This window comes from Falco biarmicus, chromosome 2, assembly GCF_023638135.1.
Source record: "Falco biarmicus isolate bFalBia1 chromosome 2, bFalBia1.pri, whole genome shotgun sequence".
In the NCBI taxonomy this organism is placed as follows: Eukaryota; Metazoa; Chordata; class Aves; order Falconiformes; family Falconidae; genus Falco; species Falco biarmicus.
In genome coordinates this window covers 80,024,555-80,141,372 of record NC_079289.1, presented here as the reverse complement: position 1 = coordinate 80,141,372, position 116,818 = coordinate 80,024,555, and the positions used below count along the sequence as shown (strand labels likewise).

At 41.8% G+C, this 116,818-nt stretch overlaps 3 protein-coding genes across 7 annotated transcripts; 1 reads left to right on the top strand and 2 right to left on the bottom strand.

The window, feature by feature from the left end:
- Positions 1–6,962: 6,962 nt before the first annotated feature.
- On the bottom strand, positions 6,963–57,975 carry PKNOX1 (PBX/knotted 1 homeobox 1). Of its 4 annotated transcripts, XM_056327295.1 has the most exons (13): positions 57,828–57,960; positions 46,938–46,998; positions 46,308–46,390; positions 41,696–41,797; positions 38,915–39,042; positions 37,563–37,734; positions 26,085–26,255; positions 24,902–25,001; positions 23,752–23,849; positions 21,384–21,512; positions 20,296–20,372; positions 18,513–18,685; positions 6,963–17,526 (listed from the first exon to the last, which is right to left on the bottom strand). In XM_056327295.1, the coding sequence occupies exons 4-13, from the start codon at positions 41,744–41,746 to the stop codon at positions 17,315–17,317; spliced, it is 1,311 nt and encodes a 436-aa protein (XP_056183270.1). In that variant the 5' UTR covers positions 41,747–41,797; positions 46,308–46,390; positions 46,938–46,998; positions 57,828–57,960; the 3' UTR covers positions 6,963–17,314. The 4 variants fall into 4 exon arrangements, with proteins under 4 accessions (XP_056183270.1, XP_056183267.1, XP_056183269.1 ...); XM_056327292.1 differs by lacking the exon at positions 46,938–46,998 and having other exon boundaries at positions 57,828–57,975; XM_056327294.1 differs by lacking the exon at positions 57,828–57,960 and having other exon boundaries at positions 46,938–57,369.
- An 18,037-nt stretch (positions 57,976–76,012) lies between these two features.
- NDUFV3 (NADH:ubiquinone oxidoreductase subunit V3) lies at positions 76,013–86,207 on the bottom strand. Of its 2 annotated transcripts, XM_056327316.1 has the most exons (4): positions 85,311–86,207; positions 84,855–84,945; positions 80,506–81,471; positions 76,013–76,282 (listed from the first exon to the last, which is right to left on the bottom strand). In XM_056327316.1, the coding sequence occupies exons 1-4, from the start codon at positions 85,515–85,517 to the stop codon at positions 76,116–76,118; spliced, it is 1,431 nt and encodes a 476-aa protein (XP_056183291.1). In that variant the 5' UTR covers positions 85,518–86,207; the 3' UTR covers positions 76,013–76,115. The 2 variants fall into 2 exon arrangements, with proteins under 2 accessions (XP_056183291.1, XP_056183292.1); XM_056327317.1 differs by lacking the exon at positions 80,506–81,471 and having other exon boundaries at positions 85,311–86,193.
- Positions 86,208–86,309: 102 nt separating this feature from the next.
- Positions 86,310–107,389, top strand: WDR4 (WD repeat domain 4). The gene is made up of 11 exons (XM_056327318.1): positions 86,310–86,481; positions 87,073–87,135; positions 87,868–88,014; positions 90,117–90,273; positions 90,854–90,966; positions 94,112–94,172; positions 95,510–95,608; positions 101,362–101,426; positions 102,964–103,147; positions 104,045–104,114; positions 106,583–107,389. Exons 1-11 carry the CDS (start codon positions 86,354–86,356, stop codon positions 106,759–106,761), a joined length of 1,266 nt encoding a protein of 421 aa, XP_056183293.1. The 5' UTR covers positions 86,310–86,353; the 3' UTR covers positions 106,762–107,389.
- The last annotated feature ends 9,429 nt before the right edge of the window (positions 107,390–116,818 follow it).

The window sequence follows — 116,818 nt, the reverse complement described above, 5'->3', positions numbered from 1 at the left end:
GGACATTTCAGGGTTGCACCACCTGGGCTGGAGCCAGGCTCACCGGGGTGCACTCCCAAGGCCCTCCAGCCCCTGACCCTGGGGGCTGCCTCCAGCAGGCACATCTGATGGTGGTGGCATTGCCCTGGCCAGGGATGTCAGAATGGTATCTGCTGTAGTTTGCCATAAGCTGTGACCCTGAGGATGCAAATGCAGCCTGCAGCGCTCAGCAGGACAGAGCACTGCCCCACTGGCACCCCTGAGTTGGGCATTCGGGGTGGCAGGAGGGACAGCTGGTGCTATCCAGGCTATACCAAGGCCATATCAGTATTTCATGTGTCCAGGGAGAGGCGGCCACCCAACTCAGTGCTCTTGGGCTCTGTGGGGTACGGGGCTCCCACATACCTACTAGAGGAACGGGGATTTTCAGGCTTAAGGAGCTGGGGGGGAGGGGGCGGGGGGGGGTGGTGCCACAGGAGGAGGCCAAGGGCCGGGCAGCAGTGCCCAGCTCTGGTGCAGGAGATGGAGCCCAGTCCTGCAGCATCAACCCACGCTCTTCTCCCAAACACCCCCTGCTCTGAGGGGTACGCGTGTGTGCGCGTGTATATGGGGGAGTGCATGTTTCCAAAACTCTTGCTGCTCCCCACAGTCCCATCTGCTGCAAGATGTCTTTGCTCTTCATCCCATTGCGCTGCAAGACTGAGGGGCACATTTCCAACAAGCTCAATTAGTACTTCAGGCTAAGACATTATCATACCAGGGAGCAAATGGCCCCAGGGGAGCTCGGGCTGCCCACGACAGTCAGGGCACAGGGGTTATGCTCACATTTAGCTCCCCCGCTAAGATACATTGGCCTTGGCTCCCCGCAGCTTAATCCAGAGGAGAACAGCCATGCAGGGCCCGAAGTGCTTCAAACGGTGTGTGTCAAGCGGTGTGTGAGGGCTGCCCTGCCCTGGGAAGCTGCATGGAGATAAGGATAAAATGTGTGCTCTGAGAAGGTCCATGCCAGCCTCTGGATCCTGAGGGGGAGCACTGTGGGGTGCACTACCCCAGAGCTGGCTGTCCTTCCACCTGTGCTACTGTGCTAGAGCTTTTATCTAACTTTGTTTTCCTTCTGGACACTAGCTTCCATGTCCCCCTGAGTCTGCAGAGCTCAGGGAGAACCTGATGCTTCAGAAACCCTGGCTGAAGTCTGCAAAGAAGGGTGTGTGGGGAGATGCCAGACCTGCAGACGGCTGGGAGATGCCGGATTGGTCTGCGGTCAGACAGACCAATGCAACAACCCTAGCAAGATAAGCATCTTGCTGGCCCTGCCCAGCCACCTTTTGTGTTAGGGAGGCTTCCCCGCCTCCACCCCCTCCACCCCCTCCACCCCCTCCACCTCCTACCCCCCCCCTCCGCCCCCCCACCCCCGCCAGTGTTTCATCTGGTGGAGCCGCACCGCACCACCAGCAGTAGATAAATAGAGGGCTCGGGCAGTCTGTAGGGTGAAGACCGAAGACCGGAGTCGCCGCGCCGGGTCCTGCTCCGCACCCCAGCACCCACCCCAGCACCCACCCCAGCTGCCCGGCCACCCTGCAGGTAACCAGCGCTGTGCCGCGCCTCGAGCCGCGGCCACGGCCGGGACCTGGCGTGGGGCAGAAGGGGAGCGCCGTGGCCAGCCTGCAGCCTGGTTCTCCAGAGCTAAGGGCGAGGGTGAACATTTCACTAGGACAAGTGGCCTGGCGCAAGCAGGAGGCTGTTGCCACTGCAGCTGCTAAACATCAAACTCCACGTTGTGGCTTTGCTGGAAATGGGCTCTGCTGAAGAAGCCTGATTTCATTGCTAGGTGGGGGTCAGGGGTTTCGGCGGTGAGTGGGGCCACCAGGGCTGGACAGAGGTTCAGGTGTGCAAAACCTTTGACTTAATGGTGCCTGGCAGTGGTGCCCTGCTCTGTCTGTGTGCGAAGCCCAGAGGGACCCGGCAGCTGAAGCTGGGGCAGCCGGGAGGGAGCTCTCGGGGGGCTGTGGAAGGGGCATCCTCGCACGGCACAGGCTTTCCACCAGGAGCGGGTCTGGGCTCCGTGCTGCTCGGCACAGCGACCAGTCTGCTGGGAACGGTGGTAAAGTAATGGTAGATTAAAATGTGTGAATGAAACAAAGGGGCAGAACAGTAACTTACAACAAGGATGAATCAAGCAGCTACCAGGAACTCTCAACAAACAAAGAGTTTGCTTTAAAAAGAGGAAAGCTTTAAAGTCCATAGTTCTTCAAATTGAAGATGGATGGAGTTCATGCTTTCAAGCTTTTTCTTTATAGTTATGCAATTTGGAAATATTCTTGTTTAAAAGAAGCGTTAAGAAGTAATTGCAAGTAGTTGCATGTCTGCAAGAGTAGGAAATCGGGGTTAACAAATACACCATTTAGGGAAAATGTTGGGTCTTGAAAAGGTGGAAGTCTAAAAAAAGGGTCCTTAGCCATAAAACAAAGAGGGGAGTCAGCGTAGGCTGCCAGGCAGTGCTGTGCCTCCTAGGAGGTGTAAGTGGAGGAGAGAGCAGGCACGGGGAGGGGATTTCATGTCCATGAACAACTCTCCACTTAAAAAAGGGCTGGCCAAAAAAAACTGAAGGAGGCAAAGAGCAGAGTCACACAGGAGTGCCCAACATCAGAAGCATCTTGCTTATGAAGCAAAAGCTTCACAAGCTGAAACAAGCCTGAGGTGACCCGCTTGGCTTCCTGTGAGGGACTGAGGCAGCTGGGAGAGGCAGGACACCCAGACCCAGTCTGTGGAGGAGCAGGGTCCCAACTGCAGTAATAGCCACAGGGTGAGCCACCAAAGCAGACAGTGCTTCTCTGAGCCCTTCATGTGTCTGTGGCCAAATGCCTGCCAGGAGCATTTAGTCACTGAAACGTAAACTTTAGCATCTATATAGGGGTGAACAAGTGCCGTTTGCCAGCCAGGGCAGCTGTGCCAAAGCTCGGTGTGTGCTGCAATGTGGACTTTGCTGACCCAGTGCCCATGTTGCAGCCATCTGAACAGCCGGTGGGTGGAGGACACCTTGGTCAAGCCAGGATGACTGTTCAGGCACAAGATTTTATGTTTTAGAGCAAACCATCCTAGTCCCAGGAATCCGCAGATAACCAAAGCCACAAACTACAAAGCTACAAACCAAAGCATGTCAGGGAGTGGCGGCTGTATCCCCCTCGCTTCAAACCTCAGGTCGGTGCGGGTGGGGGTGGGGTGGGTCCAGACTTTGGGTTTTGGTATGCCTGTGCCAAGTGTGATGCCTGCACCCATCTCCCCCTTTCTCTCCCCAGAATTATGGCTCTTGCTGGTGCTTTTCACCTCTTGCTCGTCTGCCTCCTTCTCTGCGGCGTGGCTCCAAAACCCATGTGCGACCCCAGGACTTGCACGCTGTGCCCTGAGAGGGATGTGGAAGAGCTGGCCACCACCACAGCTGGGGGCTGCTGCCCCCCCTGCCCCCCACCCTGCACGTGCCCCCCCTACCTGGAGAGCGATTGCGAGATGCAAGGCTTTGCCAGTGGCCATGTCCCCGCTGGCCGCTCCTTCTACATCGACTTCGCCCGCAAGCTGTGCACCTGCCACCCCAGCGGGGACATCACCTGCACCCCACTGTGCCCCCGCCTGCCCCCCACCTGCCAGGCTGTGGGCAGCCCTGTGGCCGATGGCTGCCCTCGCTGTGTCTGCTATGATGAGGAGGAGATGGCAGTGCCTGCCGGCACCATCACCACCCGGGGGGGCCAGATTTGCACCTGCCCCACCAAGGGGGGCCAGCTGCAGTGCAGAGACCATGAGAGCAAGGAGTGAACGTCTCCCCTCCGCCAGTCAAAGGCAGAGGACAGGGGAGCCTCTCTGGCAGCAGAAGGCTTTCTGCACCGTGGGGCATTCTCGCTGAAAGCATTAAGCGCTTCAATCTGTCCTAGAGAACTTGGCAATTATTATGGCCGTGCCGCAGAGTGCTAGAGAGATGCTGCATTGTCTGTCATTTATACGCCAGGGCAAAGTGTGTGTCGCGGGTGAGCTTTCTTTGTTGCAAGGTTTGTTCCATGGCAGTGGACTGTGAGAGTTTAGACTGACTGCTGCTAGCATGTAACTGGAACAAATGTAGTTACTTATTTATTTGTAAGATGACTGTGCTTTTGTATGTATTTATGTTTAATAGTCTCTTTATATAAGCTCGCTGGATAAACTTCCTCCCAGGAGCCAGGTTTTTGCTTCCTGTAATGCCATCAAGTTGAAAGCGGCGGGACACAAATGAGAAGATTGGCTGACATCCCCCTCTCCAGGCTTTTCTTACGTGGGAAGAGTAGGTGGGTTAGCACATGGCCGTGTTCTTAGAAGACAAACCCCTCTCGTGCCTCCATCCTCTAAAGCAAAGCTTTGAAGACCCATGTGAGGATGTTGGCAGCCAAGGGTCAGTGCTTCACAGCCACCTGGATGGAGCAGTTGCCCAGGGATGACCCCTGTCAGTGCCAGTTCCGCAGGAATACCCCAAACTGTGTGTCAGTGACTGTCCCCTCACTTGTGCTCTCCTCTTACCACTGCTGGAGACAGACAGAGGATACAGCAGAGCTGTGTCTTCTGAACACTTTGATGTATATAGATATACAGAGACACATATATATATATGCAGGGATACTTTAATAAAAAAACCGAGCTTCATCAGGCTGAGATGCTAACAAGTGTTAGTTGCGTTCTTTCAAGGGGTTGAATAAAATCAATTTTACCAAAAAGCGTTTGAAAACTTTACTGATAAGTATGCATATACTTTCCTCATGTGTTATCCGGTGTTACTTGGGCCAGGGGCCAGACAAGCCTTTCTCCAGCCACCGTGGCCTCAGGTATACCTGGAAACATTAAAAGTGCGCCCCACCGCCCCCCACCCCCCCCCACCCCCGATGTTTTCACATTCCTCTCTACTGCTCTCTCTGATGCTGTTTGACTGCAAAACAACAGTGAGTGGATGAGACTCAGGTGAAGGGTTAGCAAACGCTTGGAGGAAGCAGGTGAATTTGCCTTTCAAGATGAAACAAGGGGCCCTGTCAAATGGGGCTGTCAGAGGCTGACCCTGCCCAGGGCTCTGCTGAGCCTCGGCCAGAGATGTGCGAGCTCAGCACGTCTGAAGAAACACTGCACCTCGCAGCTGGGCCTGGGGCTTAAGGGCATCCGAGTGACTGCACTGTCCCCCTCGGCACGGCCACTCCACCAATGGCCCTTAGCTGGTGCCTGTGGGATGGGACCCCCAACCTGGACTTTTCCCATGGCTGGAGGGCTGTCGGGGATTAACAATGCTGCACTGGTCTGGGGCCTTGCAGCGGGCAGACTGAGAGCACATGAAGGGAGTGTGCTGGGGACACAAGGGGATGTGCTCTGCGTGGAGCCAGGGCAGCCGGGATGCCTTCCTGCTCTGATCCTGCATCAGCTGCTGCAGGGACAGGGAAGCAGGAGAGGAGAAGGGCACCTTCAACAGGGAAAACGTCCCTCCCCAGGCACCCGACCCACACCTGGCAAGCTCCCCTGCGGGGATGGGCCGACCCTTGCGGCCACCGCCACCGGCAGAGCCCAAGCGCTCCGCAGTTTTGCCTCTTGCCTGCACAATGTGCAGAAAACCGCAGCGCAGTGGAGGGCCGGCCCGGGTGAGGTGGAGCACTCGATGCCACCGACATGTGGCATGGCCTGGCATGTGGCACGGCCCCGCAACACTACCGCGCGCTCCCTTCCCACCTGGCATCCAAAGCTGCAGGCGGCACCGCGTCAAGTCACCTGCGGGCCACCAGCAATCTCTGCAGCTCAGGGCTGAGAAATGTCGCTGGGTGACAACTGACAAGGTTAGGGAACGACACCTCTTACTCTCCCCTGGTTTTCTGAGGTAGGTGGTACGAGAGAAGGCAGGCGGTGACTGCGGGTGCAAGCGAACACTGAGCGTGCGACGGTGAACGCACACCTCTGCCGCTGCCGATTCCATAAGGAGGGGGCCAGAAACTGCCCTCCCCAGCCAGCGAGGGTGCCCACGCCTGCCTGTGCTCCGGGTCCAGCCACCAGCGAGGACTCCCCAGCTCCAGCACAAGCGGAGCCACACCAGACCCTGGCCTCACACGCGTCCCTGCTCATTCCCACAGGACATGTTCCTGTCATGGGGAAGGGGGCTTTACCCAGCACCCCTTCCCCCTCTGCTCTTCTCCATTTGGTTGGAAAAACTTAGTTCTTGAAATTGTCACCTTCCAGACCAGTCACCAGACATCCCATGCTGGTGTTGAAGCCAGCAGCGTAACAAATTCTTCCCATTACAGGTTTTTAATTACATGCTGTCCAGGTATTTACAAATAGCTGAATGAATTCACATCCTGTACATGCTTGCAAGGTGTATTTCAGTCCATGGGGTTAGTTCTCTTTTGTGCCTGCCAAGCATTTAAGGAAATCAGAACGGGTTAGCCCGCGTAGTGATGGGTTTTGCAAGCACAACAATTGTTGGGAAGTCACCAGTGATTTGGACAGACTCCTTGCCGCCTGGGGAGGGTGGTGGTCTGCTGGGGTTGTTTATCCTTTGTCACCCATCTTATCTGTCACACTGCTTCCCTGTCTTGTGTGACTGATAACCTTTGAACAGGACAGAACAAGACAGCAATCCCTGAATATTGGTTTTGTGTGAATGCTCTTTATACAGGGCCAGCACAGGAACAACGAGACATTATTCTTCAAATCATCTGTGCAAAGAGTCTGTACCGGTTCCTTTGCAAGCCACCTTCTGGAGGTGGTGAACAGCTTCTTTGCTCTGCCACCATCTCTGATTTGAGGATGGCTTGCATCTCTAGCCTCTCTGCCTGGAAGCCTCACAGGATCTCTGTCTGTATTTCATCACGTTGAAATAAGCTGCTGCATTTTGCTACTTTTTCCATAAACAGCACCAGCACAGGAAGAAAAAAACCCAACCCTGTTCAAAGATGAGGCACCACTCAGTTGTCAGAATTTATTCATTTAACATCTTGGGTTTTAGCATGCTTTATTTGAATGGCTGTTGTTCTGGATTCTCCAATATTAATCACCCATGTGCTTGTCTACATTTTGGACAGAGTATTGCTGGTATTTTTATTTCTGTTTTTCCAGGTCAGATTTTCCTCATGGTCTGTCAGGTGTAGTTTTACAACTACTCATTTGCATGGTCACTGTTACTTCACATCACAGCCAGGAAGGTATTTGCAGGTAAGGAGCCAAATGTGTTTCTTAAGTGCAAAGCAGCACACAAATGCTTGTGCATCCCTAAACCAGCCCTGAAAATTGAGTCAACTGAAATTTGCAACTCCTAAAAAGAACGAATTTTACATATAGCACAATAAAGTTTGGGGGTGGGGGTGTGTGTTCTTCAGTGTCTCATAACTTTGTAAAAGATCATTACTGCTGCTCAGTTATTTGTGGAACCAATAGGGCCTTTCTTCATTTTATTAATGATTAAATCAATGATTTAAAGAGAACCATGTTTTGGGCATCAGTCCTTTTCAACACACCCTCTCAGTTCCTGCCTCATGAGGCTGTAAAATATTATGGTAAAATATTCACAGGTGAAAGCCCATTAGGAGGTGACCTTTCAGCACGACTATACCCAGTACCAAGAAGTCAAAGTGTCTGGCCAAGTCCTTCTGCTTTTCCTGACAACCTGTCAGAAGTGAACTCCTTCTGGGTGGAAGCTGCTGCTCTGCTCCCCCAGCCTGCATCTGCAAAGCCTGGGTGTAGGGGGATGGCTGCCTTTTTGTCTAGGCATTATGCTCTTAAATTATTAGAAATCCTGATGCTGTGGCAGGTTCTGCACTTGTGATTGCTGATCAGGATGACAGCAACATGACAGAGGTTTCCCAGAGGATCCCCTAATTTAACTAAACTGGTTGGTAACGGACTGACTACACCCCTTCAGAAATACTTTTTTTAAAAATCTGAGGGCAGGAAGAGAGGTAACATTTAACACTATTTAACACATTTCAAATGTGTTCCTTAGAAATTTTAAGCCTGTACAGTGGGCCTGACATGCCTGCTGTCGTGCTAATGATGCAACTTACTAACCAGCAAACAGCACGAGGATGAGAACTAAACTCACACACACAAATGTGACTGGGTCAACATAAAAAGAAAAATATTATAAAGTAGAAGCTGACCTACACCAGGACATTGAGCTAAAGCAGATTTCTTAAATCACACTCCTTCCCATATCCCTTTGGTTCAATATCACAGTGAAAAATCCCAGAGGTATTTTAGAAGAAATTGCAAACAATATTGCATGACATTAAAAGTCCCGATTGTTAGATGTTCTCTGTGTTACAAACAGCAGCCTTTCCTTCTTCCCGGGGCGGGGGGGAAGTAGATTTGACATTTAAAACAGATGTCCTCTGGGAAAAGCAGAGAGGCTGACACTTCAGTTCTCTTAGTCAAAACCACAGAACAGCAAGCAAGGGGCTGCATAAGGAGGAGGATTTACTGGTCAGGAGTTTCAGGACAAACTCAATATATGCACAATTGATGCAGTATATATTTTCCTTCTAAAATTTTAAACAGAAATGGATTTTTCTGACCATTTATTAAGTGTAATTTCTTTAAATTAAGGATTTGCATGATTTACTAGGGAGGGGGTTTGCATGTTTCCCAATGTGCATACTTTGTGACACAGAGTATTAAAATATGCATTTCTGTGCCTAAGACCTTTTACTGGAGCAACCACAAACATTATAAAAAAACATGTACGTGACAAAAATGACACACATTCATTCGGGAAAATAATGTACAAATTGTTTTAGGCCTAAAGTGATTTAGCTTTAACATTGTGCATCTACGCTAAGGACAGCTTATTTTTAGTTACCATTCCAATACCGCATTCAGAGCGGGATCCACAACTCTGTTCTGTAAGGTTGTTGGGCTTTTTCCAGCCAAGCTGGATTTGAATCTTGCGAAGGATTTACAGAGTCATTATTCAACACTACTCACAGTTAAAAGTTCAAGAAACACAGAAAAAGTCCAGGGTATGTAATCAAGGATTAACTGTTGTCAGCTTTCAAATAAAGGAAGGAGGACAGAAAGAAAAAAAAAAAAAAAAAAAAAAAAAAGTCAGGAATACTGGAACAGTTGTTTGAAAGCAGAATGGAGCATCTTAGAGGAAAGTTATTATTTCTGTAGCTGCTTAAAGTGTCACTGCATTTACAGGTGAGACAGGGCTGTTGTTTCCCCCACTACCTGACAAGTTGAAAAGGCAGCACAGGTATTATCTAACAACTGCCAACCCCGTTCCTCAGAATCTTGGCAGTTTTGCAATTCTGAGTTTCATTTGATGATGCTTCTTAAAATTTTCAGGGATCTCAATCCAGCTATAGTACTGAGTTAACAAAGTTAATCGGAATCAGCTGCACAAAGCAGTCCTCCTCTGTGTAAAAAACCCCAACCAAATAAAAAAAAAAATCACCTTGTTTCAATATAAAAATACAGTCAGATACCAGCAACAGAAATACTCTTTCTCCTTCCTGGCCTTGACCTGAATCTCACCCATGGAGCCATGCATACTCCCAAGTATCTTAGGAAAAAAAACAATCAGTACCTGTGCAGTAATTATTCTGCTTATGCAATTGCACAGGTAAGTCAGTTCCCTTGTCTTTACTGTGTGCAAGCCTCTGCTGAAAGTGGTCTAAATTCTAAAGACCAAATAAGGTTATAACCTGAGCTCTGCAGAAATCCATAGGAAACATAATGCGATGAACGTTAAGAGACTGAGGAGTCTCTGCAGTTTGTAGCTCATAGTGAAAGGATGCAGGGGGGCAGGGGTACCGCAAAAACAGCATTTAAATCAATCACTGGTTTCTTAAGTACTGCCTATTTTTATGACTGTTAAAAATCTTAGTTTAAAAATGCCTGGTTCTTAACAAAAGGTCTCTAAATTAAATTTTATTATCGAATTCACATTTAGTATATGCATCAGTTTATATTTAGGATTCAGTGATCACCTCAAGAAAAAGCTAGGAACAATTGTCAGGAGCAGGTCCAACGGCCTAATCTTCTGACTTGTGCTAGTAGTGACACAAAAGCCCAAAGACGAGCAGAGAAGATAAATATCCATAGATCTTCCCCTGTTACTTCGCAAGGTCTAGATCACATCTTAGCTGCATCAGGAAGACAAACCAAACCCGACCTACAAAGGTGCCACAGCTTTCAGGTTTTAGTAGGGTATCTAGAGTGTGGTTTGTTGTTTTGTTTTTAAAATACACCACAGGCTTAATCCTGCATACCTTGCAGACTCTAGACTTGCATGAATTTAAACATGGATTTTAAATAAATAATACAGTATGCAGTATGTGTCCCAGCCTTATCTGTTATTTTTTGCAGAATCCTCATTTTACACTGCTTATGGTTTTTCCCCTCATTTTAGCACTGAGGATATTGCTCTCGTTTTCTACAGTGTGGGGTATTTAGAAAAAGCCCTGAACTGCATACTAAATGATTACTGTTTTGTAAACAGGTGCTCCACAAAAGTAAACCATCATTTACTTATGACTGTGCTTCCAATTCCTGTAATGCTTTCCTGAACATGGAATTCATCTTTCAGGGGAATCTGAAACAAACTGACTAGGAATACACTATATTTGACATAATTTAGGTGAAATAATCTGCTTTACAGATTGGTTGGTTCATTTTTTCTTCTCTTCAGATTAAGGAAAAAAAATTGCTTCCTGCCAGCAGTGGAGTTAGTATTTCCAATGATACCACCAGGAGTTACTTGAGCTGCTCTCAGGCGCTCTTCGAAATACTCCTGTGTCTAGAACACAAACTACTCGGCTAAGCACAGATTAACCCTTTAAAACCAATGTACGACCCAAAACTCTTGGGGACAGTTCTGGAGTAAGTAAATAGCTATAAAAAGGTAGTTTTCTGAGAAAATGGTCAATTATGCTTAGAACTGCATGTTCTTCAGGGTAAGCGGAACTCTGTCACACAGTCAGTCTGAAAGCTGACAGAGACCTGGTAACCTGAACAGTTTTGACATAGCCCATGAAATTTAAAGGAAGGTACCGACACCCCACCATGACACCCACCCAGCTGTTACTCAAGGGGACATGTCTGCCAAGCAAGGCAAGGCACCAGGAGGCTGTACCAGCTCTAGCCAGGACAGTCACACACAACCCCTTCAGCCAGGTGTACTGGGCTCTGGGCTGTTTTGTTTGGGAATCACACTTGGATGTCACCATGCCAGATGCTGGGGAAGCAAGAGTAGGAATAAATTACCCTTCAGTGCTAAGCAGAAGTAGCACTTCTCTTCAGAGCCCCCATGACTGTCTACATCTTTGTGAGGAAGACTCACATGCACTGGATGAGTTTGGAGCTTCTTCCTAGAGGAACTGCTATCTTGTAATAAAAAGGCTGTTCATTTCCTGAAGATTTCTGATCTAGGAGAACATGGTAATTTTGGAAATGCATTACAATCTATCTGGCTAAACAAGTTCACACATGGGACTTACACAGAGGAAGTCTTTTCAAGTTAAGTCGCTGCCATATATGCTTGGAACCATTACTGAAAGTTTGATGTCCATATAATTTTAATTAACAATTTTGAAACAACAACAAAAAAAAAACCCAAAAACCCCAAACCAAACCCAAAGTCACACACATTATGGACTATTTATGTGCTAATTCTTTCTTTCATTGAAACTGCTCCTGCGTTACAAAAGAGTAATAAAAATCCCCATACTGGTAAGGACTAGTAAACATTTTTTTTTCATTTGCATAAACAAGGAAACCCAAACAAGTAACATGGCCAAGGATTGTCCTTGGCCAAGAACTGGTTAACTAGTTTGAAACTGTGCTCAAGATTTCTTGAAAACACATTTTTTTGTGTCTTTCAGCCAAACAATACTGCTAAAAAGTAATGCAAATGCTTTGCTTTACAAATGTGCTTTTTCTGTTCATAGGGAACAGTAGTGTAAAAATACATCATCCATGAAGCATATTCTCATTTTTAATGTCTCCTTTGATAGATCAGTTGCTTCAAGATCCCTTAACAACCAAGGAAGAAAAAGTTCTAGGGTTCACATTTTAAAGATTCCCAGTTGTACAGACCGAGTGTTGCTAACCCATGAAAGATTTACGAGCCATTTCTTCCACAACCTGAAAGCACTGGATTCTATTAACATGAAGTAAGTATCTTTATAGTAGCCTGCAAGGTTGGTAAGGCATTTCACTGCTTTCTCGCACCTTGCTTTTCTCTGGCAAAACCAGCTGTGATCACTCAGCAGGTCCTAAAGAACTAAGTCACAGAAAAGGAACAGATTTTATATTTCCAGGTGACAAGAATGAACAAACAACATGATTTGGGCAATCACTTAAAAGCACATTAGTGCCAATTTCATTACACTTTACACTGGATGATGAAGTTAGTTTAGGACTTAAAACCCAAACAACCCAAAACCCATTTGAAGGAGCTTAGCAAGCCAAGGGCTGGGGTGGGAAGGAATCCACACTGAGTTTGAGTTTGGCAAAATGAACCTGCTTTACTCTTCAGCTACGCTGAACAGTAAAGAGCAAAGCGTATCCAGCACAAGGCTGATGATTTGACTGTTCGCACACTACAATTAAACGTGCATTTTCATGGATATGTACTGTTTTTAGGAGGTGGCGAGAGTCTGAATTTATTATTAGGAAACCAAAACATTTCACTTAATTGTTTAACATGCGAGATTTTCATGAGGGAATGAAGGTTAGTTACATTTCCAACAGGATTTCAAAACTACATTTTGCCTCTTCAGCTCTAAAAAGTAAGCTGAATATAAGGCTGAAAGGTTTAAAAGACTAATCAAAGTAACAGAAGTCAGAAAGACAGTAACAACACAGCACCTAAAAATGGGTAATTCACACATTTTTGACAGTTGTGTCTTGCATAGACAAATACTCATTTTTTTTTTCCCAAGACAACTCAACTTCAGAAAAGAAATCTTAAACTGACTTTAATTACAATTGGATGCATGTGTTCCAATTTTTCAAAATACCAGGGTGTTCTGGTTTTTTGTTTAAGTGCTACAAGCCTAACGGTTTTATGAAACTATCATCCTTTGAAAAGGCTTTGCTGCATCCTCTGGGCTGTCAAGTTCATCAAGTCAGGAAGCTGAACTGCCTTCTAATTATTTCAGAAACAAATAAATATATTATTCATGCATTAAGTCTTTGTGGCCACACTCCACTAGAACATCCATATACCTGAAGCTACTTTTAAAACACAGGGACTGGGAACTCTTAATTCCTCAGTGTAGGTCTGCCTCCTGGCTGTATTCTGAACATCAAAACGGTACATGGTGAACACCAGGTCAACATGAATTCCTGCCCTTCTAAACCCTTTGTCCGTACCCTGGTTTCCACTGAAAGAAAACCTAGGTATGCAGGCAAGAGGAAGCTGGAGTGCTCTCTAAGAAGTTCCTAACAGTGATCAGGCACCAGAACAAGGAACCAATTCTCTTACAGGTAAATGCAGCCTGAGGTGCAGCCTTAAGGAGTTTCCCTGAGGTCAGCAGGACTCCACTTTGACCCAACATCCAGATCTAGGAAACCCTCTGCAGAGCCAGAGCCATGCCTGCCAATTCTAAATGTTTTCCAATGTGATCATTTCTTTGGAACAGTCATTTAAAAATATATCCTCATTGACTCAGAACTGTTCTACTAAAATGCAGTGTTTCTAAAGTTAAAGAATAACAGGAACTTCTCTTGCCTGTTACAGAAATCTTGGAAAAAATTGGACTGAGAACCCCATTTTGGGTTAATGAACTTGATTACATGGAAGAAAAATTAAAAGTTTCAATGATCATAACTGCAGAAGAATTACACCGATTTAAAAAACAAATTAATTCTATTGCATATGAATATGACTTTAATTAGGGGTAAGGGAGGAATTATACATGGGTTTAAAGTTAGGTCCCCTACAAAGTCTTTTTAACTAATGTAAACATGTACCTTTCCTGAATAGTGATGCTTTGCTTAAACCAGCAATCTTTCTTAAACCAGCAATCTTTCTTAGACAGCAAAAAATTAAGGATGCTACTTTTTTTTTTTTTTCTTCTTTTTTTAAAAATCGTGGAACAAACAAGCCCGTCTGTGCAGTTCATACTCACTACAGAATTCTCACTGAATTAAAAGACAAGGTTTGAGTTCCATATATTAAACAATACCTTTGTTACACTGGTAAACCCTTTTCAGTTTTAGGAATTTGAATCCCTACCGGTTTATGTTTCTAATCTGACAGTACAACTATTCCATATTCCCCCTTTCACAGTAAATTTGGTCAACTTCACTTGCCAGGTACTAATAAACTTGCTGAAGGCAAAGTCACAAATGATTCAGAAGAATAAAACTGCTGCTGCATGTAAGGTGGGGGAATAAAAAAGCAGCTAACCAGATAAAAGTTTTTTTCTGAAAAATAAACTTTCAGAAGTTGGCAAACCCTGACGCCTGGTTGTTTCCAATTGAGTTCCAAGTGGCACATAAACTACATATTCCTGAACCTTCTTTCCAGCCCAGCTGTATAGATATTATTTTAATACCCTCTCTCTTTTTTAGGATCTCAGTTCTCAGTTTTGAAGTGCGGGCAAGTGTCCATTGCCACATTACCTCCAGACCACCCTTCCCTTCACTGCTGGCCACTTGCTACCCCAACAGCTCTGCTGGCTAAGCTGCTTCCACGACCAGCTCAACGCAGGCTGGGGAAGGCTCTGCTGCCACATCTGAGGCAGCAGCAACTGGTCAAGGGAGGGAAAGGAGATAGTGAGAAATGGCCTGTTCTTCCAGTGTATGTTGATTTTGAAAAGCATACATTTGTTCACAGGCCTGTACACACTGAGAAGCAGACTATTACCTGCCTACATGCTAGAATCACAGAATGGTCGGGGTTGGAAGGTACCTCTGGAGATCATCTAGTCCAACCCCCTGCTAAAGCAGGTTCTCCTAGAGCAGGTTGCACAGAGTCATGTACAAGATTAACGTACTATTAAACACGAACAAGACTAGCTGAATAAATCCCCCAGATCAACCAATATAACCTACTATATAATGGAGGCTGAGGGGGGTGATAAAGCACTTAGGGAGTTAAATCAAAACCAAAACAACTAAGAAGAAAAATACAGAATCTGTCTCTGTTCTAGTCATCTCAGGTATCTTTTATAGGAGACAGTGCGTTGAATGTTTCGAAAGGAGCATCATTTGTACATGACATTTGCCTTTTAAAATATTTTGGGGTCAAAGTGAATTTGACAATAACCTTCGAGATAGTTATGCTATGTCAAAGCCTGCCAAATTCAATCTGTCATTATTGATTTACTATGCTCTTTAACAAACATGGCACATTAGTGGCAAAACAGGTAAGTTAGAAGAAAACAAATTCTTTAGAAATTACCACTCCAGCTGGAGTGGATCATTACAGCATTTGAACTAAGAAGCAGGATCCTCAGCCAGGAATAAGCGAAAGCCATAGCAGAAACACCACTTGTGTTGAGTAAAACCCAATGCCAATTTTTCAGAATACCTACTAGTCGCTGAAAGCTAGTATTATTCTCCATGTATGTATACCAATGCTACTGACATTTATTTCTGAAGTTTTTCTTCATACCAACTTACACTTGCTTTGGAAGACAATCCAACCATTTAAGCATGTCAAAAAGTACATGCATTAATCCTACTGAAATCAACGGGACCTAAGCAGAAATTAAGTATTCAATTAAATATTTGCATCTGTCAAAGGGCTTTCTTCAAATACAACGTCTAAAGATTCTAAAAGCTAACATCTTCTTCCCAGTCACATTAGAAATGCAACTAGATTCAGTCTAAATCAGAAGGAAGTTCTGGCTTTGATCTAGCCCAACATTGTGACAAATGGACAGGGGGAAAAGAGGATGTTGATCATACCACGAAACTCTTGGAGTCTTACTTGTAGTTAATGATGGGAAACAGAAAGTTCCAAAAGTAACTGTTCATAGATAGACAAACACAGATTCCAAACTCTTGGGGTAAAAAAAAAAAACCCAACAAAAAAAAAACCTGTTATCACAAAACAAAACAAAAAAAAAGAAGTGTTTTCATCACTAGCTCCTAGTTTTTAAATGACACACACTGATTTTCTACTCTAATAAAGCCTGCTGTATACTCTGGTAGTGACGTTCAGATTTGAAGAAATTTTATATAAATCCTGAAGTTATATTTCTTTTTGTATTAGGGGAAAGTATTTCAAATGCAATAAAATAGCAAAGTGATAGCAGAATTCATGACTGTATAGTAGGCAACTCTTCATTTTTCAGGTTCAGCTGTACAAACTATAAACTGTTAAATTTCTCTAACAACTGGAAAAGTTGTGGGTATTTGAATTTACTTACCTGAATATTCATTTAGCAAATATCTTCAGATACAAGTCTAGATACAGAGTTAATGTAAATTGAATAGTAGTTTACACATATTATAAATCAATGTTTGACAATATCAAAATCCCATCAAACAGTGGGCCCTTCTTATGCTATTATCAAATATAGTATATCACTGTGGGATAGCTGAGAATCATAGAATGCTAGTGTAGGCTTGTTTATTAAATTTGGTCAGTTTTCAGACCTTCCAAATAGGAATACTAAACATTTATTTTTTTTCCCCTCTGGAAATTCTTTTTTTTTTTTTCCCCCTCCTGCTTAATACAGTCGTCATCCCAATTCCTAGTGAATTTATAAAAATATTTTTTATCCAATAACCCCGGCAAGGTAAAAATAGGAGTTTTTATAGCAAATGATAAACAGGCTCACGGACTATGAGAGAAACTAAACTTATTTAAATTGCCATACATTCGCTACTTAATCACACATTAACATTTTCTTTTTATGTGTGTTGCTGTCCACCTCAGACTAGCAGTTTTTAAGGTGCAGAAGCATCTTTCAAATATATGCATCTAACTTAACGATCAAGTTTCACACACTAGTGTCACATGCTTTAAATTTACATCACCTCCCCATCAAAAGCTGTTAAATAACAGCACTAAATGAAACTGTGTAATTCTTTAGAAATTGCAGCACTTCCAATTCATAGAACAAATGGGTGCCCATGTGGTCTTTTATATTACTAGATATAATTTTCTGAAATAAGGAAAAGAAATTAAAAAACACATTTGAAAGAAGTTGCTGCACCTGCAAAAACACTCTTTAAGCTTACTATGAAATACAAAAAAGTGCACCCTTCTATATCTACATATAAAACATATTAGAAATAAAACTTGTGTAAAATGTTTGCTGTGCAAACTATAAAAAGTCAGTCAGTCAGTCCATTCTTTTTCCTAAACATTGTCACACTCTCTTGCTTCCTACTGCAGAGAATCGCTGTTATCCAAGACCAGCCCACTGATATTCGTTGTTGAGAGATCTCCTCCATCATCTTCACCGCTGTCTACAGACTCATCCTCACTTTGCCCTGCCATCATAACTTGCTGAACAGCCAAAGTAGCACCATCAGATGACAAAGACTGGAGACTGTCTACATTCATGTTGACTGGAGCTGTAATTGTTACAACAGCACCTGGAGAAGCACAATCATAGTATTTTAGCATCTTCCTTGGTTTCTAATTTTAAGTTATACATTTTTATATATAAGAGAATTTACTTCTAATCGACAGGAAGAAAGCTTAGAGAACTAAATTAAAATAAAAGCTATATAGGTTGGCAAACACTTAAATATCAGAAAATGACAAAATTAAGTTGGCCAGGAATCTTAAACTTAGCTGTGTCATGAACACCCATTAGAGCAATTCTCCAATCAAGTCATCACAGGACCGTTTCTGCAAAGTATTTCAGCTTAATCCATTGCAGAAAAAAAAAAAAGGGAGTGTTCACTGAGATTCAAGGTGACTTAAATGGATAAAGCTGTTGTCAAATCCAGTGGAGACTGAGTGACAAGTTCATACAAACTGCAAAGGAATAAAGCAGCAGGCAGCAGGACAGAAAGGATGGTTTTGAGATTAAAGGAATTATTTATCTTTCTTAAATTGAGTCTATTTGTTTGACCTGATGCTAAGGAAGTTGCGCCAAAGTCTTTAGCAGCTCTGTAACATTTCTCTGCTTCTCAATGTTCAAGTTGAAACATGAGGCATACATAGAATTGCAGATGCTCAGTCTCTCTAACAATAGTGAAAGGAATGTGAACAGAATGGGGAGTCAGAAAACTGAAACTTCAGTCCAATATTGCCAATCAAATGGAACGCTACTGACATGCATACACATACTGAGAGAACTTAGTTGTACATCTAACCTTTTCTCTGTGGTTTCCTAACTTTTGAAATAAAACAGTCTCCCAACATAAATTCCAATAAAATACCCCCCCCTACCCCCGCAAACACAGGAAAAAATTAGAGGGAAAAATTGATACATTTCTGTTATATTTTTCCAGATTTAAAATCTATACTGAAATACCAAGAAGTTCTCCTCCCTCCAAAGGCATCAAACCCTTCATTTCCCTGTTGCAGAGGAATTAACTTTTTTATCTGTGGTTTAGTGGGCTCTCCTTACCATCTGACATTGTAAGCTCATTAGATTGCTGCTGAGCAACTCCTGAGGCAATGGAGTCAGGCCAGAACCTCTGAACTGGTCGGTTCTGAGCTGTTTTCTTCTTCGTTTTTGGAGTTTCAGAACAACTGGAATCCAGCATTGGCTGAAGAATTCGCCTTCTAGCATTGATAAACCTGAACACAATCAAAGGCAAGAAATGCTTATGACCAGTTGGCTGTAAATTCTCTCTCAGATTTACAAAGCACGCAGTGGGGAAGAAAAAATTCATAATATAAAATCTTCTCCCTACCAGCTTGGTTTGACACACTTATTAACGTGCAATACCGCTCCTGGAACACTGGCATTCTTTGATTTTGGCAAACTAGCCAAGAAAGTACTTCTATCATTTTGCTGCTAGTAGCACTTTTTCCCCCACCTCAGAAGGAGAAATTCTCCAGACAGTATGACAGATGTACATTTCAAGATCTTATTAAAAACTAAGCACCACATAATTTGCTGACAGCACAGTCCAGAAAGCTGATACTCCCCTCTCAGTAGGGTTCACCTAAAACCTAGCCCCTGCCTAACCTAGTTTGTTTGGTCTAATTTCACTTACTTCCTTAAGCTCCCGTATTACTTATTTTATAGGCTCTCTGGCTTTCCAGCGTCTGGTTCCTGATCCAGGAGACAATAGCAAACACATTTTTCAGCTCTTTCCCAATTCCTTTTGGTTCCTCTATTTTCACTTGTTTACTTTAGCATGCTAATTGTTGCCCTTCCCCTTTCTGCTAGTGAACAAAAAAATACTTAAACTACATCTTAATTAACTGCCACCAGTTAACTGAACGTCAACACAGCTAGCTGTGGCAAGGTGCTGTGATTGAGGTTAGCACCCCTTGCTAAACTGACAAACACATCCAGGACCCATCTCCACCTGCAATGGAAGGAAGCAGGGTGTAGCTGGCAGGTCCACGTGGTGGAATGCAATGCTTTGCAGAGACATTAGTTGGATCCCAGTACCACAGAGCTCTGTTAGTACTGCATCACACAGGCATTGTTATACTGTTCTACTTTTTGGAACCAGTGTACTGCCACTATCTTAAGTATTTCCCCACTGGTCCCCTCTGCAGCTGTGCAGCCAGCATCATCTTTGACATCTGAGGAAGATCCCTGTTGGACTTAGCTGCGATAATTTTAGGAACCGATACCACAAGCAGAACAGGATGCATGTCAGCATCCTCACTCCTCTACTCTCCCGGGGCAGGGGTATTATCTTAAGCCTCTAGTGAAGACAAGACATGCTAAAACATGTTGAACCATGAACTAGAGTAGTTAAGGTACTGACACTCTCCATTTGGACATCACACTCAGAAGACAGCATCCTTTGGTACAAAAGCAGAATAGTATCTGCTGTTGGTAACTTCTTACAACATTTGCAACCATGATTACCAGAGAACACTTTTCAGAGCTTCAGGTCACTAAATGCCTTTAAACTTCAATTTCTTCACTGGCAGAAGAGACACATGAGTACTTCCGTCTCTTTCAGCAATAGAACAGAATGTAATTCCTTAATGCTGCAAAGTTTTCTGGAGCCCTTATATAATCTAAATGGCACAGGTATTATTATACCTTACTATTAGAATAATATGCTTGTGTATCAGTGCATAATTCTTGTGGTTTTATATGTATTTTGTAACATATGCAGACCAGTAAGTTCAACTCCAGATGTCCAAATTATACTCCTAACTATTTCTCTACCTTGTAAGCACATGGAGACAGACATTAAGTAAGTTTTTGCTCTTACCAGTTGTTAACCTGGAGTAGTGTCAGATTTGTTTGTGCTGCAATCTGTTTCTTCTCATCCTCTGTTGGATATGGATGCTAAACAGGACAAAAAAGCAAAAAAAAAAAAGGCATAAACGTTTCAACTCCTCATCAAAAATAAGGATTCCTTTATTACAACTGATTAAAGCTGCTAGATTAAGACCATCTGACTCATTAAAAAATGAACTTTAGAAACCTCACAAACTTTTATAGATAAAAATAATTTAACAAAGAGAGCTTTACTACACAAAATTGTTTTTATCCAGGAAAGTTATACGATATCATTAAACTGCTGATGTGTAATTCAGAAGAAAAAGCCTCTCATGGCTGACAGTCTTTGTTAAACAGCGTGATCCCTGGGCAACACGGCATATGATAAGGTCTGATTAGTTATGTTCTCTGAAGGCAATGTCGTATGAGTACTGACAAGCATTTTCTAGTTAAATAAAGCTACTCTGAACTAAATAGATGAAGAGAGTGTATGCAACATTAGAAGCATACATGCAGTCTCCCTACAACTATTTTACAACAGCCAAATGATGCAAGTGAAAAGTACCAATCAGCTAAACATCGCGATATAACTTGAGACCCATTTATCCTTTCAGGGTAAGTATTTACGCAAAGGAAAGACATTCTACTGAAAGCACAATAAGATAGTATCACACTTGGTACACATTAGAAGGATTGTCAGAAAGAAGATAAAGTCAGAAAATTTGAAATTCTCCTCTACAGAATATCCCACAGAACACAGATAGAAGTATTCTTCCTTGCGCCATGAATGAAGGTATTGAAAGCATTAAGTTCTCAACACAATGAAATGAAGAAAGATCCCTTTGAACAACGTTTACAGAGCTCATGAGGTACAAATGTAACATACTTATTAAAATAATAATAAGATCAACTGACATTAGACTGTGGAACTACTCCAAATTACTTCAGGGAAAACCAAACTGAGATTACACAAATGACAACAGAATAAATTCACCTTCTCCATGAAGCAAAATCATAAGACATCACATAAAAGAGTTACATAAAAACCTGTGACTCCTGATCATGTTCAGTCCTTACCCCTATGTGCTGAAAAAGCCAAGATCTCATCACATTTGTAGCGTGCTTGGGAAGAACTCCTCTTTTATTTTTTGATGAGCCATCATCTTGATGCAAGATGCCTAGATCTTGGTTTAATTGCAACTGAAGCTGCACATATAATTTTAGAAGAAATAAGGCAGTTAACATAGTAATAGCAGTATTCTGTATCAATGTATGAATAAGGAATGAAAAGAAATTAGGCTTGAGGCATGCTGATTAAAAAAAACTACTTTATTTGCTAGGAAAGACAATAGCAGTTCTCCTACAATAGCATTCCAAAATGTCTTTATCCAGGGAAAATGCTGTATCAGACTTCTATAGTTTTCACATTTTATGTAACTTCAGTTTTAAGAATTACAGCTGTTATCAGGCTGTATATGTGATATTGTGACAACAGCCAAATGCTGATTTACTATAATTTAGAATAAAATCCACTTATGTAGTACATGTCAGGTTAATGATCCCCTGTACTCATCTACACTACCCTAGGGATCTGATAGCCTTGCCACCCTATGCAGTCATTTGCACATGTGAAGAGCAATTGAAAAATACAACGCCGAATATACTCACTGTGTGCAAACATAAACAACTATGGAAGCTGCAAACCAGTACTGATTTAAGACTTAAACGAAGGACCAAAAGTAAAATTAATTATTATGCTACAGCTGTAAACAAAGACGCTAAGGATCCTGCTAAATAAATGGATCCAAATTCTCAAAGAGCAAGAAGATACGTATGTTAGAACCATTAATTCATTTCATAACACTCCTACTATTTTCCTAAAGGTTCATATTCCTTTCTCACTTTTGCTTTCTTTTTCACTGCCTGTGGATACATCAAATCATTTGCACATGGGTTATCTGAACATTAGGGGATACATTGTTACATGCTTATGCAGAAATAAGAAGAAACAGCATATAAATTGCATACGAGATTATCAAATTACAACAAATACATATTTGGAGGATACCTTTGTTTTCAAAATAATGTTTTACATTTCAAATCATCTGCTTGTATATGGAGGCTTTATAATGAACTTTCAACAGCTGGCCCCCAGCATTTTTCCCCTACCTCCACAGCATTCCAAAGCACTGGAATAAGAATTCTAAGAAGGATTTCCTATGGGTGACAAGGATACAAATCCAAGCCCATACAGATGTGGGTTTGGAGATTCGTACTAACATGAAGAGTAGCCACAAATACAAATAGAAGGTCCTTTTTTTGTTTATAGACTACAGGTGTTATTTTCCACTCAGTATTTTCTTTTTTTTGGTCAGAATTATAAAACACGTTTTTCTTCAAACCCACTTCAGTCTAGGAGAGTAACATTACACATTTCTTTCTGAAAGGTATCTGAGGACAGAACTGCATGGATTCTAAAGAAGAGTATGGGCAAGTACATATATGCTACAGCAAATAAAAAGAAGGTAAGAATAAGCATATTTTTTCAGTTGGAAGTCAGAAGAAGGGGAAGAAGAGAAGACAGTTAGTCAGTGATTACCAACAGATCTTATACTGTGGAGATGGTAGCTCCTCATTCACATTTTTAATTGACCCCAGATTCCTAAATGATTTGATTTACCACTTGCCAAGGTTTTCCGTAACTGAAGATGGTCTAGTTTTCATGGTTCCTTTTCTTTAGTTGTTTCTTTGAGCTCTCCAAATGCAACTTTTACAAGCCTCCCCCAAAAAGGGTGCTGGCTATTATCTTTGAGGGTATAATGAGCCCAATGTGAGGATCTCCCATAGTCTCAGCTGGGTATTTTGAAGGGTTTGTGGCAAAATGCTTCTCAACATACATAAATTCTGAAATATATACGGTTTCACAGTACTAGTGGTTGCCATCATGATAAAAAGTAAAGTTTCTGACAGCAGCATTGTGGCACCATAATGCAATATCGTAAATCTATCTAGCCATAAATCTAGTTCAACAATTAGGAATGTTTTAATAATTGAAACTGAATTGTATAATTCAGACTTTTTTTGGTTTGGTGGGGGTTTTTTTTGTTTGTTGGGTTTGGGTTTTTTAATTGGTTTCTGTTTGGTTGATTGACTTTTGTTTTTTAAAAATCCCTGTACCTATACTGTTCTGCCACCAGTAAAAAACTGTATTTAAGAAGTAGGGACTATGATAACCTGTTGTGGCATGGAAAAATCTACCTGGGACCTTATGTCACATCATACAACTTGTAACTCCTATAGCAATGCTTCCATTAATTTTACATTAGTTACTATGTGTACGAACACAGAGCTTATACTGACAGTGTGTTAAATTTAAACCAAAACTCTTAAAAAATGATATTTATTTGAACCCAGAATACTATTCTGTGAAGCCCATGAAACAAACCTGAGAGTTCTGGATCCGAATAGTTCCAGGTGACAGTGCTTGTGTCACCACTTGACCTTGTGGCGTGACCACAGTGACTGGCTGATACACTGTCCCCCCTTAAAACAAAACAAAGATCATAGGTAAGTAAAAGCCCTTCACATATTATTCTCTTTAAACACACAAATACATCAGAACTGCAGACAATACAAGAGTTTTGATGATGTATCAACTATTCTTTTTTAGTAAGCATGCAAGATGTGCTCCTTGCTACACTAGAATTTTTTCTGTCCACAAAAATCTGTATGAAATTTTATTATGTTTCCCTGTATTTTAGGCATTTTAAATCTATTTTCAAAAGGAAAATGCTATGACTATCAGGCTATAAAATAACTCATGATTTTGTTTTAACTGAGCTAACTACAGCCAACCAGGCTTGCAACACCAAAACCACACCCATGTGTGTTGAGTGGTTAGGGCAGTCAGCTGAGTGACACCTACATGTTCAGGTCAACTAAGGTGACAATCTCAGTGAATGCACTGGGGATCCTGGGCACCAAAGCCACAAAGCACACGCTGTGTCTCAGGACAGCCTCTCTGCAAGTACATGCCGTAAGAGCAGACTGCATCACTTTGTTGCATCTGTAGTCAAGGTTTTTTTTTCCCCTGTTTGTTTTAAAACCTTGTTTAGAAGATAAAACATTTCACTTCAAATGTCATCTCCCTACAATAGCAGAACAACTTGGACCATCAAGGATTTCACAGACTCTAGTTTCCAAATTCTATAGAGCATGAGACAGCTAATAAGTGCAGTATTGTAAGTAACACATGTCAAACTAGCCTTTTTTTGAAGAAGAAAAAGAAAAAAAAAAGGGGGGGGGGGGAGAGTAAAACACCTCAGTCACTGAAATGTCTTTCAAAAAAAGTAGTGTTGCACAGAAAAATCTCGTAGTATTTTATATATATATATATATGTAACCTCTGCTCACACATGCATACTTGGTACACATATAAATTAAACATTCGGAAACCAATAAGGCACTTTACTGTATTATAACAACTTTGCAGGTATTAGAGTTAAATTTTTAAAGCATTTGTGTATTTTTTGTAACAGCCATAAAAGAAACAGAAATGAAGAGCAAGGTGCCAGTTTTTCTTCACTATGTCATACCTGCTACTGTTGCCATAGTTACATTTCCCTGCTGCAATGCTGATGCTGGCACCATAATCCCTTGGGGACTGAGTGTGCCTGCAATGGCACTTGGAATTTGCTAGAAAAATAAAACAATTAGTTGCTTGCATATTTTTTTTTAAAGGAGATGAAGCATGCTTGTGTAATTTTGGCTCTAAAAATGCATTTGTAATTCAATCACAGGATTAACTTTCAAAGAGAAAGAGACTTCATTAGAGGTTCATCATTACCTACATTAAGTTTCTCATTATCACCAACCATTACACCTTTGAAAACCCTCATGAAAGCAACTGTTAGAAAAGATGTAAAACTACCTTGAGAAATTTTAGAAGAGAAATGATTCTAGGTATATAAAAACTAAGAGAAACAGTTTCCAAAGTCACAAGGCAAAAAGGACAAACTGAATATACCCTTGATGCTCTTATTACAAACTTCAAAGCTTTAGAATTTTAGTTATTACCTTAATTCCTTCAATTTCAAAAAAATTGTATTAAGCATAAGAATTCAAGATGCCCAGAATATTTTAATCTGCTCAGGATAGTTCTTACTCAACCCCTACCATGCAAACTCTTATTAATTTCTTAGTATGTACGAATAATCTCGTTACCAAATGCAAAATTCAGTCCCTCCTGTCTCTACAGAAGACTGTAACAGACATGCAAAAATAATCTTTTAAAAGTTGGTTTTGTCTAATATTAGACTTTCCTTTCCACACTTCCAGATACCAAAACCTCAGTAAGGAGTCCAGACAGTGAAGTTTAAAAGTAATTGAGGCTTTTCAGAATACATACCATCAAACACATTAGTAACGCAGACAAGGGCCACACCCTAAGACTAGGTATCTAGTAGGTACTCGGACAGCAGAAGCATCAACCATAATATACTAACTGTTGTTAATTAACTGTTGTCAATTTACTACAACAAATACAACTGGCTATTGCATTTAGGTGGTGTCAGCGACATATAAACCAAAATGTGTTCTAGCACATTTCAACAAATTTGCCCATCAGGCAGTGGCACACAGGTGTGCACCAAAAATACAGCTCTTTCTACTCTTAACGAGTTTTGAGAAAGTACAAGAAACTGCAGAAACTCTGTTTGCAAACTAATAGAACTGTAGTTATAACTTCCTAAGCAAAACCTAACTGTGTTTGAAACATACCTGAGATTGCACAGGTGAATAAGGACTTCCAGGTTCTCCACTTAATAGAGTTTCACTGTTCATTTTTGTCTTCAGGCAGGCAATGTAACGACTACAGAAATCCTTGCAGAGTTCATTAACCTTTTCTAGCTCAAGCAGATGGATACGTAGAACTTGGATTGCTTTTACCATCTACGGAGAGTTGAGGAAAAAATATTTAGAAACAAAGTAACTTAATTTAAGACTACTTAGTGAGAGATTTAAACAAACACTACTTGCCAGTAACAAAGACCAACTAAAGCAGAGTTACTAAGTGCTGACTGGAGTTTTCTAGCTCTGACCATTATGCTCCCAAAATGTGAAAGGAACATGTTTACATACCAAACCTGTACCCTTCTACTACATAAGTAAACTACCATACAGGTGAAATGAAACACAACAACAATATAATCTTTGTCACATGTGACACACGAGGAAAAAGCGAATAGTTAAGGTGTACATGGAGCACAGGATGAGCCTGTATGTCCATGTGATCTTTATCCCCATCAAGCAAATCTGGGCCATACACCACGCAAGACCAAATGTGAAGGAAAGTAATTCCATCCACACATACTATTTGGAAAGAATGGTTGCAACATGCTTGGTAAGCAATAGTCATCTTGAGCTATGTATCAGAAACATCAGGTTCAGTTCCACATTAACCCTGACCCAAGAAAACCAAAAGTGTACAGGTGAATTAGAGATATATTGAGAAGACCCTTCTATGACTTAGCATAAATTTGTCACACAGATTGCTAGGGAGGCTGAAAGGTACAGGAGGTGGCCTGCCATCTCACCTGTAACAAAAATACAATAGCTTAGAATTAGAGAGGTGCCAAACTTGTCACGCTGTTCAAAAAGCTTAAAAGTAACCAAACACTTCAGCCTGAGAGCTTTGAACTTCCTCTGCAATTTTAAGTCAAAAGATTAAAAACTCTGGGGTAACATCTTGTAAGAACTTTCAGGTGAGGAGACTGTTTCTGAAATATAAACCATTAAATACAGGGCACTAAACCCAGTAACAAATCCATGTTTAAACAAAAATTGAAGTGCAGGAGATATGTATGTCATGAGAATACTTAACATGCTTACTGCAAGGAAAAGACTTGTAAGCTTGGATAGCTAACGGTATTACATACTGCATAAAAATAGCTTAGGTGATTGTAAGGGTCATGGCAGAAGACCAAAAGCTGAAACCAAATTGAGATGGTCTAAATTTTCATCAAGCAGTAGGAATTCCAGGACATTCAAATATATACATAACATATTGGCAAAGTAATTAGTTAACTTACTTTTTATACAGCGCGCCATCCCCATTTACTTGCTATACTAGATCTCCAAGAAAAATATCCTTTTATGAAACTGAATAATTGTAATTTTGAAACATAGTGCAGAGCTTGATTTTAGCATTATTTGGAAAAAATTGTCCTACATGAAGGCTCATTTACCTGGCCAGAGCACTGAATCCAATGACCAGAAATGATAGCTTACTTATATATATATATATATATATATACACTATACAGGATAAGTAATCCACTTATTCTAACTAAAGAAGCCAACCGGGAGCTGAAGTTGTCTTTGTTCAAAGCACCTGAAGGAGATCAACACAGGCAAACTTCTGGGTGTGTGCTCCCTTCTCCACCATCACCACTTTAGGTTTCATTGTGACAGACATTTGCCCTGCTTTTTCAGTAGAAGGTATTGCACACAAATGACACTCACCTAATGCAGGCAATTGTATGTTAAAATAAGTAAGAGGAAAAAAAATGAAGCGGTAAGAAGAAATCTTATCCCTTCTCAGGGCTAAAAAGAAAACCAACCCCAACCTGTATCTTTAAAAGCACAGCTGCAGAAAAATCTGAGCTGTAGACTTGGTATCTGGTAACTCTTTTGACCTTATGACACCAAAAGCCTTTTGAAATAAGTGAAATGGCCCAGCACTGAGGTATATAAAACAGCCCTCAGCAGTGGTTGCTGTTTAAACTATGTTTAAGTACCTTTAAACACAACCAAGTTAAATTATGCAAATTTAACTAGATTTTAAACACAGAACAAACGTCATCTATGTATAAAGATATTCTGTCACTGTTTCAGAGACAAAAAAAAAAGTTTAAGTTACAAAATTCTTCATGTGTGGCAAAGCACCTATGTTGGCGAGTGCCTTAAACACTCAGCCAAAATTGAGGTAACATAACTTTGGGCACATAATATTTGACTGTATTTGTGATTAGTTTTGCTCCGTCAGGAGGGTTTTTTTTTCTTAAACTATTACTCATATTTATATTATTTATTTATTTATCAGCATTTGTTTGGAAGAAAAATTGAAGTCCTTTCTTCAGCTTAGATCTAGTTTCAAACTGATGGTTGATACTTGAAGTGAAGTTGAATTAAAGTAAAAATTAACTATAAACCAAGAATTAGTAACACTGTGCAGGCTTCTGCAGAGCCACACACAGTCACACTACTCTTACAGCAATCTGGGCTACTGTTGTTACGAAGGGAAACAAAACTTTGTAAATACACCACGCCTGTCACCAGGACTTACTCATTTACAACTACACTAATTGTGGCCACATGGCTCCTGCTCTCTTGCAACATGGGTGGACCAAACTTACATTTGTTATCAGAAGTTCAGGTTTCCCTTGAAACTAAATAAAAAAAATATTTTAAAAAAATCAAGAACTCCTGAGAAAAATAAATCACGTTGAACAAAGGTAATACAGAGAAATGTTTTCAGACAGATCACAGCAACAGTAATATTTCATTCCTATGTTCTTAAAAGGCACACCTTAAAAATCTACAACCATGGTTTTGTTCTTTAGAGCTGCTGAGTAGAATATGCCACAGAACAATGAATTTTTATAACCCAATTGATTCAGTCTTTTCAGCTGTAGAAATAAGCCTGGAGCATCACTTCAGAGGTATGTACAAAGATAGGAGTAACCATGAGATATACGTACACTACTGAAACTGTTGTAAATAAAAATAATGGTAAACTATTAAGCAAAGAAAGATTACTGGAAAATTTCCAGTTCTTGCTAAAACTGCTATCCAGAGCTTATTCATATATAACAATATCATATATTAAATTTGGAGACATCTTTAGCCCTAAAAATGCTTTAGATTGTGCCTGCGTCCCATCTTTTCAGTGCCTCAAGCATGTGGTGCAAAGGGCACAGACCACACTATGCACCACCTTAGTCATAATCCCCAGCTCACCTTTGTTCATCTGAAACATATACACACAATTTTTTACAGATTTCAGGGCACATAACATAAGCATATAGCAAATACATATGCGCACAACATACAGGAAAGAATCTTCATATACTGACCAGTAATATTTGCACTCAAATGACTTCTCATTTGCAAGAATAGTTAAAATACATACATTCACAGCTCACCTACCCTACTGAGCAAATCCTTCTGGGGAAATTTAGGTCTCCAGGGAAAGAACACAAACTCTGGGAGAGAGGGTATTTTGCTTTCATTTATTTTGATTTGATAATCTCTCGCCTATTTTGAGTTCCCAGCTAGGAGACACAGCTAGGAAAGGGATGACTAGAGGTTTACAAGACAGTTCTTCATATTACAATAGCAAGAACACTTTTCAGAAACACAAAAGCATGACTTGTCCAGTCAAGAATATTCAAATGAAATCAGCAGGCTTCACCACCACAACCTTTCCTGATACAACTAAAAATTCAATAGGATCATCTTTGAGAAGAGGGTACCGAATCAAAAATCCTTACCCCAAACAAAACAAAAAACTCAGAGGTCTTCAAAAAAGGTAGTGTCCTGTTCAAATACAAAAGTGAGAGTGTATTTAACACTCATTGTTTTGTATTGTTTCTAGACTTGATAAAGCCATAAGTAACCTGCTCTGACTTCACAGCTGACCCTCCTTTGTGCAAGGGATTGGACTACAGACCTCTTGAGCTTGTAATCCAACCTGAATCATCCTAGGGCCCTATGACTGTGGAGAAATTTAAAAAGCCACACCCATATATGGGAAGAGTTTACTTTGAACAGAAGCAATACAAGAGGTAGGAACCATCCTGAAGCAACATGATGTTTCTGCAGTCGTTGGGTTAACAGTAAGCAACACAACTTATGAAGTACTGAATGTGTAAAGATACAATATAATCTGTGAAAACCCTAAAAATTATCTGGAAACACCCATGTTGAAAAACTTCTTAAGACATGTAGGAAAACGTCCATGTTAAGTCCTAAGCACAAAAAGATACTAGTGGAGAACAAGGAGAAGTTGGTTCATTGCTTCATTTCAAGATTTGTTTTATCTGTGAAAATGAGATAGAGATGGCAAAGGGTAAGGAGCTCCAACAGATGATGCTCCATGTTATGTGGATACAGCTGAGCGCACTTCCAGAAAGAAGCATGTGCATTTAAGAACCTACAGCTAGCAATGCAGACCACCAAGATCTGGTTCTTAACAGTGAACACACCTCTTCTGGTAATGATGCTTGACAGAAGGACTAAAGTGGATGACAAGTAACAATAAAAAAAAAAAAGAGAGGAAGTTAAAGCTCTGGGAAAGAAAGCACACTTTCAGTCTAGCAAGTAAAATGTGCACAACCTTCAGCTTCCACTTCCTTCCCGCAAGGATCAGGATTCGAAAAGGGAAGGTCTGCAACACTTATTACAGCTAATCAGCACTTACATCAAGTTCAGAGAAGAACAATGGAAACACAGACAGTGTGAGGGACCAAGAATCAGAACAGACAAAACTGCTGAAGAATAGAATAGACCTGTAGAAGACATTCCAAGACAGAGAATAATTCTGGCTCCAACAATATACTGTGCCATGCATATCTGCGAGAGCTAAATACTGCACAAAATCATAAACCTGTACCTCTCTTTTTTTACCTTCCTGAATAGTCTAACCTATATGGTCAGTCAGTGACACTGGAAGGAAAAAAATTCATAGTTCTGTTTTCAGCCAATAGTTCTTGAAGAGCAAACATTACCTACCACGGAAAAGCTACTTTGTGTTTGTAGGTATTAATTAGGGATAGACTGGAACTCCTGGGAAAATTTCAGTCCCAAGACAGCTACCTCTTCTAACTGGAAGATGATTCTGCATTAAAAGTAAAGACATACCCAGAATGTCAAGACTTCCTACATCTCAGAAGGAGCTGATAAAATCTGCTCAGAAGCTAGCACTGAAGCTTCTCAGTTTTCTTTCAACATATTTCAGAATTGAACTTTGCGTTCTTTTGCAATATGCTCTTCTTGGAAGGAAAAGAGGCACCTTGTACACCTCTTACAGGAAGAGACAACATCATCAGGGAAGCCATAACACAATTTTGTGGGTTTTTTAGTGCTACAGGTTTTGAACACAAACACTTGCTGACTTTGTTATAGGAATGCACATACAAAAAAAGATCAGGAACATAACAATAAATCAAATAAAAAACATGCTTAATTCAGGTCATTTCACAGCGTACCTTAAAAATTACTTTAAGGAAAAAAACCTTCCACAGGGAAGTGCCAGTTTTTCTACCCTGTTTCCAAATTGTTACAATCTCTTTTGAGGAATTCTCACTCTTCTAAATATGCTGAAGCCTAATACCAAAGTTCTCACCCAATCCAGAAACCATCAATATTTACAGAAATGTTCTCATCCATTTCACTGCAAACACCCTGTTTTGACAATGCACCTGACAAAGTCAGACTTGGGAAAGGCAACGCCAAAGCAGAAGGCCTAGTGACACTATTTCTGTGTTGACTACAACCCTCTGCCATGCCACTTCAAAACCACCAACTCGCACTGCTGGAGTAGTTAACTAGAAAGAGTGGAATCCCTCCACCTAGATAATAAAAAAGGACTGAAACTTGGTTTACAGGCCAGCTTAAGATACACATATCCTCAAAAGGTGGATGTTACCTATATTTCCCTGTGCTGAAATCCTTCATACTACTAATGCAGGAAACCGCCAACTAGTTTAGAATGGGAACCACAGTATCAAAGTAACAAGGTAATGTATACTGCAGCTTACTAAGAGCTACTCAAGTTAGTACATTGCTCTTAACGACTTCCTTTCTGGTCAAACCGATCTAATGCCTATGCCACCCAGATTAACATTCCATGGTCCCCTGGATGAAAACCAAACTTTTCCTTTGGAATATTCAAGGCATTTCAAGTGAGTGCAGGATGTGAAACGTTGCCAGGGTTGTTAAGAGGCCCTACAATCAGTATCTTGACAATTTCTGTTATCTAGTTAATTAGCCTATAGGCAGTACAGAGCCTGAAATTATATTCTGCTGTTTTGGAACCATTAGTTCAATCTCCGTCAAATACACTGTGCAGTGTAGTTGAGTTGTACCTGCCCCTTCCAAAAGAAGGAAAAAACCAGAAAAAGCTGAATTAGTGGCCAATTTCCTTACTGTTGGCAGGCCTGCCACTCTTTTCAGATTGGACTTGAAATTAGAACATTATAGAACTATATAGAGCCATTCATCTTAGTTTAGCTCTGGCTTCAAGTTGAATGACTGCTACGGAGCAAGCATTTACACCTTATTTGTTCAACTCTGCTGGGGTCAGATAAAAGCAAGTAGGTGTCCTGCCTACCTACTCCACCCTTCTGGCTCGTTCTAATTAGCAGTCTTCACTAGCTTCTCCTTTCAAGTGAAGGTGGATTTAACTGTGCAGTTAAAAAGGGAGGGACAGCAAGAACAGAAGATATAACAAGGGTGCACAATATTAGAAACCCTCTCTACTAAAAAGAGATTCTAAATATATACATTTTTTTCCAGATTAATGTGACATAAGGCAGAAAAAATGCCCAGCTACAGCCTTGTCTGTGCAAGCACCAATATTTCAAGCTGAAGAAGAGATGAAAACCATAGTAGCTATTTCACAACTTGACAGAAACTCTTCTGCTTATTGCCCCTGACAAAATGAATAGCCTGTCAGAATGTCAGCTGTTCAGAGTCCCCAGCCTTCAGGACAGGCAGAGGACAAATCATGCTCAGATTTCATTTGGTATCCAGTAACAGAAAATCATAGCTAACAATACAACTACAGAAGAGGAGTTCAAATGCCAAAGATTTTTGATTTTGCAGTGTGGTTCTAGTTTAAGACAGTACTGACCTCAGTAGCCACAGAACACAAGATATGAACAGTTACTTCCTCATCCATCTCAAGCAAAATCAGCCAGATTTGTGCAGGCCATCAACAAAGTGAATACCACATAAACCAAAAGACTTTTGTCACCACTTAAGTCACAAACAGGTCAATCAGCAGGAAGGACTATTTGAACACAGCAAACCCATCTACAACCAAAGCAAGCTAGACCTGAGGGAATGCTTGTGTACAACCAAAAGCATGTTAAATAGGCCAAGGCATGCAGGATCTTTGGGAAATGGATCTCTGAAGGCTCACAGAAACCTTAGGATAGCTGAGGTTGGAAGAGACCTCTGGAGATTGTTTAATCCAACCTCCCTGCTCAAAGCAAGGTCAACTAGGGCAGGTTACTCAGGGCCACTTCCAGTTGGGTTTTGACTGTCTCCAAGGATGGAGACTCCACAACCTCTCTGGGCCACCTGCTCCAGTATTCAATCACCCTTACAGTAAAAATGAGTGGGCAGGGAGGTGTCCCTATGCTTTAATGGAACTTCCCTGTTTCAATTTAAATCTGCTTCCTCTTGCCCTTCCACTGGACACCACTGAGAAGAGTCAGAGAGTCTGTCTTCTTTATTCCATCATTAGGTATTTAGATACATCGATAATATCCTCCCCCCCCCCAAACCACCACTGCTGCAGGCTAAGCAGTCCCAGCTCGCTGAGCCTCTCTTCGTATGACAGATGCTCTAGTGCCTTAATCAACTTTTTGGTCCTTTGCTGGCTTCACTCCAGTATGTAGGTGTCTAGTAGTGGGAAGCTCAGAACCATACCCAGCATTCCAGATGTGTCTCACCAGTACCAAGCAGAGGGAGAGGATCACACCCCTTGACCTGGTGACAATGTTCCTCCTAACACAGCCCAAGTATGTAGAACTTCTTTGCTGCAAGGATGAACTGCTGTCTCGTATTTGGCTTGACTCCACCGACATTGCCAGATCCTTTTCTGCAAGCCTGCTTTCCAGCTGGTTGGGCCCCGGAGTGTACTAGTGCATGAGGTTATTCCTCCCAAGGTACAGGACTATGGCATTTCCCTTTGTTGAACGCCATGAGATCCCCATTTGCCAGCTTCTCCAAATACAACAATAACTCAACAGTGGCATAGTGATATGGTCATCACCCACTCACTCCTAGTTAAGCAAGATCTGCAAACTTGCTGAGGTTATTGCTCTGTCCCATCGTCAATGTCATTAATAAGATGTTAAACCAGTGTTTGTTCTAGTATCAGTCCCTGGAGTAAACTGCTTATGAGTAGCCATCAGCTGGGCTTCATGCTGCTGACTGCAACCCTTTGAGCCCAGAAGTTCACCTAGTTTTCAGTCCATCTCACTGTTCATTTGTCTAGTCCATATTTTATCAGTTTCTCTATAAGAACATTATAGTAGACAATGTCAAAAGCCTTACTAAAGTCAAGATAAACCACATCCATTGCTCCTTCCTCAACCACTGAATCAGAACTACAACATTCCAACGATTAGATTTCAGATATGTTTCTGAAAACAAAGGACTGGGAGTTGAACTATAAGGGAAAAGTGTATTTTCATTGAAATCAGAGTTACAAATGAAGAAATTAATCTGAGGCTTAGCAAGTCATCAGACCTGCTTCATGCAGAACAGAACTAACTCTCATTTTTTGAGTAAAGCATTGGAGACAAGTATATTCAAAAAAGTCTTTGAAGAGCGAGCCATGGAAAAATTTATTGGTGTCTTCAAATTCACAGCTAATGCACAAGCAGCACTCTGGAGATGTCACTCGATAGCAGTAACAAAATCCCAAACGTATTACAGAGTTAAAGAGATAAAGAAAGAAGCAATTAAAAAATTATAAGCACTCCTGGTAGTCAACTTTCTAGGTACTTGGGTCAAACCACAAGATCCTGAAGCTGGGAAGTTTTTGGGTGAATTCTTTGTGTAATTCATTCTTTAACAACCAAAAGGTGTAAGATTTTGTACATATGCAAATTAGCATCCATGATGAATTGCAGTTTTTAGCCTGCATTTAGACCTGCTCAGAAACTAATAGCTCTTTAGAGTATTTATCTCCTTTTCCCTTGACATTACACTCCCCCCCAAATTTGCCCGAATGCTTTCCTGTTCAAGAAAGATCTAAAATTATGGTACCAGTGGCCCTCAGTCTTCAAGAATTACTGCAGCCCAACAGAACCAACATAACTTTTCACAGACAAACCATCTCATTATAACTGTGCTGAAGTACATATCTCTGCTTACAAAGGTAAGACAATCATTATATTGAGCTACAAGTATAAATGTATTATTACACCACTCACATTTCAAATAAAAAAAAAATATTTAAAAAGCAAAGCACCCCACACACCACTGCTGCTCACACTGGGTCAGTAACTAAAGAAGGTAATTATTGTTCATTTTTTCCCCTCCTGCTTTTATTTTTCTTCTTTTGTAGTATATTTTTAATTTCTACAGCAACAACAGTCATTCTACAGGTCTTATTCATGGAACTGTTTTAGTAGGTATGTCAATGCTTCTTTCTACTTAGAAAACCAAGTCACTGTCTGTATCAATAAATATTTCTCAGGTGAGCTGCATCAAAATTTGCCCACACAAATATGATGATTAAGATATTGAGATTTTGGGGGTTCAACTCTGTTCTAGCTGTAACTTTGGTCAAAGTACCCAACACCTGTTCTTCAGTTCTTCATTTATAAACTGAGAATCTTTACACTAATACTGAGAGTATCATTATGTATCATGTTACGCATCCTCCTTTAGCTGATTTTCCATCGTTCTGAAGGGCACTGTTTTGGGTCACCTTCTAACACAAAAACCCTTTTTTGAGCCTTAAAATGTTTCCAAACTGAAAATGAAATCTTCTGTAAGACAAACAGCTCCATATCCAAAGCTGTAAGAGACCTTTTGGAAAGCAGGCGGATTAGTTCAAAGTGAATTATGTTAACTTGATCCATCCTTCAAGAAGATTTAATCTAAGATGTCTTTATATTTACATAAATGTATTAAGATACTTCTGTCCTGGTCACTGTAACCTACAGGTAAAAGGATATAACAAGTAGCCAAGAAAGTAACTTTTTACACCTCTTTAGCTAAAACTGTAAAAGCTTGTCTCATTCTAGAACAGACTGTCTTCTACCTTCTTTACTCTCACACTGGTCTAATTATACATACAGACTCTTGTAGCTTTATTTTTCATGACACTGTTTAAATACTATCTTCTCAGAACTTAAGTACACTAATGATTGGTCATAAAGTGTTTAGAAAGAAATCAAGTTACACAAAATGACTATTTGGTCTGATTGCAAAAGCAGGCAAAATTGACCTCTTTTTTGCTGTAGTACGTGCCCCTCCTAACACACTGCTCACTGCAACACTCCTGCCAATTCTAAACAGCATCTCAGACTTATTTCTTGTTTAAGTGTTGGTTTAGGTTAAGAGTTTTTGCCAGGTACATCATCTTAGCCTCCCACAAGGATACTGTTTGCCCACATAAGTCTTTCTAGCTATCAGCTTTAAAACATAACCATTTCTGTTGTTCACAATCTCTCATCAATTTAGTTCTGTTTGTAAACGTCCATATTTTAAATAGCCTTTTCTTCTACAAGGTAAACTCAAGGAAAAAGACTTGTTTTATTACACAGTCCCCTTAAAGGAACAGGTTTTTAAAAGAGTTAAACAAAACACGACCTCTATAATTCTAACACTCTTGAATATGATAACATCTAGTTGCAACATGACTCAAAAGAGAGGAAAGCAGGCATTAGATACTAGTATGCCAAGAGAGGTATTCTCTATAGATGAGATTCAAGAGAGACTGAAGCACTGGGGGACACAGGAGGAACTTTCAGAAAGTCCTAAAGGAGACAATGACACATAAGAAAAAATTTGTAGATGTTGAAGAGTTTCTAAAGCTCGTCTTAAAACAGCCCTTCACTCACACCAAGTAGATGAACCCTGATTAAAAAACACAGCTGGAAAAGATTTACATCGAATACATGTTTTGGATAAATTGATTTTTAAGTTAACACTCCAAAACTGATTTGCAGTCAACCTGGCTATGGCAAACATACGTTTCTGTTCATCTCTAATACACTGATCTCAGCCAGTTTAGAATAGGAGACAACTGTGAAGGGCTCAATGTAAGTTTAAAGATAAGAGGGCAAAAAAGGGGTCAGAAAAAAAGTGTTTCTCAGCATTAACATAAAAAAAGAATCTCTTATAGGAAGAAAAATGTGAGGAGAAACTATATGCACCAGTTGAGATCAGAATTTAGAGGTGGCAAATGTGACGATTGTTTCAGAAATAAAAGAAACAGCTTATACTTACCAAATTATCAGTTTCTGGATCTTCACAGAAAAAGGGTTTTCCTTCTTTCTCCTGCTTCCTTACAAAATTTTCAATATCTACATCAAAACTGGCAGAAGTTGTGCCTTCTGAGCCTTGTGTAGATTGTTCACATTTTTCAAATAATAGTGCTAACAAGGGAAATAGTGGGTGCCTAGAATAAAAGTTAAAATAAGTAAATATTTTCACGTATTACACATTGTACACCACTGAAAAGTAAAACATCTAGCTAATGTAAGGTTAACAGTTGCTCATGTAAGAAAGAGATAAATCTTGGAAGAGACTGAATATAACACCACTGGCTACAGCAAAAGATGAAAGTTTGGGGTTGTTTTCATTTTGATCTACCACACAACCTAGAGGCAAGTAAAACATTAAATATGCATATTTAAATAAAGAGAATAATCACAATCTACAAAGCTATGGCATACTATTTCATTCAATGTCATTGAGTGGCAAGAGATACATCAATACAGTGCATTAGGAATGAGGATTAGGATTTACAAATAGGATGAATGCAGATCTAAATTATGAAGAATAAATTATTTTTATCAGACTTTATTTCAATGTGGGTCATGTTTATACATCACAAAACTTTACAGAACTGAGAATAGTATCCAGACTGTACTCAGAGGCCTCCTATGAAATCATGCTCAGAGCAGAAGATGAATTTGTTAGCACAAGTCTGCAAATGAGTGGATACATCCTTTTGGGTTTGGTTTGGGGTTTTTTTGGGGGTTGGGTTGGGTTGTTTGTTTTTTGTTTTTTTACCTGCAAACTCATAATAATTATGTATTTACAAAGCACTTAAAGTGAAAGAACACTTAACCTCATAAAAACTGAGCATACTGCTCAGCAAAGCACTTAACACTAGAAAAACCTCAAATGAGTATGTTTATACATCAACATTTAATCCAGTTTGAGCTAATTACTGGGCAATAGATTGTTATCCCTAAAGAAAAGGGAGTAAAGATCAACCTAATTACAATAAAAATAAAATCTCACATTAAAGATAAAAACTGCAGTATAACAAATAGTGACCATAGTTCAACAGTCTGAGTAGCTTGCTAAATTTCACTTCTGCTTTAAAGGCAGTCCCGCTTAGAACATTCTTTAAAACTATGCTGAAACTGAAGAATCCCACAATAAAGGGAAGTGTTTTTTTCTTGGCTGAAGACTAACAGTGAAACTAATTTGATCTCATTCTATCCCTGCAAGCTACTAAGACAGTTAGCCAAGAGATCATTTGATTTTAGGCTACTTATTATTAATGAAAAAAATATAAAATCCTCTATTCTTTACCCTTCAAAGACAGAACACAAGTCCATTACTACCTGTAAATGGCTTGTTTGTCTGCATCCATTGGAGTTTGAGATTCTACAGGGGCAGGACTCACTCCTTCTGCATCAGTTTCAGAGCAGCTGGGATCTTGTTCAGTTTTTAACTCTGTTACTACTTGCATCTGTAGAAAAAGATAAGTAAATCTGTATGCTTGATGTAAAATAAGCGTACTGTTTTCCAATGAAACAGCAATGGAAAGGGCTACTAAATTGCCAGAAAGTTGGTATGACGTAGCAGTTACCCAAAAAGCCAGAGCAGTTACAAAACCCCTTTTTTAATCCTTGACACTTTTTAATGGGTAATGTAAAGGTCACTTCAAGTTTCAGCACTCAGCTGTAAAATGGGAATGACAAATATTAGTAAATTCTTAAAGCATTTTGTCTCTGAATTTTTGGAATATGCTACAGTACATTGCTCCAAAAAAAAAATATGGGGATGTCTGCAGAAAAATCCTTTAGGATGAAAATAGAAAGGAAAGTTTCTAGTCATAAGTTCTCTTATTTCTTACTGTACATTTTATTGGGATACTGAACAAAAGGGATCCTGAAGTTTTTCTTGCCCATTGAAACATGCATTTTCTTAGAAAGAATTGAAATATTCTATGTCCTTCCAATCTTTGAGTTATCAGGTGCATAACCTCCCCTGACCTTTACCACTCAAATTTATGTATTGTAATAACCAATTATTTCAGGAATGTTGACCTATTGGAGAAAAGAGCAGTAACTGCTTCTACAAATCCATTTAACCCAGTTTCACAACCTGCCACTGCTGGAGAAACACCACGGAGACACAGCTTCTACTGAACACCTCCTAAACTGCACTAGGTGGCTGGTAATGCCTTTGAGGTGCTTTGAAGGTGTCAAATGTGGTTGTCCCATCACCTCCAGCTAAATCTCTTTTCTTAAAGGAACCTGACCTGTGAAAGTCAGTTTCCACCCCCCAACCCAAACTTCTTTGTCTTCTCTCCTTTGACCACTAGGAACCATCTGTAAGAAGACAAGAAATTACTGCAATCTTTCTTTTCTATTTTAAACCTAACGACATCTATCTTGACTAGAGGACAGACATTGTTCTAGATATCACCAGGCAGCCAGAACTGACACCTCCAGAAAGGAAGTGTACAGAATGCAATCCTCTGCCCTCTTTTCCTGTGAGATGTACGTATCACGTCACTCACAGAAAACCTCCAAGAAGAAAGCTGGCTTCCAGAAACTAGTAGAGAACCTGACTCCGAGAGAATGTAATCTATTTTCACACAACAGTAGCAAATTAATTTATACTATTCTGAACAAGAAGTCTGGGATAACTGAAAGGTTTGTGCTCTATTACTTGTCGGGCCATCTCCTAAGCAAAATCAGAAGCTGAGAAAATGCCAGCGTATCCTACCCAACAGAGCAGTCTGCCTTGCAAAAGCTTCCTCAGCAAGCACAGATGATTTTTAAAACAGAGTGTTTGCAGAAAAGATGCAACTAATGGACTCGCCGTGGCTAAGGACAAGAAGGCGGAGCAAAATAAAAAGAGGATGACTCATACAATTGATTATAAATGTTGAGCTACACATCTGCAGAGTCTGAAGGGAGAGAGAATGTTCAGTTAGGGCTCTATCTCACTAGGAGGAGAAAACAGCTCACTTAAAACTGCAAACTACTTTCTGTGGGCCATTTCCAAACTACAAAAGCTACAAGATGCCAAATGACCTATCTTGGTCACCGAGAGGTTAAAATACAAAATAGAAAGAAAAGGCTCTCTCCCACTCTGTTCTTTACAAAAACATGTATTACTTTCACTGATGTGTCATAGGATGGCATGTATTTGCTGGGGGTATATAGTAAAAGATCTAAGGTAGGTAAGAGGACACAGAGAAATTAAGATTTGCAATAAAAGAAGCAAACAACAACAAAAATCAATAATCCCAGATTGCATTCAGATACACATCTTCTAAGAGATGGGAAAAGTTGCTGGTTTTCTTCTGACTGTTCGCCACTGTTGCCATCTGCTGACAGAAGTACTTGTTTTTACTGCTTAGGGCTGACACATAGTAATGTAAAAATGTGTCTTCAGAGTACAGGCCACTGCATGACTTGTCTCCAGTTAATTTATTTTAATTTAGCAATTCAAATTGTTGCAATATACAGCCTGTTGTACATAAAAGAAACATCATGACCAGACATATCTCAGTATTTTTCATTATTCTAGCTGTTAACAGAAATAAGAAACTGGAATCCCACTGACCAGCTTTGAAATTAGTAATTCTAATCAATAAACTCGTTAAAATTAATTCAAGTGTTTTAACCAGTTTTCAGCCTGCAGCATAATTGCATCAACTTATATGTTGTCAAAGTAGCATATAATTCTAGATAACTTGATTTATCCTTCACTTAAGCAAGACCAGCAAGTCTATGACTGCATAAACATCATCTGCCTACTGTAACTGCAAGCACATAAGAACACAGACACATCATATACACAAAATATTACAGATATCCATTTGACTTTCCTAAAAATAGGAACATTACAGCACACAAATCACCTAGAGCAGATTCAGAAGAAAATCCCTTACCTAACCATTGTTGCACAAGTTCAGCAAAGTCATGCTAAGTCTTTAATAAGTATCTAAGTATTAAAGAATAGCAGCCTATCACTTTAAAGATTTTGGTTTACAAACAAGAACAGATAGTTAAACAATGACAAAGCAGACTTTAAGGAAAAAAAACACTACCTTTTTTTCTCTTGCTAACTGTATTTAGTTTGTAGAGAAAGAAAACCACACCCACCTGTTGTCCATCTTGATAGTTGTCTATACTTAATGTCTGTGTTGCCATCATGGTTAATAAAACGTTAATTATGTCAAATCATCATAAGTATGAACAAATATTCTTAAAAAAAAAAAAAGTCAGTTACAAAAGTGACCACTTAGAATTCAGTTGTAAAAGATTAAGATTTATGTATACCTCCCCTTGTAAAAAAAAATCAGCAAGTTTACTGACAATGGTAGTTACATACGTATTCTCAGAAAAAAAGTTGGAAAACACAACCGATTTCATCAGCAAAAAAATCATTGTATCATTTTGTATTTTAAATTTAAATTTTTCGTAAGAAGTTGAGGTTCTTTTACATGCATAAACTTCAAATAAACTTTAGCATTTATTTTTGCACTACTTATTCTAAGGTAATACATAAAATCTAGAAACAAGCAAAGATTTATCTTTCTGTTTTGAAAAGTCATTGCTATAACTCAAATAACAGTAGTTTACAACTAATGACCCAAATGTAAAAATTGTTAAGGAATTCCTCATCTCTTATGAGTATGAATCCCATATTGTAAAGTAATGGCCTGAAATTACTTTTAGAAATCAAATATTCAAATCACTTCTGACATCAGGAATCTACAGTCCAACTCATTAAGGCTCAACAAAGAATGGAACAATATCTAGCAACTGTTAAACAACTAGGCCTATGTGAATATATAGTTTCAAAAGCAACCTAAGAATTCACAAGTCTCATTTTCATAGACGTTCTATACTTTGGGAAATAATAATGTTAATTGGATTTATAATACAAGTAAATTTATGTATGTTATTCCCTCTAAGCATTAGCTGGAGCTTGGTGCCCAGATGAGTTCAGCATTTTTTTTTTTTAAAGTTAGACATTCAGCGATTTAAAAAAAAAAGTAGCATAATATCAACACCAGATAGTTTTTCCATCAAATTACTAATTCATGTTTCATTTTCTTGTCAGATTAGCAGCCATTATAACTGAAATCACACAAATCATTAAGCTATTACCATTAAAAACTACCACAAAACTCAATTTTCCTTGACACATAGGAATCCTAATTTTTAACGACTATAAAAATACTAATATTAGAAAAGAAGATAGAGCTCAAGTCTTGAAAAAGATTACATCCAGGTATTAATTCCAGCTTTTCTGCTTTCTTCCACTTAGGTCAATATCAAACAACCAAGTTTTAGAATTTTTATTGGTTTAAGTTCTGAAACAGAGCCTTTTTTCTTTGTAATGTGTTCAACCACTACACATTTTTTCAGCTATTTTTAAATCGTCTCTTCACCATTGCATACTGCTACAGTATATGACCATTTTGAAGAGCAATTTTTACATTTCTGGATATTTTCCCCTACAGATTATAACAGTCTCGAGTACATGTCTAATTTAGGAAAAACAGGATACATTTCAAGATTCCCTTCATTGTTTACTTAACAGCTTCAGGCATAGAGACAAACTTCAGGCCTTACTTTGCATCAGGTTCTACTCAAAGTACGATTCCTAAACATTACTGCATTATTTATTTTTTTTTCCAGTTTTAAAGACCAAAGTAGTTCACCAGGATGACATAAGCATGACTTCACTTACAAACTAGGTTACTGACTTTCACTCACTCGTGCTTAAATGGAGCTGTTACTCTTAGGGAATCTGTGCCATTTTATGCACGCAAAAGCATCTTGGGAACCACAAATATGAGCAGACAGAGCAGATCTTGGTTCTGGCATTGGGTCATGTGCTTGCAGAGCTGAACAAGCTTCTATTTGTAGACAACATGCACATATCATCTTAAGTAGCTTGTGGAATACTAGCTAAAAGGTATGCTACAGTTTGGGGACTCCTATGATGAAGTGTATTTTTCTTAAGAATACAATTTACAGAGGAAAAGAGTAAAAACTGCATTTAGAGGTTGTCTAATAGCTTTAATGAATGTATTTTCTGGTTCTAGCTTGTCTAGCTGTCTTTATAAAATCAGTATCTCTTTCTTTGAAACCCCAAATACATTATTGATTTCCCCACCAAAATAAAAAAAAAAAGGAACGACATAATGCACTCACCAATAGGAGTGCTTAGTTTTTAATTTATTTTTTTTTAAAGTTGTGAATCATTTAACGTTAAAATTAAAACAGCATTTACTACAATAACAAAGTGAGATATCTTTCAAAATACTTTAAGGGGACACATTTTAAAACACCAGCGAGGGCATTAGTGTCTTTCAGTATTTAGAGTGAACAGGCACATACAAAATGCTGCTTTTCTTCCTTCTCAAAAGACACGCATCTAATTTCTGACCATGATATCCGAAGCACAGACCAGGCTACCCTCAAAATAAAAGCATAACAGTTGAACAGATTAACAAAGAAAGAGTAAACACTATTTAATCTTTTAGAGGCTGAAGAAGTTCCTCACAAAATGCTGTTAAAATAAATTGTTTAGCTGTGGGATAAAGATGAAGTTCTCAGCAAGAAGTGAGGAAATAAGAGGTAAAACAGTCACATAAAAAGAAGAATGCTTTACAGTTAGCAAGGATGCAAGATCATATTAGTGACACAAAGAACAACATGGAGAGGGAAGCAACAGAGATAACACATGTAAACTGGTAAAGACAATAGGATATGGCAAGAATTTCTGAAGAATCGGACAAGCTGGACCAACCCTTCCTTCCAGATTTCCATAAAGAAGAGCCATTCCACATCTAAATCCCTCAGGCCCCACTAAGGAAGAAAGAGGTGCACAGCTTTGAGCTAGATCCATAGATTATTTCATCAAGAAGGACTTTTGCCCTATTCTCTCCCAGGGGAACAGCTGGAAAGAATTCTACATGGGTGTATCATTTATTTCCCGTAAGAGCTTCCCCTCTGACTTATAATTACAGTAGAAGAAGATTAAGCTATTAGGCAAGATAGCAACTGATGAGATTTAGTGAAGACAACTATTGCAAATCAAGAAGAACAAATTGAGCTAATCACACACTTAAATTGAGGCAATTAACTGAGGAATTACTTTGGTTCACTAAAGAGAAACATCTCCTCATTACACAGTAGTGGTAAGAAACAAACTATGTTAAACTTTAAGAAAAATAACTGAAAAGGTATTTACACATTTGGCTTTTATAACCTAATTTAGGGTAAAGCATCCAGTTCTAGTTAGCAGATACACAGCCTAAGCAGATGTTCATTCTGCAAACAATGCTAGATGAAGCTGGTATCGCTCCCAGATGTTTACCACTGCCACCCTGCCAGAGCTAATTACTTCCACAGCTCTACCACTGAGCTCACAGAACACGCAAATGATTTCTCATCCTTTTTACATTAAGTCAGTTAGGCTAGTTCAACCCACTGTTAAAGGTGGCTATGATGTAAACCAGCTGACTTTGTCTTAAGTACACTGCTGTGCACTCATACAATCCCAGCTCTCGGTTGACCTATTAGCATGGTAATTTCTGGCTCATATGTGGTGATTATCAACTCACAGCAGGACCATCTTTAACCAGCACAGCTATACCCAACACTATATGACCTAAGGTATCTGAAACAAGCATACGAACCTATGACTTTTGGACAACTTAGCTTTAAAAATGCCAATTAATCTTTGTTAAAGAAACTGAGAGTAGAAGGAAAACTGTGCATTTGTGTTACATTCAAAGAGTTACAAGTAACAAAAATAAGCTGGGGGTGAGAGAGTCAGCCAGTCTGCTTCATGCAGAACAGAATTAACTCTCATTCTATTTATTTTGAAAACACAGTGTGAGGAAAACCCAAGGAAATGTTTAAGGTCATGTAAAGTGGAAGCTGATGCATGAACTGCAATCAGAAACTCCATTGATATTTGTGGTGAAAGGGAATTCATAGACGCATTGCATTCTGTAAAACAAAGCAAAAAGGAAAAAAACCTCAAGCCTTTAATAAAAATAAGTATGCAGGTAAAAAGTAGAGTAGAAAGGAAGCTAAATTAAGAGGAGTAATCATAATTAGAAATGTGGAGACTTTGTGCAAGGTAAGGAGCATCTAAGAGAATAGATTAAAGGTGAGCTGAAACTTGTACACAAAGTCATCAGTTAACACACATCACTCCTCACTTGCTCTACTTTTTCATAATTAAGAGCAAAGGGACCACCCAGTAACGTTAACATAGGGTGCAAGTAAGCTGTTGGAGTTCAGTAATATCACTTTTAACATATACAAGCTACAACAGATGTTTGTAAGAGATATAAATAGTTATGCTTCAGGCTATAAACTAACCACTAACTGTCTCAGGGTTGTGAAGAAACTACCCAACAGACTTGTTAACAAGTTCGTTCCTTCTAACTTTCCCCTACACACGTTCCTTTGAAGTCCTTCAGAGAGAAACCGACGATTGGCAGATTCAGCACGGCTATTTGTTCATTATTTAACTTCAGTCCTGGCACTTGCTCTATACAATATAGATTCTTATATTCACACACAAAGTTAAAAAGAAACAAAAAACAAAACGGCAAGCCTGTTTGATGCATAGAAAGCATCTAGAACTGGCTTCACTCTTCATCAAAATAGATGATGATATTTGCTTCCAGGGCACGCTGCTTTCTAAAGGAGGTAAAATACCGGCCATGAGAAAGCTGCTCACCCCTTTCCTTCAATGGGTTGAAGATGACATTATTTTGTTCCAGCAGAGTGATCCCACTGATGTACGATGTAGGGGACAGAAACCTAAAAACCAAGAGAAATATTCAGAAGGAGACAACAACAGAGAACATATTTCCTGAAACTAAATATGATTACAGAAGATGTTTTGCTTTATTATGTGGTCCCCTCCCCAAGTTTCAATAAACTGACAGGTTTTTCATGTTTTGCAATTTTTTTTTTTTATTTCTAATAATTTCTGATCATACCCACTATCCCATGCTATTACTTCAACTTTCTCGCATGTTATTCCATTCATTCTCCATTATTACCTTTGTCTTAACAGAAGACTACATTTGGACTGCTAACTCACTTGCTGTTCAACCTTCGTATTTTACACTCTGGCTCAGCGTCTGTCTGCTTAGACTAGACAAGACACATCCCAAAAACAAAACTACAAAATGCAAATAGGAATAACTCAGCAGTGTTGTAAAAATTAAGCATGAAACAAAAAACAAAACCAAAAAAAGGCTTTCACCTTTCTTCAAGTTTAACTCCTGCATAATCATGCTTTGAGTTTACCATAGAATGTATTCTAATTATGGGTACGATCAAGTAATCTGCTACATGATACAGACTATAGGAAAGGGCACCAGCCACTGTTAGGATCACATGTTCTGTGAAGACAGGTTCTCCTACAAGATTATTCAGCAATTTTAAAAAGCTTTCAAAAAATTACCACTTAAAATTACTTTAATTATATTTAATAGCACCTGTTTGATATATTAAAGCTATTTTAAAAGAGTAGTAATGACTGTGAAAGCAAAGTAGCAAAGATTGTGAAAATGTGTTTAGAACACACAACTGCTGAAAAGCATCTAAAAGCCTTCAAAACTATCTCGGGGCAAGTTCCAGACACTAATGTTGCACCAAAGGCCATCTGAAATGATACAATGGCTAAACACACAGATGCGATCTTGATTCAGATTATTTCTGTTTCTCACATAGACAAGGCTGGGAACTACATACCCAGTTTTGCCAACTGCGTAAGAACTGGAATGAAAGTAACTCCCAACATTTTTGAAAGTGAGATGAAGTTGGTATTTGGATTTTGAGAAGCAAAATTCATCCACACATACTGTAGAAATAATGTTTTTCAGACAAGTTCACAGAAAAAACCAAGATGCTAAGGGTTAGTCAATATAGATGCCACCTCGGTTCATGAAACCTGGCTCTAGAAGAGCAGGGAGAAGATACTCTGAGGAGTTATAAGGCAGTATAAGTTTCAGACATGGTTAGAGATTAAGTACTGAGCTAGAGGGGGTTTCAGTCCGAACTGATACGCCTGGTCTTGAAGCCTCAAGCGGAAGATGACATTAGACGTTCTTACCAGTTTCTCTTGAACTGTCAAAGACTTATGTCCCCAAAGAATGGGCTTCTCTCATTTTTGAAACTCAATTCTGTTCTGAGAAGACAGAGTACCCTCTTAGTCCCTTCTTCACACGCTATTTACCTTCCATATTTTTGGTATTCATTTTCACCCACCTCAACTTACTGGGCTACTTTGAAATAGAGAACTATTCACTATAGCAAGAGGACTTCTCACTGTAACATCTTCTGAATGGAGGTCAGATAAATTGGGATTATCTGTTCCTTGTCTCTTGCTCAGCCATAAAGGAGGACTACTTCACCATTGCAGGTCTAGAAAACTTGTTCCCTTCAATCAGAAACAACTGCAGCAAAGAACAGATTGTGCCACTGTGCCCGAACTGGTCAATCAAAAATATTTCATGTATGAAGAAGTAGCCCTTGCCTGCAAAGTCTTCAGCTAAAACTCTGGAAATAGGCAAGTTTCTAGACAGAATATGAGATACCAAGGGCAGAAAGAAAGAGGTACTGAAAAAAATGGCAGCCCAGGTGAAAGATGCTGCAGAGGAAAAGGTTTGGCTGAGAAGAAGCCAGAGGTCATTGCAGTCATATTGCCTTCTTCCATGAGATACTTGACAGCAATGAAGACTAGAGTCCAGCCTAAAACACACCAGACAAGAAAATGAGAGATCTGAGCTTGCATGTTATATCCTCTCACATGTGGGAGCAAGAACAAGGAGCAGATACACCTGTTAAAGGACAGAGACAACATCAAGGCACTATGGAGCCTAAACTTGGAATTGCTAGTGCCAATTTTTTCCTTTTATTTCTCTTGCAGACAAGTTTTAAAGTCATTTATCATAATAAAGATGCTTAACTATGAAACCAAAACCAAGAGCAGCTTGCTTTGTCAATTAAAAGGCATATCACCATTGAAGTTTTTTACTACGAAAATATGACCTTGCTCATTCAAGTGTAGAAGTACTCTCTTTTCAGTCATTCTCTCATTTTGCACATCAGCTAGTAAGAAACAAAGACCTGTGCATACATTCACATACGCAAATATTAGCCAACATTGAGATCAAAATATATTTGTCTAGATTTAAGTAACAATAATTAAGCAGTATGTATAGTACATATGACAACACGCTATCAGGGATTCATTCTACTTTTGCTGCAGCGGTTCTCTCTCCATCAACCTGCCTACAAAGAGACACTCAGTAAAATTAAGACAAACAAATCAATATGAAGTTGATGCATACAAGTTTATTAAAACTGCTCAATGAGAACATACTCTTCATTCACCAGCAAGGTGGCTTCCATTTCCTCTATCTTACATACTTACAAAATATAGTCATTATTTGGAAAATTATACTTTTAGAAAAACAATGTTACTATTCGGGAATATAATACCAGCCTCAGGGAGTTGTGCTACGTAGATACAGCTAAACAGTTATTAGACAACAGCTATGCTGTTGATTTCCCTGTGAGACAAGCCCTAAAAAGCCAAGAAACCAATTTTCAGCTGCAGTAAAATGAGATTTACTTTGTGTCACTTTTTTCCCTTTATCGTTTGGTGGTGCAATAAAGTTATTTCTATATTAATCATGATAAATATGAGATTACATTAAAAAACAAATGCATATTATACTTTAATAAACTGAAAACTAAAAATAAATTAGAATCCACCATTAAATTTCTTCAGAAATACGGGCTACACTAAAATCTATCATCCACCTTTCTTTGCCTGTAGGATTTTGAACATAGATACTATGTAACACTGACTTTACTCAGCAAGACCTCTCCAACATTACCGATTTGCTGTCCCATTAATCGTTCATAGCATCCTATTTTCATATAACCTCATTTCAGAATTTAACAAGCCATACAAAGTATTTATATCAGAGACTATATTCCAAGCACCACCACACAATGTCACACAGCATAACATATGACGAACCACCTCATGAAACAACTTGCATTACTTTAGCAATTCACTCTTTGTGTAAACTCTGTTTTCAGTATTTCAAAGTCGTTCCGGAAAATGCCCCATTTGCAGATACCAAATATGAAAAAAAGTGTTATAAAACCCCATACTGCTTCACAAGTTAAAATTGCATATGCAGTAACTGATAAAATGGATATTAAAGATGCATAAAATAATTTAAGTTTCTCAAGGCACAACAACAAAAGCAGAATTAAGGGCATCTGGGTCTTCTAAAGAACTTAATTTCCTTAATTCTGCATACACCCTTTGGGTTTACAGCAGCATATTTCTTGGGAAGCACACATAAACATGGTTCACATATCACCAACTTACCAAAGTGCTTAACAATAAGAAAGAGAAAGATGAGAAATCCTATCAAATCTAGTCATAAAATAATGTCGCCTCAGTATGCTAGGTATCTTGCCTCCAGGTAGCTCTTGGCATTGCAGAAGGAAATCCTCAGGTTGCTCTCCTACATTCTGCCAAATGAAAACTTCATTCTTCTAACTATTAAGAGATTCTCAAATTCAAGATAATTCCTGCAGCATCTCAGTTTCTCCTACCCATTTCACGCTGTAATTTGACCCTGCTTTATTAGCTCCATAAAGTAAGGAATTAAGAGGACTAAATAGAAACTTTGGTAAAAGGAAAATAAACTTTAGGGAAAGAAAGCCTCCCTTCTTTAATTGCTCCAAGACTCCCAAAGGATTAGGGTATGAGGGAGCAAAAATATTTCCCATTACTCCCTCATCCATCCCCAATATTCACATAGGAAATGAAGACTCCCTCAGTTTTTACATTTTTTCTGTATTCTTAACACTGCAAACAGGACTTTGTATGGTTCTCACTTGTGAATCCTAGCATACACATCATGAATCCTCACACGTATCTGCTTGTCACAGGACAGAGAAGTATTTTTTTCCCCCTCGGTATTTACCCAGAGTGCTGTCATCATAACAATGTAGACCCAAGATCAAGAAGGTAGTGTAGTATCTGCCTGGCTGCTATGGTGGTAAGAGGACTGCGTTAGAAAAGACTACCAAAACCACCTTACATACCAGAGGACGTATCAGCAATTCCATAGCTGGAACAAATTCTGGTACAACTTTCCTACTTAATGATATTTAACAACTTTTTAAAGCACAATTTTAAAATAATAACATACACACACCCCCAAAAAAACCAAATCCCTCCCCAAAACACCCAAACCAGCCCCCCGAAACAAACAAACAAGGACAGTGTTCCCCACATGGATGAAAAACAGGTCTGCATATGTGCTAAACCCAACTCCATTCCTTTGCCATTGAAGCCTGTGGAATATCTACGCAAGTATGTAGTGAATCTCTTGCTACTGGAGACACTCATTTTATCATATCCTTCTAGGCAAATTAAACCAAAGCAACAGGAAATCCTATTTTAATGATTTGAATCAGCACCCAATAAACCATGACTGAAATTGATCTTGTTTTGTGTTTATTCTTTGCAGTTTCATAAAGAAGACACAGAATAACCACCAATCTCAGTATGCCTTTATTGCTATTGAATACAATGTTAGCAAGCAGTTTATGTAAGCACACGTAACTTCTCTGACATTTTTATTAGAAAACCATAAAAGTTTCTAATGAGTCCTTCTATGAAAGACTGAATTCCTAATGCTGCTGAAGTACAGTTAAAGGATGAAGACGGTTTTTTTAACTAGTAACTCCATTTAAAATGCACTTAAGATGTTGAATGCATAAGAAAATCCCCTCTACACATTTTTGGCATTTAAACACTTCATGAAGATTAAGGTGTTCCATTGGCAATTATTTCATTTTTATGCCTCTACACAGTTTTAGCCTTAAAACACTTCATCAAGGTGCTCCATCATCAATTATTTAATTTTTATGTCCTTCATGATTTCAGAAATAATGAGCCTGTCAACGAACCAAGTGTTAACTTGGACTCACTGAATACACTAAAGTGACACAAAATCCTGGTCCTGCAACCCTCTGTGAAAATCCAGTTCCAACTGGTCAGTAACTTTTCCATAATCTTCTTCCCTCTTTTGACTGTAACATTTGGTTAAACAAGAACATCTTCGCTTTGCTACTAAGTGTAGGCCATAAAATGAACTGTAATTTTATTTTAAAAATGGTGATTAAATAAGAATTCTTCCTTTCCTGCTCCACTTCATGACAACTCTTTAGCAATGGTGGACCAGAAGCCATCAGTTCAACTAGTTTTTGCAAGTCAGACATGTTCTAGCCTCTTCTGTTCCTCCCACCAATGATCTTCATGTTCCCTTTCTTTTCTATCCATGTCCTTTCTGCTCTTCAGCCTCATACTACCCTTCCCCATTATTCCTTCCACACCCATGTACCGCTTCTCCTCCTTCTCAGTTCTTGCCCTCTCTTTTCCCCCCACTTCTGACCATGTGTCATTTTTGCTTTTCAGGTTCCTGGACCTGTATTGCCACCAAACTTCCATCTCTGTTCCCCACCTCTCCCCGAATACCAACCAGCCTTCACCCCTCCATGAGTACAGCTGCTGCCTATGCATTCTGGGGTTGGGGGAAACGCACAGATAAAGAAAGACTATTCAGGATTAAATCTACCCATCACCTACTGCAGTGGGATGCATCATGCTTAAATACTTGGTCCAGATGATGACTGCACAGTCAGGTGACATGCAAGGACCGACAGACAGGAAGATACCCAAGTTACATGGATTATTCAGGTAATTTAGTTAATAAATATTTGCCAAGTTACCATGCATGAACCAGATTGTCCAAAGTTTTATGTTTTGTTGAAGTTTCTCAAGGAACAGCTGTATGCTCCATCTGAATGCTTATGCTCTACAATGCTAAATTCTAGAACTGAAACATTGGTATGCTCTTAAATAAGGCAGACTAACAAGCATATCCCTTCCCCCCCTTAAATTAACATATTTACTTTCTCTTAAAGTAGTTTTCAAAATGCCAAGTCATTTTAGCTTAAAGTTTCCGGAATAACCCTGCTCAAACGTATTCATCATGGCAAATTTCAGTATGAGTAACAAATAAGCCACTGAAAACACTATCTCCAAACAAAAAATAGAATAACCAGGTCACCTTGCTCCTGGCATTGCTACTGTCATGGCCTGTAACCCATAAAAATGGGCTAGAACACATATAAATTAAGTGATCATAGACTGACCTTGGAGTTCAAGATCTTTAGTTATAAAAACATAAAACAGCACACACATTTTTGTTCCCCTGTTCTCTAGGCATGTTAAACATGTGTAAAGCTCCAATTCCCATTTCAAAATCGTCTCAGTTTCCTTTAAGTATTAAAGACTTGGCTTTCATTTTTCAGTAATAAGTATTATAATATCCTTTTCCCTTTGTTTTGTTCTCTATGTAATTTGAAAAATAGCTAAGCAGGATGTGAAGTATAGCCACATTTCCTAACTTCCTGTCCTCAAGAAAAAACACAGCCAGTTCCAAAAGCTCACAAATAAAATATTAATTGGAATTTGGTGGTTTAAAAAGAAAAAAATGGATCCCTCTTTTAGTAGCAGTAAGCTACCATATTCTACTTTTTTTGCCTGAATTTACTGTTAGCTGCAGAAGATCACAGAGATCCACAGGTATAGCAGGCTAAGGGGCAGTATGTGATTATCACAGTCAGTTAGCTCCCATTTTCAAAAATCACCGTTTGACTAAGCACTGAAATGGCCTTCCATTTAACAGCAAATACCTCTTTTACACACCTATGTAGAAAAAATGAGAGTATCATGGCCTGAAGTAGCTGCTATATTAAAAATAAACAAGTGTGTTCATATGAAGGATGATAAGCAAGCATGTGATGACAAGTAGATCTAAGTTTTATTTCCACTTCTAACATCAACTTCCTTTTTGTCTTTCAGTAACACACACGACTTTGGATCCTCAGGCTGCTGGCAGGGGAACCAAGTTACTGCCCTTTACCAACTTCATAAAAAGATGCTGCTCTGTAAACAAAGACTGGTGTTCCCAGATTCTCGGTGTCACTACTTTTATTTTCTACCCAGTTCCGTGTGATGATACCCGTGTACCACAGTTACAACATGGAACAATCTTACAGAGCAAAGTGAAGAACCTGCTAACAAATGTGAATACTTCAGCATTCCATTACCTCGGGGAGAGCAACAATGGTCTGGCTACAATACTTCAGTAACATCTGGCACCAAGTTAAGCAAAGAAAAGAACTCTACCAGCAGGTTTTTTCCTTGCTCTTGGAATCCTCTCGCTTAGAAGAGAAGTTGTTTTACATTTTGTACAATATTGAGCTGTGGTAAAATACACATCCCCACCCTGAGACTCACTTGTAAGCCTACAGACACTTTTAAACACTGAGAGTCAAGCAACCAGCTGCTGCAAAAGAGAAGTAACGTTTGTACCATTTCAAATTACACACCAAAAAACCCAATTCAGTCTTACTTACACCAAAATAAAATATTCAGCTGCTTTATTGTAAGCTTTCACATGTGTACCAGTTTTGCAGAGGTAACATTTGATTCCCAGACCACTACATAATATTCTGAAATACAGTTTGGACTACATCTTTCTTCACTCAGGACATTAACACAGCCATTAGAACAAGCAGCTCCACTATCGCAGTAGTGGCTATGTGGATCGTTCACCCCTGGCTGTTAGCACATGGCTTAAAAACATCAAGAGAGCTATTCTTTTCCAGGAAACTGAATTGCTCCTAAACACTTCTAAACTTGCTGTGGTAGGAATCAGAATTATGACGACTTTATTACAGCACTGCATTTACAGTACAGGAAAAGGTATGAGAAAAATACACTCGGAAAGCAAAATTCTGAAAAAGGAAGTACAGCTTCTAGAAGACACATCCATTTTATAAGACTGAAGTTTTCAGAATAAACACACGTATTGCACCCATTCTGAACTCCTTTCAGCTGCACTAATGGAAGACTGCAAGGATTTAGTTTTAAAATGTTATTTTATATCCAAAAGACAATCCGAAAAAAATCAAGGCTGTAACTTAAACTTTTTACACGCCAAAGTGAAATTTCCAAATATGAAATAAACCTAACCAACTGTAACAATAACATACACAAAATCTTAAGAATTCTGTTTTACTATTAGTACACAGGAAATGTTAATGACATAAATTCCAGTCCAGCAAAGCACTTGTACTACATGATAATAAGACCCACTTCAGGTATGAGAAAGGTATTAGTATTCACTTTAAGTAGAGAATACACATACACAGATAAAAAAAATGCACGCCCCAGAATCACTGGGGAGATCGATAAGAATGAACAGTATCAGTCGTCAAAGTCTCAGTGCAGCGCAATAGCCTCCACGCTGCCTATCTTTACCCTGCGAATGAAATAAATGCAGGTATGCCTTTCACTACTTAACTGAAGCTTACATTAAGAAAATATAGTGAAACCTACACTGAAGTTTTCCTATGGATACTTTGAACCTAAGATGACAAGAAAATACGTAAAGTGGCAACAGTCAACAGTAAAAACATACTATACACTTTGTAAGATAAACTGAAGATAAAACACACATTTTAAAAAAAATCCTAATTATTTGTTTTGGATAGATTAAAAATAATGTCATACCAAGAAGTGTGAGACTGTTTCTTCACACTGAATAAATGTGAAATATTTTGAGTTTTTTCCCCTCACAAGTTTTTGAAAACTTAAGTGTAATGATTATATATGGCTACACACAGACTCAGAAAAGGATAATTTGGCAATTTTATTTTACAGAGCAATTTAGAAAATGCACTCAAAATGCATTTGCTGTTGCTCGATTACTCTAGCAGTGACAGAGTCTGGAAATACATCAGAAGATTCCTGATACAATCACAACAGTTTGTTTCCTGGTTCAGTATAATCCATGAAATTGGTACATGCAGCTAACAGGCACTAACCAGATCTCATTCTTAAACAAGACTTCAGTGCTTACCCAGCTGCAAAAGCTATATTACTTTGACTGCACACATGTAACTAAAGGGATATAACCCCATAGCACAGGCAGACCATAAACAGTTTATATCCCACAGAGGAAAGGGACCTGTAAGTGTATCCATGGTATAGAAAATAGCAAGGTGCATAAATTTCTTAAGCTACAGTTGTTACAATTCCCCTAATCAAACAATCTGCACTGGTGAAACTTTGCCCAGCGCATGCTCTAGAATGAAATTACGAACAGTATCAGGAACCAACGATACATGCATATTTTTGTAAAGACTAAGAAAGAATCTTTTAGCTTTTTTATAACAGTATGATGAGACATTTAGCATACATTGAAAATGATCTACACGCTCCTGCTATCCTCCGTAAGATGCTGGCTCAAGCGTTTTCCACTATCCACAGATCAGAACATATTGTCCACACTCTCTATTCCTGTGATCTATTTAACGGAACGCACACATCATATTCCAACACGGGGCAAGGACAAAAACTGATCTTGCCTGGATAGCTCTTAACTGCATGTGACAAAACCAAAAAAAAAACAAACCCCAACACACTCAAAAAAATGAACAAACAAAAACCCCCAAAACCACCTTAAATCATTGTGTGGCATAAAAATTCACCTATAAGGGCATCATACCAGATCTAGAGTCTCATTCTCCCTCCCAAAACCACACTAGTGATCTAGTTAGACGTAACTGACAAAAAGGGGTCACAAACTGCAGCAGCAAATAAAAAAAATAAGAATACTGTGACTGTGTCTCTAAAGTTACACTGTATGTTCCCATTTAGGACAACAGAAAATATTTAAGAAATAATAAAAACAGGTAGTTACAAGCTATACAGAGAAGTATCACACAGGCGTGTTAACTACTTATGTTGTTAAGCAATGAACTCTGCGCCATACAGCTGGTGTTGTGGGAATGAGGGAAAGCCATCGACTACTCCAGGGAGACCCGGGACATGTGGCTAATTGAGGCAATATTTCAGGATAAAACCAGCACTTGATTTATTATTGTTTACACACATCATATGCAAGGCCTCTGGGCAATGTCAAGTTTCAGCTCCTAATTGCGGCTGTGTAAACACTCAGGAAGCCTCGGTCTAGGTGTCAAGAAGCCTCTACACATAACCAAGAGACAATGAGGTCACATCACAAAAAAAAAAAAACCAAAACAAAACAAAAACCAAAAAAGAGAGGAAGAAACCGCCTCACGCCAGAGCGGCGCACACCGCCCCAAGTGCCAGCCGCTGACAGAATCTGCTTTCTATGAACTGGAGGGGAGGCGGGGGGGCACAGCCCAAGGCGCGCCAGCCCCCGCGCTCCCGGGGGCCGGGCCGGGCTCCGCCGGAACGCGCCGCCACCGCCGCGGCCCCGGGGCCGGGGGTCACCACCCGTCCCGCCGGCACGGGGCCCGCGCGCGGCCAACTGACGCCGCCAGCCCCCTCCCCCCCCCCACGCCGCGGGCGCCGGGGCTGGGGCCGCACCCGGCCGGGCCTGGGCAGGTGCGGAGGGGAGGCAGCTGCCGCGGCGGTCTGATCCCCGCCACGGGCGAGGGCTCCTCGGGCTGGCTCGGGGTGGGCCGGGTCGACGGGGCCTGGCACGGCAGCGAGGGGAGGCGGGGGCGAGGGGGACCCCGGAGAGCCCCTGCCGGGCGCTCCGTTCAGCCTTGCCCTGCCCCCCTTCCCCCCCAAGGAACGCCTGCCAGCGCGGCGCTGGCCCTTTAAGTATCACGTCGCCTCCCCCCCCTCCTCCCGGCGCCCCCTCTCCCTCCTCCTCCTCCGCCTCCCCCCCCTCCGGCCGCCGCGTCTCCTCCGCGCGGCTCCGAGCAGCGGCCCGCGCTCCCTCTCGCCCCTTCCCTCCCCTCCCCTCCCCGCGCGCGGCGCCTGCGCGCCCCCGCCGGCGCGCGCCCACAAGAGACAACGGTTACATCGGCGGCCGTTCCAGAATTTTCCTCGCTCCCCCCCACCCTCCTCCCCTCCCCGCGCCTGTCCGCCACCGCCCCTAACCCCCCTCTGGGCGAGTTGCGGAGTGCGGGTGCCCCCTCCCCGCTGTTCCGCGTGCCGGGCTCGCCCCCCCCGCTCCTTCCCCAACCACCCCCCCGGTCTGGTGGTACGCCTGGGCCCGGCCGGCGGCGGCGGCGGCGGGCGCGCCGTGATGGATGGCTGGCTGGCTGGCTGGGAGCGGGTTTGAGTGACAGCGCTTACCTGGGTGCCAATCTTCGTCACACTGACAAGCGGCTGCAGCAATCGGGACCCGCACCGCCGCGACACGCGTCACCGCGCACACACGCACCTGGCCAATCGCCGGCCGCGCCGCCCGAGACGACACTACGCCGCGCATCACGCCTCATCAATATTCACCGCGGGGGGCGGGGCACGCGCCGGCGTAGGGAGGTGGCGCGCGGAAGCCCCGCCCCGCCGCTGTGGCGGCGGGGCGGGGCTTCCGCGCACCGCCTCCCTACGCGGGCACCTCCCGGCTCGCGCTCATGAATATGGACGAAGGAGGCGGGGAAACCCCAGCCAGCCCGGCCACGCCCCTCCCCTTGTCGAACGGGGTGGGGGGGAGATGAAACCACCTCCTCGCGGTGGCGGGGGGGGGGGGGCAGGAGGGAGATACCAAGTGACTCCTCCACGGGGGGAGGGGGTCGCCCTCTCCCCGGCAGTTTCCCGCCGTTTCTCCTCAGCCGGGGTCCGCTGCTTTCCCTGGGGCCGCCTCAGGGCTGGGGGGTGTTGGCCCGCCTGGCACGGCCCGGGCGGGGGCCTGTGGGAGTCCCCTGCCTCGGCCGGCTTGTCCTCGGCCCTGAGAAGCCCCGAATCAGAGAGACTCGGTGAAGGCAGCTGGGGGTCTTACTGGAGGACTCCACAAAGGCTGTACAGGCCCATGTTCCAGAAACTCCGGGGGAACTTCTTTCTTTTCCGCCGTGTGTGGTGGAACTGCCTGCTGAAACTGCTCGGCAGGACCTCGGCCATGCTGTGACGCTTCCTTCCCCAAACCTGCTCCTGTCTTTCTTCAAAGCCCGGTCCCACTAAGCCTCTGAGTGAGGGCAGACGCCACACTGCAGCCACCAAATATCCCCAGGACCCCCCGAGGTCCTGCCGTGACCCGAAATAAAGGTGCTGGGTACAAATGTCTTTTCCTGAAACTCTGCTTCGTTTCTCTGCTTGGAAAACAGCATTAGCGCAGCTCTTTCCTCATGTTTTACCACCGTTAAATATGCCCTGTTGCCCTAAACTTCTCAAGTAAGGAGCAGGAGAGTAGACAAAATGCAGTTTCAGACACATGTGCCTTGTGGCTTAGCCCTTTAGCTGGTGGGATATTTCAAAAGTTTCTCTCTTGTAGGTTCTCTGCTGTGCAAAAGGGCTTGAATGTGTACCTTTCAGTCGAGTCACTGAGATGATCTGTCCTCCCTGCCTTGCTCCTCATTCTTAAGATGTCTGAAAGATCATAGCAACCTCTCTCTTTGAGGGCAAAGGTTATCAAGGAAGGGAAGAAGCTGATACACACAGAGCAAATCTCATCTTGGGGAAGCTCAGCTCAAAACCAAAGGAGGTTTAGTTTCAGGTTTTGTAGTCCCTCTGCAGAACAGCAGCTGGAAATCTCCTTGATTATCCTGTACCCCCGTAAACTGGGAATGCTCTACATTTTTTCAAGGTCAGTGCCACTGTTCCTGTTGGTTTAACAGTAGCGAGCCACCTAGTTTGTTTCATATAACACTTTCCTGGGCCAGGCCACTTAAAGAAGATCTGGCTAATAGTCTGGCAATAGAAACAGCTACTCTAATGTTCCTGCAAGCCAGGTCTGCCTACAGTCCTCTGAGCCTAACTGCTGTGTCAAGACCCTGCTCAGCCAACAACACAGTTGCTCTCGGTCTTCAGGCATCTAGTCACTCTGTGCACACTGCCACCACTTGTCTGCTAACAAAACAGTCGTTTCATCCTCTCGCTAGACCGCCTGGAGCCTTTACAGGAGTTCATTTTTGAGCCGTTTTTCCCTGTACAGTCAGAACCATGTGGCCGTCAGGCTGGTGAACAGAGAAAGAACTTATACACCTAGCAGAGAGAGCGGGAAAGAAAATGAGCTAAGCTAATCCAGAGTGCTCAGATGTGTGAATCAGGTCTCAAAGTTCATGTGAATGACTTATATAAATAAGATTTAAAAAAAATACAATTCTTAGTTTGTCTTATTCAGAAGAGCCTCTTTCTCTATTTCTGCTCTTGCATCGTGTACGACCACCTCCAGCAGAGTTCCTGTGGCCAGGCTGCTGCCTTCTGCCGCAAGTTTCACCTCTCATTATCCCTGACACATTCATTAGTGACACATTCACTAAACAGTGCTTAAAATTAACTGGTTCCCATGCCCAAACCTGCCTCTTCTTCAAATTTGATTCTCCCTGCAAACCCTTTGTTCTCCTTCTGCCTTGCCTGCACTTCTTTGGATAGGAGTTCACCCATTTCTTCTGAGAAAGTAGAGATTAAATTCAAACTAGTTTAGTTTCTGTTTAATCTCTTCTCCCAGTGATCTTCAAAGCCTTTCTCGATGCCTTTCCCAGCCAGAATTTTCCTTTCTCCTCCTGCTTCCCTTTGCTTTTCCTTCCGTTCCTGTCTGCCACTTTCTCTTCCCCAGCTCTGCCCTCACATGAGAGGTGTAGAAATTCCTTGTCTGCTGTCTTCCCCTTACCTCAGTAATCCCATCTCTTGGGTCTCCTTTGTAATTAAGATTACTCTACCCTTTACTCCTCTCAGCCTCTTACACTTTTTGTGGTATCAATAGATGTTCTAACTCCCTCGATCTTAAAGCACGTGACTCCCCAAGCACTAGAATTAAGAAAGTCTGGTTCCCCACTCTTTTGTGCCTCATGGTTTGTTAACTTTTAAGTTCTAAGGTGAAAGCTTTAATGGAAATCTCTTCCAAAATTGTGGGGTACTTAAGCTCTCTCTTTTGTCAGTAGATGTTACCTAAAAGCTCTTGCTGCAGACTTTCTGTCATTCAGGGAGGACATGATACATCTTTCCTGCTCCACACCTTATTTTCATGAAAGTTACAGGAACTAAATTATTCTGACAACTTTAATCCTATCTGAAGTAAGTCGCTAGGTTCAAATGTTATTAAACAACATGGATACGCTCCGGAATATACCTGTACCTACATGACATGATCATATAAACCTCGCTCCCACAAGAAAGTAACCTATAAATCATGCTTGATCTAACTTGTGCCTTCCAGCTGCCCATCTCTAAACTCACTGTTGCCAACCACTGCCGAGAGGTGCCTGCTTTTCATTTTATCTTTAGTTCTCTCTGATACAGCCTCTTAAGGCTTGAAAGCTAAGCTTAATTTTTAAAATATCACAGCTGCAATGACTCCAGGAGATGAAGATTTAAGAAAAGCACTAAAAATTACAAGGCTTTTGGGAGAAGCCTGCAACATTTGGAAAATAGAAGGAGCTGGAAAGAGAGGAGCAGCAGGGGAGAGGAATGAAGTAACTGAGATGAGTGATTCAAAGGCAAACAAAAAACCCAACAAACAAAAAAACCCAAACAAAAATGGAAAACGTAGGTACCCTTTTCTTTCTTTGTTTCTAGTTGTCCAAACAAACTCTGTTGTCGCTTACCAGTTCTGAAAATGGACAAGGGTCCAATACATAGGACAGAAGGCAGCAATTCTCCATACTACACTTTTTACAAGGATTATTACGCAACTGATGCAGTTTTAAGCCATGAACTTCCATTGGTATGGGTTACTTATTTAAATGCAATGGTGAGAGGGCTGCTTTTTTTTCTAAAAAAGCAAAAAGCTACATGCCAAAGTGAATGAAATGCCATTTTAATGTTTTGCAATTGCTAATTACAAGTACATAAAAGTGAGGTTCTGTAATATTTAGGCTTGTAGCTGCAAATAACACAAACCTCAGATTCTCAGACTTCTGATACTCTCTTCACATTGCAAGTATTAAAAAAGCTTATTAGGTTATAATAAGCTTTTATAAAAATGCTTTATTACTTAAAGCATGCACAGATATGTTTGTAGGGTCAGGACCTTACTTGGTTACTGAGAACAGTCCCAGATATGTAACAGCATTCTTCACAGTTGGACCAAATATTTGCAAACACTAAGCTCTGAAGGTTCTGTCTCACCAAATGAGAAAAAAAAAACACTCTCCCAAATCTGTACTCTGAAATGCACTTTCAATTGCAGTTTAGTGATAGCAGGATTGTGTAAATGTATTAGAGTGCAAAATTGTATCTTACATACGTTGCTAGACGAATTAGGCTTACTCTGACACCCTTTAGCAATTTCCAAGTTCTAAATATTACAACTGTGTGCATAATATAACATTCATATGCATTTTACCTCTTCAGAAAAAGGAGACTTTTCATAGCTCTTGATTGTGTGCTTTGCAACTTTTTCATATGTAAGCTTTCAAAGGAAATATTTACATAGAGGTGAAGGGATGGGCTTCCACGCAGGTGGCAGTAATCTGCACTCATAACTTACTGAATAAAGAGTGTAATTGCAGTGATAAGACTGGAATAATCTAAACAGAGCAGGGTTTTCCCCGGATTCTCATTAAAATCAGGTGAGTTTTTAAGTGCTGATCTCTTAACACTGGGAGGCCTCTGCAGCAAACCAGTTTCTTCTTTCGTCACTCCAAGGGAAAAAAGTATGTAATAAGACACGTCAATGACTTAGTTGTCCTCTGGCTGTTTGGAGAGCATTCCAAAAAGCAACCTCTATGCTCCCTGTTTGCAGGCACAGCACATCCACATCTGCAGCCACAACATTACGTGGTATAGGAGGAGCCTGGGAAAAATGTGTGACAATTTATAATGGATATGGCTTTTAAGATTTTAAAGCTGAAATTAATGAGTTAACTCAGTCTAAATAAATGTCAAGCTTTGCTCAAACTAGATCATGGAGATCTGGGAACACTCCCTCTGGAGAAATTAAGAGCTCATGTCCCACAGCAGGACTTGGGCTTGGACCAAGAGCTGGCACTGCAGTACAGTACTGCTGCAAGGAGGTTCTGTGCGGGGATCAAGATGCCTTTTTGATCATCCTTTTGATGAGCTGTTATCATCCTATGTTTTTCCACACTCGCTGTTCAGTAGAAAAACCAACGTCCTTAAAGCCTCCTTCAAAAAAGGAAAAATTATAAATGCCTTATTCAACGTTTCTCCTCTTGTTAAATCAAATTTGAATTTCCAGAGCTGTACATTAGCTGAATCACTGGCTGCATACTACTCACTCCATCTGTTTATATGGTTGAGTCACTGCATTACCAGTATCTTAACACATTACTTGGAAAGAATTTGGGGCAATCTGCAGGATAAAACCCCAAAGCTCTCTAAGATAATGTTCCCTCCTGTATGTTGTGTAGTACCATACTCTACATTGCTCCCTTTCTGCTATCAGAGATGGTAATTTGAACAAACTGCTGTTTTACAAAAAAGAGCTTATCAGAAAAGTACAGCTTCCCCCTAAGAGCTGAAGATTGAGCTGTGATGAAGAAATCCTGTCACCTCCCCACGTGCAATGCCTTGCCCTGGGAACTGTGCAAGGAGTTCCATGGTGATGGAACAAACATCTTTCACAATCCAAGGCATCTTTTTTCCACTTGAGATACTATAAGCAGATTACCTTCTGAAGGCAAACTGTCTGCTTTTAATGATGCCAAAAGTTGAGGGTATCTTTTTGTTTGACTGCAAAGTTTCTTCAAAAATGTGCTATATTAAAAAGACATTTTTATTTACCTCATCGTGGAGAGAGGGCAAAAAACAGGGCAGAGGGGCAGAAAAGCAAAGTCAGAAGGACAAACCAGAAGTGGAATTGCTAATACATATCTTGATTTTTATTTTACGAAAAACATAAAAATTTTGTATGAATCTCACCATGGAGGACTAGGAATGCATTCATGTTATTCTGGGAGTTGAGAAGGAGAAAGTGAAACAAATGAAATAAAAGAAAACCAGTGAGACTAGTTTTACCTTCCAGACCAAGGCTAGATCCAACTCTCGCAGAACTCAGTGGAACAATTCCCACCGGCTTGAGCAGGATTTGGATTCGGCAAAGTGAAATGCAGAAAGAATAACCTGAAAGCATTAATGAGAGGTTCTCAAACACTGGTCTACAGAGCACTTTCTTCAGTCCATAGAGACTTTTCTTTCCTCTCCATTACTCATTTGCTTCCAGCTGCTTTTATAGGTTTCTGCATTTTGGAGCCTAGAAGAACCAAAGGCGTTGGTAACAGGGAATGAGAATGGCTGGCCAGCCAGCCTGCTCCCGACACTGTTTTGCAGATGGAAGAGGAAAGAATTCAATTGCTGAGTAAATAGAGCAAAAATAAAGAAGGGACTATCTGAAGGAGTAGAAGGCCATTAAGCTGAGAGGATTAGGTGGCCTTCAGCAAGGATTAGGTGCTTTGCTGCCTAATGCAACTGTCTAGCCAGGCACCTGAGCTCCGAGCACAAAGCAAGAGAAAAGCTGAGCTCCACACAGACGTCTGCACTGAGCTAAAAGCAAATAGGAAATGCCAAGGGCAGAAGCGTTCCACAAACATTCCCCTTCTCGTCTCCGCCAAGTTGGGATTTGTGGAAACTACCATGCACACCCACCCCTGGGCTGAAAGTAGACAAGCCTGTCTCTGATGGTCTACACTGCAGTACTTAGAAGCGTATCCTCCAGGCCAACATCCACACTATCATTCCAGATGTGACATACATTCCTACCACCACATCTAGCTGAAGCCCTTCCTCTTTGGAGCACTCAGGCATCTGGACCAGGCTCTGTATCAGCTGATGGTTGATGTTTGCATTCCCATTAACGCTTTCAGGCTCTTCCTCACCATGAAGGGCTGTTATCATCTGAGTATGAAGCTAACACATGCATGCGCGACAGCCTGGATGGACCTAGCTGGCAACCAGTTCTTAAATGCAGAGCAATCCGTTCCTTCCACATGTACATGTGGGTCAAACTACCTTGAGTCCAACAGTGACTAGTAGTAACTGCTTAGTGAAAGAATGCAAGAAACATGAAAACTACTGGGTCAGCCTTCCTCTGGTGTATCTTAGGACCTCCTGGGGTCAACAATGTAGCACATTTCTGAATCAGCAGTTGGAATCAGACCATCATATTCAATGGCCACTGGCAGACTTCTTCATTAATTCCTCTAGTCCCTTCTTTGAACCCATTTACAGATTGCAATTCTGTAATGCCCGTTTGCCTGCCAGTGAGCCTGTCCTGGAGTTAGACTACCTAAGTCAGCCTTTCCTCACAAGAAAGTGGAGATACAGGAGGCTTTCCGGATATTTTTTCTAAGATTTATTGATGAGAAAACATTCTAGGAAAGAAAGGGTCTGTCAACATCTTGCAGAGCAATAAGGTACAGAGATCCCTATACTGGCTCTGCATGAAATAGCTTTGGATCTGGAAGCAGCAGAAGTAATACCAACCTCATGCTGTGTCCAGGTTAGTTGGTGGGCTGAGAGTCTAGGCAAATTAGCTTGAGGCTGAACGCTATGCTAGCAAAGCAATACTGCTTCTGAGATCTGAGCTTGTATCCCTGCCAAGGTCTGCTCCTTCCTCCAAGAATGACTGGCCCACTCAGACCTGGGTTGGGGATCTGCATCATAGAGATGCATTGTGCCACACTGGCACATCCTGAGAGGAATGTTCCCAAAGCTTTGCAATGCCTGAGGATACAGACCCACCTCCTTGGTGGACCATCTAACCTGGAAGCTGCAAGACAGCGACTTTTCAGCTCTTCTCAGTTTGCAGCATTCTGTTTATTTCCCAGAGCAAGTGCAGATTCCCAGGGAGAGACTTAAGCTTCCTCCCATAGAAGGGGTGTATGAATTCCCACAGATCTGCAGACCCCATGCCTCATACCATTGCTATAGGGTCTCCTGGGATGGGAGCTGCACCCATCCATTACTGAGATTCTACCGCATTGCATACAGTATTTGTTGACCAGCACAGACAATGATGGAATGATGCTCTCTAGGATTATTTAAGCACATTTGATCCAGAACCAGATTGGAACTAAAATTTTCCCTGTAACATGCCTTGATTGCTCTCATGCCCCGTTTATCAAGCTGAATTGCATCCTGCATCAATCAGAAAGCCCCATACATCACATCATGCTCTTAGGAAGGAGCTGAAGTGCAGCCCCTGACGCTGGGTGACTTGCTTGGTGTCCTCAACAGCCCACTGCTGTCACACACTGCTTCCCACTGATGGGACCTTGGTAAAGTCTCCAGCACACCTTGGTCTGCTGACCAAGTCTTCTCCAGACTAAACAAGTAACCCTGGTCTAGTGAGCAGCACACTTACCAGGCAGAGGGCAGACCTAGGTCTCAGCTCACAGCACCAACCAACAGCCAACACAATCATGCTGGCTGGCTTTTTTTCTCTTATCCAAGGAATTCTGAGCCCCGGAGAAGAGAGCCATTAGCAACACATTCCCTTTTACTCCACTTAAAGCATAAGTCACATCAGTAAGGGTTGGAACTTACTTTTTTTTAAATCTAGTAAGTGAAGTTCATGCAGATTGCATTTCTTTTCTAATAATCTGTATGTTTAGGTAGCTTTACTTTCATAAATATGGCATTGAACGGGGTCAGAAAGAACACACTGGAATCAGCAGAGGCCCTTCAAAAAGTGCCAGAAACAATACTGCTTATGGCTTTGTAGCTGTTCATATAAAGCAAGAGTCAGCATTGCAGTTCATTTCATAACTAACCTATACACTCCATAAGTAGTTTAAAGCATCAGAAAAGGCAGCAACAAAATCCACTCTTCGTTGTGAGGTGGCTCGTTATGCTCCCTCACTGTTTCAGAGATTTACTGTTCAGCTGTCTCTAGGGTCTGCTTCCCTTAATCCTACTTTCTGAGTATTATCACCGAATCCTGTCAAAATTGCGCTTTTGTTTTGCACTGCCTTTTCCAATTCTCTTCCAGAAATGATGATGCTTCTGCTTTTCCAGTCACACAGGAATTAAAAAGCTATATCAAACCCGGCATGTTTATCTCGGTATGACATCCCATGTGTAAAATGTGTGCCTATTTTGGATGTCAATCTTCATTATTTTCTTTACTTTAATCAGACCTAGGAAAACAATCACAAAACATGCAGGGGATTTGTTTTTTTCTTCCTCAGTACTGTTTCAGAGTACTGCATGCATCCATAGGATGATGGCATTCCTTTGGCTGCTCAGTAAGCATATTCCCTGATTGCACAGTCTCCACAGGCAGCAAGCAGCCGAGTTCCCATGCTGCACAGTTTGTGCACAGAGTGCGTTTGCACAGTGAGATTCAACTCTATCTGCTTGTAGGGCCCGTAGCTTGCTTTTTCTTTTTAATACTCAGGAGCAAAGTTTTACATTAGCAAAGGTTTGGTGTTTTGTGTTTTTCCCCCAATTAGTACAACATAAACTGCATAGTATATAAGTACTTACGTATAAGTTGTACTTATATGTGTGTATAAGTACAACATAGCCAGAATCTGTGGTGACTATAAATTCCAGCTGCTCCCCTAGTAGACCATGTAGCAGTAGGACACTACTGATACAGTTAAACATGCAAAAAATGAAAGCTTTCAGAACCCCAATTTTCCTGTCATACCTAGACACAGTCTTGCCCCTTTCTCATACTCCAGTTCAGTTCTGTATCACCACCTCCACTGCTGACAATACTTTTTTCAATGGGAATATCACAGCTGTGGCCACTGCCAGAATCTCTTGGCGAATGAGCTGCTTTCTGAGTCAGAGCCTAATGCCATTACAAGGTCTGCAACAGCTGCAGCAGTCATACATCTGCAAGTCATTTGAACATTTTATGATGAATAAAAACTATCCATTACATAGACCTATACATTATATATTAACCCTAATACTTATTCAGTTACACTGACAATAACCTTTTCCCTCTGCATGCCGTAAACTTCTTTGGCTACAGTATGTGTTAACATAGATACTTAGAGCTCCAGTCCATGGTGGAGCAGTCCCTGTGTACATATTACCTAACTTATTCTACCTATTTAGACATGAAATGGGATGATGCAAAGAAAGAAAGAAAGAAAGTGAATGTAAAGCTATAAAAATTAATACCATGCATAAGGAAACCATTTTAATATAATCGTAGGAGGCTGCATACACTCATACAAATAGAGAGTATACAAAACAATGAGAAATACAGAGGAAGAATGAAAACATGGACTGAAAACATAGTTAAGAGATTTGGTTATGATACGCACAGATCTCAAACCCATCCAGATGTCTCCAGCCGGCAACCTGACTCTCAACAGCATAGCCAAGATTTTAAATCTAAAAAGTCAGAATACTGGAGACAGGGTAGCAAGGCTTATGGAAAAAGAAACGGGAGTTGTGAGTAGTTAAAAACCTTTAAAATAATAACAACAATAAAGAAACATAAATGTGGTTTCATGAAGGAAATATATACACAGCCGCAAATTATGAAGTCAGCCCTTCAGGACATTACATTCCTCATGCAAGCTGCTGAGCCCGCTCAACATAAATAGGTGTAAAATACACTCACCGGCTTAGTGACTTCAAGGATAGAGTCCCATATGTGATTCCTTACCAATGAGTCTTCTACATATGTATACTTTTACAACAGTAAATGCGAACTGGGCAAGACATACCTCCCTATGAGTTTCACCATAAGAGTTTTAAAGAGACAAGGCGAAAGTCTGGTATGACAGAAATCTATCTTATTTTTTCCATGAGATTCATCCAGATCCAGGATTTTACTAGCATGCATGTAAATATTATTTCATGTTTGTTCATTATCTATCATTTGCAAACTCTTTTTGGATTCTCAGAAACACATCTCTGTTGCTTCCCATTCACTTTTACTCTGTGTTTCCTGTATCAGTTTAATGCCCTTCATATCAGTATCACTTTGGAAGCAGAATGTCAATTAACTTGCACTTCCACACAGAGTTAAATGTGTGGATTAGTAATCTACAAATAGTGTAGGTTTTAAATAAGAAGCAGCTAACAGAATAGTCTTACAGTTAAATAAGTGATTTTTGGGAAATGTTTTCTTGACTTGATCTGCTTCCTCTGTGCAGTCAGAGGCCAAACTGTTTATTTTACTGGCAATCCATCTTTATTGCTTGTGCTGGCTTTAATATTTCCATTCAAGCAATCCACATATTAAAAATGAAAAAGAAAATCCTAATAAGGTTACAAGCAGTTCATTTAAAGGGGACTCGAAAGGCGTCCAGCAGAGATCTTTTTTTTAAGGGTCAGAAAAGCATTACATTTCAGGGCTGAAAAGCCACCTTGCCGCTGATGAATGGGGACGCTTTACTCGACACGGCCGAATGAATCCCCGTGGTCAACTTGTGGAGCACCTACCTCCCGCCTAAAAAAAAAAGGGAAAACCCTGGCCCTTCTGATTGCAAAGATAACTTACCAAGTATGACGTGACGCAATGATGTCTTTCTAAGTCAGCAGCTAGCCAGCTGTCTCTTTGCTGCTGCTCCTACTTTTCCCATGCTCCGGCAGAGCGGAGCTGAGCAGCCAGGCCAGTTGTACAGCCGCTATTGAGTCAAAGGGCAAGAGCGAAGCTTAGAATAAACACGTTTTCACTCGCTTGCTTGAAGTGCTGCCAAATCTCTTAACGTTAGCACACATAAATTGGTGAGTATCATGAAGCCCGAGGCCCGAGCAGCTGGAATCTTGTAGTTGTTACCTGAAATCTTAACGTCCAAAAAAATAGCTTCCCCATTCCTCCAGGCTATTTGGAAAATCTCAAAAAACACAATCATAAAAGTACGACTAACATTAAGGAAAAGAACTCCCAATTATTTCTTTCTTTAGTTCTCTTTTTTTATCGTAATCTCAAATTTGTGTAGGTGAAGGGGGGAACGAGGTATCTTTCTTGAGATTTTCAAACATGCTGGTTTCCTAAGACTGCACAGAAGAAAGCGGTCATTGGTTCTGGAGGTAAATCCTGAAGTTATTTAGAGGGGAGGAAGACTGAAGATAAGCAGCTCAGGGCCCAGTACTAAACAACCGAACAGCAGGAGCTGAGCAGCTGGAGGAAGGGTAGGCTGGTCGATTTTTCGCTGCCCAACGGCGACCTCCAGGAGGCAGAAGTGGGGTAGAATAGTGATGTTCACCCCCGCCCCGGGCAACAGGTTTGAAAGGGTTCTTCAGCAAGGACTTGAAAGAAAAAGCTCCTTCTCCATATCCAGCCATCAAGAGAAAAGGAGTTGAAAAACACTGAATCCTTATGGCTAATGGGAGGGTGATATAAAAGATGGAGTCCATTGACTGGTGTCCAGAGACAACAACCTGGTATGAATTCCAGCACCATTCCGCTTCCCAGCAGCTGGATTTCTCACCAGGGTAGATTGCTGGTTTTGGACACCTCCCCATTTTTTCCCGCCTGTTAACAGTCTTCCACTAGTAAGTATTTGGAACAGTTGTAAAGCTTTTTTTGTATCTAAACGGCCTTGCCACTGCCTGAATGCAATTTCAGAATCGCTGGCATTTCTGTGCAGACTATCTGAAGTGTATTTTTGTCATGCTGTTAATAAGCGTTGCGCCTCCTGGGAGAACCTCAGCTAGCTCAGAGTTTCTAAATGATGTGCATGCTTGACACAGATGTAAGAAGATTTTTTTCCCATTTTTTCCTAGTTTTTATTCTGAGTTGCTTGCTAAATAGACATGATGTACAAAGAGAAAGTTGGGACCACTAACTTCTCATCTATAAAGTGAGGATGAGAACCAAAGAAATTAATGTGACTTGCCAAAGGTTATGCAGGCAGGCAGGGGTCTCACAACTGATCCATAGCCAGTCCAACACCTGAGTCATAAGGACCATCCTTGCTCTCAGTTATGACATTATCCTTCTGTTTTCTGTATCCTGAATTTCTTTCCAGCTCCCCTTACATTTCCCCCAGTCCTCAAACACTAGAATATAGGGCGCTTTTGGGGGTACCCCAGGAAAGTTTGGGAAACATCAGTACAGTTTAGAATGGCCTAGCTTGGCATGAATTTAAACTAAATTAAGCATAGGAGTGCTTTTTTTAAAAGGAGCGCATGAAAATGAGAAATGAAAGCATGAAGAGGTGGTTCTTTCAAGTCCCTTTCCAAGCCTCCAGGGAAAGGTAACTATTGCCCCCTTCTTTGATACAAGACATAAGCACCTGCCTAGTACAAGGTGTGTTGTGGCTTGCATATTCCCTCTCCGGTGCTAGACAGATTCTGTCACAGATTTTAGAAAGCAAGCGTATCTCCACTGTGCGAAGTGCCAAACAAAATACCAAGAGCACCTCATAACCATGGAGAGAGGTAAGACAGAAACAGAAAACAAATCAAAACCTCAAGCAACAAAAAAAGGAAGCATAAATAATCTCAATTAGGTCATTTTTTACATAACTGGATATTCACTGCTCTAGGAACTATCTATCCAGACTTGATAAAACACTCAGATTTGGAAAGGGGTACTGCCATTTGAACCACATGTCAGACTGGAGAAATAAAGATGACTACTGCTAAGAATTTTAGGCATTAATTTTAACTAAGACACATGGCATAGGTTTTGTATTAAAAGTTAACATGCATATAGGCTGTATTCTGTGATACTACGATTTACAGAACCATGTTCCTGTTAATTGTTTTCCAGTTAAAAGTTTGTTGAAAGTGCAGGGGAGACCAAAATAAATTTTGAGAGCTGACCCACTGACTCCATACGCTGATTCAAAGTCTGTGGGATGTTTTATTATCATAAACACACATGCTTAAACTTATGTCCCTAATTATGCATTAACACAGCCTTTTCTATCCCAGAGCTGCCACGTATCTTAAGACTCTCAGAGGTGAGTGTCAATTTCCAAAGGTAATTGAATGTGTGTAGGCAAAGAAAAAAAAGGGAGCTGAAAAATATGTGCAGATTGGATTAGGAGTGGTATCATCCTGAGATGAACACTTAAGGATAATATATAAGCACCAAAACCATAGAATCATAGAAAAGATAAATAAGTATTTGTAACTCCGAAACAGAACCACATGAGAGGAGAAGGATGATCTGGAAACTTGACGGGATGTTTTGTTTAGAGTCCTCAGAGTTTAATTAAAATCATCCAGAGTTTAGAGGAGTTTCTCTCAAAGGATAAAATTGAAACACATAAACAAACAAAGCCACAATACAAGAACACCATGGTCGTAAACTCAGTCACTTGAATGCTCAAAGGACCTGTACTAAAGTGCTTATATTACCCTTATTGTATTAGCTCCTTTTGTCTAACTCTGTAAAGCGTAGGAAGGTTGTAAATCACAGGCAGATAGCAAATATTTGGGTCGAGAACAATTCCAAGATTATTATTTTTTGTTTTTACAGCAGGACAGCGAGGACCTGAACCTGCCCCACACTACTGTCCCTGCATAACATCATGACGAACAGGAGTCTCCCAGGTCCCTTCCCAATCACTACAGGAGAATCCACACAAAAAGTTAGGAAAATTAACATAACCTCCCCTTTAGCATGTTATGAAGCATAAGCTGTGGGGAGGAAGATGGTCAGAGACCACTTAGGCAACCTGCGCAACTACAGGATAGAGTAGGACACGCTAAGGGTGGACTGTGACCACACAAAGATGCAAATGGGCCTGGAGCACGTTGCACGAGATGTGCCTGAAGGAACAGAAGTTACCTGGTCTGAAGGAGAGAGTAAGGGGCACCTTATTACTACCTTCAACTACTTCCTTGATGGGTATAGACAAGACAAAGCCAGGCTTGTCAGAAGCATGTAGTAAGGATAAGTGTCAGAAAACCAAAAATTCCCATTAGGTAACAGGTAAAGGTTTTGCTTGCTGTGGTTTTTGTTTGTTGCTGTTTGTTTTTTTTTAAATCACGAGGGTGTTCAAATGCTGGAGAAGGTGACCAGGGAGACTGTAGCATCTCCATCCTTGAAGACATTCAAATCTCAGCTGGACAAGGTCCAGGACAACCTGAGACAATTGCATCTGCTAGAAAGCAGAGGACTGATCACCTCAAAACTTCCCTTCCAACCTCAGTTTGCATGATTCTGAGTTAAAATGCTGTGAGCACGCTTTCTACTCACTCACTCACTCACTCACAGTAGTCACTGATTGGATGCACCAGGTACTAAAACTGTTTGGAACAGACAAGTGGCTGCTCTCACCAGCTTGTCCTACTCTTCCTCCCAAATGCCACAAGATCTCAAAATCTCACCAAAGCACTTTGTAAGCTGTGGAATTCTGATCAGCATCAAGCTGAGAAGCCCTGCTCTTCTATGGATCTTCAGCAGACTTGGACAGTCTGGTGACTGTTCTCAGTCACGTTCTCATTGCCGAGTAGCTGAAGGAAGAACTGCACGTTATGCTGACGTAGCCTTAAAACTTCTCACCATTCTTTCAACACACATTAAGAGCAGACTCAACATAATTGCACAAGTAGCTTAGATGATGGTGTACTTGTGGTGGGCAGGTTTTTACGGCTTATGAGTTTAAAGGAAAACAGTGAGATGCACTGAATGTGTTTTGAGAGTTTAAAGTTGGGGACATACTGTGGAAGATCTGTAAGTGCATCCAGTTAAAAGTCTCATTTCCCAAATTTAAAATAAATCATGAAGACAGTCTTATAGATTGCAGCGCTTACAACTGGATGCCAAAGGAAGCACCAGGAGGACCAGAAACATGCTGAGCTTGTAATAACTACAGTGATCACCACAAACTCTGCTTGCATTACTACTTCTGGACCTTGAATTAGTGGGTTTTCAACTGCTGCCCACGATGTTCTCAGCTTCTAAGTTACTTGTGAGGGATCTAAGCGGAACAAAATTATGAAAAGCGATCTTATTAGCAGTTTGCTACACTAAAAAAAAATTAAGACCTACAGTTTGAAAGCCACTCCCTTTGACAAAGAAAGCAGTTGCTTCATCTTTTTAATGAGAAGTTGGTGGATTCCACTTTCCAAATTTTTGTGTGGACTCACCGTAACACATCAAAAACCCCACTTCTGAAGTTTATGCTGGTTCTGAAGAGCTGGTTTGCACAAAAACTAAGATGAGGCTTAATTTCTTTCACATTTGACGTTTTCCAGGAGTTATGTTAATATCCTGGATTATACATTCTTTAAAACAAGGTCCCTGACTGTATCTGACAAGTGCCTAGCACAGCAAACCAAAGTTATAACGTCACAGAATTTGAGCATATTGTATCACATCCTGCTTGAAATTTAAATGCTAGCATATGACTCAAACACAATAATATCTGATAATAACCAAGTACAAAAACATGAAGCCTTTTTCATTGAAGCCCAGCAAAACTCAGCAGTAGGAAAAAGTCTTGGTGCCCTTCCTCACACTATCTGCCCCTCCCCAAGCAGACTGGTTCACTAAACAGAACAAATATACAATACACACCATATATACCAAAAGAGTTACAAATTTATTTGACTTCCAACTTGATTTTAGAGGTGCAGGAAAGATCATCAGAAGCCACTGAGCCAGGATTACAGAGATAGGAAGGGCATTCACCATTAATTTTTGCTGTAATTGTGAAACAAGGGTAGCAAAATGCCTAGCCCAAACACAGATTAGAACTTCCTCAGCTAGAAACGTGTAGGAATTGACTGAAAGCAAGACACACTTTTGTTTCAACCCATTCCTCCTAAGCTGTCAGTATTTATAACGACAAGCCTCCTTAGACGAAGGAGTCTGGCTCCGAAGAGCTAACAGTCACAGCTACTGTGGGTAGATTTAGTAAATACATATGCATATCAATAGTTATCTTTAGCTTTTACTGTTTAGATACTGACAATTTACAGCCTTCTGTAATCACAAAACAAATAGTTAGGAACATAGTTCAGCACCAATGCAGATCTAAGCTACAGGGTTCAGGTTACTACATGGAGCCTCAGTTCATAAGAAAACACAGCAGCTTTACTGGGGCCCTCTGGCAGGCCCTTAATAAAGAAGACCCTTTTCCTTACTCTTTCATGTTTTTATTCTTTCCCTTTTACAAGTCCAGTGTACATGGCACCACTGGCGTCTCAAAGTGACTTTCTGCACTTTATTCCTAAGCACATGGACTTAGACATTTGCTGATTTTTAAATTTCATAGTTAGTCACTTCTTAGTTTTTACAGGACAATAAAATTGCTTGCCAGGGGTTTCTGACTTCAAATTCTACACAGCAGATTGATGTAGCCCTCTTGATCCTTCTTACGACATTTTTGCCAAGTCAGAGTATAAAATATCTGTTCTACTAATTGCACCCAGGGATTTGCGTCCAATATCCAGATAGACTCCTAAAGCAGACTCTGTTTTCCCTTTGATCTTGCATATTCTGTTGCTTGAAAGAATACAGACAGGTGATGGAAAATGCTGGAGCTATTGCAAGTACAACTGCTCAAAGACCAATTAACTCAAAAAAACCCTCAAATGAACAAGAAGCCAAAATGGAACTAAACCCACAACAGCTGGTGGTCATCAAGGCAGTTTTCCCAGAGGGCAGAAGACTGTTACTAATAGGATGGAAACACAAAATTTACCGAGACCAACTGTGACTGCTGATAACATATATTGAGAAGTGCCTCATTTCTCACATTTTCTGTAGCACAAGAGCAAAGCTGGACAGCAATCTTCCCTTTTTTTTTCCACAGCAGAAGTTAACTGAAACATAGTCTCACTGAATTAGTACAAGCGGATTTCACCATAATGCTATTTTAATCACATTTAAGAATAACATTCAAGTGATTCTACCCATAGAAATAAGTTTTCTCACTTGGAGTTTAATCAAAGTAGTAGTTCATTAGGAACTGCCCACTCAGTGCATTTTAAATTCTTTCAGTTAGTGCAGAACCTGGATGCTAGAACCCCCAACAGAAGATTAAATAAAGTTGTACATTCTCCCTTTACAACAGCAGAGGTTTTGAGATGTTTCAGTCACATTACATGAACTTACATTCCTCTACTAACACAAAACATACACTCTTGCCACAGGAGACAAATATGTCTTAGGCTGTTTCCAGCCAATGATTTTAACTTCAAATCCAGAGTAAACATAACCTCTTCAGAGCTGGGAACATGTTTGTTTGCAAGGAGAACAGCCTGCACAGCAATTACAGTGATAATTAAAATCATGGCACATGCTAAACAGGCACATGCACAAGGGCTATTGCGTTCTTTGACAACAGTACTGAAAGAATGGCCAGTTTCCAAAGTTTGGAGACACTGAGCGAAGTCGGGACTTTTTTTACACTATCACCAAATAATATATAGTGAAAGGCAGAAAACCTGTTTTTATTCTGTGATGATTCATTTGCAGCTCATTCATATAAGTCAAGAAGCGAGGGGCTCCAAGAGCTAAAAAGAAACGTTCAAAAGCACAAGCATAACTTATTATGCATTTATTATCTGATTTATACTACAGATGAAGCAACAACGCTAAACAGAACAACTTGTTCTGTCTGGGCATTTGTTTTAAATGTGGTTCTTTCAGTGTCTTGGTGATGGTCTTCCAGAAGATGGCTGAGGCTGCCTGAATTTTGAGAGAACTGCAACAGAATCAGCAAAGGTATAAATGTTATATTCATGATGCTGAAGGTTCTTGTAGGTAGAATTATCGAATTCTTCTGGAGCAGGCTGAGCAGCTGCTGTGGTCTCTGTGAAAACAAAACAGTAACTGTTGACTATAAGGATACCACATCAAAGGGCATTATTCTTAATTACTGAGCCAGCCTTCATATACTGTTAGATCCCTCATCCAGCCAACATTAAAAAGTAAAAAAAGTCAGCAACTATCACAAAAGGGTAAGTTTACTAAGTTCTGCTGGTACCTTGTCTGATCCTAAAGCAGCACATTAGTATGCAGTAGGGGAAGAGGAATCAGTACGAGTCATCTAATACAGCACAGGTTTTAAAATCCAAGCTACCACCTAATACTGGGGGTGGATAGGGCAGAACATGTCATTTATGTTTTGAAGACATATGTCTGCATTTCCTGGCTTTTTCACAGTTGCCTTGGTTTTCACACCAGCCAGAACAGTAGGTGACATTCTTAGCAAGCCAGGAGAGGCAAAGAAGCAGTACAAATGATTTATGATCATGTCAGACCATGAGATACAGCTATTAGAACTACTTTACAGATTGAATTATTTTCCATGGGGAGAAGTGATGGAATTATTGATATCTCCATGGTTTAATCTCAAATGTGGTTATACTGAACAGTAATATATCAAGAGCCTTTGATATAAATTTCCTTTCTTCTAAATATAATCTTCTAAACTTTGTATCAGCTCTTCTTCCTAAAAGAATAACCTAATGAAGTTATTCAGAACTCCTTACTTCACATTAAAGCCAACATTAATTCTTACACTTTTAGAATATTATGCAAATTTAGGCAGTAACATTTACATAAAAGGTTCCTGTTACAGGCTGATTTTACAACCAAGGAAATTGCAAGAAATAAAACTTTACTCCCAATGTTAATTTATTCTCATATACCCAGAGTTTTAACAATAGGAAAGACATAAGCATAGTCTAATAAAAACCTTCATCATATAAATTTGTATGTAGTGGTTTAGGTCAGACCGTATTAAGCTCTTTGCCATACAATCATCTACAACAAACATACAAGGACTCGGGCAACTGAACACCAGAATTTCCCCTTAATTATGACACCATTATTGCAATGTAACACTATCAGTTTAAGAACATGTATCTGTAACATTCAGCAAGACTTGCTTATCAAATGCAATGTTGTAAGCCATGGTTCCAGCAAAACAACACACGCAACCTATGAAAATATCCCTGTGCCTACTGCTCAGTGCCAAATGAGACAGCTCATAGCAGACAACACGACAGATACAAAAACCAGATGATGCGGTCTTTGCTGCAAATAGCCCCAAGAACAGGCAAGCGTAGGCAAGCGTACATTCAACCTGCAACAGACAGTTGTTCCAAATTAAGAGACAGATGCTCAGGAAGAAAAGCAGATGGGAGCCTCGTTTTTCCTGCCCAAATACACTGTACTTGGCTTCTCAAAGGAAAAATTTATCCCCGAGTTCATCATCCTCACACTTAAGACTTCATCTATGCTTTCTCTCTTAAAGAGCAAGTATTTCACAGGGTGTTCTTCCTAAACGAATAAGAGGTATATTTCTGAGTTAACATGCTACTATTTTGCTGCTTAGCAGTTAAAGTCAGCAGGTTTTGCTGACTGCTTAGCATACCTGCTCTACAAAGCAGATGACATCACCTTAACGTCCAGGTTTGTAATGGGAAAAGTTGCTTTTACATCTTCAGCGTGCCTGCTGCAGAGTTTGCAGATGAACAAAAGAACACAGGAGCAGAAGTACAGAATACAGAAGGTATAACTGTGAACGTTAAACACTGAAAAGCAGTAGCTGTTCTCAAAGGCCTCCAAAGGAAAAGAGAATAAGATACATCTGGATATACCAGCGATGCTGTTAAACACGGTGTAGCTACATTTGACTCTTTGGTACCCTCTGCACCCAAAGACATTACACCAGCAGTAAAGGGTGTGAACTTGCCTGTACTAACCCCCACCTCTCCTGCAGCCACTGCATCAGAGTCCTCTAGCACCTACCCAACAGAAACTTTCCTGCTGCTGCAGCCTTACCATCTCCACAGAGGAGCTCAACAGCAAAACCACATCCTACCTAGGAGGCTTTTGCTGTGTGATGACAACAATGGGTCTGAGGCACAGTGGTACTGTTGCCCCATCAATACAGATCTGCAGGAAGTTTGTCACATGGGCTTAACCTTAATTCTGGATTTACAGCATCAGAGTGGAGGAGGTTGCTTCACAGATCTTTGATGTGTCATAATCTTCACCTTGAATCATTAGAACATTTTAACAGTTAAGTCCTCCCTCTCATACTTAAAAAAGTTAACTGAACTGATTTTTTGGGTCTTCATATCAGCTTCAATGTGGAAAAAAACCACCCGTCTAGCATCTAGAACTCCACTATGGATGAATAAGGAGAAAAGCATCTCTGTAGATAAATAGGAATAGCCCTTGCCAATTATTTTTTTTTAAGAAATCCACTGCTGACTGCAAGGAGGAACAAGTAACTGAAGATGTCACTTGCAAACAGTGCTGTATTTCACCATTGAGTTTTAGTCAGGAAAGAAGGCAAGCTTAGCTTCCAGCTCTTTGATGAAATTATGAGCCAATTAACCCCTTAAAACAGAAGGTTGGTCTTTTACTCAGCACTGTATCCTGGGAACCCATGTACAAAATCTATTATTTGTCGCTTAACCTGCTTAGACACTTCACAGTCACAGAATGGCTGAGGCTGGAAGACACCTCTGGATGTCATCTGGTCCAACCTCAAACACTCAAGCAAGGTCAGCTAGAGCAGGCTGCCCAGGACCGCATCCAGACACCTTCTGAATGTCTCCAAGGATGGGGACTCCACCACCTCTCTGGGCAACCTCTGCCAGCACTCACAGTAAAAAAAAAAGAAAAAAAACCCAAAAAGGTGTTTCTTGATGTTCAGGCAAAACCCTGCGTTACAGTTCATACCCAATGCCTCTTATCCTGTCACTGGGTACCACTGAAAAGTCTTACCTCTGTCTTTGCACCTTCCCATCAACTATTTATACACATTGATGAGATCTCCCTGAGCCTTCTCTTCTCTGGGCCAAACAGTCCTAGTGCTCTCAGCCTTTCCTCACAGGAGAGATACTCCAGTCTCACCACCATCTTAGTGGCACTCAGCTGGACAATCTCCAGTAGCTCCACATCCCTCTTGTATTGGGGAGCCTGAAACCGAACACAGCACTCCCGCTGTATCTCACCAGGGAACGATCACCTTTCTCAGCCTCCTGGCAATGCTCCTCCTAACGCAGCCCAGGTTACCATTGGTGGTCTTTGCTGCAAGGGCACACTGCTGGTCAGCTTGCTGTCCACCTGGACCCCCAGGGCCTTTTCTGCCAGGATATCACTTGAAGGATGATACCCAAGCAGCTTTACAACTATGTTGCTTTTACTTCCAAGTAGGCAAACTCTTTCATTCAAAGAAGCAGCCAGAAGCACGGGGTCTTAAAAATGGTATGCTGCCTAAGTTGAAAGGCAAGAATGGTAAGCCACCACCGACCAGGATGGAGGGGCATTTGCTATCGAAATACATGGAATGAGATCAGTAGGTAAGTTAACAGAACTGGTAGTAAATAAAAAGGGTAAGTTAAACATGGAAGTATAGCTAGGGAGATGATTATTTGATGCATGATGCTCTCTCCTAAAAATGTATCGCTATCTCCTCTCCAATTCACTACAAAAACTGAGTTATAAGGTCAGCTCTACTACTTCAACATGACTTGCTTACAACCCACCAATCTCAGAATCAATACCTGTTTCTGACATTATACTATGATTTCTGAAAGTCTACTGAAATCTGAAACACTGCAAGACTTAAAAAAAAAAAAAAAAAAAAAAAAAAGACAGCAGGATTTAGAGCAAAAATCAGATGGCACCAAATTTGGGTCAGGAGAAAGGCAGCTACAAAATCCTTCTGAGAAAAGACAAGAGGGAAAGCAATTTTTGTCATATAAACTCCATGATTTTCATCATAGAGGAAACAATCTCATTTTCATTTTATAATTAACTGGTTTATGAAAATATAAATACAGTGAAATGAAGACCACTTCCTTTCACAGGATAACTGGAAACTGAGTATTACTGAGCACTTACAACAATTAGCAATGAACAAGAATTTATCCTCCAGAAAGTCACTGCTACACAGTTAGCTTCAGTATAAAGATCAGAGAATCATGAACAGAGTAGATTTGGAAACACTTTAAAAAAAGTTCAGCCCTAGCCCAGATGAATCAATACAGTTCAAACAATTTAAAGTTGTACCCTCTATTGTGTTTCTTTCTCCAGCCTGGACTCCTGCTTCCTGAATGGTCTCCTCCTTGGCTGTAGTGCCCATCACCAATATTGTGCTTTCAGAAGTCTTTTCTGGTTTAGGAGCAGCTACTACCTCTGCTTCTGACTCCTGTGCCTCCTTCACCTGTTTTTCTTCTCTTCTGGATACCAGTTTTTGCTTTTTGTCTTTCTGAGTCACTGATGAAGCTTTCAGCTGAATAGCTGCTACCTGGGTTCCAATGGACTTTTCCTCCAAATAATCAGATTTATGAGTGACATCCGTCAGGTCTTGTCTTTCAGTCATGCGTGGTTCTAAGACCAGCTTCTGCCGATCCGCTTCTTTTGGAGTTGATTTTACTTTGGGGTCTCTTGCTTTGGATTTTGGCTTTTCATGGCTGACTGATCTTTTAGAAAACGTGACCTGCTTGACAGGAGACACATCAGTTTCTGTTCTGCATGTCTTCTTCTTAGCTACATATTCTTGGTGGGATTTTTGGGACAAGTTCTCTCTTGCTAGCATTGATGCCTTTACTGCGATGTTCTCAGAAAAGATGGAATCCCGTCTAGGAAACTCAACTTTGGTTTTAATGGCAGCTTCTGAATCATCATCATTTTCTTCCCCAGAATCTGAGCTAGAATCTGAATCTGAGCTGGATGAAGATGAAGTTTCTTCCTCAACTAACTCTTTCCTCAAGTCTCTTTCTGTTGCTGGTGTAGTGACATTTTCCTCCTCAAGGGAAGAAACAACTCGCCGAGGAAATGCAACCACGGTTTTTCTTGACATGAACACCCTCATGTCTTCAGCAGAAGGTTCTGAAGCTTCCTCGAGGTTAGTACTAGATATGCTCTCACCTTTATTTGCAGACAAAAGGAGAGCGCTAGAAGATAACATTTTAGGAAATTCAGCTGGTGCCTTGGTGGCTAGCAGTTTGGTGCTTCCCTGTGGTGCCACTACATCTAGGAAATGGCATAAAGAGGATTATCATCATTATATTTGACACCGCTGTTAATTAGTAATCTTAGTCAATTTTAACTTTCTGAGATAATCTGGCACAAAAAGCAAATTGAAAGAAGTTATTATACTAAATACAGGCATTATAAAGCAGAAAGTTTTAAGACATTTTAAGTTAAAGAAACTAGAGTTCTACTTAGCACTTAACAATTTTTGCTGCCACAATGCTGAAAGTCATGAGACAATGCCTTTTGCTCCTTGTTTTTCCAGAGTCCTTGCAAGAGCTATTTTTCTCCGTGATTCAATTCTGCATCACTAAAAGTGGTTGACAGCCACCTTCCTATCTCAGATGAACATTAAGACAGCTTGTTAGCTAAGCTCTTCAAATATGCTGTTACAGAGGTAACACTTGTCTATGAACAAGCCAGAGAAGCAGAAGACACAGTGAACAGACATAGCAATAGCTAGCCTCTTGCAGTAGTTATCTTTAAAGCAATAGAGAGGGATGACTCCCAAAAGACAAAGTAGCAGAATAACAGATACCTGAGGCCATACATGAAAGTATTACTTATTCATGCGTCCATGTGACCTACCAACTAAATTGTATCTAATACAGTTTAATGTTACTTCCCCAAGACCTCACCTCCTCCAGTCTTTACTGTCTCTACTTCCTTTTTCGTTTGAGACCTCTTTGTAAAGTCTTAGAGGCTTTAGGAGACCTTCATATTACCCTGCCTTTATTTCCTCTCCCTCATGGATACTTTCATTAAGCTAAATTCTCCAGACAAGGAGCCAACAGTTGAAGAGAAAGCAGCAGCATTCAGGCCCTTTCAGAGAGTGCCAAAACCCCCTTGGATGCTTGTGCTAATGATATCCTTGAGAGGTTGATCAACAGCAAATACTGCTGTGGTTACTGAAAACAGGAGGACAAAGAAGACTGGAAGCACATTAGGAAGATACAGCATCACTGAAAGTTGCTATAGCAAAGCCAACTCCATTATGAGTTGCACTGCTTCCAACCAGTTGTATAATTCAACAGAGTTCCACTCTATTGCATAGATTTATCTGCAATTTGGAAACCCAGATCTACTTTACAAAACCATAAACTAGATACAGTTTTCCCCCTTACTAGTATTTTACAGTAATACCTTGCACAATCTAAAGAGTTAGTATAATGAGTTCTGAACAGAAGCAAGTCTTTAGCAATTTCCAAGTGAAAACATCATAGAAGAGACAGACACATGAAATTAAAAGCAAAATATTTAACAAAGAAATACAGAGTTCTTCAGTACAAATGAAAAAAATAACAGTTTACTACACAGGTAATACTTTTGAATAATTTCAGGCACATTATTTGTCTCTGCTAGACAGAAGGTGCAGGGCAGGTAGGGAAGGCAGGGGGAAGTAGGAGGATGGGCAGCCACCTTTGAAATAAGCCTGACTCCCTGCACAGACTGACACAGCCAAAGAGTAGCCTGTAGAAACTAATACATGAGGAAACCGCTCAGGATCGAAGAGTTCTTCAAAGCAGCGTACAGGAAGGCCAAACTAACACAAGAATGCCCCAAGGGATGACAGACAAGTGAAAGCTGAGCAAAAGTTGTAGTAGTATTAATGTTAAGACATCCTGAGGAACCAGGAAGGCACGTTACATTCAACTTGACCATTAACAGTAGGTGTTATTGGATAAATACTTTAAACAGTAATATTTGGATATGTGAAAAAGATATGTTTCAGCTTTTAATCATAAAGTCTAACACAACTGGTACACACACTTTAATCAGGGTACCTCAAACTTTGTACCACCTGATCTGTATTTGCATCACTTTGCCAAAAGAACAATACATCCAAATCAGTAACAAGAATATTATTCCCAGATGCATTCTTACTGATGCTGGTAAGATCAGCATCATTACTGGAACATGTTTAAAACATGTTCACACTCAGAAATGTGGCACGCAGAAGTTATAGGTCTATTCCCCATCACTGACTTCGTATGTAAACATGACTTTTATCGAAGAAATTTTGCACACCCCGTTCCAGCTAAAATCTGAAAAGGACAGCTGCATCCTATATACATTAACTAACCATAACCATTTACAGGGGAAGCAGCTGGCTGAAAGAGATGGTCTAAAAGGTCTCCTGACACCTTCTGAAACCAGAGCTGCAGGACAATGAATCTAGAAATTGATGCTGAAGTACATCTCAAATACACTTAAAATAACGCCCCAAAAATATTGTAAGGCTTTGTTAATGTAACAACAAAACTTTTATATGCCTTTGCATTTAGGAAGCTAACATTAGAAGCCAGAAGCCCACATTCAATTATTCTTCCAGTGATCTTTTCAACAGCTGTCTGATCATTCTACGTATGGTCCCACGGAGCTTTGCTGTTTAAGCACATGGTTCTCTGATTGGGGGTGGGAACTGTACTCACTGAATTCAGTGAGCCCCTATTTACAAACAGCATTTTGAACAAGATATCCCTCTCTGAAGTTTGTATTCATGTTTTGACTTTGGTAAGGAACAGAAGGGGTTCAAATACTTCTGAATGTTGAATGCACTGCAGCATCCAAACCCAGGTCCATGCATTGCCTTGCTTGCAAACTTATGGGGCAAGAAGCACTATAACTAAATTTAACACAACAGGGCCATGGCAGTTTTCTGCAGTTTCTCGACACTATTGCCTGGAGTAGATATTTGGATCTTGCAAGTCTTTCTTTCTGTGGAATGAGATGCTTTTGGACCTCACAACCCAAACATTTCAAAAGAGAAAGGGGAACATTCGAAGTCCAAAACCAGATTTTGCACCTCGTTTAAGAGAGTAACTTGCTACACTCATTTCCATCACATTTCAGGCAATTTGCAAAGCTTCTTTAGATTAAGACAAATGTAATGATAGCTCTCAAGTCTAGTCAAACATCACAGCAGCTATCATTAAAGTGAAGGTGAACAGGAAAGAAGTATCAAGCTCACAGCATGGCCTACGAATGTAAATATATCCCACACAGCCCCATTCCTACCAGCCCTTTACTTTTAGTTTTCTTACTATGCAGTACATTGGAACAGAAATCCTTGGTTTACATGGGAGTGACCTTTTACTTTCTTGGCTTAAGTAGCAGTTGTGGCCACGAGCATTTCTAAACTTTTCTTGCCAATTTAATGACAGAGGGACCTGAACTTCAGTTCAGGACTCCCGGCTCCAACCCGCTGATTATTATGGTCTGGGTACCACACTCAGGGCACAGAAGGCTCCCCAGGCAGGCAGGCAGGCAGCAGGGGAAGGTGGTTAGCACCAAGAAAGGAGGCTCTCCTAAGAAGAGCTACATGCCCGTTTGCTTTTATTTACCCCCCCCCCCCACCGCTGAGGACGAAAGGAGCATCTTACGCGTTGGCGGCGTCCCGGAGCCCGCCGGCCTGGTGCAGAGCGCCGCGCTGGGGGCCGCCCCTCGCAGCCCCCGGGCCTCCAGCCGCAACACCTGCAAGGCACCGTGTAAGAAGGAACGATGCGGGACACAAGCGATCGCCGGCCCACGCGGGACGCGCGCCCGCCGCAACGGCCCGGTGAACCGCGTCCCCCCCCGGCCCCGGCGGGGCCCAGGACACACACGCGCCGGTGCCACCGGCCCCTCGGTGGGGGGCGCTCGGTGGGCGGGGCCGCCGTTCCGCCCGCGCATGCGCACCGCCCCTCGACCGGCACCTGCGCCACGGGCCCGGGAAGGGGAAGGTCACCGGCCGGGTGCGTGCCACCGAGAGGGAGCCGAGCAACCGCGCAGGGGTAGGGGGGCCCGAGGAACAACCCCCTGCCCCTTTCCCCACGTCCGGCGTCCACCTTCCCCCTTACCTTGCGGGTCGCCACCCGGCCGCAGCCCAGCAGCGAGGGAGCCGCCATCTTGACGTGAGCCCGGACGGTGCGCGAACGCCGGGGCGGCTCCGGGCCCTCCCGGTGGGCGGGGCCTGAGCCGTGGGGCTTTGCCCCTGCCGGTGGCAGCAGCGGGGACGCCGTTGGCGAGGCCCGGTGGGACTGTCGAGTATAGAACGGTAGAATCATTTAGGTTGAAAAACACCTTTGAGATCATCAAGTCCAACCGTTAGCCCAGGACTGCCAAGTCCACCACTAAACCAAGGCTACGCACCCGGCGCTCCCTAGCCGTCTCCCATCCAGGTACTAACCGGGCCCGATCCTGCTTAGCTTCCGAGATCAGATGAGCTCGGGCATTCTCAGGGCGGTATGGAGGAGACACGCAGCCTTCCGGCTCGTGAGAGGCATGACCAGAACATTGTCAGTTACTTCCAACGCTTAAGGCAGAAAACACCAAGTATTTTAAAATAGAATCGCTGCTTTCAAGTTAAAAGCGGCCGTTTACATTGTCCATTATCTGCAGTTGTACACGGAGCAATTACGCGAAACGCGGCTATTGGAAATGGCTTCATCCTGCCGTGCTCTCTGTTGAGGCCGCGCCACCGGGACACAGCGCAGCTGCCGCCTGAAGCGCGGCCCCATCAAACCCCGCCAAGGGCCCGGGCGGGCGGGATCACCCAAACCCCGAGGCGCACAGGAAGGCTGCTGCTGCGCCCCGGCTGGGGATCCGCACCGCCGCCCGGCCCCTCCGGCTCCCCGCTGCGCGCTCAGGGGCGGAGGGCTGCGCTGAGCCCCGCCCGCTGCCCTCAGCGGCCCCGCTGAGAGAGCGGCCAGCGCAGCGGGGCATGCGGGCCCCCCGGGGGCCGGGGGTGTTCCCGTGCACCCGCCGTGTCACGCAGCGGGACAGGCGCTGCCTCGCGGAGCCGCCCCCGGCTGCGCAGGCGCAGCACGGCCACACGTCATTGCCTCGTGCCGTGACGCCCGTGCCCTGCGCCCGCCGCGGCGGCACGTGGCGCCGTTGACGCATGGAGGGCGGCGGCGGCGGGGGGCGCAGCCCCGGGCCCGGGCCTGGGCCGGCCCTGGCGCTCCGCGGGGCGCTCATGGTCGCCGGCGGCGGCGGGCGGCTCCTGGCGGCGCGGTACAAGGAGCCCGGGTCAGTGCTAGGCGGCGCGGCTGTAGGGTGGGGCCTGTCTCGCCGGCGGGGCCGGGGCGAGCGGGGCCGGGGCGAGCGGGGCCGGGGCCATCCGAGCGGCAGAGGCTGCCCCGCTGCTGGCCGGCAGCCGGGGGGCGGCGGGAGCGGCAGCAGCCCCGGCCTGTGCCCGCCTGTCGGGAGCGCCGTGGCGGCCGAGCGCAGCCTTCAGGCGCCCCTTCAGCACCCGCCGTTACCGAAATGGCGTTCCTCAGCTTTCTAGTCCTGCCGGTGTTCTGGCACGATCGCGCGCCACCAGGTGCGCGCCGCTGCTATGTGAACAGCGGGGTAAGTGCTAGTGACAAGCACAGCGGGTCTGACGAGTAAAATGTGCAGAAGTCACGGTTACGTTGCCAGCAGGTGACGATTTGGTTTGGCAGGTGTAAACTTGCGATGCTCCTGTGGCGCTTTGGGAGCCCGTTTGGCAGGGGGGGCCTCAAGGTATTGGCGGTGCTGCAAGTGACCACGAAATAGCATGTTACAAAGGAGTTGAGCTCTTTGTAGTTAAGCTCATGGTCGTTCTAGTGTCTTTAGTTTGTTGGTTTTTATTCACAGTGATGATGGTCTCTTCGTGTACGATTGCAGCAATGTAGAGAAGACAACCTTAGGAAATAAAGGGTGAGAAAATCTGCTGTTTTCCTAGAGGGAGCATCTCCTCTGAAGGTTATGTGGTAATGACGGTAATAAAAGAAAGACATGGGATGATTTCTTGATCAGGTGATGGCGAGTTTGGTTTTGCTAACCCTAGTGGATATATATGTATGTATTTTTTTCTTTCTGTTTCGTCCCAGAGGGGAGACTGTACAAGTTCTTAGAGAAACACCAGTAGTACAATCAGTGATTCTGTATGACTCTTCTTCGTCAAGACATCTACAGAGAATGCTGCATTGTTTATTAGGTCATCTAAGACAGAAAAAAAGATATAAACCAGTTACATAACTCCTCCTTCAGGTCTGTTCTCCAAGTCATGAGATTTCAAAACTTGAAAAAGTATTTTTCTTAGTTTATATTCTACCACTGGACATTGCTTTACCTGTAGCTAATTTTTCTGTTTTGTCCTAAATTTATATCAGGATCTGCTAGCACAAACCCTAGCGTTTTTTGGTTTTTTTGTAGTTTTTTTTTTTTTTTAAGCAGGTAAATTCAGGCTTAGACCTTATATCAGTTTCCTTTTTCTTAGCTTTTCTCTTTGCATTAATGTTCAAGTTGGCTCAGCATTTTAAGCACAAATACACAAATTGTTGTACTTTGTTCTTCATGCTCCCCCTTGGTGGTGTGAGAACAGCCATCTTTCTTAAGGATTTCAGGAACTCTCAGGTTGTGAACTGTTGTTTTCCTTCTCTCTATTAGGCAGGATGGAAAACTTACAGGTAAAGGAAGTGATGACATCCTGGCTTTTGCCTTCTCCCCATCAGGAGATTATTTTGCCTTGACAGATGACAGCAAACGTCTGATTCTGTTCCATACGAAGCCTTCCTGGGAATGTGTTAGCATCAGGTAAGGAAGCAGGATGTTGTGTGTCACTTTGTTATGGAGATATGGCTGATTCATTTAGAACTATAAAATAGTAGTGCTTGGGATGTTGCCATTTGTTGTCACTAAGCTTCCTGTTTATATCATTGGCTGAGGAAAGGATAATCTGTTTTCTTATTCCAGAAGATAGTATTTGTGTCCTTAAGAACTGAAACTTTACCTACTCCTAGTGAATGGTAAGGTTGGGCTTGCAAGAGTAATACTGAGTAGTTCAGCGAGTGCAATGTCTGCTTCTCTTGATTTGGAGAAGATGTTTTGAGGAATTTGTGAATTCTCTTAAAAGCAGATCTTTAGAGGTGGTCCCAACTGTTTCCGTTCTGCTGTACGGTCCTCTTGAGAAAACAGTCTGTAGCTGTCCACCAGAGGTCCTCCAGTTACAGGTTTTCTGCTGCTGCTTGTGACTACTGTTTGTGGAGAAAGAGGAGGAAAAAAAAAAAAAAAAGAGTACCATGAAGGACTTCCTGAGAAAGTACCTCAGCATATGACACCTCTGCTTCTGGTGGTCTCTGACAAATGCTGAGGCCCTGGTTGCAAAACAAAATAGAGTCTCTGTCTGCCTGGCTGTGTGTGTAGGGTACATGATGGACCTTTAACCAATGTTATCGTAAGTAAGTAATCACCAACAAAACCAGAAATGGTGAATTCTGTTCATTCTGCATTCTGTCATCCCTGTATGTCTTGCCCATAATATGCCATGGGGTAATTGTTTGATATTTCATTTTTCTGCTAAAAGATCAGCTAGGACCACAGCTGGATTTTTTGGGAATGTCACTACCTGCTATTAGGAAACCGGGAATGCAGGCAAAAGGGCCTCTGCATGAAAAAAAGAATGCTAGAGTTGAGCTATGTAACTTGCGCTGGTGTTCTGTGGCAAGCTATATATAAGTTTTCATGTGGTGCTGTCTCTTGTAGTCAGCTCATTTCAGACAAGGGGAACTTTTGACTTTTTGTGTTGTAAGATCAAAGGCAGTACAATGAACTTGGACCAAGACTTTTTCTTCTTGGCAAGGTAACCTATTTTGAAACTCTGCTGCCTGAGCCTGCAGTGTGTTAGTAGGCATTCTGTTCTATACATTTTTCCATTGTTACGGTGTTCCTTTAAACAGCCACTAAAAAATATTAGATTTTCTGATTCCTACCCTAAATACAGTGTATTGTTCTTTTGCCTCCAGATGATCACCAAATTTGAGAGCGGGTGAATAGAAATGTCCATTCCTTATGATCCCCGGTGACCCTAGTCGTTTGTTAACACACAGGACATAGAGGGGTTTGGAAAGAAAAGAATAGCAGCAGTAACAATAGCTGTTAAGTTGCAGAAGCATTTTCCAGAATAAGTGGTTAAACCTTTCCTAAAACTTGTTTTCTCACATATATGGTCCTTACATTTATCTGAAAAGGCGCAAGAAAACTGTTACCTGCTGCAATAGCAACTGGAACTATAAGATACTGGCAGATGATGAGGGACAGTCGGAATTCAAGTTCAGGGCTTTGCCTGGACAAGGTACCCTAAGACTGTGGTGCTCTGACTCTGGCTGTGAGGAGGAAGAGTCCTTGAGGTTCACAAGTAAGGGCTTCCTTTTACAGTAAGAAGTGGTAAATGGAGGAGTAGTTTCCACACAGTTTTCAGATGTGTTGTTGCAAAGGGCTTTTACTAGGAGAACTCCTACCTTGTCTTCTCTTTTCTGCATGTTTAACTTGTATTTTTATTATGGAGAGTTCAAAAAAGTCTGCTCGCTTTCTTTATAGAGTACTGGCAGGCTGCCTAGGTAAAATGCTCAGTTGAGAAAGCACCTAAGCAAAATGCAGGCATGCAGCTTTAATGGTCTCTTTTTTTTCTGTCACCCCCCCCAGGTGTTTGCTATTACATAGTTTAGTCTTTTAATAGGTCTCAAAAGTGCTATTTCAGACCCGTACCTTCCCTTAACATTATTCTCATTACTGCCATTTCAAGAATACTGCGTCTGAGAGCTTTTTGTCCAGTCTGTTGGCCTGTTTAACCGGGTCTGAATCCAGATTTGCTGAAGCTGCCATCCAGAGCTGTTCAAATTGTGCTGTTTTTCTTTCAGGTCTGTGAACAGGAGATGCACTTCCCTGGTTATTACAGCTGCAGAAGATAAGATTCTGGTTGCAGACAAGTCTGGTGATGTCTATTCTTACTCAATAACTGAACCCCAAGCAGATGGAAAACTTGAGCTAGGTCACTTGTCTCTGCTGTTGGATGTTGTAAGTACATGCCTCCTTGTAGTTAGTGTACAAACCTGCGTTCCTGCTTGTGTTTGGGTCTTTCATTGTTGCTCTTGTCCTAGGTTTGGGATTTCTGTTTTTTATATAAATGCAATACGTGGTCGGGATTTCTTCCTGCAGAGTTTGGTAAGGAAACAAGCTTACCAAAGGGTTACCTATTGGGAAAGTGTGTGTGTTTAAGAAGGCTTCATGTTACAGTCACAGAAGACTTAGTGATAGAATGTATATGAGAATTCACCTAGTCTGTCATGTCGGTTGGGTTCTTCAATGTGATAAGTTTCTCTTTTTAACACTCAGTGGGACGTTTGCCTGTAGTGTTGGAGCTCAGTGGATTTCACTGGACCTGGTAGTCAGTGTCACTTGTCTTAGCCAAAGTTACTGTCATAAAGATGTATGCTTCTGTTTTTGGTGGAAAAGCATGGCTTAATAGCTGCGCCTGTCATTGAGAATCAGGAGCAGCAGACAGTTTACTGCTTATCTTTTTTTCTCCTGGTTAGAAAGAATTGTATTAAAACAAGCATTGAACCGCCGGGCACTTAAACTCTCCCTTTACCAACAGGCACTGAGTCCTGATGACCGGTATATCCTAACTGCAGACAGAGATGAGAAGATCAGAGTCAGCTTGGCAAAGGCTCCTTATAATATTGTATCTTACTGTTTGGGACACACAGAGTAAGTTCGTTGTGTGCAAAAGTTATTGTGTGCAGCTCTTCCCTGTGTCTCAGTGGATGAAATGATTGTCTCTTCTAGTCATAGTAGATTAACGGCTAAGTCTGTATTAGAATCATAGAATGTGTTGAGTTGGAAATGACTTTTAAAAGTCATATAGTCCAACCCTCTTGCAATGAGCAGGGACATCTTAAACTAGTTTAGGTTGCTCAGAGCCCTGTCCAACTTGACCTTGAATGTTGCCAGGGATGGGGCATCTACCACCTCTCTGGGCAACCTGCTCCACTGTTTCACCACCCTCACTATAAAAAAAAATTCTTTCTTCTTTCTAGTCTGAATCTACCCTCTTTTAGTTTAAAACCATTACCCCTTGTCCTATTGCAACAGACCCTATTTAAAAGTCTGTCCCCATCTTTCTAATAAGCCCCCTTTAAGTATTGAAGGGCTGCAGTAAGGTCTCCCCAGAGTCTTCTCCAGGCTGAATGACCTCAGCTGTCTCAGCCTGTCCTTATAGCAGAGGTGCTCCAGCCCTCTGATCATTTTTGTGGCCCAACTCTGGACCTGCTCCAACAAGTCCATGCCTTTCCTGTACTGAGGACCTCGAAGCTGGACATAGTACTGCAGGTGGGGTCTCACCAGAGCAGAGGGGCAGAATTGCCTCCCTGGACCTCCTGGCCACAAGAGACTGCAGAGTCTGGAGACTGTTAGTTCAAGATGGAGCCCCCCTTAGTCTTAGGAAGGGAGGTCTTAGTGATTAGCATGGACAGATGTTAATCTAATGCCGTCTCAAGGCAGAGCTCAGACTTGGAGGTTCTGTGGTAATACAAAAGAAACCTGGCTGTATCAGTAAGATACACTCTTTCTGCCTGGACATTAGACTGCAGTGAACTAGAGGCTGCAGAATGGCTGCATAAAATAGATTCAAGGAATCACGCTTCTTAATGTAGTTACCTGGCCTTTCTGGTAGCTGAGAAAAGGGACTTGGTGTTTTTCTTGAGATTGGTTCTATTGCTGTGGGGAAGAACAGTTAGGTAGGTAGAAGGGTCTGCAGAAGGTGGATTGTAGGGGATATCCCTGTAGAAAGATAATGTGCTGCTGCTGTGTTACTAAGCCTAGTAAAATTCAGGGTTCGCTCTGCATAAAAACAGGAAGGATGTTCCTTCCTTTCCCTTCCTTTCCTTTCTCTTCCATCCTGAAGTGAAGGTCCTTCTATTCCCAGGGATCTGAAGAGTAGAGGGCAGCAAATCAGCCTGCTAGCTGTGTGGATGTGGTTCAGATGTGCTCTGACTTGCTAGGAGACAGGTACTTGTTTTGCTATAGGAGTAAGGTTTTTTTCTAGCCAGTTGATCTGGACTTCCTTTTCAGCCTGCAGGAGGGGACTGTATTTTCCCTTTACTTCTCAGCAGTCATTTTACTGCGAAGAAGATTCAGATGGCAAATAGACTTTTAAAAGACTTTTTAAGCAGCAAAATGTAGAGGGAAATGTCTATCAGTTGTGGTATTTTCAAAGTCTGTTCACTTTGCCTTCTATCTCCACATGGTTTTGTGGACTTTTGGAGGTTTTTTTTGTTGTTGCTGGTTGTTAGGGTTTTTGAGTAGGGTAGGGGGGTTGTGCAAGTTTGGGGTTTTTTTTTTGTGTGGCTGCTGCTACATTTTGAAGTCCCCAGTGACAAGATAGCAGCGAAGATGTGACCCTGCGTAGGGTGGAGAATGCACGTAATTCTGCTTGTCTGTCTGTCTCTGAGTTACTTGGGGTTAATGACACTCTTCCAGGCATGTTCTTCCATAAGATGATGCAACGCGGTGCAGTCAACTCACTGTATCAGAAACAGGAGTTAAAGACTCTCTGACTGGGGAACTTGAGATATGGGTAGCAAACCTATCTACAGTTGCCCACCAAGGTGTTTCAATGGAGCGTTTAGGACATGGATTAATTTGGAGTGTCAGTCTGATTTTAATAAACATCATTTGGTAGTCTAATCTGTGGAGAATTGGCATAGTATAAAAGCAAGAGACTACTGAAGTTAAAGATCTAAGTAGTCTTTGATCAGGCCAGTTTCTATAGCATATTTACAGAGCCGTGTCTGATGTTTCCACCTACTGTGTACACAGTTGTACTTTCTAATGAATAGAATTTGATCGTCAGAAAGACTCTTCTAAACGGGGGCTGTTTTGTCTGCACAAAGAGTTCATTAGTGGCTGCAGAGTGGAAAGGCACTTAGTGTAAATTAATTGAAATATATTTAAAAATGCAATATTTAAATTAGGAATGAATGAGCAAAGGTTTACATAAAGCAGCTGTAACTGTTGTCTTGTTTCACACTCCTGGATCTTCTTTCAGTGAGGTGCGTGGTGACTCTTGCTGGATCTGCCATTACTGCTTTGTCATGGAAGTTTGTATTACAGTGGCCAAATCTCTTCTTTCTATTTATTTTTCCTCTTTATTTTTTTAATGGCCTTAATATTATGCCCATTTTAAAGCAAGACTGTCCCACTCAGGTAATGTTCTGCTCAGGTCACTGTGTTTTAAGTTGCTGAGCATTAAGTTAATTAACGAATTCCAGAAGTTCAGGTCCCTGTTACTCAGCAAAGGCAAGTCACGGTAGACACAGCAGTATTACATATTTCTGAAAAATAAGGTTTCTGGCTGAATGTAGACACTGGTGGTAAATTGTCACATTCTTGTTTTAAAAATCTGTAAAGATTGCTTTTGAATGGTCTCCAGCTGTGATGGGAGAGATGTGGTACTCTGAAAGCTGATTCATTGTTGTTGCTGTGTTTCAAAAGCATCTGTTGATTTATGTTTTAAATGTGTGTCATGAGTTGAGAAAGGGCAATGTGCTACCCAAGTAAATCTATCTCCATTGGTATTTTCTTGGTCTAAATGGCAAAGCTCGCAGTCGGGAGAAAGTCGATAGAATTCCTTGAGTGCAGATGGGGAAATATTTTTTTCCCATTAAGTAGAAGGTAGTTTGTGTAGCATATATGAAGTACTGTAGACATATTTTTTTTCTCCCTCCCAATTAGCTTGATGTCGAGAATCTGTTTATTTTAGAGTTACCTTTAAAATTGGTGTTTTCTCTTACTGTGTGTGTTTAAAGACCAGTGTCATGCAAGAGAGTTCAACTTCTCACTACTTTCCCTTTAGGTTTGTGAACAAAATACTTGTAATACCCAACTGTCCTGACCTACTGTTATCAGCTTCTGGGGTACGTATTGCAATTTCTTCAGAAAAGTATTTCTCAAAAATACAGATTTTAAAGCCATTGTTTGCTTGTGTTTCCCTCAGGTTCCTTGGAATACTTAGCATCATCTCTCATGGTTTACAGCATGCCCTCTCTCTCCCTCCCCCCCCCCCTTTCTCAGTTTTCTCTTCAGTATTCACCCATTCTGTTCCTAGATAATCTTAAGAGCCATTTACTCTGTTTATAGCATGGCTAGCTGCTTATTAAGATCTTTGGGATGGAGAAATCACAAAGTCCTCAGTATTTCTTCATCATTAATTCTTGCTTTGGAGCACAGACAAACTTTAATCGTTGGACTGTTAAACAACTTTGAAGCAAATGAGTATTATGCTAGCCTGCCATGATAATGAGTGTTTTGAGAATGAATGGCCTTAGAATCACAGATATTTTTAGAGCTTTTAATGTGAGAAAATTGTTCCTTCTACACCCTCCCACTTGCTTTCCCCTGGGCGACTTGTTCTGGATTATGTCCTTGTCTGTATGTCCTCATAGTATGTCCAGTGCATGTTATGTAGAGATTGCAGTGCAGTGCCTCGCAATGCTTGGATGAGGACTGAAGAAGTGAGTGTTCCGTCCATTCCCTCCCCCCAGCCCTTTTCTGAAATTGATGGCATCCTGCTGTCATGCCAGACATGTACAAAGGGAGTAGATGGAGTTGGTCTATAATAAGGGAAACAATATTCTTTGTTTCCCAGACTACCAAAACTACATAGGAAACAATTGTTTTCTGTGAAGATGTGAAGATCATAGTAATCCTTAGTGTTTGGTTTCAGCTGCTGCTCTTGCCTTCCCTAAGGCTCTTGTCTCTTGTTCCTTTAATACTTAGCAACTCTAGTGTTAGTGCTGCATGTGGCTGTACTTCATTCTTAGCTCTTGGATTACTCTGCTTTTCCAGAGAAGTGTTTAGCTTCTTTCTTGGAGGTTACTAAAGCAAGCAAGAATTTGGGTGATAACAAGAGTAGGAGTGGAGAAGGGCAACTTGAAAGAATAGCCATTAAAATGCTGAGCACATGTATTACTGTGCTATTTGAAATTAGGCTTGAAATGTCCTCCTCCAGCTACCCAATTTCCACTTCAGAAGGAGAACTAAAGTTAGTGTGATTGAATAATTTAGAATGGAGAGGAAAAATTGTGTTAATTAAAATGTTTTATCTGCAGTTTGAGGTCTTAACTAAATGACTGTTTAGCAGCTTCTGTGGGAAGCTCTCCAGGGAAATAGGATTTAGCTGAAGGCCACAAATGGCTTCTCTTTGCCTGAGGTGCTGTTAGTAATAGGCTTGTGTCTGCTTCCCTCTGTCCAGGACTTGACTTTGAGGCTTTGGGAGTACAAAAGTGGAGAAGAAGTGTACTGCTGTCATCTAAGTAGCATCTGTGGGCCTGAGACAACCAAACCCGACCAGGTACTCCTGTGTGTGTGTCAATGCTTTTGCTATCTTCCTGATCCTTGTGACTCCCAAACGTGGTGTTTGCATTTTGTTGGGAGTGCTTCCCTTCTGTCGGTGGGTTCAGAAGTTATGTGAGGCCTGTGAGTTGCTGTTACAATAGCCTGGGATTTCAGGAAAGGTAGAAGGTTCTTGTGTGCATTTATAAATGTGCCAAGCAGTAACCAAAAGAACCTGTTTGTAATTCTTCCCAAATGTAAGTTCTGCACACTGGAGAAAGCCTTCACGTGAAAATGTTACCAAAACCACAGGTGCCAGAGAGTCTTGGTGCCAGAAAATACCTTGTAACACTGGAAAAAAACTAAAAAATCGCCTGTTTTTATAAAATACCTAGAATTTCAAGTGTTACAGTTGCAATTTATCTGAGCAAAGAGCAGTGTTGTAACATTTGTAGGCAGTCACCTGCAATAGTACTACCCCACAGAGTCAAAACACTGGGCTTGGGTTGTCTGAAGCTGGGCGGTATCCAGAATTAAAATGTCCAAGTCCTACATGAAAACTGAATACCTCAGCAGCTCTCCCTAGCTTGCAGCCTGTACATGAGTGCTGTCGTATGTGTGTGTTTGGGGTGCTGCTGTGATAACGGGATGCTAATCTGATGTGAGCAGTGGTTCTGGTTGTACTTGATCTCTGGTTTTGTTCTTTCTTGTCACATGAATTGACATATGACCTTATAGCAGTGTTACAGCACTTGTTCTTGTCCCTACTTTGTATGTCATATTAAGCTGGCTGCTAATCTGTTGAGTCATTTAAGAGTTGTTCATTTAACCACCCATCCTGCTGGGTGTGTTTTTCATGTGAATCTTTAAACTGCTTTCTCTGAAGTCCACAGCTGCCTCCCAGTTGTTAGGTGACTGGGAAGCCAGCAGCTGTGCATGGCTCTTGAGGCAAATCCACTGCAGAATTTGTATCCAGACTGAAATTAAATTGGAAAGTCCCCTTCCCTTGTGTTTTGTTGTGGTTTTGGTTAGTCAGTGTGTTGTGCTTGGCCTCTCCCAGCAGTCGGGAGCCATTCACGGGCATCCGTCAGAGATTCTTTGACGTCCATATACGTCTGGCCTGTTTTGTTAGTGGGATTCCCAGTTACTGAACTGGGAGCATAACTGATGGAAGGACCAAGCTGCTAGGTACAGACCCAACAACTTGAGTTTTTTTCTGTGTGAAAGACATCAGTAAGTTGTTCTTTGTGTTGAGTAATAACTTGCAACATTGTAGGTAAGCCCAGGATGGCAGCCACTTGGATCATAGCATTCAAAGCTTAGATACTGGAAATCTTGGGTTTGGAATTCAGAGTAGTATCCATACATTAACCTGCACCTGAACTCGAAAGTATACTTGAAAGTACACCTGAGCCAGAGACCTCTGGTACACATTCACAAGGTCCCTGGCTCATTTCAGACTGAGTCTAGTACTTGAAATCTTTGAAGTTGTTAACTGCTGTTTCTTTTTTTCACAAGCAAAAAAGGGGTGTAGCAAGTTAGGCAACAAGCCCATCTAGCGGGCATCCTCTTAGAGTCTGGGTGCAGCAGGATTTGAGTAAAGAAAGGAGAATTAAGACTGAGGCAAACCTGTAAAATTACTGCATATAGTCTTCTGGAAATAAGTGGCTTGGGGAGTTTCATAGCTGAGGTGTTTTCTCTTTGTGTTCAAAAGTAGCTAATGTTGAAACAGTGTGGTTTGACAACCATCAAATCCACATCCACAGCAATGTTGTAAGGCATTTCCTTTGGAGGGAAGAATGGTTTTATTTTAAAATAGTTTGCCTTCTAGCTTTACTGGATCATTGAGGACTAGTAAGCAACTAGCTGTGAAGTGAGGAATCCTATTATTAATTTTAAAAATGCTACTTTTTGCTTAGACTGGCTTAGCATTTAGAAAGATAGCTTGCCTATAAATTAACGGGGCTTGGTCTCACACTGTATTCTAACCTCATTGCTTACAAACTATTATTATTTTTTAAAAAAATGAAGCTATAATAAACTTTGAACATAGCATTGGATAAACTAACAAATGTTAGAGGAAAAAAACCTTGTGGCTGCAAGCAGGAATTGATTTTAAAAATAATCTCCAACTCTCTTAGAATGTATTTGAAGGCTTTTGGACATAGTTCAGTAATACTTGCCTTGCCTCCTCACACACCTGATAAAGTCCCTTCCATAGGATACTCTGTGCTGATGGAGTCTCTCAGCAGAAAGTTGGGGTGCCCATTCACTGAGGAGTGTCAGTTTAGCTTCTTTACCTCGGTGTAAGCAAGCAATGACAGGGAAAATCCACAAACTGTGGGTTAATAAATGTAACACAACAGTTAATAAACTATTCCTGCAGTGTTTTGCAGTTCTTCTGTCCACTGCCGTATGTGTCTCCTAATGGTGGTCTTGGAAGCCTCAGGCTGGCCTGTTCCTTGAATCTGTGAAATTCTGCTCACTGCCCACTCTTACAGGGGTTTTAAAAATCTGTCTCCGGTGACACTAAATTTGCACAATGCTTGAGGGATGCCAAAGACTCAGTTGACTTCTGGAGTTTGTACACACTTGGAATGGTGATCAGGCAGTGTCTCAGTGATTACAGACAGATAAATGACAGATTTAAACCTTAATACAGTGCATTGCCACTTTTGTGCTGTATGCTACACAGCTGTCAGTACGTGCTTCTTTCAGAACAGTTACAGTCTCAATGGCCAGCAGGACCAAAGGAGGAGATTTGTGTTTTGCTGGCATCATAGTGCTAGAAATGCCAGAGGTGTTGTTTGGTGGTAGTATTTAGTCATGCTATGTATCCAGGTGTATCAAAGATCACCTTCAAAACCTACTGTAACATTTACAGTCTGAATTTAAGGGAACAATGTCTTGAGTCAGCACTTCGTCGGTTGTAACTAGCAGCTGTCTGCAGATGACTCCAGCAACCAAAGATCAGATATCGATAAGTGTGTTTTCTTGTCTTCTGCATTACATTTTTATCATTGATAACCACTGTGAATGCACTGAAGCTTGAAACACAGCTTGAAGCATGGAAAAATGGATAACGATAATGGAATTATCTGTAATGATGGGTCATGTGAGCACATAAACATGGGCTTATTTTGCTTGGCAGATAATGAATATGTGTTTTGGGAATGTAACAATGTTTTTGAGCAGTATAGCATTGGTTTCAGCTGATGGGTTGCAGATCCTCAGTTCATTTTTTCACTAGAATGGGAGTAATTCTCTAATTTCATAGTGCTATATAAATATTTTTCCTGCTTCAAAGCTTCCGCCTCATCTGATCCTCTTGACAGCAGAAGCTTGTTTAAAGTCCAGAAGAAGAATTGCACAACTGTACCCCACTGCTCCAGTACATTAATTTTTCATAGGGTCACCTCTTCTCACAGATGACATCAAAAGTTAATTTTAAGGTGTTGGCAGGCTGATAACAGTGTCATATAAATGCTGAATAAGTTCAGAGAGTATCAACTGAACATCTGTTTATCACAGACTGCTCCTGTAGCTTGTCTTTAAATTAACTGATTTTATAGGCTTGTCCTTGAACAAGATACTACTCCAGGTCTTGTAATCATTTGCTGATTGTTAATTTACCTACACATGTAAAGGAAAGAGCTTGCAAAGAAGATACATTTTCTTGGTCTGTCCAGCTGTGGATAACACTTGGTTCAAATCAAAATAGCCTTCTCCTCCCTCCCACAGTGAGGGTGGGGGAGAGCTGCTGCATACTTCAAGTTCACAGAACCCTTTGTCTCTCTGACAAAGCACTCCTGTGTAGGTGGGCACTTCCCATCGCTGCACTTGCCCTGCATGTTTGTCATGAGACAGGCATAAAAGCAGTGCTTTGTTATTAGAAGTAAATATCACAGGTTTGGGGTTTCTATATATATATTTCTATATATCTTGGCTTGTTCCTTTAAATGTCTAAAGAACCCACTGGTGGTTTGCAACAGGAGCTGTCAGTTCTACTCTAAAGCTGTGGTATAAATGGCTCCATACTGCAATAACTACATTTAGATGTATTGGCTGCAGAGGACCTTTCTGATTCAGCCCACTCATCCTGCCCAGTATTTGGAACTGCAAGCATTTTTTATGTCAGTGTGAAACAGGGATCCTGGGTCCCAATGCTAAATATGGACTAACAACTTAGTATTTCTGCACAGTAGCAAGAGATTAGTCCCATCTGTTCCCAACAGCTCTGAAACACATCATCGTTTTGATAATGTTTTTTGTAAAGTGCTCCTCTTCTGTTCATATTGGCATACAGGCATCTGAATACGTGAGTGAAAGGTGTGCGCATGCTGTTGTTCTTGCTTCCTTCCGTGAGATTGTATCACACAACGGATTTAATTTTTTTTCTCATGTGCTTGAGATGCACTATGTAACCCTGGCTTTCAGATATATTTATACTATTAAATATCTTTCCCACTGTTGGTTTATCTTTAAGTAGTTGCATCATGTACCACTGACAAAATAGTTAATTCTGGTATTAAACTTGCTGACTTGAATGTTTGGAAGCTGTACAGCTTGTTTTGCTTTTCTATGTTGATTGCAAAATTCAGAAACAAGCACCCTGACAATGCCTATACATCAGCTGGTAGCTCAGAGGGTAAAATCCCATGGTTACTCCCAAATTCAGCTGAACCTGGTGATCCAGATGGTTTGTCTAGTGACCAGTGTCATGTCAGGGAAGGAGGTGAAGGCTGGAAAGTAGATAAAAGGAAAGAGGACTTGAGGATGCACCTGAATTCTGCCAGCAGGGTGTCAAGAAGATGTATTTTCCCTGGCATAAAGGAGATAACTCTAGTAGGAAGGCTTTTATTAATCAGAAATGCTGGTGTTATAACTACTTAGAAAATATACTTGAGAACCAGCCTTTTGCCTTTGCAGTTCCATCTTTCACATTACATAACAGATACTTTTGGAAAAGCACCCTAGGGCATCTTATTGCAGTTTCTCTGCTCCTCCCAAGCTCTCGCTTCCCACTCAGGGAGCCTCAAATCAGTTTTTATATATTTCAAGTAGTATGTTTTGTGTAGCAAAGGTATTTCTCTGATTCTCTCCCAGGTAAAACTATGTGTCTTCTAAACTGGGAATGTTGTGTAGGGTTTTTTTGTTGCTGTTGGGTGTGAGATTATAATTTTTTTTTTAGTTTGTTCGAGGATTTTGTTTGGTTTTTTTCTTAATGAGGAAAATGGCCTCTGGCCGTCTTGCCTTGTTCTTCAAGGCATGTTTTCTGTTAAGCAGTATGGCTTCACCCAGACGCAGGTTGAAAACAGAGGCATCACAGCAAGGATATTAGCTGTGCCTCACTATCTTCTTTTTTTTTAACAAACATAACAGCAACAGCAGCTAATGGCTTGTGTTTATAATCTCTGAGCTGCTAGTGTGATATCCTGGCTGAGCGGGCTTAATGTCGATGTTTTTGCCATTAGCGTCGCAGGAGAGAATGTTTGAAGGTGGTGTACTTTTCCTTCATCTGTTAGTTTGTCTATTAAGAGTAGTTCACTAAAACCTTTGCATTTGATCTCTGGATGGCTGTGAAGGGAGAAGTGCGGAAAACTTCATAAAACAGCAAACAGTGGCGCAGTTTAAAGGTAATTATGTTGCTTAACTTGCTGTAAATTAAGACATCTTCTGTATTTTAAAGGCTGAGATGTGAAATGGAATGTGAATTTTCTGCCCATAAATGGTCTTGACTTACAAGGATGTTTCTTTTTCTTTTTTTAATAGAAATACCCTGTGTCAAGAATAACCTACTGCTGTCAAGGTGGTTATGTTGCCATTCTATGTGACTGGTAAGAGTAAATGGGGAAAAAAGGCTAAAATCATCATGGCTCCTGCAAAGGCAAGAGCGGCTTTCCCTGCTGGCTGTCCTAACTTTCCCCTAGCCTGCAGTACTTGGTACTGTGGATCTCCAAGTGTCCCAGGCATGCCTGCAGCCTCACAGGGAGCCTCTGAGTCCTTATTGTGCTTGGTCTGCGTGCAAGGGTTACCTGGCTTAGTTAAATTTTGCAGACTTTAGGATGCCTTTCCATCACAGGAGGAAACACACGACGAGGATGTGTGAGAGCCCTCCTTGGTGCTCAGGATGTCTCCCAAAATTGCTGTGCGTGACGCCCATGTGTTTTAGGTCCAGTTTTGTTCAGGGTGCTGTGGTGATGGAACGGCCAAACTTCTGTTACCATATTCTGCTCCTGTAGATGGGTTTGGCCATTCTGTTTAAAACCCCGGCGTTGCTTCAGTTTAAAACTGTGGAGAGGCTACGTTGATTTTGGAGGTTCAGATAGGTGTGTTTGTGTAAGGAGAGAGTGCTCAGGAGCTGAAGGGCCTAAGCACTGAAGCTTTACAAATCCAGCTGGCAAGGAAGTGTCTTACGGGGATGGACAAGCACTCTTCCCCTCTCTTTCCACAGCACCTTAAGCCTGCTAAGGAAGCTGTTCTTCCCGACAAAAGCTTGCCAACAGGAAAAGGAGAGATTGCCAGAGCTACCTGTACAGTGAAATCTGTAATCTGTCCCCTCAGTGGACTTGCTCTTGGCCAGAGCAAGGATCCCCGTCATGCATTCTGCATGGGCATCCAGAGTGGCCCTGGAGGGAGAAGCCATGTCAGCTGAGGGCTGTGCCTGTGTCACTTAGCCCAGGGGCCATGCTGCGCTCTGCGTCAGGCTTTTATTTCTAACTCCACAGCCTAGCATTTCTGAACAGTGCTGTCACGTGGACCTGGTAGGCCACTCGGGAGGGAGCCATGGTGTCCTGCCTGGCACACTGGGGACCTGTCTGAGGGAGGTTAGGAAGCTCTGCACGTAGAGGCTGTGGCTGTTAGAGGAGTGAGTCCTGATGGGAGAGGTGGAGATGAGTGCAGTGCCAGAGTCCCGTTCTTCAGCCGTGTCAAGATTTCCTGTCCCTCTTATTCCCTCCTCCCCTCCCTGGTATGTAATTCCCTTCCTGTTTTATTTTGACTGGTGCTTGGCTACGTATTCCATCAAGTGAAGCCTTGTAGGCCAGTGTGCTATGATGCACCACTCCTTATATAAATCTTTAGTAATTCTTATGAAATTCCATTTGCTACCTTTTCTTTTAAAGAAAGGGCAGCGTTGACTGCTTTTTCTTTCATATAACACTTGAAAAGCTGTTTGATGTGTTACGTATTTACAGCTTCTGTCTCAGATCATGTAAGCAAACTGCACTAGAAACGCTAGAGTATTTTTTGCAATTCCTAATGACTTTGCTTTGGCTCTGTTTGGAATTAGCGTGGGTGTTTGTAGTTTGCTGTGCAAGTGATGGCTGTAGGTGGATTCGGTAATAATGGTAATTAAGTTTTTCCTCTCAAAAGTATTCCCACAGTCTACATCTTTCAGCTTGATGCCATTGCCCAACAGCTAGTTTACAGACAGCAAATCTCTTTGAAACATAAAGGTTGGGACATTGCATTTGAGGAAACGGGAGATCTCTGGATTTTGCAGGAAGACAATGAAGCTCCTCTTCAGTTGTACAGACCATGTGATGATCAGTGGAAGGTAGATACTTTTGTTACACTAGCATCCTGAATGTTTTGTGTTGCTTTGAGGCCATAGCAAAAATGAGTAAACTATGTTCCATGAAAGCTAAATGGCACATTTCTCTGTTTGTGTCTTGAGATGGCATAGAAGGCATGGGTACACATCTCATTCTGCTTCTCACCTGTGTATAACACAAAGCTACTGAGAGCTTATGATGAATACCAGTCTCTTCTCTCGTAAAGCTGACATCTGCCATAGCAGGATCAAGCAGAGTGGTTGTCAGCTGTTGCACTCAGTACTTCAAACCATTGTCTGTGCTACACTTGATTATTTAAAAAAAACCCACAAAACAACAAAATCCCTTTCTGGTTTGCTCAGATAGGCTTTCCACACAGCCTTCGCTGTGCCTGCCTCTGAAGGATCCTTTGGGGGACGAGGCATTCTGGGAGCATTAAGGGGATTTTTTTTTTTCCCCACGAACAACAGGAGTCAAATTTGAGTAATGTGCTATCGAGTTCTCTATAATAGCCTGTTAAACAACTGGAAACTCACTTGTTATCCTTTTACGTCCCCAGCTAACTATGGTACAGCTGTGAAGTGTTTTTAAATGAAATTTCCAAGTATGTTCTGTGGCCCTTATGTGTTTCTTGTGATATTCGTTTTCCTCGCAGATTAGTAAGTGGGAATCTGTTTTCTTTTCCTTCAAGTTGCAAAGCTTCCCCAGCAGAACACGTGATCTCAGGCCAGGGTTCTATAGCAGTCCTGGAAAAAAGGAGCCTAAAAGAGGTTGTGGGGGGCTTACGCTTACTCTCCTTTCACTGTACTCATTTGAGAGCTGTTGCAATTTTGTGTGCCATGAAGCATGAGATTAGATGATATTTTGGAAATAATAAACAATATTCCTTCTCTTCCCAGGCTGTAACTGATGACAAAGGACTACAGAAGATGTCAAAATATCTTCAAGACAACTGGACAGTGTTTGAAGGTAGAGAAATTTGGTCTAAAGGCCCAGGAAATGCAGTTTTTATAACTAAAGCATGAATCTAGGAGCAGAATTAGAGTTCAGGTCTGTTCAGCTGGCTGTTGAAGTTACTTCATCTTTCAGTTTTCTCAGTTTCGTCACTCCATCTGGTATGGCAGTTAGTGTAGTACATTAAGTGTGTTCAGGATACTGTTACCACAAAATGATGTAGGCATTTAGATCTGAATTATACCATTCTAACTGTTTTACTAGACACCTTATCACAGGGATGTATCTAAACACCCTATGATTGAGCTGCCAGAGTCTGTCTTACTGCTGTGATATTGAATACTGTTGTTTGTTTGTTTAGTCTCTTTAACTGGCAGTGATACTCTTATCAGAAGTATAGTGGAGACAGTAAGAATGGAATAGCCATGGGAGGAGCAGCTTTGCTGTAAAGATGGGCCATTCAGGTCCACCGTGGCAAGGTAGATTGTGTGGAGTTTGCTGTGGCTGGAGGGTGTGACCCTGGATGGTATCACAGATGAAATTGTTTGCTGTCAGGGCTGGTTCATTTTGTTCTTGATTCCTGCCCCACCTCTAGTCTCTGAAAGAAAAGTAGTACATGGTTTACTAGTTCAGAAGCACCCAATGCTTGTAGGATTTTTTTATGTAAAAACCACCCAACTTTACTTAGAAGCTGAAATTATGGTGGCTGCAGGACAGAGAAAGATTGCAGCACATGCCAGTGGATATCTCATTGTGTATTGAGAGTTGATTAATTGAAATTTCTCTCCTGTACTTTGCTGGGAAACTGGGAACCTTCCTTAAAAAAGTTGTTACAGTCCCCATTGGTCTTTTAGTCTGTTCTTGGTGGCCATACATAAAGATGGAAATGTTGCAGGAATCTGCAGTCTAATGTAAAGTCGTCTTAGTGTCTAGTATTGGATGGCTTAGAGTGTAGCTGTGATTAAGTTGTTCATTAAATTGTCATTAAGCTGGTACAGTCTTTGAAATCAAAGAGGAAGTCAGGTACTCCTTTGGAAGGGAGAGTGTTTGCATGTAGATGTTGCTGACTTGATAGTTACGGCCAGGCAGATAATTAGAAGTACGAGGTGTGAGTGAAAATGAACAATAGAGAAGTAAAAAGAGTAGGCAAGGGAAGAGGTTCTGAGCTTAATTAGCCACTGTAACAAATTACTGTGATATGTGGTAGCCAGCTGCATCTGCAGCTGGGAAGGGAGAACTGCTCAGATGACAGGGTCTATTATTGTTAATTAGTAAGGAGAGGCTCACTTGATGAGCACTTATTCCAGTGCATAATTAGTGCTTGAAAAGGTAGTTACTCCTTTTAAAAAAGGTGATCATTACATTGTTTAAACCCAGTCTTAATTTCTTCCTACTGTCCCTTTATAAACTTGTTTAACCTGATTGATGATTCTGTAGGTTTTAAGACATGTAGGTCAATCTTGAAATACACGTTGAACAGTTTGACATTCTGCTTGTAACTGATCCCAGAGAAAGATAGATCAAGATTTAGTGCAGACCAATAAAGCAGAGACTATCATGGGTATTCAAACTGACAGCATGCAATTTCTCCCAGGGCCAGAGGCCAATAAATTGTTTACTATGTGAGTGCAAGATCTTTGAAAGTAAACGTGTATGCTTTGCTCAGTGCCAGCAAGGGAAAATTGCTGGAAGGAACGAGAGGATGCTGTATGTACACTACTGTGGAGTAGCACACTAACTTCAGGACCAAACCCTAGCAAATCGGCCCTTTAAGATCAAGAATTTTTGATAGCAGGAAAAGTAGGAATATAAAAAGAACTAGAGGTAACTGGCTTTGTCAGGTATCACTCTTAACAATTTTTAGAAATGTGGACCTAGCCAGCTAGTGTTGTTCTACAGAAACAACCTGATCAGGTTTTTTGGGATAGTAGTTGTATAAGCTTGGAGTCTTGGAGATGGTGTGATGAACATTATGCAGAATTCACAGAAAGTTAAAACCATTGGAGTGAATACTTAGAAATGAGTACATTGCTGTTTGAAGTCTACTTCTTTTGAGCTTCTTTTAGGTTAATACTCTAGGAGACCAGTCACAATTAGGCATACCCTTTGCAGGTCTTGGGGAACAACTCCAATAAGATGTCTAACAAGAAGTCGTGACAGCAGTCATTTTAAAAACAGAAGCCTTGAAGTCTGCAAGTGTCCAACATGTAAGGAGAGCTGCGTGCTCTCTTTGCTTCAGTGTCAGGTGCTTGTGTCTGTGAATGTTTTTAGCCTAAAAATGGAGACTGTGCATGGCTGTGTGAAGGCTAAACAGATGCTAACCAGCACTAATCACAGTGTAAATGCTGATATTTAATAAAGTGAATAGGACCACAGGAAATTAGTTGAAATTCCACTGTCTGTAATTATAGTACAGGAAGTAACTGATGGGACCCCCAAGGGAATTAACACTTGTCTTGTGTTCTCGCTTTGCCCAATTGCAGGTTTTGTTGGTGCAGAGAGCCACTACAGCAGTCTCTACAAGGCTTCATTTGATAACATGGCTGCCTACTTACAGAGGAAGGAGGAAAGGTTACAGCAGCAGAAAAAGAAAAGGCAGGATCTGCAACGCGGCTCGAATGGACAAACAAAAAAGATGAAGACTGAAGAATCATCACTATGACATTTGCTAGCTTGTAACTTTTGCCTTGCTGAAAAGAACTGATCCAACTGTGGACTGCTTTTAAGTGCAAAATGGATTATGGAAAAAGGCTGGTTTAAACATCTATTCAGATTCAGGTTTTCAAGTAGCCTGACATGACAATATCCTGCTTGCAGCAGATAATGCATTTACAATATGTCTAAGCTTCTAGCTGCATACAAGTATTAGCGGTTCAGTCCTAGGAATCTCTAATGCATGATATATGAAAATTGGAGATGGTGTTTTCCTCGAGACGGAATTTCCTTTTTGCCTACCATGTTCAGGCTTTGTTCTTCAGGTGGAAGTGCACTGATTAAAGTTGATGTGTTGGGTTTTTTTCTTTTGTTTTTGTTTTAAAGGTCTGTTAGTTAATATAACTAGCTTAGTGTTCTGGCTATGGGAGAGGGAATGTAGCAAAATCCTTGCTGTATATAAAACATTTTAGCTGAGATTTCGCCATCCTTGTTTTAACCCTTTACCTTCAGTTCATATGGTAGGAATTGTGCCTAGCTTTCAATCCATTGCTTCTTGCTTGTGGCATATTTCTGTAAGAGGAAACGCAAAAATAGATTTTATACATTGGAAAGTAAAAGTAAAATGTGTCAGTCAACTTTGTGTTACTGGAAGATCCTTTTATTGCAATATGATCCTAGTGTTTCTGTAAAAATTGAGAGGTCTATAAGGAAAAATTGCTTTCTTCAGCAAGAACTCTTTCATGTTGCGCTTAGCCAAGAAGTACATCTTTTTTCAAAAGTTACCAGTAAGAGCCTTATGGGATCACTTGTTGCTTCATCGTGGGGCAGAAGATAAGCATTCGTCTACCAGATGGCATTGTGTCTATATGGGATATAATGTACTTTGTAAAACCAGGTGTAGAAATCTGTACAATCCATTACAGAATTAACCTGTGAACCATGAATAATTCTCTAGGTCTCTTTATATAGCTGTCCTCTCTGGAGTATCTGGATACTTAAAAATTTTGCACTCAAGTTTTAGTTATGCTAATGTGTAAGACATTGTTGAGCTGTAGCTTGTTTTGAGAATATGAGGTGTCCAGCAGTGAAGCAGAACTTGCTGCTTACATCTGTTCAAAATTGCAGTCTTGTCCTTGTGTGTCCCAGAGGCCACGAATCTTTCTTGAGCTGTAGGATGTCACGTGGATTTTCGTAGTCCTGTTTGGAAGTGCCTCCTTAAGGACAGTGTTGAGTGCATTAGTACAGAGCCAGTCTTTCACCTCCTGGATCCAGCTTATTTCAGTGATTCCTTTTAAGAACCTTCTGCCTTGGTTGGCAAAGGTCTCTTTGGGCAAAACTTGTGAATTGTCAAGAATGGTATTGTCTGTTCTGGTTAATGTCTCCATTCTGGACGGAGCTGCCTCGGCATGAATAAAATGTGAAGTAGTTTCTACTAGGTGTACAGTTGCATGATGTAATAACGCAGTGTCACATCCAAAAAGATGATGATCTTGTGTAGCAATTCAGCCTCCTCTGTCCAATAGCCACATACCAGGGATCTGAAGCATCTTGTTTGGGTATCACCAAATCAGTTGAGTGCTCCTGGATTACACTGGGCCTTGAACAAAGGAGAAGGTGGTGGCTATATTTGGGCTTCAGCAAGGAGTTTTACCCTCTCGAGGGCAATAACCTTTTTATTAGAGAGCCTGCTGAGATAAGAGAGACCTGACTACATAATCTGGAGGAAACACTTTTGAGCTGATACGTCTTTCTGTCTTTCAGGAGAGTGCCTGAACCACCAGGCCGGCCTGGTGGAGTGGCTCACTGGCTCTCATGCAAAGAACTGGCCTAGCGTGGAGGCACGCCCCTGGAACAGGGCTGCTGGCTGAGCACCCTGAGTGCCTGAAGGCTCTTGTGCTGCATGGAGTCCTTGCTGTTTCTGACAAGCTGGCTTGGGTAGTTTCTTATTTGTACTGTCGACTGATGAGGATCATGTTCTCATACGTGCAGTGCCCTCCCTGCTCTGGGAAGGTGGTGTCTGTCCTTAGCTGTGCTGTATTAAAAGTAATTATTTCTGCAGTGCATCATTGTGTATGTGTACATACGTAATGTCACATAAATGGAACAAATGCTTTCCTGTATTTAGGTTGGGAATGTGGTAGAAGGCCTAAACAGCTCAAATGCAGGCAAGGCCCAGCTGCTTGGTTTGCTGACCGTAGGCTCCCCTTCTCTAGTGGAAGATGTTGAATGTCAGTAATGGAGCTCAGCAACAGGTACGCGGATTTCCTGGTAGTTTCCTCACATCCCATGCTGACGAGAAGCTAGGATTAAGAAGCCCTATAATCAGTCTTCTGAAGGACAGTTGCAGGTGTAAGGTGAAAGTCTTTTGACTGTATCTGGAACAGTAAATGCATTGGTATGACACTGGTGATGCGTGTTTGTCTTGGTCCTCGAGAAAGGATGAGAAATCACTAGCTGAAATGCTTGATATTATTGGGTAGGAATGGTGACTTGGAGACTGAGATACCTGCTGTATGATGGTGGCTATGAAAGTGTTGTACTTCATTTAATTTAAGAGGGGGCTCTAGGGAAAGCAGTTGGGGAAGCAATTAAGGACACTCTAGCCACAGGGTATAGCTTTGTGATTGTTTGGGTGAGGAGTTCAGTCATTCAGTACAATCTTATGAGAAACAGGCCAGCGCTCACGCTGCTTGTGAACTAAGCAGTACAGGAGGAAAAAGCTCCAACTAGTTTTTGTGCTAATTGTTGGTGAAGAAATGATTCTTCTCTTTGCCCAGCATGAAGCCTGCTGCTACAAAGCAAACTGCAACATTCTTGAACAGGAGTCTATTGGATCACTTCTGCATGTCACGTAATACTGTTTTTGAGGTGGTGGTGTGTGCTAAAGGCAGGTCTTTTTTGTGTTTTATTTTAGCTGGATCTGACCTCATGAGGGCTGGTCCCAAGAATTGCTCTGGTGCTCTTACCTTAGCATGGGAGGGATGCAGGGAGGCTGAAGCCTGTGGCACGTGAGGCATTTCTGGAGGGGCTGACAGGACAGGTCACCTCTTGTCTGTGACCTTCCTGGTCACCACAGAGGTTTCTGCCTGGCCCTACCTTCTTTTTAGCAGCTCTGATGTTGAACGTTATGAGTCCTTGTGCATAAAACCAATTACAGGGGAGGAAAATCTTCTGAGGACAACACAGGTAACTGCTCTCAGTGCATTGGTCGCATGTCCTACATGGAGTTTCAGCATGAATGTCTGTATTGTTACGCGTCTAAAGGATAAGAGACTGCCATGTCAGCAGTTCCTATCCCTGAGGAATGCTCTTCCCCAGCTGCTTTCTCAGCACAGGATGGACCTCAGCAGTGATCTTCACTGGCTGTGGGTGGGATGCTCTTGTGATCCTCACCCTGCCTGCTGTCCTGGAAGAAACCAAAATTTCTTCCAACACTTTAACTCATGACAGATCAAGGTGTGTGGGAGTGATGTGAGATGTAAAATCTGACAGACGATTCAGGCATTTTTGCTTTTTCCTGCAAGTTTTTCCTTCCTTTTCATGTTTCCTTTTCTGCATGCAGCAGTTCCTGAGCTTAAGTTGTGAGCCTGTGTGTGCCTGTGGACTGCTTTGAAGGGGTCTGAAAAGTGATCAGAGAAAGGAAGTTTGCTGGAAGGTCTAACTCTGCTGTGGTGTTGCCTACACCTTGAATGGAAAATGGTTAGATACCCTCAAATCACTTATAAAAGGAGTGAGTACCAGTGCAACCGTGTGAGATGGCACTCCTCTCCCTGGTATTTCTACTATTTCTAGTGGTTAAACCTTACGTCACTTGCTTGTGTTTATTTTATGAACTTGAACTGAAGCAAATGTGCCTAACAAAAAGGGGATAGGTCAACTAAGGTGTAGTTCTACAGCAGAACTGGGAACCCTCAGACCATTGCGAGGGGTATTTGTAGGCCATGAAAGTTCACCCTACAGTGTGCTAGATTTCTTTTGTAGTGATTGTGCGACTTCCCTGCTTCTTTCCTGAGCACTGACAATCCAAGGAGCCTTTAAAAATGCAGGTAAGGAAAAAGCTGAAGCAGTAATGAGTTTCTTTTCCTTAGCATTTTAAACTGAAAGATGTTTCCTACTCCTGTTGTTGGGATTTCACTAAAACCCTTTCAGCAACACGTTGAACAGAGTGACCTTTTGTCTGTTGCAGCAGGAAGGAATTGTCATCAAATACAGCTCAGCAGCATCTTTTAGAACAGTCCTTATATTTTTTAAAAAACTTCAGAAGCAAATTTACTCCTCAAGTGTCTGTAAACAAAAATGTTCCTTTCTTTATCAAAAAAAAACCCCTACCCCAAAACCCTGTACAGTACAGTTGCTTTACCCTCAGAAGTTGTTGCCAATTTCGATACACTCCAAAGTTTGCTCCAGCTTGCTTTGCTTTTTGCTGAAATATTTTGTATGAAGTTCTTTGATCTGAAAAGGAAAAGCCCTACAGGCTTAACTTACTGGATGTCCCTGCTGCCATCAGTCCTGGTGATGTGTGGTGAATGAGGCCAGGATAACTCAGCCGAATGTGGTGGTTCACAAATGAGAAAAAACAGGCTGGACGTGGTTTGTCAATACTTGTAGACGAAGTGGATGGCTGAAAAGAAAAAGGGCTAGAGAACTGAATGGCTGTAGAGGCTGACAAATCTCGATTTCTAATGTGTTTGCACAAGTTACTGTGTACCTGTCAGCAAGGTTCTGGAAAGTTGTGCAAGAACTAGAAGTAAAGGCTCTTCCACTTCTGAAGTGGGTCATTGTTTGATACCCCACATCAGCACTTTTTTACTTGGTGACCTTCTGCATCGCCTTCCCTCAGTCCGGTCAAGGACAGAGTAGAAATTCTGTGGGGAAAAACACCTCCTGGGAACTAACGTGACTCTGGAAGGCAAAGGAGCAGCAAGGAGGTGAAACTTCCCTGCATAAGGTAGGGACCTGGACGTGAACGCCACAGTTGAGGGCACATCTGTATGCATGTGTGCGTAGTAAGCTCTCATGGGTCAGTGCCGACTGACCTTGCACCTGTCTGCTTTGAGCAGAGGAGCAGAGCCCAGGACACAGCCTGGCAGCAGCCCACAGTTGCACTGTCTCCACCCCTGCCACTCAAAACAAGAATGCTCAGGCTTTTTGCTCTGCACCCTTTGTTTTAGGCTGAGTCAACCACCCCAGCAGGGGCTGTGGCAATGGCAGTTCTCCTGGGCACCTTTGAACACAAGCCCCGTTTCGGTGCCAAGGTCCCCAAGCAGCAGTGTTGTGACTTGTGGCATGCGCTGGGGACGCCATGGCCAGCATGCAGACAAGTGTGCAATCACCAGTGGTGGTGTGGTGCAAGTCTCATTTAGCTCATGGCGTTTGGCAAGCCTATGATGCAAGGCCACTGTGTCCCACAGGGATTAGCAGCTAAGATCTATCAGAGCTCACCTCCAAATTGAGCTACTCTGGCTACGGGTGCCTTAGGGAGCTGGACCACAGCTGTCAGTAGTGAAGAAGGAGTTGTGTGACCTGATGCTTTGTGTTCAAGCACATCAGCAATATATTTCTTTTAATACTATATTTTTGCCCCCACCCTTTTCTGTTAATAGAGGTAATGGATGTGTTTGCATATGCATAAGATGGATGTTCCTGTGTGCATAACCTGAACACCTGGGAGTGGCTACCCCCCATTTTCTAATCAGTGCTTACAGACTTAAGTCTTTTGGTAAGTTTATTAAGAGTCAGTGGGACTGATATTCATTGGATGTGGAAGTTAAGTACGGTTGGTTGTGTAATTCAACTTTTAATTCAAACAGTACGTTATAGCTAGGTAGATGTATTAACTCCAGAGAATCACAGAATGGTCAGGGTTGGAAAGGTCCTCTGGAGATCATCTAGTCCAACCCCCGCTAAACAGGTTCTCCTAGATCAGGTTGCAGAGTCACGTCCAGGCTGGTTTTCAGTGTCTCCAGAGAAGGAGACTCCACAACCTCTCTAGACAGCCTGTTCCAGAGCTCTGTCACTCTCAAGGTAAAGAAGTTCTTCCTCATATTCAGATGGAACGTCTTGCGTTTCAGTTTGTGCTCGTTGCTCCTTGTCCATCGCTGGGCACCACTGAAAAGAGCCTGGCCCCATCCTCCTGACACTTGCCCTTAAGATATTTGTAGGCATTGATAAGATCCTCTCACAGTTTTCTCCAGGCTGAACAGGCCCAGCTCTCTCAGCCTTTCCACATAAGGGAGGTGCTTCAGTCCCTTAATCACCTTTGCAGCCCTCCGCTGGATCATCCCCAGCAGTTCTCTGCTTCTCTTGAACTGGGGAGCCCAGCACTGGACACAGCACTCTGGATGGGGCCTCACCAGCACAGAGTGGAGGGGAGGATCACCTCCCTTGACCTACTGGCCACACTTCTCCTAATGCACCCCCGGGCCCCACTGGCCTTGGCCCCAAGAACACACTGTTGGCTCATGGGCAACTTGCCATGGCCACCAGGGCTCCCAGGCCCATCTCTGCAGAGCTGCTTTCCAGCAGGTCCTTCCCCGGCCTGTGCTGATGCGTGGGGTTGTTCCTCCCTCGTGTAAGACCTTACACTTGCCTTTGTTGAACTTCATTAGGTTCTTCTCCACCCAACTCTCCGGCCTATTCAGGTCTCGCTGAATGGAACCAGCACAAAGCAAATACAGGTAGAAGCAAATATGGCTAACACAGCTGTGGAGCCCCCCTGCTTCTATTAATAGCAAGGCTCAGGCTCTTGATGGAAAAGCTTTGTACATAGATTTACAAAAAAAGCTTTTTGTCAGATTTACATTTACACGCATGATATAGTATTTCTGCATGTTGTCCATAGGGGTACAAAGAATAATTTAATAGTCTCATCCGGAGAGGAAATTTTGATTTTGGACTGTCAGACCTAGTCATATATATACATAAATAAAAAATTATATATATAAAAACCCACAACAAACAAAAAAAACCCCAACCATTTGTAGGAGACCCAAACTGCCTTCTAACATGAGGTAAGGAGACAATCACCTGCATTGTATCTTGCTGTCATCCTTTGGCTTAAACTTCCTTTGTACGTGGGAAGAGAACAACAGTACTTGTGGCCCTCACCTCGCTCGACCACCATGGGAAGAGAAGGGGACAACCTAAACCCTGTGTGATGGCCAGGGGACAGGACGTGATGGCACTTTGGAGTTTTCTATGCCTGGTGCTAAGGAAAAGAGAGTACAGTGTAAGCAAGTAGCTGTTGTCGCTGCTGTTAATCCTTTCTGAAGTGACTACCAGGGGAAGGCAATTATGAAACACAATATTCAATGTGAAAAACACCAACTAAAACATCCATTTCAGCATTCCATTTGTGCAAGTGTTCAGGCGTGTGGCTTTGATTAACTGCCTTTACTGCTGTGTTTCAACCCACCAGGGTTTTGTGCTTTTAAATAAGAACTGTGTTACTATATTTTCTCATCAGCATGTCGTCAAGATGGCAGCACTGAATATAAATTCTACTTAGTTTCTGCAATGCTGGGTATCTTGGATTTCTCTGTTGACTTTTTCCCCTTTATAATTGCAGTATTTCTCATTGCAGTGCTACCTTTGCTTTCTAATGTTCCAAAGCTTAAGAAAGGTAGGATGAGACACAGCAGTTATTTTAAATTAAAAGCAACATTGATCTGATTTTTTTCCCCTTATTTCATAGTCTGCAGAAGAATTCATATTATTATCTATGTACATTTAGATTTACCTGAAATAGTAATTCATCATCATATCTAAGACCAACAGTATTCAGCAAATAAACCAGCCTTAGAAAGTGAAGGCTTATCTTCAAGGAAATAATAATTGTAATAATTAGTCACTGTCTTAACGTTTGCATATACTGTGTTTCTGGAATACTTTACCAAGAAATTATTTTTGCAAACAAGGCAGAACTTCTAGTAAGAACAATAAAAAAATCAACGAGTACTTCTCTGTTTTCCTGAAATTTCTTAAGGTAAGTTTCTTCAGAGAAGAGTAGTTACTACCTGCCTGTTTTAATACAAAGGCATAGGAACTTTTGTCATTATGTCATGACTGAGTTTTCAGCGTTTTCCCACTCTTGCCACTGACTTCTTTAAAACACACAAAAAAATCTCCAAAATCAAACAAAAACCCCACAGCCAAATTAGTACAAAAGACCCCAGTGATGCCTCTGTTAAGTGTAAAGCCAGGTATGTAAGTTTTCAAAATATGATAATTGTCATATGACTATGTCAAAACCAGTCATATGAGACAAGGCTCCGTCCCTTCTCTACTCTTCGTGGTACAGCCAGGAGGAAGTTTCAGCTGGTTTTGGTTTTGTAACCTAGCACAGGCATGATCTACAGTAAAATAAAAAGGGAAGAATCCTCCTGACTCTTCCACCTGTGCAGCCTTGGAGATTCCACTGCGTAAGAGGTTAATGGCTTAAAACTCAGAGTGCTCGCTGGTCAGATGCAGCAGCTTAGGCAACAGTTGTCTAAAACAGCTCCATTGGGCTGTGCCAGGTACCACCACGGGAAAGCTGCTGCTGCTGCCATTTTGCTTCCTGTTAGTAAGCAAAGGGTGTGTTTGGGAAGGCACTGAAAATGGGTTGAATAAATCAAAAAGCAAGAAGTTTTTTCACTCTATCTGCTTTGCTGCTTTTTTTTTTTTTTTTTTTTTTTTTTTTTTTTTTTTTTAGTGCTTGCTGGGAAGTCCAACACTGTTATCTAGATAGCATAGGGGAAGTCTATGCATGAATTAATAACAATTACTGTAATTCTTAGGAGGTTCCCAGTTCACTTACTGCCCTGTGACTTCATGTGGGGCTTTACTGGCACCGTGCAGGCAATGCCCTGCCTCGCCCCTTGTGTGCCTTGTGCCACCCTGCCCTGGCACCTGTCTTTCCCCATGCTGGTGCAGAGAGGGTGAGGTTGGGGGACTCGGTCTGTGGCTGGGCTTCTTGCTACATCCCCTTCTAGGAATGCACGGCACAGTGAGACCTGCTCTCCTCACCTACTGGGTGTGGGAAGGAGGCTTGTGTGCCAGCTGAGGGAGGCAGGGCTGCGTGAGCCATCAGAGCCCTGATTTCAGCTCTCCCTTTGGCCTGATGTGTCTCCTCTGCTGGATTCCCCTTCATGCATGTCGCTTGTGCTTTGGCACAGCGCCTGGTGCTCCAGCTCCACTCTGCTCTGACAGCTTGTGTCACACTGACAGGAGCAACAGGTGTCATCAGGCTCCCCCTGCAGATGTCACTGACATAATAAGTCTTGTTGAGCAAGGTATGCACCTGCACCAAACAGTTCAGTTAATGTGAAATGGAGAAGTTGCTCCCCTGGTAGGGCTTTCCAGGAGGTACAGTCACCTCCCCATTCCCACACTCATCCTTCATAACTAGGTGAGATGCCACCTCTTTCTTTTGCAGGCACTCAGGCCTGCATACCTTGTGTGCATCTTTGCTCTTTCTGTAATTATCTTCAAGAACCCAGCTGATTTTACTTGCCTGAGGACAATTAAAATGTGCAAAGCCTGTTGGTATTTTCTAGTAAAATTTATGTATTTTCTAGTAAAACAACTTCTGTATTTTTTTAATATAGATCATATCAAACTTGCAAGAGATGGAGAAAGGGTCAGGAAATTATGCTTCCTGGTAAGCAATGAGCAGCACTGCAAGTGCGGCTGCCACTTTATTCCTGAGTGGGAGATGTTAGGACTGGGAAGATATTTTGCTAAGATATTCAGTCCTTTCTGCTGCCCTGGGGAGCCAGGTGGTGGTGAGAAGGCTATCTACTGCCCTTGCTGGTCAGCTCCACTTCATAACAGCAGACCTGCAGGAGTAAGCCTGGCAAAGGTAAATACACCAAGACATGCTGACAAGTTGAGGGTGCTGGCTGTGGTTGGCTGTCATGAGGACACAGAGAGAAGCAAGTGTTGTGACTGTGTTTCTAGCTTCCTTTTGCCCTCTTCCTGCTCCTGAGCTGTGGGAGAGGAGGCAGGCAGATAGTGTCACTGAGGCTGGGAGCTGATCCCACCCTGGCCACCTCTAAGCCGTGGAGGACTTTGGCAGAAGCAGA

What these genes read in the sequence shown, in the direction of transcription:
- PKNOX1 (XM_056327292.1), bottom strand. Translation starts at nt 41,746, where the DNA reads ATGATGGCAACACAGACATTAAGTATAGACAACTATCAAGATGGACAA. An exon ending in ACTATCAAGATGGACAACAG is followed by an intron (nt 39,043 to 41,695) that starts GTGGGTGTGGTT and finishes CTTTTTCTACAG; the next exon opens with ATGCAAGTAGTAACAGAGTT. An exon ending in ATCCAGAAACTGATAATTTG is followed by an intron (nt 26,256 to 37,562) that starts GTAAGTATAAGC and finishes AACTCTCCGTAG; the next exon opens with ATGGTAAAAGCAATCCAAGT.
- NDUFV3 (XM_056327316.1), bottom strand. Translation starts at nt 85,517, where the DNA reads ATGATTCTACCGTTCTATACTCGACAGTCCCACCGGGCCTCGCCAACG. An exon ending in GCCGGGTGGCGACCCGCAAG is followed by an intron (nt 84,946 to 85,310) that starts GTAAGGGGGAAG and finishes GGTGCCTTGCAG; the next exon opens with GTGTTGCGGCTGGAGGCCCG. An exon ending in CTCCGGGACGCCGCCAACGC is followed by an intron (nt 81,472 to 84,854) that starts GTAAGATGCTCC and finishes GCCATTTCCTAG; the next exon opens with ATGTAGTGGCACCACAGGGA.
- WDR4 (XM_056327318.1), top strand. Translation starts at nt 86,354, where the DNA reads ATGGAGGGCGGCGGCGGCGGGGGGCGCAGCCCCGGGCCCGGGCCTGGG. An exon ending in TACTGTTTGGGACACACAGA is followed by an intron (nt 90,967 to 94,111) that starts GTAAGTTCGTTG and finishes CTTTCCCTTTAG; the next exon opens with GTTTGTGAACAAAATACTTG. An exon ending in CATGTGATGATCAGTGGAAG is followed by an intron (nt 103,148 to 104,044) that starts GTAGATACTTTT and finishes TTCTCTTCCCAG; the next exon opens with GCTGTAACTGATGACAAAGG.